The 107,152-nt window shown below is 42.4% G+C and overlaps 1 protein-coding gene across 2 annotated transcripts; it reads right to left on the bottom strand.

The window, feature by feature from the left end:
• Positions 1-9,925: 9,925 nt before the first annotated feature.
• Positions 9,926-60,755, bottom strand: ZFX (zinc finger protein X-linked). Of its 2 annotated transcripts, XM_073616522.1 has the most exons (9): positions 60,581-60,755; positions 32,029-32,104; positions 31,749-31,843; positions 25,838-26,383; positions 25,019-25,168; positions 24,639-24,779; positions 18,127-18,264; positions 16,091-16,240; positions 9,926-12,201 (listed from the first exon to the last, which is right to left on the bottom strand). In XM_073616522.1, the coding sequence occupies exons 3-9, from the start codon at positions 31,813-31,815 to the stop codon at positions 11,009-11,011; spliced, it is 2,385 nt and encodes a 794-aa protein (XP_073472623.1). In that variant the 5' UTR covers positions 31,816-31,843; positions 32,029-32,104; positions 60,581-60,755; the 3' UTR covers positions 9,926-11,008. The 2 variants fall into 2 exon arrangements, with proteins under 2 accessions (XP_073472623.1, XP_073472622.1); XM_073616521.1 differs by lacking the exon at positions 32,029-32,104.
• Positions 60,756-107,152: the final 46,397 nt, after the last annotated feature.

The raw sequence follows: 107,152 nt of genomic DNA, 5'->3' as shown, positions 1-107,152 counted from the left end.
CCATCAGTAATTACTGTAGCCCTGTGTCCCGTGATGTCCTTCGAAAGAAAAGGATTTTACAGGTAAGCTGTTTTAAAAAATCCTATTATTTGTAGAAGACAAATAATTCCAGGCCAAGTGGCCTTACAGGGTTTTTTAAGTTTTTAGAGTATGAAGAATCCATTGGTGGGTAATTCCATTCATGTATACCCAAAAATACCAGAACTGCACCTGACATCTCCAACAGCAAAAGAAGTTGGAAAAAAAGAACAAAAATCAGTCCATAGGAGCACACCGGCGCCCCCAAACAGTTGGGAACTGAACTGCACTCTGCCAGATGCAGTACTACACAGTTGTGATGGATAGCACCTAAACAGAGCCATTGCTTATAAACATTGAAGTGGAGCATACGGAAACCTAAACGATAGTTACCGCGTTCCCGGCCGGGGTGACTTTAACTTAACCACGGGCACATTAGAACGGAAAACCTCCTGTCCGGTCTTTAAGTAGCAATGCAACCTTCAATGTTCATGTTCATTTCTGGGCCTTTGCCACAGTGCAGGCTCATGGATATCCAGCCAGGCCACCTCCTCAGGTGCAGTCACGAAGAAGTGTGCCTGGCCCTCAGCAGTGACTCACAAACAGGCAGGATATAACATAGCATAGGCAGTCCCAAATGCCGCAGCCATTGTTGCTGTTTGAAGTTTGCATTGTTCATGTGGTGAATGCCCCCATTTTTGAAGGGTATAACAACCTGTATTTCTGTTCAATAAACAGACACTCCTTTGGTTTTTACCCCAACATCTGGTCTGTGTACAGGGGCTTGTATTAGCGATCGCTCTTCTGGAGGGGTTTGGAAGGCAGGAGGCACCCAGGAAGGGTGCCAGACATTCTGTCACATTTGGTGGCAGAGGTGGGATGCTTCCTGCAGTCTGCGACATCCAAACCACCACTGGGATCCAAGGTCCAGTTAGCAGAAGGAGAGGTACAGATACCAGCCACTATGGAAGAGAAATTCAGAAGGAGGCTGCGAGAAATGCGAACCCAGCACAGGGGACCAGTGTCAGTGCAGGTCCTGCTGGGATGGTATGATTTTGTCCACCTGGCAACTCTCGAAGGAAGTGCTAGACCGCAAGCAGCGCCACCAGGGAAATATTCTCCCCTCCATCCAGGAAAGATACTGGTCGCAGTATGAAGTTCAGGTGCTGTTATTGGGGGAGCAACCGCACAAGTAGTGGACAGCTGAGTTAAGCAGGCTGGTCTGGGCAGAGATGCAGCTAGACAAGAGCTAGAGCTCTCTGCTGGTATGTAGCTCAAGTGTGCCTGTGGACAGTGGATGACAGCCCAATGGGAGGCTTTGGCTACAGCAGCCTGGGCCTGTTGTACAGGAGGCTATTAGAGGATGCTGACTTCGGGAATGATCTGGAGTGGTGTTTGGGGGAAATCATGGATTAGAGATTGGATGCGTAACATTTCGGAAGTGCTCTAGGCACAGGAAGATTTGGAGGTTCTAGCTGTTAAGGAATGGGAGCTGGAGATCGCCTACTGACAGCTGCTAGATTGCTCAGCATCTGGGCTGGGCTCCCTTTGCCTGAGACTATTGGGAAGTACCAGCCAACAGCTCTGAAATCCCAGCTGAAGTGTCAGCAATGGGGCAGAGTAACAGTGTGTATTGCCCACCTCCACCTGCAGCTATGGAAGCGAAGTTCCTATGCTGGATGTAGCAAGTGTGGAGATGAATCAGCTGGCTCATCTCCCCAGCGGTAGTTCCACAGGCGGGAGAGGAGGTGATCATCCTCCCTCCCCATCATCAGTGTAGGGACTCAGGAGCAAAGGAAGTCATCCTCACTCCAGTGGGAGTCCGGGAGAGGGAGCAACAAGCTCATCTCCCCAGCAGCGGTTCCAGTCTGGGAGAGGACGTGGTCATCCTCCCTCCCCAGCAGCAGATCCAGTGTCTGGCATAAGAGGAAGCCGTCCTCCCTGCCCAACAATCAGCCAGGGCAGAGGAAACGGTCTTCCCTCCCCAGCAAGGATCAGTGCACCTGTGAGACAGTACCAGTGAAATGTCCTCCCAGCAGCTGAATGAGAGTAGGGGAGATGGAGCAGCTGGTTCATCTCCGCAGCGGCAGTTGAAGGAGGGCAGGAAGCCATCCTCCCTCCCCAGCGGCACATGCAGTCTGGGAGAGGAGGTGGTGATCCTCTCCCCAGCGCCAGATCCAGTCTGGGAGCGGAGGAAGTCATTCTCCCTCCCCAAGAGTCAGCTGAAGCGCTAGCAATAGGGCACAGCGCCACCTCTAGCTGCTGTCTCGGGTCCTCATTGGATAGATTGATAGCAGCATGAGTCATTGGCTCCCGCTGCTCTCAATCAAATCCAGTGACACGGGAGCTCAGGGCGGGGCCAAGTCCAGCTGTCTGTCAATTCACACAGCAGCAGGACTCTGGAGTGCGCATGCACGAGTGTCCCCATAATATGCAGCTCTCCATGGGGGCACTTGAGAAGGAGGCGGAGCCAGAAGCGCCACCAGGGGACCCCAGAAAAGGAGGATTGGGACCGCTCTGTGCAAAACCCTTGCACAGAGCAGGCAAGTATGACATGTTTAATATTAAAAAAAAAAACGAAGTTTTACAATCACTTGAAGTGCTGGCAGCCGGACAGAGGGTCCACGATCTCTGCCCCACACCTACTGATAACTTTTCCCTGCGGCTAAGCATGGAAATCATGTGGACCAACTATGTGGGCTCACTCTGCCCGACCAACTCAGGTCCAGACCAGGTGGCGGTAGGGGACCTGGTTAATCTACCTTTAATGGAAAGAAATGTGACAGATCCAACCAGAACAGGGGCTTTTAGAGGGGACTGCAGGGTAGCCTCTTCCCTACCGACTATGGGCCCTGGCATTTGATGGAGCTACACGCATTTAGGAAGATGTCCTGTTATATACAGTAGTGCAAAATGACATGTTATTACCACATATACAGTGCCTTGCAAAAGTATTCACCCCCTTGGCTTACCTATTTTGTTACATTACAGCCTTTAGTTCAATGTTTTTTTAATCTGAATTATTTGTGATGGATCAGAGCACAAAAGTAAGTTGGTGAAGTAAAATCAGAAAAATATACACATAAAACTATTTTTCAAAAATAAAAAACTGATAATTGGCATGTGCGTATGTATTCACCCCCTTTGTTACGAAGCCCATAAAAAGCTCCGGGGCAACCAATTACCGTACCTTCAGAAGTCACATAATTATTGAAATGATGTCCGCCTGTGTGCAATCTAAGTGTCACATGATCTATCATTACATATACACACCTTTTTGAAACGCCCCAGAGGCTGCAACACCTAAGCAAGAGGCACCACTAACCAAACACTGCCATGAAGACCAAGGAACTCTCCAAACAAGTAAGGGACAATGTTGTTGAGAAGTACAAGTCAGGGTTAGGTTATAAAAAAAAATAATATCCAAATCTTTTATGATCCCTAGGAGCACTATCAAATCTATCATAACCAAATGGAGAGAACATGGCACAACAGCAAACCTGCCAAGAGACGGCTGCACACCAAAACTCATGGATCGGGCAAGGAGGGCATTAATCAGAGAGGCAGCACAGAGACCTAAGGTATCCCTGGAGGAGTTGCAGAGTTCCACAGCAGAGACTGGAGTATCTGTACATAGGACGACAATAAGCCGTATGTTCCATAGAATCGGGCTTTATGGCAGAGTGGCCAGAAGAAAGCCATTATTTTCAGCAAAAAACAAAATGGCACGTTTTGAGTTTGCGAAAAGACATGTGGGAGACTCCCAAAATGTATGGAGGAAGGTGCTCTGGTCTGATGAGACTAAATATGAACTTTTTGGCCATCAAAGAAAACGCTATGTCTGGCGCAAACCCAACACATCACATCACCCAAAGAGCACCATCCCCACAGTGAAACATGGTGGTGGCAGCATTATGCTGTGGGGATGTTTTTCAGCAGTCGGGACTGGGAAACTGGTCAGAGTTGAAGGAAAGATGGATGGTGCTACATACAGGGATATATCCAACTTGAAGGAGCTGGAGCAGCTTTGCAAGGAGGAATGGGCAAAAATCCCAGTGGTAAGATGTGGGAAGCTTGTAAAAACTTATCCAAAGTGACTTGGAGCTGCGATAGCTGAAAAAGGTGACTACAAAAGTATTGACTTTAGGGGGGTGAATAGTTATGCACATTGACTTTTTCTGTTATTGTGTCCTATTTGTTTACTTCACAATAAAAAAAAAAAAAAACCTTCCAAGTTGTGGGCATGTTTTGTAAATTAAATGATGCAAATCCACAAACAATCCATGTTAATACCAGGTTGTGAGGTAACAAAACACGAAAAATGCCAAGGGGGTGAATACTTTTGCAACGCACTGTAACAGTCAAGGAAGTCATGATGGTCTCTGCCAACCTCACTTGGTGAGGAACTCCCTGACTAAACCCAAGCTACAGTTATATTATGCAAGATGACATGTTATTACCACATTTAACAGTCAAGGAAGCCATGATGGTCTCTGCCAACTTGAAACTCAGTGAGAAGATGAATGTGAAAAGAAAGCTGGTTAATGAGATATGCACAGCCTTCGGTATTATTGAATACTGGGCCAGATTGTCTGGGGTAGGGAATTCCTTCGATTACTAATCATACTGATAAGACTGAGGACAGATTTCGTGGTTATGGCAGCAGCTAGCTGCCATAACCCCAGTATCCCCATGTTTGGCTACAAGATAAACGTGGTCTCTGCTGCGGATTCACCACAAGATCACTTTTATCGGAGGCCCCCCTCCCGCCACTTACCAGTGCCCTCCGCCGCTTACCAGAGCCGTCGGCAGCAGCGGAGGCGATCCAGCCCTCTCACTGGCTGTGCATTGAGACGAGTGAGGGGAAGATGGCCCCCACCTGTCTCTATGACACTGCAGGGTGGAAGCAACGTCAAAACGTTACTTCCGCCCATAGCTCTTAAAGGGCCATTTTTTTTTTAAATCATTTTTTTAAATGAAATTTTTTTTTTTATTATTGCATTTTAGTGTGAATATGAGATCTGAGGTCTTTTTGACCCCAGATCTCATATTTAAGAGGTCCTGTCATGCTTTTTTTCTATTGCAAGGGATGTTTACATTCCTTGTAACAGGAATAAAAGTGACACAATTTTTATTTTATTTTTTAAAACAAACCGTGTAAAAATAAAAAGGCAAAATAAGAAAAACATTTTTTTAAAATGCGCCATGTCCCTGCCAAGCTCGCGTGCAGAAGCGAACACATACGTGAGTAGCGCCCGCATATGAAAACGGTGTTCAAACCACACGTGAGGTATTGCCGCGATTGGTAGAGCGAGAGCAATAATTCTAGCCCTAGACCTCCTCTGTAACTCAAAACATGCAACCTGTAGAATTTTTTAAACGTCACCTACGGAGATTTTTAAGGGTAAAAGTTTGTCGCCATTCCACGAGCGGGCGCAATTTTGAAGCGTGACATGTTGGGTATCAATTTACTCGGTGTAACATTACCTTTCACAATATTAAAAAAAAAAAAAGGCCAAGATTACTGTTATTTTTTCATTCAAAAAAGTGTATTTTTTTCCCAAAAAATTGCACTTGTAAAACCGCTGCGCAAATACGGTGTGACAAAGTATTGCAACGACTGCCATTTTATTCTCTAGGGTGTTAGAAAAAAATGCATAATGTTTGAGGGTTCTGTGTAATCTTCTAGCAAAAAAAAAAATGTTTTAACTTGTAAACACCACATCTAAAAAAGAGGCCTGGTCCTTAAGTGGCTAGCTGTTAATTAATCTACTGTTTAATTAGATCACTGTTAGCTGTAAATTGGATTGCGGTTTGAAGTTTGCATTGTTCATGTGGTGGCTGCCCCTATTTTTGAAGTGTATAAAAACCTGTATTTCTATTTAATAGTCATTCCTTTGGTTTTTACCCAATCTTATTTGTGTATGATGCTTGGGGTAAAGGGCTGGTATTAGCTATTGCTCTGCTGGAAGGGTTTGGAAGACAGGAGGCATCATTTGGCAGAAGCAGCCATGCAGGCTGCCAAGCGGTCCATCACACTGATTGTGTGCCTCTTCAGAAAGGGGGTCCAGTGCTGCAGGGCCAACTTGACTACTCTGACCTCCAAGATGTTGATGGGAAGCTTGGCTTCCCTTAATGACCATGTTACTTGGACTGTTAGGGATTGGAATAGTCCTCCCCTGCCCGAGAGACTTTAGTCTGTTGTGATATCTTTACAGTGATAGGGAAGGATTTCTGCACTGTTAAAGCTGGGGTGATAAACAAACCAATATAGGAAGTTCCTTGCTTGGATGGACAGGAGCAATGGTAAATCAAGAGAAAGTCTGCTTGCTTCAGGCCAACAAGATATTTTGTTGGAGAGTTCTTGAATGGGACTGGGTGAATGGTACTGCTTTGAAGAGGGCTATCATTAGGCCTAGAACGCTAATGGAGGATATCTTTTTGAGATGTCTATTGGATCTTAAGTCTTGAGCATATGCTCTTAATTTTTTTTTCTCTAACCATTTTTATGGTAGAAAGACCTCTGATTAAGTTGCGTCGAGGACCAGACCCAAGTATTCAAGGTTTAAAGGGTTATAGGGGAGGTGCCCTAGGGGCAAGTTCTCTAAAGCTTTGCCATTGTTCAATCACCTGAACGTACACACCTATAAACACATAGTGAATGAACATTCTGCCCGTATCCTGTACAATTGGGGTAGAAACTATTTCCTTCTGTTTTGGTGAAAACTGCTGAATGAAATTGAGCAGGTAGGGTCTTCTTCTCTATGGAATGGAGAGACTCAGCATCTGAAGGGTCCTCTGAAGGATCCCTTATGAAATGTTAGGCATCTAAATCAAAGTTAAAAAAAAAAAAAAAAAAACTAAAAAAAAAAACTTGCACAGCAAAAGAAAATAACTCTGGTGTAAGAGAGGATAAGGAAAGAGAACCCAGTAAACGTGCAGAAATAGCACCGACAGTTCCAACTGTGCGCCTTGTAATAAGAACAAAAAAGCCAATCTTCCTGTGGCAAGCAATTAGGTCATGATTAGAAGATTTTCCCACAGCCCCAAGGCAAGCACTCTTCTGTTGTCTGAAGTGCAGTAAAGGCTGTAGCAGGGATGAACCCTGAATGCAGAATTTGTGAAGGGTTATAGCCTCAAGGGACATGTCCTTCAGTTTTCTATGTGCCTAGTGTGCATTTCTTCATAAATCGCAGCATAACCCTAGGTGGCTTAATCATCAAGCTGTATTCCGCAATAGATAATAGAAAAAATGGTTTACTCCTCATACATTGTTTTGTTACCCCATGTTGCCAGTGAGCTGGCCTCTTCAGGCCACTTTCACACTGAGGCGCTTTACAGGTGTTTTAGTGATAATAGCGCCCGCAAAGTGCCTCTCCTGTCACTCAAGTGGGAAAGTTCAAGTGCTTTACACTGGAGCGGTGCGCTTGCAGGACGTTAGAAAAAGTCCTGCAAGCAGCATCTTTCGCTCCTAAAACACCCTGCCCATTGAAATGAATAGGCAGCGCTGCCGAAGCGCCTGCAAAGCGCGCTTTAACCCCTTCTTCAGCCATTAGCGGGGGTTGAAAGCGCCCCACTAGCGGCAGAAAAGCACCACTAAAACAACGGTAAAGCACCGCTACAGCTAGCGGTGCTTTACCGCCGACGCCCTCACTACCCCAGTGTGAAAGTAGCCTAAGTCTTTTAAATTATATTGTAAGTGCAACAGTTGCACAGAAGGGAGAGCACCAAGAACCAACTTGAACAACTTCTATGCATCTCTTGTGAAATTAGAGGATGACCTACTCCAGTGTCTACAGCTACATAGGTCAGTGAGATATATTTCTTTTGACAAAGTCCTGGTCAGCACCCGTTCATTACTGCGCATGCACATCACACTATTTATTATTACTATTTATTCCTAGGTAGTTATACTCATGGTGGTCTCCAGCGGTCAGAGTATGCATACATGCTGTGGCCCCTATAGGGAAGGCAGAGTATTAAGGGAACTTGGCCAAGATCTTGATGACAGAAATATCGCTGGAATGGGGACAAACTTATAGGACAGGGATATGCAATTATCGGACCTCCAGCTGTTGCAAAACTACAAATCCCATCATGCCTCTGGATGTCATGCTTGTGGCAGTCAGAGTCTTGCTATGCTTCATGGGACTTGTAGTTCTGCAACAGCTGGAGGTCCGCTAATTGCATATCCCTGGTATAGGATAAGCCTGCCTGTTTCACAGTGCGGATCTCATGAGGACAGTTGTAAGCCCTGATTGGAGGGAAGGGACACACCCCCTTCTCACACTACACAGAGAACATGCAGAACTATGACCATCCACCACAGGCTGTAGGTGCTGGAGTTCTCTACCTTATCTCTGACGGGAAAACGTGTCAGAAGCGAGTCATACATATAACAGAGGAACAATGCAGCAGATAGAAATCATACTCAATGCTTTGGATAGAGATTTGTACACAGTATAGAAGGATGTGCTTTGTTCATAATACATGTCTGAGGTTTACAATTACTTTAATATGGCTTATTAAGAAAAAGTTTAAATATCTGAATGCCCATAGCCTGGCCACAGTTCTTAAAAGTGGCTTCATTCTTGCAGGTTCCATAAGGTTTGTTCCTCTCCCTAAACACAAAGTGGTGTAAACATTATGTAACAGGAAAATATTCTGATCTTTATTTTTTGCACATTTTCAAGTACACAATTACAAGGTCATCTCACATCCCTATATTGATTTCACTTTACTTTTTATACAAAATTGTACAGAGAATAAGTCAATACAATATTTTACAAGCAATGTCTAATGAATAATTTACATTATGTCCTTGTACAAAAAAAAACAAAAAAAAAAAAACAAACAAAAAAAAATGTACCTCTTAAAAACATTCAAATTCTGGAGCACTTGCCAACATTTTTCTGCAGGAATTAAAACCATGGAAACATGGCAACATACATGAACATTAACTACAATCTTTATACAGAAGTTTACTTTACAAAAGCCAATTGAATATCTATGTGCATTTAATATATACATTTATACAGTCTCATTCTTGCAACAACAAAAAAAAAATGAAAAAAAAAAATATAAAAACAAAATAAAAAAGTGTATAGTTTGAGTTAAGAAACAGCACTGAAATAACAATACATTAAGGGAACTGCACTGCATGTGTCATCTAGTTACAAACCTTGTACTTGCTTGTTTCATATCAAATATGTTTGTTTTAGTAATTTGCATTTTAAGAAAGATTATCCAAAGTAAGTGATTTTTAATGCTATCATCAGTATATGGCATTGGCAAAGGTATCTATTTGCTCTCTTTCCTGTATGTATCAAATTCAGAAAATTGTAGCCAATCTGCTTTAGTGTTGAATTATACACAAACTGGAATTCCGCAATAAAATGTGATCCACGTTTAGTGAAGTACATAGGACAACAGTCATATCACTGGCTCATGATAGTTGAGGAGATTATAGGATAAAAGTGCCTTTTAGGAGATTCTCACATTACGAAGACAATGACAGAAATAAAAAAGCGAGCAGATTTAAAATACAGATGCAACAGTGCCCTATAGTGGGCATTACCAATATTGCCAATGCTGTATTTGAGGAATACACAATGCCAGTTAAAACTCTCACCAAAAATGCAGTGGAAGATAATGCAGCAAAACAAGACTCCGTGGTTAATGTAAAAGTGCAGATGTTTTCATCCTGTTTCTATTCTTCCCTAATAAGTTACTAACTAAATTAAAATCTTTAAATTCAAAAACTGTAAACAAACTCAAAATGTTTCATGTGCCAGATGTTTAAAATAGTAAGGGATACACAGGATTAGTGCCAAGCCAATTTTGAAAGGAATTATACTTATGTTTAACCAATACACACTGTTAGCAAATATAGCACAGTACTGGTTAGTTTCATAAAATAATTTTAGTAGTTAAAAAATGGCAATACTTCACACACAAAAAAAAAAAAAAAAAAAAACTAAAAATGTGTAAAATGTCTATCTATTTTCTTAATAAAACTGTCCCCCTTCATATAGGTCTCTCTTACATTGAAATATTTTAAAGTCATAAAGATCAGGAGCCATTGCTTGGATAATATATATCGAAACATGGGTTCATTAAAATCGCTCTTGGTAACACTTTCTCAATATACTTCCCTTTAGTTAGATAAACGAGCATAAATGTACATATTGCACATACAACACTGATTTAATAAAAAAAACGGATGTAAGAGAAAGCAGCAGACTTGCAGGGAGGACGTGGCACTAAAAAGGACTTGGTTGGAGACCAGCTGTGTGCCCAATAAGAATTCCTGTGGCATTTTTTTTGTTTAAAAAATGGTTTATGTTTTTTGGTATAATCTTTAATCACAACTTCCAACATTATAAGGACTCACCTAAGCGCTTTTTTAGTCTAATCGTAAAATACACAAGATTTTCAAATATAGCATAGCTGGGACACGGACTGCTGTAGTACTGCATCTTCTGTATGCTGCTCAGCAACATACGTGACGGCTTACCTAGGACACCTTGAATTTATCGACACCTAAGAAAGCTGACGCACAGCAATAACAAAATTCCCATGCATCCACTTTCATTAACAACCCCACTAAATACTGATAAATAAAACTACATTTTGCCTGCCAAATAGGACTCAAACTTTTTGATGGAATAGAAGTTCATGTAAAAGTCCCAATTCTTCATGCAACTTCGGTGGAACGTGTTCCTTTATAAGCTAGATGAATGTTGTGGCTCAAGATTTTTGAATCGCATACAGAAGTGAATGAAAGAACTCAGCATACATGTCCACCTGTTCCTCACAGTTGCAGCTTTGTCAGTTTATTAAACAGAGCAGAACTGGAATATAAAAAATAGTTTAGAGGCACAAGGCTTACTAAAATGACAAAAAATGAAAAAAACAAAACCCACACTACACTTTTACAAGAATGGGTACACAATAAGTAATCCTCTGAAAAGACAGATATATGAAAAGGTCACACTAAAGCAGCCTCTTTATGATGTTTCATTGTGTGCTGGTTCTTTTCAGAGGGCCGGCGGAAGCCTTTTTTGCAGTAGTCGCAGCGATGGGGGTAGTCTTTGGTGTGGATGGAGATGACATGACGTTTAAAACCAGAAGCGTCCGTAGTATTGTACTCGCAGTACTCACACTGGTAAACTTTCTTACCACTGTGGGTTTTCATGTGCTTTTTCAGTTCAGCCTGCTGCCTAAAGCCCTTACGGCAGCGTTTGCACCTAAATGGTAACTCCTTAGTGTGCACAGAAAGAATGTGTCGACTCAAAACAAAGGGGTCTGCAATCTGAAACTCGCAGTGCCTGCACTGGTGCATCTTTTTGCCCCGATGTGCAGCTTCATGCTTTTTGAGCTCAGAAGGCCGATGAAAGCCCTTCTCGCAAACTTCGCACTTGTGAGGATAATCCTTGGTGTGCACAGAGATAATGTGCCTCTTTAGATCACTAGAGTTGGAGCTCTTGTGGTCACAGTGCAGGCACTGATGACTTTTGCTCTCTTGGTGTAAGATGGCATGCGCCTGCAGCTCCTTAGAGTCTACAAACGTCTGCAGACAAATGTCACACTTGAATGGCATCTCTTTGCTGTGCTTCGTCTTAACATGGGTTTTCAAGTTGGAGGAGTCGGCTGACTTGTAGTCACAGTACTGACAGGTATAAGGTTTCTCTCCAGTATGAGTACGCATGTGCTTCTTGAGCTCAGATGGATGACGGAAACCCTTTCCACACTCCACACAGATATGTGGAAAGCTCTTGCTGTGCACAGCCAGGAGGTGCCTGTTCAGTAAGCCCTGCTCAGCAGTCTCATAATCACAGAATTTACACTTGTGCATTTTGTTCCCCGACTTTTCCTTATGTGTCAATTTGTGAGCAAACAAAGCATTGGCGTGCAGAAATACTTTGCCACATTCATCGCAGTCCAACTCCTTCTCAGTTTTAATGACAGCAGCGGTCAGCTTGTGACTCTCCAGGTGGTTGTGTAGGCTGACCTTCTTATTTGTGGTGTAATCACAGTCAGTACAGCGATATTTCTTGCGGGCTAGGTGCTCGGGGTGGTTCTTCATGTGTCTCTTCAGGAAACCTCGTGACTTAAACTTCTTCCCACAGATCATACACGGGTAAACAGTGAGTGGATGTCCATCGGGACCAATAATTATGGCTATTAAAAGACACAAATAAATAATATATGAATCATTTTTTCTCCCTAAATCTTTAATGGAGACAACCAAGTTTGAGGATATCAAGCAAATGAAGTATTTGCAAGCACAAAAGAAGAAAAAAAAAAACAAAAAAAAACACATCTAACTGTATTTTGTTATACATGGTTTGCTTGACAGGTAAACGAACAATTTTTATTATTCAATTTGTTAATAAAACATGACAAAAGAAGGTTACCGCAATAAAGGATAATTTGCCTATAGAGAACAAATATCTTTTCTCTATCTGCCAAAGGACAATTATGATTATAATTGTTATGGGCGAGTCCTCCCTTTTTCTGGATAACGATTTCCTTAACTAGACCAAATCTTACATCCCTTGTGTGCTGAGAGATTTGGAAAATAAAGGCTAGTCGTTGTGACCTTTCTGCTTGAATTCTGTCCCACTGCTAGGCAACCAGTGGGTGAATAAGTGCCCACTCCACCAGTCATACGTAAAAATTTTTGAAGGGATTTTCAACTTTCTTGCTAAAAAACAAACAAAAACACTAACAAACGGCACCTGTGTTTAAAGCATGCATTCACATGGGTGATTTAGGCCAGTGCGAATTGTAGCAGCATGAATCTTCTGATTCCTGCTGCGGCAGTGTGTGGCCGCTGGCCCCGTTCACTATGACAGGTCGCCAACAGCCGCAGTTATTAGTGGCTGTCCGCACAGCCAGCGATTACCTGTGACGATCGCTGCTGGACGCACACGAAGTGCCAATTCAACAAATGGCTCCAGGGGTGTTTGAGGCTGGTGGGGAAAAGAATCAATAGAAGAAGATTTCAAAGAATGCCAGCCAGCCAGCAACACAAAAGACAATAAAAAGTAATGCCCCTTGTGCTGATTTTTAAAATTATTTTGACTAAACTTAGGCTTTAACCTGTTGCCCACGCTATAGCCGAATGACAGCTACAGTGTGGATTTACTTTGCCGGGAGGGCGTCCATTGATGTCCTCCCGTGACTGCGCTTCTTGCGTGCCCCCTGCACAATTGTTGAGTCTGAAGGACTCAGGTGATCACATTTCAGGGTAAAGGGCCAATCATAGCAGCCCTTTACCACTTGATTAGCTGTACCAATGACAGCTGATCACTGATGTCAATACAGGCTGGTTAGCGGCTTTTTTTCTCCTCACGCTGTCAGTGTGAGAGGAAGAAGAGAGCCGATAAGCGGCTTGTGTTAACCACTTGCCGACCTCCTACAGCATATTTACTGTGGCAGATCGGCTCGATTGCCCGAAATCATGTACCTGTACGTCATTTCGTGCAATAGCCACTGGGAGGCATGCCAATCAGCGGGTCCAGCAGACCCGATGCCCGCCAGCCACCCGCGATCGTTCCCAGGAGAGGCAAACCAAAGATCTGCCTATGTAAACAAGGTAGATAGCCATTCTGACAGGGGAGAAGATGGAACACCGATCTCTGTCTTCACCCTGTCAGACCATCTCCCACACAGTTATCACCTCCCTGTTAACCCTTTCTTTGCCAGTGTCATTAGTACAGAAACAGTGCATATTTTTAGCACTGATCACTGTAGTGTCACTGATCCCCCCCCATAAAAAGTGCCAGTTGGGTGTCCTATTTGTCCACCACAATGTCGCAGTACCGCAAAATAAATTTAAAAAAGCTGATCGCAGCCATTACTAGTAAAAAAAAAAATAAATAAAATTTCCATAAAAATATCCCAGTTTGTAGACGCCAAATTTTTTTTGCGCAAATCAATATACGCTTATTGTGATTTTTTTTCAACCAAAAACATAGAAATAGGAAACCGCGCTAAACTTGGTAAATTGAGACAATAGCAGCAACTCAATGGTGGGATACACACAAACAATAAGTAAATAGATGGAAAAGAGCTGCACTCAAAGCATAAATAATGAATAATAAATGGTGAAATCAGTCCATAAATTACTAAATCAAAAGTCCATAAATCGATCAGGTAACCACCACAGTGACTTCACACAAATCAAGAAAGTGCCCGACCACCATATGGATTGCCTGCTTACCGGATAGCAGGCAACAAAAAGCGATCGGCTGTAACCCAGCCATGGCCTTTAACTTCCAAGGACGCCTGCTGGACTGACACGGGAATGCCCCCAGTCATGGATCTGGTAGTAACAACCCCCTAGGCGTCCCACTGGATCGAGGCTGTACTGGAGATGTACTCCGGGGAAGCTCAAAGAAGGGAGAAAACGGCTCACCGGCGGTTTGAGCCTCCCCAGAGTAGATAACAGTCTCGATCCAGTGGGACGCCTAGGGGGTTGTTACTACCATATCCATGACTAGGGGCATTCCCGTGTCAGTCCTTGGAAGTTAAAGGCCGTGGCTGGGTTGCAGACGATCGCTTCTTGTTGCCTGCTATCCAGTAAGCAGGCAATCCATATGGTGGTCGGGCACATTCTGATTTGTGTGAAGTCACTGTTGTGGTTACCTGACCGATTTAAGGACTATTGATTTAGTAATTTATGGACTGATTTCACCAATTATTTATGCTTTGAGCGCGGCTCTTTTCCATCTATTAACCAAAAACATGTCGCTGAATACACATTGGCCGAAATTTATGAAGAAATTTGATTTTCTAAATTTTTTTTCTATTGGACAGGTTTTTATACATATATATATATATTTTTTTTTTTTTAAATGATCGCTTTTTTTGTTTATAGCTCAAAAAATAAAAAAGAATTAGACTTAGATCATTAAAAAAAAAAGCTCTATTTGTGGGGGGAAAAAAAGACATCAATTTTATTTTGGTACATCGTCACACGACCACGCAATTATCAGTTAAAGTAACGCAGTGCCGTATCGCAAAGAATGCCCTGGTCATTAAGGGGGTAAAACCTTCTAGGGCTGAAGTGGGTAAAGGGAACCGATTATCAGTGCAGTCCCAACAGTGCTGCCAATCAGTGCAGCCTCATCAGCGCACATCAGTGGAGAAAAACTACCTGTTTGCAAAATATTATAACTATGAAAAATTTAATTTTTTCAAATTTTTGGGGCTTTTTTTGTTTATTTAGCAAATAATGAAAAACCCAGTGGTGATAAAATACCACCAAAAGAAAGCCCTATTTGTGTGAAAAAAAATGATAAAAATTTTGTTAGGGTACAGTGTTGCATGACCGCGCAATTGTTATTCGAAGTGTGACAGCGCTAAAAGCTGAAAATTGGCCTGATGGTTAATAGAACTAACTGCAGAGAAAAAAATTCTAATAGGAAAGGTAAGGCTCCTTAGAGAGACAATGATTGGCAGACCTAAAAGGTACTGTTTAGACTCTACTTGACTCCCCAACTGTCCTTATTAGATTTTGCTTTTTTTTCCTCCCACAAGGAGTTTTTATTAAGTTGTTTTATTAAAAAAATCACACGTGAGGTATCGCTGCGATCGTCAGAGTGAGAGCAATAATTCTAGCACTAGACCTCCTCCAACTCTAACAACGGTTAATTTTTTTTAAACCGTCGCCTATGGAGATTTTTTAGGTAATGTAGTTTGTCGTCATTCCACGAGTGGGCGTAACATCTTTCACATTATACAAAAAAAAAAAAAAAAAAAAAAAAGGGCTAACTTCACTGTTTAGTTTTTTTTTTTTAACTCATGAAAGTTTCTTTTTTCTCAAAAAATTGTGTTTGAAAGACCACTGCGCAAATACAGGGTGACATAAAATATTGCAACGATCGCCATTTTATTCTCTATATTCTCTGCTAAAACAAAAAAAAAAAAATGTATACAATTTTTGGGGGTTCCAAGTAATTTTCTAGCAAAAAATACAGATTTTACCTTGTAAGCAACAAATGTCAGAAATAGGCTTAGGCATGAAAGGGTTAATACAACATTTTGAATCCAACACACAAACCTGTTTGGTATTGCCTATTTTCTCCTCTTCTCTTCTTCTTTGGTTTTTGCTTTAGTCTCTCCAGTCCATCGGACTCATCTATGTGTAAAAGAGCACTAGCAGTGCCATTACGATGTTCTATTCCCTCTACGCTGTTAGTCATGTTATTACCTAAAACATGAAAGCGTGGTATCAAAAATCTACAGAAAAATATATAATGAAATTTTAAAGGCATTTTGTTCCAGTTAGCACATGTACGATCACTATTTACTGTAAGGTACACATTACAGTAATGATCACTTTTTATTATGCTTAGTTATACAAGATTTATATTGCTGTAGGGTGTCATGCAGACAGACATGGTTTTCCTACATTTGATTTGCAGTCAAAGCAGGTGAAATTCAGCCTTTACTTGTCTAAAGCTGTGAATTCAATACATGCATTTAAGCAACATTGCTCACACCAATCCCTTTCCCAACTGCAGAGATCGAATTTTGAAAAAAAACAAGACCTGAATGGTAGACTTAGCCAGACAGCGGGGGATAGTTTTAAGGGGCTTTTGATCAAAACAGTTTTGCTCCTCATACAAGTCTATGGGAATGCAAAAAAGCAGCAAAGGCAAGTCAACTGCCCTGGCAAAGAATTCTGACTGATCTCAGAAGTTGCCCATTGACACAGGCTCTAAGGCATAACTACTTAGTAGCAATAACCATTTAATAAGTTAATGTAAATAATTATTTACATTAAAAAGGATTCTGAACTGATTTAACTTCCTTTTGAAAATGCTAGTTGCTTGCCTATAATTGTCTGAAACCGGTAACATCCTGCCAACTTAAAGCGGAGTTCCACCCAAAAGTGGAACTTCCGCGTGTGTACCTTTTTCGTGGGACTTCCTGTCCCACTTCCTATCTTCGGCTGCCTAGGCGACTCATCCTCTTACCCTAGGCGGCCCCTCCCTGCCAGCAATCTTCTGGGACACAACTCAGGTCCCAGAAGATCGGCTGGGCAATAGGAGAGCGCAGCGCATGCCCGGCCGTGAAGCCGTAAGCTGTCGCGGCCGGGTGCCCACAGTTACCATGACAGCGCCGAAGAGAGGAAAGGGAGAGGAGCTAGCCTCCGGGCGGCCACATCGCTGGACCATGGGGCAGGTAAGTGTCGGTTTATAAACTAAAAAAGGGGGGGGGGGGGGGGGGGGGGGTTTGGCGGGCACCTACTTTTCACAGATACCCAGCTCCCACTTCCTCTCCTGGCGGAAGGAAGTTCACCTCTCCCCCCTCCCTGTAATGTTCTTGGACTCGTCACAGCTGCCAGAAGATTGCCCGGCCATTCGTAACGCGCATGTGCAGTGCATGCCCGGCTGCGAAGCCACACACTTGCAATACCGACACAGCAGAGAGGAGGGGGAGAGAAGCGTGGCTTCGGGGGGCTGCATTGCTGGACCGTGGGACAGGTGAGTATGTATATTAAAAGTCAGCAGCTAAACTTTTTGTAGCTGCTGACTTTTAAATGGGTGGAACTCCGCTTTAATCAGTAGAAAGATCACTTTGTTATATACCTAAGGATTGAAAATGCTCTAGCTGGTTGGTGAATTGAAAGTATTAACAAGGTGTGGAGGTTCGAAAACAAATAGATCTCTCATTGACATAAAAACTAAATCTTTCAATTTCAAGTTGGCCTTTAAATAAATATGGTCTTAAATCAAAGGTAAGAACCATTACTCAACACTGACTGTTTACCCTGACTAGGGCAATTTTTAAACTCCAGTACATACAGTGATATAAATATATCCTTTACATTTTGCACTTCCAGCAATCACATGTGCTCATTCCTTCTCACCTGGGTGCCTCTACACTACAAGTACTGATACTGTCAAATCTGCTGTATTTGTTGGGAAATCTGGCTTATCCACACAAGGCGATATTACTACAACTGTTCTGTCAACCTTAGAACCTCCAAACTTTAACATGGCTATCAAACAAAAAAAATATGCTGAGCGTACTATGTGCACTATGAAGCACTGCATTTAAATATTACGCCTAATAGACGACAGTCTTTACCATAAGCTGCTGCCCAGGCGACCGGCATAAAGGTCTTGCTTAGTTCAGCATCGTCAAGTTGATGATCGTGTGTTATTGAGGCATCCTCTTCTCCAACAATAACCTCCATATACACTTCATCAGCAATCTCTGCCACGTCTGTGCAAGAAACAATGTTATTTGAAGTTTACACTGAGGCAATATTTATGTAAATAAAAGCAAATATAATTTAATATTCCATGCTTATTTTACCAAAAACAGGCAATGATCAACAAAATACAAAGATTTTACTAATCCTTATTTGTCCTTGCACTTCAAAAGTTCACAGGCCAGAAGCAGGTTTTTCATATATTTTGATACATTCCACTGCAGAAGTGTGTGTTCAAAGTGGTTTTTAGATGCATTTCAACAGAATTTTACAATGCAAATATTAAAAAAAGAGAAGTGAAAGCTAAACGTGTGCCTATATTTTTCTTTTTAGTCACAGGAGTACATTTACAAATGTATTCCTGTGACCTAATGTCAGTCGATAATGGGCTACTGCCCACTAGCACCTGAGCTGCAGTCCAAAAGTAGCCCTATTGGGAACAACCCCAGCTGTTTTGACAGTTGGATCTGCCTCTCAGCATGCAGATGAGAGCCAGCTGTGCCCACCCCCTCCCTTGTCTTTTGCTCCAGTCAGAGCCTCGGCAGCAAAGAGGGGAAGGCAGAAATCTCATACGGAGGTGCCACTGGAAATATAGACCTAGAACAGTCCGATTGATAGTCATGTGATCAGTCAGCTTAGCTCTTGGTTTTAGAGCTAGCATGAGACAATTGCAGCATCAGGAGTATGCTGTGGGAGAGAGGCAAGTATGTACAACCCCAATTCCAAAAAAGCTGTAACACTGTAAAATCTACAGAATGCATTGATGTACAAAATCTTATAAACCCATATCAAACGGTTAGACTGAGAAAATGTCTTTACAGCGGTAGTAAACTGCAAAAAAAAAAATAAAATAAAAAAGTTTCCCCTGCAAAATAATAGCATAATGTGCTAGTATGGATTGCATACTAGCACATTATGAAAATACTTACGGCTGACAGGGCTTCCAACTTCACCCGGTCTTCATTCCGGGTTAGCGGGCTTCGACAGTATGACTGGTCAAGCCACGATAATGTCACTCCTGCGCATGGGAGTCACGGCCGCGCCACAAGACTCTCAATAGACAGTGCACTGTCTATTGGGAGCGCAGTAACATCACCAGCTGCTACTATAGTAAATATCACATAAGGAGATATTTACTGTACCTACAGGCAAGCCTTATTTTAGGCTTACCTGTAGGTACAAGTAAACAGGGTTGGCTTTACTACGACCTGCCGACTGCAATACATATATATACGTTGTGGTTTGCAAGTGGTTTACCGGGGTTATGGTTGAAGCCATCAGCCATGACCCTGGTATTTTTTTTGTGCTCCGAGAGCAGCTCATTAGCCAATGGATCTCTTTCAGAAGCAGTGGGAGGGAACGCCCCGCCCCCCCCCGCCAGTGTTTCTCGAGCTTACTGTTTTTACCAGCGCTTACGAGAAATGATCTAGCGGTGCGGCCGGCTTGTCACAGATGGGATCTCCTTGGAGGACTGGAGCGACTTCATGACGTCACTTCTGGTCTAGGGCGGAAGTAAAAAAAATGTTTTTAAAGCAAAAGATCAAAAAAAATTTTTTTTTGATCTTTTGCTTTTAAAGTGGTTGTAAACCCCATTCATGAAATCTGACCTAGGCACATATCTGTAGTGCTTACTTATCTCTCTCGAAAAGCTCTAAGTGCCGTGTCTTTCTGCTGCTCTGTTCCTCTGTTATCAGCATGATAACTTCTGACAAGCTCTCCGACACACGAGATAACAGTAGCTAGAAATTTGTGTCAGGGAGGGAGCCTAGAGGTAGATAAGTAGAGAGCTTGTCTATTCACAGTACAGATCTGCATGTTGCTTCTTTCCATTGCCTATGTGGAGGAGGGGGTGTGTTCCTTTCCTTCAATCAGCTCAAACAGAGTATAAGCCCAGACTCCACACCCACTGCTAAATGAGGAAACAAGATTTGTAACATGATCTGCACTTTCTAAAGAATGCTGAAAGGGAAAAACAGCATACATGTAAAATGTATGTAGGGAGGTTTCATATTTGTGTATCATCTGAGGCTGTTCACTTCACTGGGTATAGGAGAAGGTTTACAACCACTTTAAAAAGGTAAAAAGCTATTTTTGACCCCATATCTCTCCATAAAGAGGACCTGTCATCCTTATGTCTATTACATTCCTTGTAATAGGAATAAAAGTCATCCAAAAAAAAAATTTCTTTTTAAAAAAGGGACATAAGTTGTGCACGCATATAAACTGTGTTCGCACCACACATGAGGTATCGCTGCAAACATTAGAATATAATTCTAGCCCTAGACCTCCTCTGTAACTCTAAACAGATAACCTGTTAAAGAAAATTAAATCATCACCTATGGAGATTTTTTAGGTATCTTAGTTTGTCGCCATTCCATTAGCGTGTCCAATTTTAAAGTGTGACATGTTCGGTAACTATTTACTAGGCGCAACATTATCTTTCATATTTTACAAAAAAAAAAAGATTGGGGTATAAATTCTGTTTTATTTTACTTCATTAAAAAGTATTTTTTCCAAACAAATTGCGTTTGAAATATTGCTACGTAAACACAGTGTGACATAAATTGCAACGATCACCATTTTATTCCCTAGGGTGTCTACTAATTTTTTTTTTTTTTCTAGCAAAAAAAATACTGATTTAAAAACTTGTAAACAAAAAGTGCCAGAAAAGGCTTGCTCTTCCAAGTGGTTAAGAAAAAAAAATAAGGTAATTTTAAAACTGATGGCAGCAATATTTCTTAAAAAAGTCTTAACAAAGCTGGCAAAGCAAGTGGTACTAACATGGAAGAGCTAGAAGAACATTTTGCAACTAATTAGGTTAATTGGCAACAGGTCAGTATTATGATTGGGTATAAATAGGGCATTTAAAGCGGTTGTATAGTCATTTTTTTTACTTTTACCTACAGGTTAGCCTATAACAAGGTTTAGGAGATATTCCCTTTGCTATGAGCCGCTGACTGCAGCGGCGCATGCACACAGGGGATTCTCGGCTGAAGGCCCGGCAACTGCCGGACCTTGCCGGGAAAGAAATCTCCCACGCGCATGCGCAGAAGTGATGACATCGCCGCTCCATCCACTCACAGCGCTGGAGCCGCGATACCCGGAAGACACGCCGAGGCAACATGTCAGCTACCTCGGCGTAGACCAGGTAAGATACCGATGCCTCGTTCTAAGGTAAGTATTTCATAATGAGCTAGTATGCAGTGCATACTAGCTCATTATGTCTTTTGCCTTACAGGGGTTTAAAAAAAAAAAAAAAAAAAAAATGTCAGCGGGTATACAACCGCTTTAAGGGAGTCAGAGCGTCTCAGAAGTAAAGATGGACAGAGGTCCATCAATCTGAAAAGCTGCGTCTAAAATTGTCAAACAATTTCAGAATAAATGTTCAACGTAAAATTGCAGATTTGAAATATATCAATTACCTACAGTGCATATTAAAAAGAAAGATTTTGAGAATCTGGAGAAATCTGTGTGCGCAAGGGACAAGGCTGAAACACAATATTGGATGCCTGTGATCATTGGATCCTCAGATGGCACTGCATTAAAAACAGGCATGATCCTGTGATGAATCACATGGGCTCAGGAATATGTCCAAAAATCATGGCCATACAAAAATGCAAGGTAAAGCTCCATCATGCAAAGAAGAAGCCATATCTGAAAATGATCCAGAAACACGGCCATCTTCTCTGGGCCAAAGCTCATTTAAAAGGGTCAGTTGCAAAGTGGAAAACTGTCCTGTGATCAGAGAAAATTTAAATCCTGCATCCTAAGAAATAAAGAGAAAAGGGACTTTTCCGGTTTGTTTTTAACATTTGGTTTGAAAGCCTGCATCTCTGATGGTATCGAGTGCATTAGTGTGTAAAGAATGGGCAGTTTGCACATCTGAAAAAGCACCATCAACACTGAAAGATATACCCAGGTTTTAGAGCAAAATATGCTTGGGCAAGACTGGGACAACATTCCTCTCCCAAAACTCCAGCAACTGGTCTCCTCCCAGATGTTTACAGAGTGTTGTTGAGAGGATGCTACACCAGGGTAATTATTATTATTATTATTATTATTATTATTATTATTATTATTTCAGGTACTTGTATAGCGCCCTCAATTTACACAGTGCTTTACATATAAATATTATACATTTACATCAGTCCCTACCCTAAAGCAGCTTACAATCTAAACATAGCCCTGTGTTCCAACTTTTTTGGAATTAGGGTTGCGTGTTGCCCTGTCCCAACTGAAACATGTTGCTGCCATCAATTTCAAAATAAAAAATGTTTCCCCCTTAAAATGGTGCATTTTCTCAGTTTAAACATTTGTTTTTTTTTTTTATCTTCTATTGTGCATAAAATATGAGTTTATCAGATTTGCAAATTGCATTGCATTTTTTTTGTAGATTTTACAGTGTCCCAACTTTTTCGGAGTTAGGAGTTGTGTTTCTGTAATGACCCTAAACTTCTCCTTTACTAAAAACATGCACTGTAGCAAATTGCAATGTATTTTAAGAAGAGTGCAATTTTTGACTTCACTTTTTAAAGCACAAACAAAGCCATTAAAGTGATCAGACAGTTGAGAAGAGTCTAATTACATTTAGCAACAGAGGTTAAACCGCTTGTCGACCAGCTGCCGCAGTTTTACTAGGGCAGGTTGGCTCTGCAAATCAAATCGAGGTTACCTTACGTCGCTTTTCTTTTTCGCCGGGGGGGTTTGGCGTGTGCCCCGGAGCCGATGCGATTGCCCGGCGGTTGCGATGACCACCGTGCTCCCACGATCGCTCGTGACAGAGCGAGAACCCACAGATCCCGGTTCTTTCAGGGGATAGGAGACAGATCGTGTTTTCATACTATGTATGAACGCCGATCTCTCTCCCCTCCTAGACAGTCCCATCCCCCCACAGTTAGAAACACACATAGGGAACACAGTTAACCCCTTGATCGCCCCTAGTGTTAACCCCTTCTCTGCCAGTCACATTTACACAGTAATCGCTGTATAATTGTTAATGGTTTAAAAAAATGTGTCAAGTGTCCGATGTGTCCGCCATAATGTTGCAGTCCCAATAAAAAACGCAGATCGCTGCCATTACTAGTAAAAAAAAATAAAATAATAATAATAAAAATGCCATAAATCTATTCCCTATTTTATAGACGCTATAACTTTTGCGCAAACCAATCAATATACGCTTATTGCGATTTTTTTACCAAAAATATGTAGAAGAATACATATCGGCCTAAACTGAAGAAAAAATTATTTTTTTGATGAAAAAGATGGGATATTTATTTTAGCAAAAAGTAAAAGATAGTGTTTTTTTCAAAATTGGAGCTCTTCTTTTGTTTATAGCGCAAAAAATAAAAACCGCAGGGGTGATCAAATACCACCAAAAGAAAGCTCTATTTGTGAGAAGAAAAAAAAAAAAAAAAAAAAAGGACATAAATTTTGTTTGGGTACAGCGTCGCACGACCGCGCAATTGTCAGTTAAAGCGACGCAATGCCAAACCGCCTGGTCAAAAAATGGCCTGGTCATTGAGCAGCCAAATCTTCCGGGGCTGAAGTGGTTAAAGTGGGACTGGATTTAGGAAAGCAGATAGAAAAGCATAACAACAGCTATGCTTGACATCAGTGGTTTTAAACGGTAATCAACAAAACAGGGAGTTAAAAGATGGCGAGAGAGACTTAACTCTCAATCTGCAGATTAAAACACAATGTATCAGAATGTGAAAAGACAGTTGGGGTGGCAAATAACTAAATAATCATCTGTTTCTGAGCGTAAATATATAAAAAGGTGATGCTGGGGATTGGATAAACGGCCCTTTATTGCTTTTCAACATGTATTTTTAAGCAGCGTGAAGCAATGACAAATTTTGACTTCGATCTTAGAAGAAATCTTCCTCCAAGACTGCGAGGTAAACATTTCTGAGAGTGTCGATCTTCTGGTCCTCCACAGATTGGCACTGGTCCCTCTCACTGACCTCCACTCATTACTGTACAGACAGAGGTCAGCAGGAGGAACCAGTGAGAGCTGTGAGGGACCCAGTACATCCACACTTCCCCTGCATATTTCAGAAACAGGAGGCAAGTATTTGCTTTATTTTACAGGTACACATTTCTGCAATAATTTTTACAAATGACAGTCTCATTTAAAAGCATGCTGCATTAGACTTGCTTCTTGTGTACACATAACCTTAGTGAGGTTGAAGGCATGGTTTGTCCTACTGCATGTATGAGCTCAATGAAGAAACTAGTATCAGTAACTGTAAATGGTCTGGCACGTAAGAATGTTCCAGACAATAGATGTACTACAAAAAACATTCTGATGTTATGCCTAACTACTGATCATAGAATTTAACAACATAAAATGTTCTACTTTTCTCAGTTATGCTTGAGAATTTACCCAAATCGTCTTCATTTTGGGAGTCATTAACAGTCATATAAACCATTTTCTCCCGAGGAAGCCGACCTCCAGTGTGTGGGTCCAAAAGTCCCTCTCCATGGTCATTCTCCGACTCACTTTCAACAATATCCACAGTGCCACCTGGCAGGAAAAATATTCATACAATTTATTTTTCCTGCAGCCAAATTATGCCATAAATAAGAAACCACAGGAGAAACAAGGCAGCAAAAATACACAGACGTTAGGGTAAGTTCTATGTTTTCATATAAACAAAAAAACAAATAAAAAAAGAATCATTGTCCATATCAATATACAGGCTGTAAGAAAAGGAGCACAATGAATTGGCATTTTATGAAATATTTTGTGAACAAGTTTCTTACCCAAGTCTTCTTCACCGGGATCAGCCTTAAATATGTAAACCTTGATAACTTCTGGGCACGATCCATCTAACTTGCTGGAGTCACCCTCTACCTCGCCTGCCATAGCAATTTCTTCGGCACACTCCTCATCAATTTTCTCGGCATCATCCACTAAAGAAAAGGCAAAAAAATAAGTGCCCTGCTTGCAGTGAATTATTGTGGACGTAAAACATTTTCAAACTACTATTGTATCTCGATTCTGTAAACACTCACTCCTGGCTGAATAAGCACAGTTTCTATAATAAGTTGAGGCCTGTCCAAGAACAAAGATTCAATGTTGCCTAACTTTTTTAATTAATTTCAACAGGTACAACTTTCAGATCTATTGTGTTCTTAACAAATATAACAATTCTAATGCTGTAAATAAAAGGGCTGGAAGAATTTCCCTTCCTGAAGAAAATGCTGCTCCAGGCTTTTTTCAGTATTGGCCGCATGTCTGAAACCTAGGCATTTGGTCATGTGCTGTTTACTAGTGGAAGAACAGAACGGATTCTCCCCTTTAGCTGAGACTGTATTAAATTACAAAGAGATAAAAGTAGATTTAGGGCAACTGTTTCCCAACGCTGACTAAGTTTTACTTACAACAAAAACCAAACGCACAAATTGTCATTGAAGACATAAGAGTGACTGCTGATCTACTTCACCACAAGCAATATTGCTATTATTCTGGACTAAACCATAAACTTTAGCCCTAAAATTTAAGCGACTTAATTTACGAGCACAGCTTGTCTTAAAAAAAAAAATATATAATAATCATTATGCATAACACAATAAACGTACATGAAATCATGAGGTAGTCATCACAATTTACTTCTTCTCCATCTGGTCCTTGCACTTGAATCCCATTGGCATCAATCACAGCCTCTGATGCACAGTCAGCTACTAAGACCTCTTCGGAAATCATGTCATCACCGAGACCATCATCTGCAATTGCCTCACCAACCACATGCTCAGACCGATCAATACTTTCAGTGTCTGGGACAGTCAGGTCACTTTCAACTAAGTCAGAGTCCAAAACACTGTCTGGTACATCACAGTTAGAGAGGACATCCTCTTCCAGTTCCTGTTCCTCAGTTTCAGGGTCAATTTCATCCTCTAAGACTTGCTCTGGTATTATTACAGTTTCTGACACCCGAGCACCCTCCAAAAGATCTGAGCATTGCACATCTTCTATAACTACATCTTCAATTACATCCTGAATCACCACAGAGTCAGCATCTTCTGCAAAGCCTTGAACAGTCATGCCTCCTTCTCCATCTGAAACAAAGACAGTCTCTTGGATCTCCACAATGATTTCATTTCCATTAAGATGTGGGGTTCCTGTTCCTAGGACAGCGTAAAACAGCAAGATAATTATTTTGACCAGCACAACCGTGAAAACTATTTATGTGCTTATATTTTTATAATACATTTGCTAAAACATACATTTGTTTGGAATTATTTATGACATTTAGGTTTATTCTTTACACACATTGCATTACAAATTACTCAAGTCATAAGAACATTTAAATGTGAAAAAAAGTAATCATGCTTCACTAAAAGAGACATATGTATCTATTAAATAAAATTAAAAAAAGGAATAGGAAACGTAACGCAGACAGCAGTTTACATATACCAAATAACCTGCAGGTCAATTTGGCAACCATAGGGATGTCCATGTCTAGGTTAAAAACAACATGAAGTAAAGTACTAGCCTAGGTGCCATATGCCTGGCCCATATGCCTCATAAATGCTGCTTAAAGTGGTAGTAAACCACACGTGGTTAAAGAAAAAAATTCCCTGCAAGGCAATGTCATAATGTGCTAGTATGCATTGCAGGCAGAACAAAGCCCTCCAGTGCAGTGATGTCACCACTGAGAGGGCTGACATCTTCCCTCAGTCTTCCTTCAGGGTTTGCGGCCTCCGGCTACATGAGTGGCCAGGGGCGCGATGATGTCACTCATGCATGCGTGCCATTTACGGTACAGACTCTAAAGGTCTGGCACTGTAAGCCAGACCTTCAGAGCGCATGCGTCGGTGATTTCATCGGTTGCATACACGCTAAATATTTCCTAAACTGTGCAAGGAGATATTCAAAGTACCTACAGGTAAGCCTATTAACACCAGAATGTGGGTTTCCACATTCCAAATGCGCTGCAGTTGCGATCTGCAGAGGGTGTCAAAACAATACAAGCAGAGTGCATTTGCTTTCACCAGATCGCACTGTACAGAAGGACCATGAGATCTAGTTGCAGTGCGGTTTCAAAAGTAATGCATGCACTACGTTTGGTGCGGTGCAGTATGATTTGAGCACATTCAAAATGAATGATCTCAATTTGCACCGCATGTGAATCTCACAGGAACACGCAGGAACCGGTCCTCAAGCAAAATCAAAACATCACAACCCCAAAAATGTTGTAATATTATAAATTAAATTCATAAATAAATATAGAAAGTAAATAGGACTCTAAGGTGGGTAGTCAAAGTAGAGATTGATAGGGACTTGTACTATCATCCAGGAATAATTGAATAGAGAAATTGGTAGCCTAGTCTCCAACTAGGCTGCCACAAGAAAAGGGGGGCAATTGGACTATAACGGTACAGTAAAAACAATACAATTTTAAATAATATAACAAAGATAAAAATATAACAAAGGATTTATTGATGCCATGAAACAAATCATCATTTACAAATAAAAACATGGTAGCGGTACAGTTATGTCACCAATGAAAGGACTGACCCCCGAAGGGGAGAATCACAGTAGGGCAATAGATCACAGATGTCTTTTTCCTCAACTAGTTTCGCGGACAATGGCCAACAGATAATGTAATGGTCGAAAGGCAAGTGAGTAACAAAGTACGGACTTGTAATGCAGCATCATGATTAAAAAAGTATTGATAGAGATGGAAAGGGGAAAGGAGCAGGGCTGCTTACCCATGTCCCCACAACCAACAGGCGCAGAGTGCCGCCACCAAAAGGATGGTTTCCCGCGGCGACTCGGGGGAGCCGCAAATAGTGACGACCAGAATCTGAATAAATAGGGTAAAGGCATGGATATGCTGACAATTTACTAAACCATAATTATGGGTCAGTGAAAAAGTGAATAAGTGTGAAATTGATATAAAAAATAAAAGTGATGGGATTATGGTAAACTGTGCAGAGTGTGCAATGAAGCTGCGTGAAAAAAACGTGAAGAAAAAACGTGAAAAAAGAAACAAATGGTGAGTGGGAAACATACAATTGATGAATGTGAGGTACATGGAAATGAACCCCCCCTCTTTTCCTCCCTTCCACTCCGATGACAGGCGCTGGCGTGGGATGCTCCAACTGTGTCCTTCCGCGGCGGCTCGGTGAGCTCCTTGGTGGAGGGGTCGTCCCATACCTGGGGCCGCTCCCTCCTCTTGTACTGGCCCTGTTGGGGACCTCATCCCCTAGGCCATGGGGCTGGTGCGTGCGGGAGCTCCGGCCATTGGGCATGCGCGCATGCCCTGTGCAGGAGCTCTGACCCTGCGACGTCACAGGCCGCCGCCGGTGTGTCCTTACATCTCGGGGTTGGGAGCTAGAAATAACAGGCCATGGCCTGTACACAGACGTTCTGCAATCGGTCACCCGGGATCTCTTTGCCTCAGACAGCCTTTAGTAAGTCATTTTAACCATACAATCTTATCATAGCAATGTTGTGGTGCCCCTTACCCTTCAGGCACCGACACTCGCTGGTTTAACTATGATACCTTTCTCTTTTTCTTATAGAAATGGGTGGACAGCCCTATCATGCCTCCACCCCTTGCCCACGATTTATGAGCGCTTTAGACTGTGGCCACATACTGGTAAAACCCCACCAGTGGGTTTGCCCTTCCCGGGACACACACATTATATATATATATATATATATATATATATATATATATATATATATATATATATATATATATATATATATATATATTTTTTTTTTTTTTTTTTTTTTTTACACCACTACCAGGTATATGCTGTTTCCCCTATTCACCTTTATTGCATCGTTTCTCACCCCCCTCTTCTCCTGTTTATTATTGTTTTATTCCGCCCCTTTCTCCCTTCCCATTCTTTTTCCCCCTTCTCTTCTCTTCTTTCCCCTTCCTCTTGGTGGCTCTCCTCTCTTCCTTTTCCTTTCTTCTCTTTACCTTTCTCCTTTGAGCTTGTCTTTCTTTTCCCATTTCATCCTACTTCTCTCTTCCCCCCCCTTTTTTTTTCACACTTACTCACATCATGCACTATTCTTTCACCTTTTCATTTCCATGTACCTCACATTCATCATTTGTATGTTTCATTTCACATTTTTTTTTATTTTTCACCTGGGTTTCCCACTCACCATTTGTTTCTTTTTTCTTCACGTTTTTTTTCACACAGCTTCATTGCACACTCTGCACACTTTACCATAATCCCATCACTTTTATTTTTATATCAATTTCACACTTATTCACTGACCCATAATTATGGTTTAGTAAGTTGTCAGCATATCCATGCCTTTACCTTATTTACTCAGATTCTGGTTGTCACTATTTGCGGCTCCCCCGAGTCGCCGCGGGAGAACATCCTTTGGTGGTGGCGCTCTGCGCCTGTTGGCTGTGGGGACATGGGTAAGCAGCCCTGCTCCTTTCCCCTTTCCATCTCTATCAATACTTTTTTAATCATGATGCTGCATTACAAGTCTGTACTTTGTTACTCTTTTGCCTTTCGACCATTACATTATCTGTTTGATTCCATCATAGATACCCTCCCGTTGAAGCGGCCATTGTCCGTGAAACTAGACGAGGAAAAAGACATCTGTGATCTATTGCCCTACTGTGATTCTCCCCTTCGGGGGTCAATCCTTTCATTGGTGACATAACTGTACTGCTACCATGTTTTTATTTGTAAATGATGATCTGTTTCATGGCATCAATAAACCCTTTGTTATATTTTGATATCTTTGTTATATTATTTAAAATTGTATTGTTTTTACTGTACCGTGATAGTCCAATTGCCCCCCTTTTCTTGTGGCAGCCTAGTTGGGGACTAGGCTACCAATTTCTCTATTCAATAAATAAATATAGAATATATCAACCAAGAAATTCATATTTTTGATATGTGCCTTCTGTACCATGTACTTGTATTAAAAAGTATCCTGTAATCCTTGTGTTGCTTACTTGGTGTGAAATCTCTGGTGCTCCTGCCAGTCCCTCTGCTTTCCTATTAAAAGCTGACCACACTAAGCAGCACGGTCAATTCTCTAGCTATGCTGGGAACTCAGCCTGCTCTCCTCCACTGATCAAACTTGTGCTAACATGCTGTTTCTCCTCCCCACCTCTCTTCGCTCTGTACGCAGCTGAGAACCAAGCTTATGTGATCACTTTATTGTTTTTTTTTATGTATACACAAGTGTTTTGCCTTTCATTTCTATGTCAAGCTGAAAGAGTTGTTTTACAAGGTGAGGGTTTACATATACTTTAACAGCTTCCCACCCACCATCATATGACGTCGCCGACTGAGTGGTTATAATTGAATGCCTGCCTCTACAGGCATCATTCAGATATCTTCTTTTCCCTTCACCATAAGAGCAATCATAGCGGCTGTTCAGCCGCTTGATCATTCCTATAGGCAGCGGGCCGCCCGCCAGTGCTTCTTGCAGCGAACCGGAGAAGGAACTGCCTGGCGCTGGATGTTTACCATAGAGGTTTCCAGGCGCAACGTTATGATGTCACGCACAGCCTCCACATTTCAAAAAATGCCACCGCCTCGGCTGGGAAGCCAGGATCTTTTTTTTTTCCCAGGCTTCCCAGCCTAGAGGTGAGATCTGGGGACTTATTGACTCCAGATCTCACTGTAAAAAGAGGACCTGTCAAGCACTATTCCTATTACAAGGGATGTTTACATTCCTTGTAATAGGAATAAAAGTGATCAAAAAAAGAAAGCATCAAACTAGAAAAATAAAAGTAAAATTAACAATTAAAAAAAAAAATATATATATATATATATATGTGGGGACCCTGTTCCCGCGGGTCCCCACATATGTAAACGATGTTCAAATCATACAAGCTATAGCAGCGAACGATAGAGCGAGATAAATAATTCTAGCACAAGACCACCTCTGTAACGCAAAACATGTAACCTGTAAAAATTTTTTAAAGCGTCGCCTATGGGGATTTTTAAGTACTGAAGTTGGCACCATTCCACCAGCGTTTGCAATTTTGAAGCGTGACATGTTAGGTATCCATTTACTCGGCGTAACATCATTAACATTATGCAAAAAGATTGGGCTAGCTTTACCATTTCTTTTTTTTTAACGCATGAAACTTTTTTCCCTCAAAAAAAAAAAAAAAATCACATTTGAAAAATTGCTGCGCAAATACTGTGCGAGATAAAAAGTTGCAACGACAGCCATTTTATGCTCTAGGGTCTCTGCTAAAAAACATATATAGTGTTTGGGGGTTCTGTGTAATTTTCTAGCAAAAAGATTATGATTTTTACACGTAGGAGAGAAATGTCAGAATTTGTCTGGTAGGCAAGTGGTTAAAAAAGGAAATTGCATCATAGCGGAACAGTCTTGAGTTGGTACAGAGACTCATCTTGCAAATCAAAGTGCTGCATATTCTTGTGACCGGACCATATTCCACCTTTATTCTTCCTAATCTTTTTGTTTCGTTCATATCAGCTACATAATAAAACAAAGTTGACACCAAGCAAGTTCTAGTACCTGAAGCATGAAAGAAAGCATGCGGCTCTGTGGTCTGCAGTGCAAGCTCGGCTACATCCTCTTCCATGACTCTGAACAAGCATTAGCTGATCTTTCTGCAATAGAAAATAAAGATGCAAAAGGAAAAAATACTTAATGAAATAAAGTTCTGTTTTCCATATTAAGTCAAAAACACAAACATTATTAAAGATGCATTCTGATGCCAACTTTGTTGGACACAAAACAGTTACAAACATTGTTATTAGAACAGGCAAAATAAATCAATCAGTCTTGTCCTCACCATTTGGAAATTAAGTGTATGGAAGTGGACTCAATGGTTTTCTTTGTAGGCAACAGTAAGTATGTTTTCTTTTTTACTGTAAAAAAACAGTATGGTAACAGTTTCAATAACTCATTGCAAAATTAAAAAAAAAAAAAAAAAAAAAAACTACAAAATTTTAAAATGCAAAATATAACTGCTTTCTTTAATTGTGGACATCTATAAAAGTATCTTAGCTAAAGAAAACCTGCAGTGGGAAAAATTGATGCCCTTATCCTAAGAATGTTTAGCTGCCCGACTGTCATCCTGATCTGACTTCAACACAACAACTGAACCAAAACAAGCTTGCAGTCAGTAATACTGAACTCCTCATTAGTATGCTTCTTCTGGGTCAGTGACTCAAACTAATAGACAAGCAACCAGAATTTTCAAAAGGAGGTCTATATGTACTTTCTCGGCACTGGTGTCGTTCAAAGAACAAATCCAGAAAAGTATATAAAAAGCATTAGTTAGGTTACCGATATTTTTTTTACTAAGTCGTAGAAATTTTCAATCTCAGTCAGTATAAAATACCTGGAAAGGCTCAAGGTGAAGCTTTGCAGCTGAAAGTTGAAATTGGTTTTAAAGTAGGAATGCTTGCTGAGTAGGCTGCTAGACAGGTACTTCAGTGGGGAATAAAAAAACCTTGTGATGTTGTTTCCTTGTGGTTACGAATATGCTACAAAGCACCTCCCTGCTGTCAGAATTCAATAGAACAGGGGGGGAGATCACCACACCGATATCGCTTGTGTTGGTCTGTCAAGTATTTTTTGCTCAACTCGCTGGTTGAACAAAAAAAGCCTGCCAGTGTGTACCCAGTAGAGATGTGCAATTTAACCACATTACTGTAAGTTTTCTATTTTTTCCTCCTATAGATGATATTGAATGTGGAAAAAAAATCTGAAGTGATTTATCTTGGTCTGATTTTTTTACACCTCAAAAAACCTGGCATTTTTATGCAGACTGACAGATGTTTTAACCACTGTGTGTGGATGTATATACAGGGGAATCTCAAAAAAATGATCAAAAAGTTAATTTTAGTAATTCAATTCAAAATTTGAAACACGTATTATATAGGTTCATTACACTCAGAGTGATATATTTCCAGCATTTTACTTTTAAAATTTGATGATTATGGCTTAGAGCGAGTAAAAACCCAAAATTCTGTCTCTTAGAAAAGTAGAATATTGGTGAAAAAGTTCAATATTGTAGACTTGTGGTGTCACACTCTAATCAGCTAATTAACTCAAAATACCTGTAAAAGGTTTCCTGAGCCTTTAAATGGTCTCAGTCTGGTTCAGTAGGTTACACAATCATGGGGAAGACTGCTGACTTGACAGTTGTCCAGAAGACAGGCATTGACACCCTCCACAAGGAGGGCAAGTCAAAAAAGGTCATTGTGAAAGAAGCTGTTCAGAGTACTGTAGCCAAGCATATTAATGGAAAGTTGAGTGGAAGGAAAAAAGTGTGGCAGAAAAAAGGTGCACAAGCAAGAGGGATAACAGCAGCCTTGAAAGGATCGTGAAGCAAAGGCCATTCAAGAATTTGGGGGAGATTCACAAGGAGTGGACTACGGCTGTTGTCAGTGCTTTAAGAACCACCACACACACAGACATATCCAGGACATGGGCTACAACTGTGTCCTTGTGTCAAGCCACTCCTGAATCAGAGACATCAGAAGCGTCTTACCTGGGCTAAGGAGAAAAAGGAAAGGACTGTTGCTCAGTGGTCCAAAGTCCTCTTTTCAGATGAAGGTAAATTTTGCATTTCATTTATAAATCAAAGTCCCGGAGTCTGGAGGAAGAGTGGAGAGGTACAGAATCCAAGTTGCATGAGGTCCAGTGTGAAGTTTCCACAGTCAGTGATGATTTGGGGAGTCACGTCATTTGTTGGTCCACCGTTTTTTTTTACCAAGTCTAAAGTCAGCGCAACCCTCTACCAGGAAATTCTAGAGCACTTCATGTTTCCCTCTGCCGACCAGCTTTATGGAGATGCCGATTTCATTTTCTAGCAAGACTTGGCACCTGCCCACATTGCCAGAAATACCAATACCTGGTTTAATGATCATGGTATCAACGTGCTTGATTGGCCAGCAAATTCGCCTGCCCAAAACCCCATAGAGAATCTGTAGGGTATTGTTAAAGGGTAAGTTCACCTTTACAGAAAAAGGAGGGGGTCCTGTCTAAATTCACTTTACAGATTTTTCTGTAAAAGGTAAACTTACCCTTTAAGAGGAAGACTAGACACCCCAGACCCAACAATGCAGACGAGCTTAAGGCCACTATCAAAGCAACCTGGGCTTCCATAACACCTCAGCAGTGCCACAGGCTGATCGCTTCCATGCCACGCCGCACTGATGCAGTAATTCATGCAAAAGGAGCCCCAACCAAGTATTGAGTGTATACTATACTGTACATGGACATACTTTTCAGTAAGCCAACATTTCTGTACTAAAAACTATTTTTTTGGTCTTATGCAATATTCTAATTTTCTGAGATCCTGAATTTAGGGTTTTCACTCTGTGTGTAATGAATCTATACAACATAGGAGTTTCACTTTTTGAATTGAATTACTGAAATAACTATTTGATGATATTCAAATTTTTTGAGATGCACCTGTACATATACATACAGTATCTCACAAAAGTGAGTACACCCCTCACATTTTTGTAAATATATTATATCTTTTTATGTGACAACACTGAAGAAATATGACACTTTGCTACAATGTAAAGTAGCGAGTGTACAGCATGTATAACAGTGTAAATTTTTTGTCATCTCAAAATAACTCAACACAGCCATTATTGTCAAAACCGCTGGCAACAAAAGGGAGTACACCCCTACATGAAAATGTCCAAATTGGGCCCAAAGTGTCAATATTTTGTGTGACCACCATAATTTTCCAGCACTGCCTTAACCCTCTTGGGCATGGAGCTTCACGGGTTGCCACTGGAGTCCTCTTCCATTCCTTCATGATGACACCATGGAGCTGGTGGAGGTTTGGGCTCTTGTGCTCCTCCACCTTCCGTTTGAGGATGCCCTACGGATGCTCAATAGGGTTTAGGTCTGGAGACATGCTGTGCCAGTCCATCATCTTTACCCTCAGCTTCTTTAGCAAGGCAGTGGTCATCTTGGAGGTGTGTTTGGGGTCCTTATGTTGGAATATTGCCCTGCAGCCCAGTCTCCAAAGGGAGGGGATTAGGGCTGAAACAACTAATCGATTAATTGACAACTAATCGATTATGAAATTAATCGATTACTATTTTCATAATCGATTAATCGGCCAGTAACATAATGGGGTTAAAAAAAACTAAAATGAGCCCTTTATAGTACAAAAAGAGCAAATCGCTACTGTAAATATTACTTTCACAAGTCTCCAGTAAAAAAAATGAACCCCTTACAGTAGTGATTATCTGCTTTTTTTTGTACTATAAAGGGCTAATTTTAGTTTTTTTTAACCCCATTTATTAAATGAGGTTAAAAATGTTTAATGTTACTAAACGTAAAAGCAAACTGCATAAGTGTCTACCAAGCCTTATGCTGGCCACACGGATCAATTTTCAGACAAGAATATTCAGACGAAAAATCTTTGTACATTTGCTGAATGAAAGAATGTTGTTTGAAATTTTCACTTGTTTTTAACATTCTGTTTTTAAAACGAATGTAATTTCTGAACGAAAACCACATACACTGTCTGAAAATTCCTTTGACCAAGAAGTTTTCTATTTCTAAAATTTTCCCATCACTGTGGTTGAAAACGAACGTCGTTTTGACCTCACTAACGATTAGCAAATCGAACAAACGTTCTTAAAATGACATTTTTTTTGAAGGAAGATATTGTTTGTTTTTTAATAGAAAAATGTGATCTCTGAGTCTGATGATATTTACCAGATTCACCCTCTAATAGTATATCTCTCCTCTAATAGTATATACAGCACATATCTCCTCTAATAGTATATATCTCCTCTAATAGTATATACAGTATATCTCCTCTAATAGTATATAAAGTATATTTCTTCTGTCTGTTATTCTCAGAGTGGATTCGATATTTTGCTCCCTAACCATATAGTTGGTTATTTATATTTACCACTGCACAGAGAGGTTTAAGAATAAATTGCCTTTTTTTAAAACTTTACATATTAACTAAATTATACACCACACTCTTTTTTAAGGTTATTAACCGATTAATCGACACAATAATCAGCCAACTAATCGATTATGAAAATAATCGTTAGTTGCAGCCCTAGAGGGGATCATGCTCTGCTTCAGTATGTCACAGTACATGTTAGCATTCATGTTCCCTCAATGAACTGTAGCTCCCCAGTGCCGGTGTCTTGCCGAGAATGTTCCCTCGGCGGATAAGTTCCCCCCCTGTACTGCGCAGGCGCAGCGCCTGCGCAGTACATACTACTCTCAGCCGCCGGAGATAGCCGAAGCTCAAATGCTTCAATCAGCTGTACTGCTCTGGGTCCAGGTTCCTTCCCCACCATCCAAGTGGACCTAGAGGGGGAATCTAAAAGTGCCGAGCGCAGCGAGGCCATGCCCGAAGCGTGGCGAGCGAAGCGAGCCCACGAGGGGCCCTCTTACAGGTGCCGTGTACAGCTGATTTTCAGCTGTTCTGCTTCGGCTATTTCCGCCGATACCTACTGCGCAGGCGCAGTAGAGGGGGGAACTTATACGCCGAGCGGAACTTTCTCGGCAGAACACCGGCAGCACTCATGCAGCCCCAGACCATGACACTCCCACCAACATGTTTGAATGTAGGCAAGACACACTTGTCTTCGTACTCCTCATCTGGTTGCCACCACACACGCTTGACACCATCTGAACCAAATAAGTTTATCTTGGTCTCATCAGACCACAAGACATGGTTCAAGTAATCCATGTCCTTAGTCTGCTAGTCTTCAGCAAACTGTTTGTGGGCTTTCTTGTGCATAATATTTAGAAAAGGCTTCCTTCTGGAACGACAGCCATGTAGACCAATTTGATGAAGTGTGCGGCGTATGGTCTGAGCACTGACAAGCTGAACTCCCCCACCCCTTAAACCTCTGCAGCAATGCTGGCAGCACTTACAAGTCTATTTCCCAAAGACAACCTCTGAGTGGAACCTGTCCTGTTAAACCGCTGTATGGTCTTGGCCACCGTACTGCAGCTTTCAGGGCCTTGGCAATCTTCTTATAGCCTAGGTCATCTTTATGTAGAGCAACAATTCTTTTTTTCAGATCCTCAGAGAGTTCTTTGCCATGGAGGTGCAATGTTGAACTTCCAGTGACCAGTAAGAATGAGCTCCGGTGTGTTCGCATGCTGCACGTGCCGAGCCCGCCAGGAAGTTGGCATTGCGCTGATCACAGGCAGGGAGACATTTCCCGATCTCTGCAGCCGCACATCGGGAAATGTCTCACTGCTTGTGATTAGCGATGTGCAGTGCCGAGTTCCTGGCGGGCTCGGCACCTGCAGCATGCGAACACGCCGGAGCTCATCCTTAGTGACCAGTAAGAGGAGTGGAAACGAGAATACCAAATTTAACACACTTGCTCCCCATTCACACCTAAGACTTTGTAAAACTAACAAGACCAGTGACACCGAGCAGGGAAAATTGCTAATTGGGCCCAATTTGGACATTTTCACTTAGGGGTGTACTCACTTTTGTTGCCAGCGATTTAGACATGGCTAGTTTAAGGGGACAGCAAATTTACACTGTTATACAAGCTTTATTCTCACTACTTTTCATTGTAGCAAGGTGTCATTTCTTCAGTGTTGTCACATAAAAAGATATAATAAAGTATTTACAAAAACGTGAGGGGTGTACTCACTTCTGTGAGATATATATATACATACATACATACACACACACACACACACACACACACACACACACACAGTGGCTTGCGAAAGTATTCGGCCCCCTTGAACTTTTCAACCTTTTGCCACATTTCAGGCTTCAAACAAAGATATAAAATTTTAATTTTTTGTGAAGAATCACCAACAAGTGGGACACAATTGTGAAGTGGAACGAAATCTATTGGATATTTTAAACTTTTTTAGCAATTAAAAAACTGAAAAGTGGTGCGTGCAAAATTATTCAGCCCCTTTATTTTCAGTGCAGCAAACTCACTCCAGAAGTTCAGCGAGGATCTCTGAATGATCCAATGTTGTCCTAAATGACTGATGGTGATAAATAGAATCCACCTGTGTGTAATCAAGTCTCTGTATAGATGCACCTGCTCTGTGATAGTCTCAGGGTTCTGTTGAAAGCGCAGAGAGCATCATGAAGACCAAGGAACACACCAGGCAGGTTCGTAATACTGTTGTGAAGTTTAAAGCCGGATTTGGATACAAAAAGATTTCCCAAGCTTTAAACATCCCAAGGAGCACTGTGCAAGCGATCATTTTGAAATGGAAGGAGTATCAGACCACTGCAAATCTACCAAGACCTGGCTGTCCCTCTAAACTTTCAGCTCAGACAAGGAGAAGACTGATCAGAGATGCAGCCAAGAGGCCCATGATCACTGCATCATGAACTGCAGAGAACTACAGCTGAGGTGGGAGAGTCTGTCCATAGGACAACAATCAGTCGTACACGGCACAAATCTGGCCTTTATGGAAGAGTGGCAAGAAGAAAGCCATTTCTCAAAGATATCCATAAAAAGTCTCGTCTAAAGTCTGCCACAAGCCACCTGGGAGACACACCAAACATGTGGAAGAAGGTGCTCTGGTCCGATGAAACCAAAATCGAACTTTTTGGCCACAATGCAAAACGATATGTTTGGCGTAAAAGCAACACAGCTCATCACACTCAACACACCATCCCCACTGTCAAACATGGTGGTGGCAGCATCATGGTTTGGGCCTGCTTTTCTTCAGCAGGGACAGGGAAGATGGTTAAAATTGAGGGGAAGATGGATGCAGCCAAATACAGGACCATTCTGGATGAAAACCTTTTGGAGTCTGCAAAAGACCTGAAACTGGGACGGAGATTTATCTTCCAACAAGACAATGATCCCAAACATACAGCAAAATCTACAAAGGAATGGTTCACAAATAAACGTATCCAGGTGTTAGAATGGCCAAGTCAAAGTCCAGACCTGAATCCAATCGAGAATCTGTGGAAAGAGCTGAAAACTGCTGTTCACAAACGCCCATCCAACCTCACTGAGCTCGAGCTGTTTTGCAAGGAAGAATGGGCAAGAATTTCAGTCTCTCGATGTGCAAAACTGATAGAGACATACCCCAAGCGACTTGCAGCTGTAATTGCAGCAAAAGGTGGCTCTACAAAATATTAAACGCAAGGGGGCCGAATAATTTTGCACGCCCCACTTTTCATTTTTTTATTAGTTAAAAAAGTTTCAAAAATCCAAAAGATTTCGTTCCACTTCACAATTGTGTCCCACTTGTTGGTGATTCTTCACAAAAAATTAAAATTTTATATCTTTATGTTTGAAGCCTGAAATGTGGCAAAAGGTTGAAAAGTTCAAGGGGGCCGAATACTTTCGCAAGCCACTATATACATATATACACACACACACACACACACACATATATACACAAAGTTAAGTCCATATATATTTGGACACGAGCACAATTTTTGTACTTTTGGCTCTGTATGCCACCAGAATAAAATTAAACAATCCAAATGAATTTGAAGTGCAGACTTTCAGCTTTAATTCAAGGGGTTAAACATGAAGTACACATTTTAGGAACTTTTAGGAAATTTTATAATCGTATACAAAATGTTCGTTTTTAATACTTAGTTGAGAATCCTTTACTGGCAATGACTACCTGAAGTCTGGAACCCATGGACATTACCAAAGACTGGGTAATGCTTTGCCAGGCTCTAACTGCAGCTGTCTTTGGTTGTTCTTTGTTTGTGGGTCTTTCTGCCTTAGTTTTGCCTTCAGCAAATGAAATGCATGATCAGTTGGGTTGAGATCAGGTGATTGACTCAGCCATTGCAGAATATTCCACTTTTCCTTCAAAAGCTCCTGGGTTGCTTTTGCAGTGTGTTTTGGATCAGATGGCCTTTTGTACCAGGGAGCGCCGTCCAATCAACTTTGCTGCATTTGGCTGAATCTGGGCTGACAGTATATCTCTAAAAACACTGCAGAATTCATCCGGCTGCTTCTGTCTTATCAATAAACACCAATGACCCAGTGCCACTGGAAGCCACGCATGCCCATGCCAGCACACTGTATCCACCATGGTTTTACAAATGACGCTGTTAGCTTTGGATCATACACTGTTTCAAGCCTCCTTCACACTTTTTTCTTCCCGTCATTCTGGTACAGATTAATCTTAGTTTCATCCATCCAAAGAATGCTTTTCCAGGACTGGTCTGGCTTTTTTAGATGTTTTTTGGCAAAGTCTAATCTGGCTTTTCTATTCTTCAGGCTTATGAATGGTTTGCGCCTTATGGTGAGCCCTCTGTATTTGCTCTTGTGAAGTATTCACTTGATTGTAGACTTTGACAATGATACGCCCACCTCCTGGAGATTGCCCTTCGCTCTGGATGTTGTGAAATGTTTTTTCTTTACCATAGAGAGGATCCTGCAATCATACACCACTGTTGTCTTCTGTGGACGTCCAGGCAATTCAAATGAAAAAAAAAAAAAAAAAAAAAAAAAAAAAAAAATCGGTTACAGCGGGCAATCTCCGCTCTCTGATGATGCAGCCGGCTCGCCTCTTCCTCTGCAAAGGTGAGGCTGCATTGATGGGCACAGGTCATGCTGCATTGATGGGCACTGGTGAGGCTACACTGATAAAGTTGTTAATATTTATTTTTGTAACTTAATTATGCAAGAAACATTTAAGTGTAATTTCATGAGATAATTTATAGTGGACGTGTTTAGGGGGCAGGGAATGGTAGGGGTTGGTTGGGGCTACTGGTGGCGAGTAAACCTTAAGGCCTGGCTAGTAGCTCAGGACTTGAAATTTTGAGCCCTGGACTATGGAATAGAGGCACACTGTATGTCTGCAGAGTGTCCTGTAACCCCGCCCCCACTATCAGGAAGAAGAGATGTATGGTCACTTCACAGAATTTTGTAACTTGTAAAAAAAAAAAAAAAAAGTAAGAAAGATCATTTCTGAAACTAAGCAAATGAAGTTATAGTGCCTGCATAATTATAACTATTAGAAAATGCCTATAACCTTGTATGCTACTTTAACTGTTTTTAACTGGAATAAATATTGAAAAGTTCTAAAACACATTAAAATGGGTTGTAAACCCTCAAGGTTTTTCAGCTTACTGCATTTTTTGCAGTAAATTGAAAAACCTTCTGTAGTGCAGCTGGGGGATATTTATTATAGAAAAAGTAAAAAATAATGCGTTTTTTTCAAAACTGTCGCTCTTTGTTTATAGCGCAAAAAAAAAAAAAACGCAGAGGTGATCAAATACCACCAAAAAAAAGCTCTATTTGTGAGAAAAAAAAGGAAGTCAATTTTGTTTGGGTGCAACGTCGCACGACCGCGCAATTGTCAGTTAAAGCGACGCAGTGCCGAATCGCAAAAAGTGCTCTGGTCAGGAAGGGGGCAAAATCTTCCGGGGCTGAAGCGGTTAAAGCAAACTCTGTGTTAGGAAATGCCATGTCTGGGCACCAGCACGCCGTCTGATTTCTCTGTGTACGGTTTTATTGCGGTGGATTATTAAACTAATAGAAAAAGCAAAATTATGTTTCATAAAAAAAAAAAAAAAAATGCTGGTACAGATCTACCCTGTGCTGCTTACATATCCAAAAGCCTAGGGAATTTATCATTAGGCCTCTGCTGCAGGAATGGAACAGGCACTGAACTCTCCAGCAGAGATCATTTCTCAAAATGCCTTTTTTCAGCATGTTAGCTGCATTTCTCCAGAAAAAAAAAATTCAGCCTCCTATTTATCCATCAGGTCAGATCCATTGCATATCTGAGATTAATAAGAGTAGAATAGAAGGACTGTGGCAAGCCAGATGCTCTTTAATCGCCATCTATGACAGAGATCAATGTGTACTGGAGGCACTGATTGGCTGCTAAGGAGGACTCACACAGGGCTGCTGTAAAGATGGGAATGAAGAAGTAAAGACGGTTTCCAACCGCAGTCTCGAAACCCTGCTTCAGGACGAAGTATTTGAGAGAAAGAACACTAACACTCAAGGCCTTCTTTAACCACTTCCAGTCCAATCTCATACATGTTCAGCATTTTTTTTTCTAGAGAATTTCACAGAACCCCCAAATAGTATATATTTTCTGAAAGCAGAGACCCTGAAGGAAGAGAAAAGAAAAAAAAAAAAAAAAAAAAAAAAAAAAGTTGGTTGTTGCCATTTTTTTTTTTTTTTTTTTTTTTTAGGTAGTTTATTGCCATCTCTGCCCAGTTAGGGAGATCCGCCCTCTCTAATTATACTGTTTACCATTATCATTGAAAGCGAAAAAAAAATCCCAAACTTTGGGCTGTCTCCAAAACTAATAAATCTTCCAATAAGGACACTCTGGTGACCGGGGGAGAGATTCCTTTAATTTGTAAAGATTTCTTCATGCTTCCCGTTTTGGCTCTGGGACAGGAAGTGAAGGGAAATCTCCTCAATGGGACACAGATGACCAAAAAAAAAAAAAAAAAACTGACAGGGGTTATAACCCACTTTTTTATGTAGAGTAAAACACACATTTTTGCCTATAATACAACATTAAATGATGTATTTTAGTACTCACAAACACAATATACAGTATCTCACAAAAGTAATTAGACCCCTAACATTTTTGTAAATATTTTATTATATCTTGAACAACACTGAGGAAATGACACTTTGCTATAATGTAAAGTAGTGAGTGTACAGCTTGTATAACAGTGTCAATTTGCTGTCCTCTCAAAATAACTCAACACACAGCCAATAATGTTTAAACCGCTGGCAACAAAAGTGAGTACATCCCTAAGTGGAGATGTCCAAATTGGGCCCAAAGTGTCAATATTTTGTGTGGCCACCATTATTTTCCAGCACTGCCTTAACCCTCTTGGGCATGTAGTTCACCAGAGCTTCACAGGTTGCCACTGGAGCCCTCTTCCACTCCTCCATGACAACATCACGGAGCTGGTGGATGTTAGAGACCTTGCGCTCCTCCATCTTCTGTTTGAGGATGCCCCACAGACGGTCAATAGGGTTTAGGTCTGGAGACATGCTTGGCCAGTCCATCACCTTTACCCTCAGCTTTTTTAGCTAGGCAGTGGTCATCTTGGGGGTGTGTTTGGGGTCGTTATCATGCTGAAATACTGCCCTGCGGCCCAGTCTCCAAAGAGGATCAGGCTCTGCTTCAGTATGTCACACTACATGTTGGCATTCATGGTTCCCTCAATGAACTGTAGCTCCCCAGTGCCGACAGGACTCATGCAGCCCCAGACCATGACACTCCCACCACCTCGCTTGACTGTAGGCAAGACACACTTGTCTTTGTACTCCTGACCTGGTTGCCGCTACACACGCTTGACACCATCTGAAGCAAATAAGTTTATCTTGGTCTCATCAAACCACAGGACATGGTTCCATTATTCCATGTCCATAGTCTGCTTGTCCTCAGCAAACTGTTTGCAGGCTTTCTTGTGCATCATCTTTAGAAGAGGCTTCCTTCTGGGACGACAGCCATGCAGACCCATTTGATGCGGCCTATGGTCTGAGCGCTGACAGGTTGATCCCCCCCCCCCCCCCCCGCAGCACTCATACGTCTATTTCCCAAAGACAACCTCTGTATATAATGCTGAGCACATGTACTCAACTTCTTTGGTTAACCATGGCGAGGCCTGCTCTGAGTGGAACCTGTCCCGTTAAACCGCTGTATGGTCTTGGCCACCATGCTGCAGCTAAGTTTCAGGGTATTAGCAATCTTCTTATACAGTGCCTTGCAAAAGTATTCCCCCTTGGCTTTTTACCTATTTTGTTACATTACAGCCTTTAGTTCAATGTTTATTTAATCTGAATTATATGTGATGGATCAGAACACAACAGTCTAAGTTGGTGAAGAAAAATATATACATAAAACTATTTTTCAGAAATAAAAAACTGATAATTGGCATGTGCGTATGTATTCACCCCCTTTGTTATGAAGCCCATCAAAAGCTCCAACCAATTACCTTCAGAAGTCACATAATTAGTGAAATGATGTCCACCTGTGTGAAATCTAAGTGTCACATGATCTGTCATTACATATACATACCTTTTTGAAAGGCCCCAGAGGCTGCAACACCTAAGCAAGATGCACCACTAACCAAACACTGCCATGAAGACCAAGGATCTCTCCAAACAAGTAAGGGACAATGTTATTGACAAGTCAGGGTTAGGTTTTAAAAAAAAATATCCAAATCTTTGATGATCCCTAGGAGCACCATCAAATCTATCATAACCAAACGGAAAGAACATGGCACAACAGCAAACCTGCCAAGAGACGGCTGCACACCAAAACTCACGGACCAGGCAAGGAGGGCATTAATCAGAGAGGCAGCACAGAGGCCTATGGTAACCCTGGAGGAGTTGCAGAGTTCCACAGCAGAGACTGGAGTATCTGTACATAGATAATAAGCCTTATGCTCCATAGGAGTTGGGCTTTATGGCAGAGTGGCCAGCAGAAAGCCATTACTTCAAGCAAAAAACAAAATGGCAGGTTTTGAGTTAGCGAAAAGGCACGTGGGAGACTCCCAAAATGTATGGAGGAAGGTGCTCTGGTCTGATGAGACTAAAATTTTTCTTTTTGGCCCTCAAAGAAAATGCTATGTCTGGCGCAAACCCAAAACATCACCCAAAGAACACAATCCAGTTAGGACTGGGAAACTGGTCAGAGTTGAGGGAAAGATGGTGCCAAATACAGGGGTATTCTTGATCAAAACCTGTACCACTCTGTGTGCGATTTAAGGCTAGGACGGAGGTTCACCTTCCAGCAGGACAATGACCCCAAACACACTGCTAAAGCAACACTTGAGTTGTTTAAGGGAAAACATGTAAATGTGTTGGAATGGCCTAGTCAAAGCCTAGACCTCAATCCAATGTAAAATCTGTGGTCAGACTTAAAGATTGCTGTTCACAAGTGCAAATCGGCCAACTTGAAGGAGCTGGAGCAGTTTTGCAAGGAGGAATGGGCAAAAATCCCAGTGGTAAGATGTGGCAAGCTCATAGAGACTTATCCAAAGCGACTTGGAGCTGTGATAGCTGCAAAAGGTGGCTCTACAAAGTATTGACTTAAGGGAGTGAATAGTTGTGCACATTGACTTTTTCTGTTATTTTGGCCTATTTGTTGTTTGCTTTACAATAAAAAAAAAAAAAAATCTTCAAAGTTGTGGGCATGTTCTGTAAATTAAATGATGCAAATCTGCAAACAATCTATGTTAATTCCAGTCTGTGAGGTAACAAAACACGAAAAATACCAAGGGGGGTGAATACTTTTGCAAGGCACTCTATAATAACTTAATCGAACTCGGGGGATTATAGGAAGAAAAGTTATGTGCCCCAGTGTATGTGTTTTAGAAAAAATATTTAGCTTTATAACCTTATTTCAGAGCACTGCCCTACTCTTCTCCTCCCGGCTGACATCAGCAGGGGAGTCTCAGCCCCTCCCACTGTAGTTCTCAGATCGGGGGGCGTTCACGTGAGCGCCGCTCTGAAATAAGGTATAAGGCTGCATATTTTTTTATAAAGCACATACCCTTGAGCACATAACTTGAACACAGACGATTCTAGGAAGACAAAAAAGTGCCTTTACAATCACTTTAAGGCCTCATGCACACTGGACAATTTTTAAGTTGCTTCTAAGGGCATCAGACATTTTTGTCCTGCCTCAAACTCCCTGCATGTTATCCTATGTGTCCATCGACACGCAGGCTTTTAGCAGCATTAAGACCCCTTTCACACTGAGCCGTGGCCACGCTAGCATCCCTCGTTTTAGCTGAGCTTTTTGGCCGCTAGCGGGGCGCTTTTCAACCCAAAGAAGGGGTTAAAAACTCCGTGTTGCCCAACTTCCAAAGCACTGCCCATTCATTTCAATGGGCAGGGCATTTTCGGAGCGCTGTATACAGCACCCCTCAAAATTGCCCCAAAGATGCTGCTTGCAGGACTTTTCCTAGAGTTTCACAAGCGCACCGGCCCAGTGTAAAATGTCACACTGAAATGAACGGGAGGCAGTTTTCATGCGCTATTTAGAGGCTAATTCTACCGCTAAAATGCATGAAAACCACCTCAGTGTCAAAGGGGTCTTAGTGGTAGCGGCATTTAGAGGCAGAAAAAAAACCCACTGCCAGTGTGCATCCAGGAGCAGCAGTATTCTAGCAGAAAAAAATGCTTGAGGCGTGTAAATGCATCTAAACACTTGTTAATGCTTAGGCACTAAACGCACCTAGCGTTAACTCATTTTAATGCCCAGAATAAATGATTATTCTGGCTAATGAAATTCATGGCCAAATCGCTTGACTCCTATAAATGCACCTGCCAAAACGCTACTGCCATGAGGAAAGGCTTCTAGGAGAGTTTCCAAAACATCCTGTGTGCATGAGGCCTAATGCATTTTTTGCATTAAATTGATTTTAAAGCTCAAGTATAAAATCTGAGCAAAGCATATCCATCTATAGTGTGTACTTGTCTCAATCCAGAGCACTAAGTGTCATTTCTCTCTGCTTCATTCCTCTGCTATCACCATGAATTACTTCTGACAAGTTTTCCTGACACTAAAAGAAAAATGGTGACAGGGGAGGAAGCTCCAGCTGACTATCAGCCTCAGCTCTGTTCTTGTGTGGTCTGTAAAGGGTGGTGTGCCCCTCATCTCCAATCAGCTCTCGGAGCTCTCCTCACTGATGTAACTTTTGCTCTACGCCCCCTGCTTTTCAGTGCTGAGAGATCCTGCGTAAATTCTGCACTGGATGTAGGGGACAGATGGCAGCAGATAAACAGGCACAACTTGTGTAGGAGAATTTGTTTAGGCTGAAAGCTGAAAATTGGTCTGAGCAGGAATGGAGTAAAAGTGCCCAGTAGGCAAGTGGTTAAAAGACCACTAGTGTGCATGGAGCCTTACTCACTTTTGGTTTACAAACTGAATCACTTGGGGGCCCATTTTTAACAAAGCGCAGATATCACTATTCTTTACTATACAACAAAAGACTGCTCCAAATGGCTGTATTTCATGACTCCAAGAAGACATATTAACTTCTTCCCACCCAGCTTGTACATAAACGGCTGGGTGGGCATTTAGTTTGAGCGAATGTTCCTGAACGTCCCTCAGGAGCGTGATTGCACAGCCGCGCGATTCCGGTGTGCCTGTGCTTCCTGGACACACTGAATCACAGCCATCGTGTGATGTAAACAGAGCCGGCTGTCAGTTGATCGGCTCTGCTTTAGCGCTGCACGATTCTGGCTAAAATGAGAATCACAATTTTTTTGCTTATAAGATAGATCACGATTCTCTCATGATTCTCGCGGCGTAACATCATCTTTCACATTAAAACAAAAAAATTGGGCTAACTTAACTGTTTCGTTTTTTTTTTTAAATTCATTGAAGTGTATTTTTTCCCAAAAAATTGCATTTGAAAGAACGCTGGGCAAATACAGTGTGACATAAAATATTGCAGCAATTGCCATTTTATTCCCTAAGGTCTCTGCTAATATATATGTAATGTTTGGGGGTTCCAAGTAATTTTCTAGCAAAAAATATTGATTTTAACTTAAGAAAGAAGTGTCAGAAAAAGATTTAGACTGAGTGGTTAAACTTCCTGCATTTACACCTTGTTGAAAACTTGGCAGACTGCCTGGATTATTTATTTACACAGAAGTTCTATCCCTTTGTTCTGAGAAGGAAGCATAGTTACAATGTTTCAATTTAAAGACTTAGCTTTTGACAGCTGAGTGAGCAGATAGTAGTCTCTCCACTTGTTTATATGAAAGAATCTGCAACCTCTGCAGGAGAGATGTGTGGGGGTTGGGGGTGAATCGAGATCACGATTTTTTAACGATTAATTGTGCAGCTCTACTCTGCTTCTCCTCACAAGGAGCCCATCAGTGAGAAGGAGAGCCGGTCTGTGTTGCTGGCAGGGATCAGTAAGTTTAAAGCACTTTACGCTCACTGAGCACACAGTGTTCCCACACAGTAAAACATCTGCACACATCTGTCCCCGTGATCAACATTTGTTGAATACGTTAATTCATAGATGTGTAATTTCCACAGGCTGTGTAAGTCTCACATGTGGTATTGCCATACACAGGAGTAGCAGCAGATGTGTGCTATGTACATGCTGTTAGAAAAATCATAAAATTGACAACTTTGTGTAAAAAAAAAAAAAAAACACGACATTGGTCAAGACTCATTATGCCTCATAATATAAGTTGGGGTGTTTGCATTGCAAAGTGGGGTAATTTTGTGGGCGTTTGCATTGTCCTGGTGCTCCAGGGCCTTCAAAAGTGTGATAAGTCATCATGGCATTAGATGGCCAATTTATGTTTGCGGCACTAGAGAATTCCCTAAAAGCAGAGATATCAACACTCCATAAAGACATGGGATATATGTTAAACAGAGTGGAAGAAGTAGAGATCAAAGTAGACCTACATCAAAAAAACATAAAGGAACTGGAAGAGGAAATAAAGAAACTAAAACGGGAACAACAGGAACAATCATATAAAATAGAAGAGCAAGAAAATAGAGATAAAAAGAAAAACTTGAGAATACGCGGGTTACCGGAAACAGAACAAGCAGAAAACCTAATAGAAAAAATGAACAATCTCTTCAACCAAATCTTGGGAAAGGATGCAACCAACATAATAGGAATAGAAAGTGTCTTTCGAGTAAAAAAACCTCAAAGGTTCTCAAGGGAAACACCTAGAGATGTAATAGTACGTTTCGAAAAATGGGAAGAAAAAAAACAGATCTGGATAAACCTAAAGAGGAAAACACAAATAGAGTTTGTGGAAGGTAAATTACAAATATTTCAAGATTTGTCTCAAGAAACGTTGAAAAGACGACGGACATTAAAACCACTATTAGGAATCCTCCGGGAGCAAGAAATTCAATACAACTGGGGTTTTCCAGCATGTCTAATAGCAAGAAAAAAACAGAATAAGTGCGAGGCTAAGATATGTGGAGGAGATTCCGGACTTTTGCAACAAACTAGAAATCCCCTCCCCAGAACTGGAAAAATATGCAAGTAGACAGGAGCGAATAACGGCAGGAGATGACCTGCAATGGCAATTAAATTCAAAGAACAGACATCAAGATGTGGAATCTCGAGGAAATTAATAACTGAGAAAATACCACACATTAGTGCAAGGGGCCTTAGAGTGGAAGGGGGGGGGGCTGGGGTTGATGGGATGGGAAAAAAGGAAAGTGAAAGGATTGGTAAAACACAACAAAAATGCAGGGAGAGGAAGACAGGGACTCACGGAGTGGACAGGGGGTCGCCCTATTAGTGCTTAGGCGAGGGGGGAATAGGGTGTCTCACAGAGCTCCGCCTCACAATAAATAGGGCAGAGGGGGCAGGGTGTGCCCCACCAAACAAAGTAAAATGCTCTCAGCTCTAGAGAATATGGGGGTAAAAAACCCATATCAGAAAAAAGGGAGGGGGAGGGTGGGAGGAGGGAAAAGGGAGGGAAGGAGGGAGGGGAGGGAAAGGTCTGATCCACATGAGTGGTTACATAGGCGCACCTATTTTGAGACAAGAGATGAGGAGACCCCGTGCGTCCGCTGGGTGTCCCCTCCACCCGGCCTTCTAAGAGGACCGGGTGGGGGGGAGGGCCGGAGGACGGGCGGGGAAGAAAAGGCACAAGAATGGAAAACGTAAACAGCATAAAAATAATCTCCTATAATGTCCGAGGACTAAATTCCCCAGGGAAGAGAAACATCATTCTCCGAGAACTAGAAAAAAGTAAAGCAGAAATAATTTTCCTACAGGAGACGCATATAACCCAAAACTCAAATACCAAAATTTATTCAAGAAACATACCAACATGGTATCAAGGAGACTCGCCAATAAGAAGGGCCAAAGGAGTAGCCATCGGTTTAGGGAAAAATGTACGTTTTCTAATAGATCAAAGGAAAATAGATCCGGAGGGTCGATATCTTTTTATTACAGGAACTATACAAGGGGTAAAATATACATTGGCTAATGTCTATTGTCCTAATAAGAACCCTAAAAAATATTTGATAGATATCATTAAAATACTAATGGAATTCAAACAAGGAAAATTAATACTAGCCGGACACTTCAACTTCAGCATGGATAACAAAATGGACAGCACCTCAATAGTAAGGGACAAAGAGGTAAAACAACTAAAGAAATTAAAAAGAACACTATATGAACAGCAACTAATAGACCCTTGGAGAATCCAGCACCCCAGCACAAAGGACTACACATTCTACTCAACAGTACACAAAAGTTACTCCAGATTGGATTACATCATGGTCGAACATAGAAACTTGGAAGAAATAGAAGAAACAAAAATAGGTATAATAACCGCCTCAGATCACAGCCCAGTAACGCTGAGAATGAAAATAAAAGGAGAAGTTTTTGAAAGGGGTCCATGGAGAATCAATGAAACTTTATTAGAAGACAGCGAGACCGAAAAAAGTATCATAGAAGAAATTAAAAGATATTTTGAGGAAAACGATACACCAGAGGTATCGAAAGCAACTATATGGGAGGCGCATAAATCTGTTATTAGGGGCAAATTAATAGCCATAGGGGCAAGAAAAAAACAGGAAAGGAAAACAAACATGCAACAAATAATTAAAGAAATTTATGAATTGGAACGAAAACACAAAAATCAAGTAAACAACAAAATTTTTGGCCTATTATCTCAAAAGAGAGAGCAATTAAAAGACTGGGTGGAACAAGAAGAAAGGAAGGAGTACAACAGAGTAGTACAAGAAAAATACAAATGGGGTAACAAACCAGGAAAATACCTAGCAAATTTGGTAAAAAAAAAGAAGTCTTTGAATTACATTGAGAAGATCAAAAATGAAAAAGGAGAAGTGGTAAATAAAACTACAGATATAGCGATAACATTTCAAAAATACTTCAGCTCCCTATATGCAATAAAAGGACAGGAAAGTTGAAAAGAAGCGAATACAAGAACAAAGAGGATACAAGAATATCTAAAAAAAGCAAATTTACCAAAAATAAAAATAGACCAACTAGAAGAATTGGAAAAAAATATTACGCAAGAAGAGGTAAAACTGGCATTAAAGGAAACTCCCGTAGGAAAAAGTCCAGGACCAGACGGGTTCACGGTCAAATACTATAAAAAATTTGAAGAACAGCTGACTCCAAAACTATTAGAATATATGAATTCCTTAGGGGAAGATGAAGAAATAAGAAGTGAATCGCTACTAGCTCATATTACAATACTACCAAAAGAAGGGAAAGACAAAGTTAACTGCTCAAGCTACAGGCCAATAGCCCTACTGAACGCTGATACGAAGCTGTACTCTAAGATCCTGGCCACTAGGATAAAAAAACTAATCCCACAGTGGATCAACCCGGACCAGACTGGTTTTGTCCCGGGGAGAGAGGGGCGGGACAACAGCCTAAAATCATTACTGATGTTGCACAAGAAGGTGCAGAATGAGACCCCAGTTCTATTCCTGTCATTGGATGCAGAAAAAGCATTCGACAGGGTAGACTGGGGTTTCATGATGGATACATTGCGGCACTTGGGTATCGGGACAAAAATGATGAAGTGGATAACAAATTTGTATAATGGCCCGACAGCAGTCGTAAAAGTAAACGGTAGACTCTCTCCAAAAATTAAGATGCAGAACGGAACACGGCAAGGCTGTCCACTGTCTCCACTATTATACGTATTGGCTTTAGAACCATTATTAGCAACACTCCGCAATAACAAAGAGGTAGAAGGAGCGAGACTAGGAGGAAAAGAGCATAAGATCGCAGCTTACGCGGACGACATCTTGATGTACGTATCCAACCCAAGAGTGTCACTCCCAAACATATTGAAAGAAATAAAAAAATACGGAGAACTGTCAAACTTCAAAATTAATCCAATAAAAACGGAAATATTAAACATAGGACTAGAGAAAAAGGAAGTTCAGTTTTTACAAAAAGAATTCCCATTTACGTGGGTAAAAGAACTAAATTACCTTGGAATTAAAATAACTCCTAGAGTCGAAAAAATTTACCAGGCAAATTTTATCCCATTGATCAATGAGGTCAAAGAAGAAATGAAAAAGTTAAGAATACAGCCACTTTCATGGATTGGAAGAATAAATATGTTCAAGATGATGATATTACCCAAAATAAATTACAGATTACAGATGCTACCAGTAAAGATCCCGCAGAGCTTTTTTAAAATAATTAAAACAATTTTGTTAAAATACATATGGTTTAATAAAAAAACAAGAATCAAATACACGCTGATTACAAGGAAAAAGGAGCACGGAGGTCTGGCTGCTCCAGATATAAGTAGGTACTATAAAGCCATAGTTTTAACACGAATGTTAGAGTGGACAAATGAGAAAAATGAAAAAAAATGGGTGGAAATGGAAAACATAATAAGCGGAGTCACATTACATAAGAATATTTGGATTCCACGGAAATATAGAACATTGGACACTGACACACACGAAATAACAAAAAATGTATTTAAAATTTGGGACACCATTCACTTAAAGAATGAATGGAAATATAATTCACCACTATTAACACTCACAGGATCAAATTTCTTCACCCCTGGGAAGGAAATATTTGGAATTCAAGGAATACGTAACCCACAATTGAAAGATATCACTAGAAATGGCAAAACAAGAACACAAGTAGAAATAGAGGAAAGGAATGGATGGAAGATGAATGAATGGAATTATAATCAACTAAGGCACTTAGTAAGCACAATACCACACCCACTGAGAGACGAAACGAAATTAACCGCACTGGAAAAGCTATGTAGCAATGAAATACCATTGAAAAACGGAACATCAAAAATTTATAGTACACTGACAGATTTGGAAGCACAAGAAAGACCAGAATACATAAATCAATGGGAAAAAGAAATGAATATAAAAATAGATAATCAAAAAGTGGAAAAAATGATAGAAATGGGATATAATAAGGCCTGGGACATGAAGACTATTGAAATGAATTATAAACTAGTATCAAGATGGTATATGACCCCAGTAAGAATACACAGATTTCATCAAAACAAAACCTCTTTGTGTTGGAGAAAATGTGGCCAAAGAGCAACGATCATACACATATGGTGGGAATGCCCAATAATAATGGAGTACTGGAAGGAAGTGTTAAATAACATAAAAGAAATAACTGAAGAAGAAATAGAACAAAACATCTGGACTTGCCTCTTCCATATCTATAATAAACCTAAGAAACAATATAGAAAATCAATAGTACCTAATCTCCTGAATGCGGCCAAGGCCTTAATTTCCAAGAATTGGCTAAAAAGTGGAAAACCAGACATTAGAAACTGGCTAAAGGAAATAGATTATCACTACAAAATGGAAGGAGGAGAGAAAAGGGATAATAGTAGATGGGAAAGTTGGAAAAAATACAAAGTCTCAGACATTTATTTAGATAAGATAAAAGAAAGAATAGGTGCAGAGCCAAGTGGATAAATAAACAACATAAAGGAACGGACCAAACACAGGGGAGGGGGAGGGGGGGTGGGGGGAAACAAGAGGGACTGAGAGAGAATAAGATAATAGTGGGTTCATATTTATAGGAGGCGTTTTGTCGTCGATTTTTAAGATTATTAAATAATATCCTAGAAGGGAAAAACAATAAAGATGTGACGGAAACAATCCACAATGATGTGAAAAATGAGAAGAGATAAAGTTTGACATATAAAGTTGAAATAACGTCTCTCAGAAAAATTTTCGCTGAAGTGGGAAAAAAAAAAAAAAAAAAAAAAAAAAAGATGGCCAATTTATCCCCCTAGAACGCCCGAGGGTGATACTTGGATGTTGGGCCTCTGTATGTGGCCAGGCTGGGTTCACGCCTAAGGCGGCCATGGATCGTACAGGAACGCTGTGTGTCCCCGCTCTCTGTCGTTCAGAGACGAACGAGAGCCAAATCTTAGCCTGAATTCAGCCCTAAAACGTAGCCAAAGACACACGTTTCTGTGCGATTCACTCCGCAGCCACCCTGGAGATATGCGAAACGGCTCCAGATAGCCGGTCATTCTCCCATCATGCGAATTGGATATGGGGAAAGCAGCATCCAATTCGCATAGGTGTGAACCCAGCCTAAAAGTCTCACACATGTGGTATCGCCATACTCATGAGTAGCAGAATGGGTTTTGGGGTGTAATTGCAAGTATGCATATGCAGTGTGTGAGAAAAAACTTTTAAATATGACAATTTTATGAAAAAAAATTATATTATATATAACACACACACACACACACACTTTTCAAACTTCAAAAAAATTCACTATGCCTCTCTATTGGACTCTCTCCTTTCCAAAAATCATTTTGGGGATATTTGTACTGTCCTGACTTTTTCAGGCCTCAAGAAATGAGATAGGCCATCAGCACATCAGGATTGATCAATTTTTAATAATTTGTAGCATAGCTTGTTTCACACAAACCAATTATCATACACTTATCAGGATTTTTATTTTACCAAAGACATGTAGCAGAATACATTCTGGCCTAAATTTATGTCGAAATTTGATTTTATTGGATTTCTTTTAACCACTTAAGGACCGGAAGGATTTGCCCCCTTAATGACCAGTCCATTTTTTGCAATATGGCAATGCGTCGCTTTAAATGACAATTGCGCAGTCGTGCAATGCTGTACCGAAACAAAATTGATGAGCTTTTTTCCCCACAAATAGAGCTTTCTTTTGGTGGTATTTGATCACCTCTGCGGTTTTTATTTTTTGCGCTTTAACCACTTCCATACTGGGCATTTTCACCCCCTTCCTGCCCAGGCCAATTTTCAGCTTTCAGCGCTGTCGCACTTTGAATAACAATTGCGCGGTCATACTACACTGTACCCAAATGAAATTTTTATCATTTTTTCCCCACTAATAGAGCTTTCTTTTGGTGGTATTTGATCACCCCTGCGTTTTTTATTTCTTGTGCTATAAACAAAACAAGAGTGACAAGTTTGAAAAAAAACACAATATTTTTTACTTTTTGCTATAATAAGTATCCAAAATTTTTTTTTTAAACAAATTTTTTTCTCAGTTTAGGCCGATACGTATTCTTCTACATATTTTTGGTAAAAAATATCGCAATAAGCATATATTTATTGGTTTGCACAAAAGTTATAGCGTCTACAAAATAAGGGGATAGATTTATAGCATTTTTATTATTTTTTTTTACTAGTAATGGCGGCGATCTGCGATTTTTAATGTGACTGCGATATTGCGGCGGACACATTGGACAATTTTGACACATTTTTGGGACCATTCACATTTATACAGCGATCCGTGCTATAAAAATGCATTGATTACTGTATAAATGTGACTGGCAATGAAGGGGTTAACCAGGAGGGGGCGCTGTAGGGGTTAATGTGTTGCTAGGGAGTGATTCTAACTGTGGGGGGAGGGGATTCACAAGGGGAGGAGACCGATCGGTGTTTCTCTGTACAAGGAACATACCATCGGTCTCCTCCCATCTGACAGGACGTGGATCTGTGTGTTTACACACACAGATCCACGGTCCTGCTCGGTTACCGGGCAATCGCGGGTGCCCGGCGGACATCGCGGCTGCCGGGCACGCGCACCGGGACCCAAGCGATGCGGCGGGCGTGCGCGCCCCCCTGGGCTGCCTGGAAGGTTGCGCCGTCATATGACGGCGGCCCAGGATAACAGCTGCACCGTCCCGCCATCATATGACGGCGGGCGGGCAGCAAGTGGTTACACAAAAAAAGAGCGACAAATTTTTTACTTTTTGCTATAATATCCAAACAAAAAAAAAAACAAATTTCTTCATCAGTTTAGGCCAATATGTATTCTTCTACATATTTATTTATTTTTTCTACTAGTAATGGCGGAGATCTGTTTTTTCTAGCAGATCAGCGTCATTGCGGCGGACAGATGGGACACCTTTGACACATTTATTTGGAACCATTGACATTTATACAGCGATCAGTGCTATAAAAATGCACCGATTACTGTGTAAATGTCACTGGCAGGGAAGAGGTTAACACTAGGGGCGATCAAGGGGTTAAATATGCTTCCTGGGAGGCGTTTCTAACTGTGGGGGGATGGGACTTACTGGAGGAGAGAGATCGCTATTCCTAATCACTAGGAACAGCAGATATCTCTCTCTCTAGTCCCCTGTCGGAACAGGGATCTGTCTGTTTAGATTGACAGATCCCCGTTTTGGCTCTCTGTGCAGCTATCGTGGGTGGCCGGCGGCCATACACATCGGCTCCTTTGGTGCGTGCATGCCCCCTATCGCTCTTAAAGTGGCCGATGTACACCTACGGCAATTCACCAAGGAGAGCCAACCTGTTGCAGTATAATGCCAGTGGCTGGTCCTTAAGTACTGTATTCATCGGCATATAACACGCACTTTTTTCCCCTTAAAATCAGGGGAAAATTGCGGGTGCGTGTTATATGCTGATCCCCGCCATCTGTGAGCGGAGGATTGAGCGCCGCCAACATTCATACCTAGCCGAGTGTACTCGACTAGGTTCGGCTAGCTCCACTCAGTCACGCCCAGTCCCGCCCTAAGATGGACATAACACAGGGACTGGGCGTGACTGTGAACGAAGCTAGCCGAGTACACTCGGCTATGTATGAATGTCGGCTCACAGGACGAGAGAAGCCGAAAGCAGCCGAGAGCCACAGGACCAGCTCTGTGTCTCTCGGCGGTGCCATATTTAAAAACTGCAGTGACACTACAAGGCTGCAGATGACACTACAAGGCTGTAGATGACAATACAAGGCTGCAGATGACAATACAAGGCTGCAGATGACAATACAAGGCTGCAAATGGACACTGATAAGGCCGCAAATGGACCCTGATAAGGCCGCAAATGGACACTGATAAGGCCGCAAATGGACATTGATAAGGCCGCAAATGGACACTGATAAGGCTGCAAATGGACACTGATAAGGCTGCAAATGGACACTGATAAGGCTGCAAATGGACACTGATAAGGCTGCATTGATGGGCATTTAAATGTAAGTTTTTTCCTTAGGCCCCTTTCACACTGAGGCTGTTTCATACCGCCTAAATACCGCATGAACGCCCCCCACGTATCTCAGTGTAACCTTTAATACCGAGGCGTTGCACTGGCTGTGCATTGGAAAAAATACTGCAAACACCTTTTTTGGAGCATCTTTGGGGCACATAAAATAGCGCTGTAAAAACGTCTATCCCAATTGAAGTGAATGGGAAACGCTGTAAAACCGTGGTAATACCGCTTTAAAACCGCCCAGAAGCTGTGGGGAAGGTCACATGACCGCAGTAAAGTGGAGGATGCTGGGATACCAGGAAATCCTGTTGAAAAGGGGAGAGGAGACCAGACAGAGCAATACAGAGTATCATGGAGGAGGAATCTGTAGAGATGCAGCCTACAGCTGCAGAAGTCATAGCAGAAAGACCCTCTGGCAGTCGAGATCAACAACAGCAGCTCATGGAACTCCATCTTCTCCCTGTTCTATTTCTTCTCTGACGAAAAAACAGGAAGTGCACAGGGATGTGATGTAAGGGGGATGGGTTGTTTGCTGACGCTAACACTTACAAAAACGTTATAAAAACGCATGGGCATTAGCGCTATTTTTAACGCGAACGCGGCAAAAACGCTGTAAAACCACGCTTATAACGCTCATCGTTTTTACCGCGGTTTTGCAACGCCTCAGTGTGAAAGGGGCCTTAAAACGTTTTTTCCCTTAAAATTCCCTCCTAAACTTGGGATGCGTGTTATACGCCGATAACTACGGTAGTTAAAACAAAGTAGAAAATATTGTAGTTTTTTTTCTTCAAAATTATCACTCTTTTTTTTTTTTGCTTGTATCGAAAAAAATAAAAAACCCAGTAGTGAATAAATACCACCAAAAGAAAGCTCTATTTGTGTGAGCAAAATGATAACAATTTAATTTGGGTACAGTGTAGCAAACAAACAGGGGAAAGAACAGCAGACATGATCCTCAGGTACAGAACAGTAAGGGCTCTTTCACACGGGATGGATCCGTGATGATCCGCCCCGTGAACATCCGCTTGCTCAGCGGGGATCGTTTCGCCGATCCCCGCTGAGCAGGAAGATGACAGGTCTGTCTCTGCACAGCGACGGACCTGTCAGAGCGCCGCTCTCCCCTATGGGGGATCGTATGACGGCGGACCGTAGAGTCCGTCGTCACCCGATCCGATCACGGATGGAAAAGTAGGTTTTTCCTCCGCTACACTTTTTCAGATTGGAGCGGGTCGGATGTTAGCGGACATGTAACCGCTGACATCCGGCGCTCCATAGAGATCTATGGAGGGTCCGTTCAGGTCCGCCTAAAAAACTGACAGGCGGACCTGAACGGATCGTTCGTCTGAAAAAGAGGCCTACCACTTTATTCCATTGGAAGTGAAGAAAAAGTGTTCCAATGGAATAAATGTTACTGTTATGTACCTGAGGATCTTTTTTATGTATGTTGTTCAGCGCTGTTCTTTCCCCGTCTTGCTTCCATCTCATTGGTCTAAGTTCAGGACAGCAGCGGCCACAGCTCCATTCATTTTTTAAATTTACTTTTTGTCTATGCGCCTGGATATTTGTTTTAGGGTACAGTGTAGCATGACTGAGTAATTGTCAAAGTGCGAGAGCACGGAAAGCTGAAAATTAGTCTGGGAAGGAAGGGGGTGAGAGTGCCCAGTATTGAGGTGGTTAATGTAGCTCTGTAATCATTTAATATATACATTTTTCTAAATGGCAGAGAACTCAGTGACAGCAGAGAGCCATTTTGTAAATGGAAACAGCGCATGGCTCAGAACCGAGTCTGCACATGTGCCACCTTACAGAGTGGCTCAAATGTCACCTGTCTGCAAAAACACCCATACAACTGCGAAAAAAATGCCTGCAAAACAATCAAAAGGCGCCAAAGTGTGAATGCAGCCAAAGGCCCCTTTCAAACAGTGACAGGGTTCGCCTGTCAGTTTTCAGTCGGACCCGATTGGACAATCGACTGCCCTCCATGGAGAGGTGGATGTAAACGGAAATGTGTCCGTTTACATTCATTGACATCTGATCCACTAAAAAAATGATGGATGAGGGATCCATTCCCCATCCGTCTGGTGGATTGGATGACAGTCAAATGTAAACAGATAAGTGGTCCGTTTACATCCCATATCTGCAAAAGCAGAGCGGACACGGACCGGCCATCCACCTGCTCAACAGGAATTAGCGGAGAGCTCCCCCCCGATGAGCAGGCGAGTCTGCCCCTATCAAAGAGTCCCAATAGTCCGACTGTGTGCCAGACACCAACCCAGAGCAGATCTCTGCAATTATACAAGACAGAGCTCAGATATGCTGCGTTCTATGGCCACCGAGGTGCGATGTGCTGCGTTCCACGGCCACCAGGATCTGCTGCTATCCATTTCAGCAGAGCTGCCAGATGTCATTACAGTGGCCGGTACCAATTTCTGGAGTACAGTTGCCACCTCATCATCCCTTTAAAACCGAACACATAAATTACACAGGTTCTGTGGATGATTAAGGTGGTAATTAAACTCACTTGGGGCCTTATCTGCATTTAATTAGCCTCAGAACTTGGTTAATTCATATGCGTTCGCATTTAAAGGGATGAGGTGGCAACTCTATTCTGGAGATCAGAACCCATCCAGGACTCTGCACACTACAGCTGGTTCTCATAGTAAATACACATCGTCCTTGCTATCATTTAATTGCTCAAAAGCATTTTGATGTTAACATTATACAATGTATTCTCCTATACTTTATATCGTCGTCTCCCCCTAGGTGTGTACATAATAAATGAAGAGGAGATCAGGCATGTACACCTCAGTGAAGAGGTTCCTGCTCCCCGATCTGCACAGCACTTTCTTCTCTCCCTCCTACGCCCTGATTTTTTTTTTTTCCCCCTCTCAAAGAAGGAAGCTTCAACATGGCGGCCTGCCCCTCCCCCTCCATGCAGCCTGTGGGCGGCCGCCATCTTGCTTTCAATATTACAGCCACAAGAAAAGTAAAATAAAATGTGGCGAGCAGCGGTGTCCCCTCCGATAATAAAGGCTGACCGCTAATAATGTGTGAGGCCCGCGCCTCGGACTGAGTATGACAGAACGGCGCCGTGTGAGGAGAGGGGAGAGCCGCACACATCCGCCTCCTTCTCTCGCCCCACTCAGGGCCTAGCTGCGGCCTCCTCTGAGGCCTGGAAGGGCGAGCGGTCGGATGGAGGCCTAGAAGCGGGCCACACCAGGCCGCGGCCTCCCTTTCCGCCCGGTGACCGGAGGAGGAGGACGAGCGGACGGTGCACACGTCCAGCCTCAACCGCCGTTTTCTCCCTTCTCCTTGGTGAAGGGCAGACGAAGGCTGCAGGCGAGAGCCGCTCAGTCCCCGGGCCTTCTACCCCCTTCCCCGCCGGTGGCGCTCCCTTCCCGCCCAGGCCCCCGTTTTGCCTCCCGCCGCGGCCTTACCTGAGAACGCTGTGTGGCTTTCCCGCCAGTTCCGGGGGGGGCAGACCGGGGCTCCGCCGTCCGTTAGGCCTGTTCGCGATGGCTGATTCGAAGGGAGGGGGGAAGGTAGAGAGCGAGTGCGAGAGGCAGAAAGGGAGGGGCCGAGCTCGATGGCTGAGAGGGGGGAAGGAGGGAGAGAAAAAAAAGAGCGGGCAGCTCTCCTGGCCGGGGCCGCCGTCAGCAGTCAACGTCACTGCCGCAGAGCCTCAGGAAAATGCGGAAGGGGGAGGCCGAGTGCGAAGCTGACTGGCTGAGGATGCAAGGGAAGGCAAGGCCGAGCCAGGGCCCAGAGCGACACCTCAGGCACCCTGGGGGGGCGCCAAGAGCGACACCTACACTACACCGGGGACCGGGACCCTCACCCTGAGGTGTCATTACAGAGCCCCTCACCCTGAGGTGCCACTACAGAGCTCCTCACCTTGGCGTGCCATTAGAAAGCTGCTCACCCTGAGGTGCCACTACAGAGCCCCTCACCCTGGGGTGTCATTACAAAACCCCTCACCCTGAGGTGCCATTAGAAAGCCCCTCACCCTGAGGTGCCATTAGAAAGCCCCTCACCCTGAGGTGTCACTGCAGAGCCCCTCACCCTGAGGTGTCACTGCAGAGCCCCTCACCCTGAGGTGTCACTGCAGAGCCCCTCACCCTGAGGTGTCATTACAAAACCCCTCACCCTGAGGTGCCATTAGAAAGCCCCTCACCCTGAGGTGCCATTAGAAAGCCCCTCACCCTGAGGTGCCATTAGAAAGCCCCTCACCCTGAGGTGTCACTGCAGAGCCCCTCACCCTGAGGTGTCACTGCAGAGCCCCTCACCCTGAGGTGTCATTAGAAAGCCCCTCACCCTGAGGTGTCATTAGAAAGCCCCTCACCCTGAGGTGCCATTAGAAAGCCCCTCACCCTGAGGTGCCATTAGAAAGCCCCTCACCCTGAGGTGTCACTGCAGAGCCCCTCACCCTGAGGTGTCACTGCAGAGCCCCTCACCCTGAGGTGTCACTGCAGAGCCCCTCACCTTGAGGTGTCACTACAGAATCCCTCACCCTGGGGTGTCACTGCAGAGCCCCTCACCCTGAGGTGTCACTGCAGAACCCCTCACCCTGGGGTGTCACTGCAGAGCCCCTCACCCTGGGGTGTCACTACAGAGCCCCTCACCCTGAGGTGTCATTAGAAAGCCCCTCACCCTGAGGTGTCATTAGAAAGCCCCTCACCCTGAGGTGTCATTAGAAAGCTCCTCACCCTGAGGTGTCATTAGAAAGCTCCTCACCCTGAGGTGTCATTACAGAGCCCCTCACCCTGAGGTGTCATTACAGAGCCCCTCACCCTGAGGTGTCATTACAGAGCCCCTCACCCTGAGGTGTTATTGGAAAGCCCCTCACCCTGAGGTGCCACTACAGAGCTCCTCACCTTGGCATGCCATTAGAAAGCTGCTCACCCTGAGGTGCCACTACAGAGCCCCTCACCCTGGGGTGTCATTACAAAACCCCTCACCCTGGGGTGTCATTACAGAGCCCCTCACCCTGAGGTGTCATTAGAAAGCCCCTCACCCTGAGGTGTCATTAGAAAGCCCCTCACCCTGAGGTGTCATTAGAAAGCCCCTCACCCTGAGGTGCCATTAGAAAGCCTGTCACCCTGGGGTGTCACTGCAGAGCCCCTCACCCTGGGGTGTCACTACAGAACCCCTCACCCTGGGGTGTCACTACAGAACCCCTCACCCTGGGGTGTCACTACAGAGCCCCTCACCCTGGGGTGTCACTACAGAGCCCCTCACCTTGAGGTGTCATTAGAAAGCCCCTCACCCTGGGGTGTCACTACAGAGCCCCTCACCCTGAGGTGTCACTACAGAGCCCCTCACCTTGAGGTGTCATTAGAAAGCCCCTCACCCTGAGGTGTCATTAGAAAGCCCCTCACCCTGAGGTGTCATTAGAAAGCCCCTCACCCTGAGGTGTCATTACAAAGCCCCTCACCCTGAGGTGTCATTACAAAGCCCCTCACCCTGAGGTGTCATTACAAAGCCCCTCACCCTGAGGTGTCATTACAAAGCCCCTCACCCTGAGGTGCCATTAGAAAGCCCCTCACCCTGAGGCTACTTTCACACTGGGGTAGGGGGGCGTCAGTGGTAAAGCGTTGCTAGTTTTAACAGCACTTTTTGGCCGCTAGCGGGGCGCTTTTAACCCCCGCTAGCAGCCTAATAAAGGGTTTAAAGCGTCACTGTCGAATTGCTGCCCATTGATTTCAATGGCAGTTGTGGTGTATACACCGCTCCCACATGCCCCAAAGATTCTGCTTGCAGGACCTTTTTTCCCGTCCTGCAAGCACACCGCCCCAGTGTGAAAGCACTCAGGCTTTCACACTGGGGAGGCTTGAGAGTTACTTTACAGACGCTATTTTTAGTGCTAAAACACCTGAAAAGCGTCCCAGTGTGAAAGGGGTCTAAAGTGTCATTACAGAGCCCCTCACCCTGAGGTGCCATTACAAAGCCCCTCACCCTGAGGTGCCATTACAAAGCCCCTCACCCTGAGGTGCCATTACAAAGCCCCTCACCCTGAGGTGCCATTACAAAGCCCCTAAACCCTGAGGTGCCATTAGAAAGCCCCTCACCCTAAGGTGTCATTAGAAAGCCCCTCACCCCGAGGTGCCATTAGAAAGCCCCTCACCCCGAGGTGTCACTACAAAGCCCCTCACCCCGAGGTGTCACTACAAAGCCCCCCACCCCGAGGTGTCACTACAAAGCCCCCCACCCCGAGGTGTCACTACAAAGCCCCCCACCCCGAGGTGTCACTACAAAGCCCCCCACCCCGAGGTGTCACTACAAAGCCCCCCACCCCGAGGTGCCATTAGAAAGCCCTAATGGGCTTTAAGGTCCTGCAAGCACACCGCCCCAGTGTGAAAGCACTCAGGCTTTCACACTGGGGAGGCTTGAGAGTCACTTTACAGGCGCTATTTTTAGTGCTAAAACACCTGAAAAGCGCCCCAGTGTGAAAGGGGTCTAAAGTGTCATTACAAAGCCCCTCACCCTGCGGTGTCATTACAAAGCCCCTAAACCCTGAGGTGCCATTAGAAAGCTCCTCACCCTGAGGTCACTACAAAGCCCCTCACCCTGAGGTGTCACTACAAAGCCCCTCACCCTGAGGTGTCACTACAAAGCCCCTCACCCTGAGGTGTTATTACAAAGCCCCCCACCCTGAGGTGCCATTAGAAAGCCCCTCACCCTGAGGTGCCATTACGAATCCCCTCGCCCTGAGGTGCCATTAGAAAGCCCCTCACCCTGAGGTGCCATTACAAAGTCTGTCACCCTAAGGCTAATTTCACACTGGGGTGGGGGGGCATTAGTGGTAAAGCGTGGCTAGTTTTAGCAGCGCTTTTTGGCCGCTAGCGGGGCGCTTTTAACCCCTGCTAGTGGCCTAATAAAGGGTTTAAAGCGTCTCTGTCGAATTGCTGCCCATTGATTTCAATGGCAGTTGTGGTGTATACACCGCTCCCACATGCCCCAAAGATGCTGCTTGCAGGACTTTTTTTCCCATCCTGCAAGCACACCGCCCCAGTGTGAAAGCACTCAGGCTTTCACACTGGGGAGGCTTGAGAGTCACTTTACAGGCCCTATTTTTAGTGCTAAAACACCTGAAAAGCGCCCCAGTGTGAAAGGGGTCTAAGGTGTCATTACAAAGCCCCTCACCCTGAGGTGTCATTACAAAGCCCCTCACCCTGAGGTGTCATTACAAAGCCCCTCGCCCTGAGGTGTCATTACAAAGCCCCTCGCCCTGAGGTACCATTACAAAGCCCCTCACCATGAGGTGCCATTAGAAAGCCCCTCACCGGCCCCCACTGTGGTACTGACGCTTGACGCTGAAAAAGCGTTTGACAGGGTACATTGGGGTTTCCTGAATGCGACTTTGCAGAAATTTGGTCTGAGCGGCACGATACTCACAGCAATTATGGCCCTTTACACAAAGCCCACAGCAAGAGTATTTACGTCTAATGTCCTTTCTGACATGTTTTGCATAACTAATAGCACACGTCAGGGCTGTCCTCTCTTGCCACTGATTTTTACCTTAATAATGGAACTCCTGGCGGAGGCCATTAGATCTTGTGACTCAATCGCAGGTATTGAAATAGGCTACTCCCATAAAATTGGGTTGTCTGCCGATGATGTTGTTTTGATGTTATCTAGTCCAGCCTCTTCACTGACGAAGGTACAATCGATTTTAAATTAATTTGGGGGGTGTCTTACTACAAATTGAACTCCAATAAGTCATCTATTCTGGTGATAGGGTTGACAAAGAAAATTAAAGAGCATCTTAAAGGAACCTTCCCATTTCAATGGGTACCTCACAATTTAGCATACTTAGGAGTTACTCTATCATACCCAACAGCTTCCACATATGAAGCAAATTTCCCTAAACTGTTAGAGACAATTAAACAGGACCTGCAACATATATCGAAATTTGAAATGTCCTGGGTTGGGAGGATTGCAGCTCTCAAAATGACACTGCTACCTAAAATCATATATTATTTTAGAACCATTCCAATAATTATACCAGATCATTTCTTTAGAGAGGTAGAAAAACTTTTCAGGCGCTTCATTTGGGGAAAGAAGATGAACAAGATTTCATTTCCTTTACTAATGAAGCATAAATTAAATGGTGGAGTAAACCTCCCCAATATTAAAAACTACTACTTGGCTGCTCAACTGGATTAAACTAAAGATTGGTTTGATACCAACTCTGATAAATTATGGGTCCAGATTGAGAAGTGTATAGTCGGTAACAGAAGCCTGCCGGCCCTACTATTGTCAAGTCTGACCCATCTGAAGTCAATTCATAAGTCTTTTTTCCATCCATAGACGCCACACTACTAGCGTGGAACAACCTGCATGCTGTGGTACCTCAAGATACTAAAGATAAATGCACAAATTTTCCACTGCAGATATACGAACACGTTATACCAAATTTTAATGTTCAGCCATGGATAAGAGAAGAGATACAGACCTATAGAGAACTGGTTACCAAATACCCCAAACCCACTTCATTCCCCTTTATCCAACTCGCCTACTTTCATAAAAACAACCCCAATATACATTGTACTATCCACAGGGAAACATGGACACGCTTGAACTCTGACCGAGACAGCACAAAAGGACTGTCGTGGTTTTATGACAAGCTACAATATAGTGGTGCTTTTCATAAATCCTCAAACATGCAAAACTGGGAAAGGGAGCTGGGTAATCTCTATACACAGAAGGATTGGCAAATGGCCATCCAATCCCACCTTCTATACTCCCACTGTGTAAACCACTGGGAATTGCTACTGAAAATACTATATAGAACCTACTTAACTCCAGTAAGACTGGCACAGGTTTACCCAGACTCCTCTCCCAATTGCTGGAGGGACTGCGGAGGAAGGGGATGCATCCTACATAATCTATGGAGCTGCAAGGAAGTCAGAACTTTTTGGAAGGAGGTGTTTTCCCTAATCAATAAAGTTACGGGAGAATCTATTATACCCTCGCCACAGTTGGCACTTCTTAACATAGGAATGCACTTAATCCCAAACAAATATAGATCTCTAATTACTCACATACTAATTGCAGCAAAACTAACCATAACTTCTAAATGGAAATCTAAAGAGACTTCTCTGTTGTCAGAAGTTATAAATAGAGTTAAAACACAATACACATATGAAAATTTTTTCGCCATAATATTCCAAAATTTTATTTATCCTAGGAATCATGGGTAGCGCAATATCCTACCAATTAGGGATAGGTAAGTTACTTGCATTATTAGATACACGCATTTTTTAGATGGTACATGTAACTTATTAACGTTCTTTCTTTTAAACGGTGTTCTTTTTTCTTCATTTTTGTATGAGCTATGGGAGATATACCCAAATACATAATAGATCGATTAGGGGAATTATAACAAATAATTGAAATAGTAAGCAACAGTAATATGGAAGTGTGCATGAGACTATTTGTCTGTGCGGGCCAGTGGTCTGTGGCACAGTTAGAACCCATTAGGGGTGCCTGGATCACAGGTGCAATGCCATTACTTAGGGTGGTCACAAGGTAAACGCGATCATTTGACTCAATTAAAGGAACAACTCCTTATTTTTCTTACTAACTCGATTTGGTATTGGATTCCCTGCTGATGAAGAGGTGCAACCTCTGCAGTATTGTATAACTCTCAGATGTACTATGTATTATTTTACTGTTGAATTTTCAATAAAAACTAATTGAAAAGAAAGTCCCTCACCCTGAGGTGCCATTACAAAGCCCCTCACCCTGAGGTGCCATTACAAAGCCCCTCACCCTGAGGTGCCATTACAAAGCCCCTCACCCTGAGGTGCCATTACAAAGCCCCTCACCCTGAGGTGCCATTACAAAGCCCTTCACCCTGAGGTGTCACTACAAAGCCCCTCACCCTGAGGTGCCATTAGAAAGCCCCTCACCCTGAGGTGCCATTAGAAAGCCCCTCACCCTGAGGTGCCATTACAAAGTCTGTCACCCTAAGGCTACTTTCACACTGGGGTGGGGGGGCGTTAGTGGTAAAGCGTCGCTAGTTTTAGCAGTGCTTTTTGGCCTCTAGCAGGGCGCTTTTAACCCCCGCTAGCGGCCTAATAAAAGGTTTAAAGCGTTGCTGTCGAAGCGCTGCCCATTGATTTCAATGGCAGGGGCGGTGTATACACCGCTCCCATATGCTCCAAAGATGCTGCTTGCAGGACTTTTTTTCCCATCCTGCAAGCGCACCTCCCCAGTGTGAAAGCACTAGTATGCTTCTTATAGCTTGGCCTGTGTGAGAGCCTTGAAATTTCTTTGCGTGCAGCATGACTTGACTTATAAGTACTAACTTTTGAACCTCCTCTGGATATTTTGGCAAAACAGAGTTTGCAGTCTGCAATGCGTTTGTTGGTTTCATAGTTGGTGTCATCATCAGACAGCTGACATTTTTGCTGGCAGTGGCATCCATTTGCATTGCACTTAAAGCCAGAAATAAGTAAGTCTCTCCACCTTAAGGGGGAAAAAATGAGAAAAATGGGGAAAAAATTTTGAGCCCAAATGTTTTGTTTTCTGATTTTTTTCATACATGATGACACCTACTATTTTTTATTTTGCTTGTTGTTTGTTCCTGCTGCATCCAGCATCTTGGTATGGCCAAGTAAACCAGCGGGGATGATGACATCCATCTGTCATGTACAACGGTCGGTATCCTCAGGTACAACGGTCGGCTACAATACAAAAAGCAGAGGATGGTCTCAGAAAGACACATGCAGGAAAATGTTAGGCAAGAGACAATGATGATTTATGTAACAGCAGCAGTCATTTGCCGCCATGATGGACATGTTAGGCAACAGAGACAATGTGGGACACTAAGTTATGTAACACACACAAACACAGGCCGGCCGCCATGCTGGACAGTTGACATTATGTTAGGCAAGAGAGAGAGACAATGTGGGACAAACTAAGTGTAATACAGGCCGGCCGCCATGTTAGGCAAGAGAGAGACATTGTGGGACAAACTAACTTAAGTATAACACAGGCCGGCCGCCATGTTAGGCAAGAGAGAGAGAGACAATGTGGAACACAAAACTAACTTAAGTATAACACAGGCCGTCCGCCATGTTAGGCAAATGATGATGTAAGCTAGAAGTACTGTACAGCAATCACGGGACACATAAGAAGAAAGCAAGCAACAGTTAGAAATAGAGAAGAGCACTCACCGGCCGCCATGAGGGGGACATGTGTAAGGAGGATGTTCGCCATGTGGGGCAGCCATGTAGCAGGCGCAGCAGCAGCAAAACACGTCATGAGGGAAACAGCACTCACTGCCGTGTGGAGAGGCCGCAACCTTATCCGGTTCCCGAGCCCTGCCCAAGTTGATGTCACGTCCGGTATCGGTTTCTGGTATCGGTGCATTTTCACGAATACTGATACCCCCGAAAATGCCAAGTATCGGCACTGATAGCGGTATCGCTATCGGTGCATCCCTAGTGTCAATGTTAGATTAATGACACCACTAAACATTGCAAAACACAGTGCGATTGGCAGACATGCATGCAATCGGATCACATGCCTGACAAAAGGGTCCTGCGCAGCCCCGAAATGTTGCACTTGTTCTTTTGTGATGTGAACTCTCTGCAATAAAAGCTTTGGACTGCATTTGAGGATCCTTGGTGTGCTGGTGAGCATGTGCATTGATCTGTGCTATCCAGTGTCCTGCTGGTAGTTGCTACAGCACCCACTACAGTTGAGACTAGTGATCCAGGAATGTGTGCAACAGGAATGTTAGATTAACGACACTCCCAAACAGATCACAAAATGCCGTCAGAATGGGTGTGAACGCCCATGCAACGAGATTCAAGTGCGGGGGGAAGGTACTGCACCATTTTAGTGCCGATGTGATTTGAGCCATACAAAATGCATGGCTGCTTTTGCACTGCACAGACATCGCATGTGATGTGCACAGGAATACGGTGCGATTGGAGCCATACATTTTTGTATGGCTCCAATCGCATCTGCACTAAAATTTCTGTGCGAATCACATTATTATTCTACAGGAGTTACATAACGCCAACAGTTTGCGCAGCTCTTTACAGCATGAGACAGACAGTAAGGCTGGCCATACATTATACAATTTTCTTATTCAATTTTCCTTTAGATTTACTAAAACCATATAATATGAGGTCAACTCCAAACACTTACAATGTGTATGCAATCAGGCAGGCCCTTGCACAACATAGATGAAGGTAAATCTAAATGAAATTGAATAAGAAAATTGTATAGTGTATGGCCAGCCTAAGTTTCAATACAGGAGGAATCATAGGGCCCTGCTCATTAGAGTTTACAATCTAGGATCATATGCAGTGTTTCACACGCATACGTGTGAACCTAGGCTGAGGGCCCTTTCACACTGATGAGCTTTAGCGCTGCTGAAAACCGCAATAAAAATATTTCCTTTTAAATCCTATAGAACTCTTCACACCAATGTGCTGCATTTTGTAAAGTCCTGTATATGGCATCTTTGTTCCCTGCTTGAAAAGTGCATCAAAATACACCTCCTTTTGATTCCAATAGGAAATGCATTAAAAGTGCGCCCACTGTGCATTGAGTCACATGTCCAAGTTTCACAAGTGCATGCTGGGAATAAGCAATCCAGAAAACGCACCAAAAACACATGAAACTATGTTAAAAATGCAATATCAGTATTTGGAAACGGCATAGTGCAGCTCTTTAACTACTTCCGGACCACCCACTACACATACAGTATCTCACAAAAGTGAGTACACCCCTCACATTTTTGTAAATATTTTATTATATCTTTTGGTGTGACAATACTGAAGAAATTACACTTTGCTACAATGTAAAGTAGTGAGTGTACCTGCTTGTATAACAGTGTAAATTTGCTGTCCCCTCAAAAATAACTCCACACACAATGTCCAAATTGGACCCAATTAGCCATTTTCCCTCCCCAGTGTCATGTGACTCGTTGCAAGGTCTCAGGTGTGAATGGGCAAAAACAAGAAGGGTTCCCCTAAGTGGACTTTTAAGGCACCTAGTAGTATTGTGTAGGAATATACAAGCATATACAAAGTAACATAATAATAAACAAATTTATTAAAATTTAAACAAGATTAAAAATAGAACGAAATATTGATTTGTCTAAACAATCGGTTTCTATCACCATGCAGGTATATGAGAAGACCAGCTTGGGTGTAAGGAGGTCTTCTCAAATACCTATTTGCATGGTGATAGAAACCGATTGTTTAGACAAATCAATATTTCGTTCTATTTTTAATCTTGTTTAATTATTAATAAAATTAGTTTATTATTATATTACTTTGTATATGCTTGTATATTCTTACACAATACTACTAGGTGCCTTAAAAGTCCACTTAGGGGAACCCTTCTTGTTTTTGTCTTGAATATTGGATGTGGCACTTTTAAGCTTAGGTTAGCCATTCGCTTTCCCTTCTCAGGTGTGAATGGGGAGCAGGTGTGTTAAATTTGGTGTTATCACTCTCATACTGGTCTCTGGAAGTTCAACATGGCACCTAATGGCAAACAACTCTCTGAGGATCTGAAAAAAGAATTGTTGCTCTACATGAAGAAGGTCTAGGCTATAAGAAGATTGCCAAGACCCTGAAACTGAGCTGTGGCACGGTGGCCAAGATCATACAGCAGTTTAACAGGACAGGTTCCACTCAGAACAGGCCTCGCCATGGTCGACCAAAGATGTTGAGTACACGTGCTCAGTGTCATAACCAGAGGTTGTCTTTGGGAAATAGACGTATGAGTGCTGCCAGCATTGCTGCAATAGTTGAAGGGATGGGGGGAGTCAGCCTGTCAGTGCTCAGACCATACAGCGCACACTGCACCAAATTGGTCTGCATGGCTTTCATCACAGAAGGAAGCCTCTTCTAAAGATGATGCCCAAGAAAGCCCACAAACAGTTTGCTGAAGACAAGCAGATTAAGGACATGTATTACTGGAACCATGTCCTGTGGTCTGATGACTTATGTGGTTCAGATGGTGTCAAGCGTGTGTGGTGGCAACCAGGTGAGGAGTACAAAGACAAGTGTGTCTCGCCTGCAGTCAAGCATGGTGGTGGGAGTGTCATGGTTTGGGGCTGCATGAGTGCTGCTGGCACTAGGGAGCTACAGGTCATTGAGGGAACCATGAATGCCAACATGTACTGTGACATACTGAAGCAGAGCATGATCCCCTCCCTTCGGAGACTGGGCGGCAGGGCAGTATTCCAACATGATAATGACCCCAAACACCCTTCCAAGACTGCCACTGCCTTGCTAAAGAAGCTGAGGGTAAAGGCGATGGACTGGACAAGCATGTCTCCAGACCTAAACCATATTGAGCATCTGTGGGGCATCCTCAAATGGAAGGTGGAGGAGCGCAAGGTCTCTAACATCCACCAGCTCCGTGATGTCATCATGGAGGAGTGGAAGAGGAACAGGACAACCTGTAAAGCTCTGGTGAACTCCATGTCTAAGAGGGTTAAGGCAGTGCTGGAAAATAATAGTGGTCACACAAAATATTGACACTTTAGACGCAATTTGGACATTTTCACTTAGGGGCGAACTCACTTTTGTTGCCAGCCGTTTAGACATTAATGGCTGTGTACAGAAATATAGTATCAGCGCAGAGTGGTACTGCGGATACTTATGGAGTATTCTGTGCCACGTCCTATGGTTAGATAGAATAGGAAAGAAATATGTGGGCTTGGACTTTTTAGGCACGATAACAAATGTTATACAGTTAAAAACTAAGATTTATTGAAATATAAGGAACATTGTATTAACAATGTTTCTTATATTTCAATAAATCTTAGTTTTTAACTGTATAACATTTGTTATCGTGCCTAAAAAGTCCAAGCCCACATATTTCTTTCCTATTCTGTTAATGGCTGTGTGTTGAGTTATTTTGAGGGGACAGCAAATTTACTCTGTTATACAAGCTGTACATTCACTACTTTACATTGTAGCAAAGTGTAATTTCTTCAGTGTTGTCACATGAAAAGATATAATAAAATATTTACAAAAATGTGAGGGGTGTACTCACTATTGTGAGATACTGTATACTGCGGCAGGGCGGCCCGACTGCACAAAACAACTTACCTGTACGTTGTCTGCACTTCCTGGTCTCAGGCGCACATGCCACTGGCGACCCGGTCCCGCTGCATTTGGACACAGTGGGAGCCAATCAGCGGGTCTGGCGGACGCAGTGGTCGTCAACAACCCCTGATCGCTTGAGGGAATAGCAAAATGGCAGTCTGCCTATGTAAACCAGGCAGACTGTCGTTCTGTCACAGAGGTAGAGAGAGAGAGATCTGTGATTTATACTAATCAGGAACACCGATCTCTCTCTTCGTCTAGTGTCAGCATATCCCCCACACAGTTAGAAAGCATACATAGGGAAAAAATTTAACCCTTTGATTGCCCCTGATGTTAACCCCTTCCCTGGCAGTGTCATTTATACAGTGTCAGTGCATTTTTTTTGTATCACTGATCACTGTATTGGTGTCACTGGTCCCCAAAAATTGTCACTTAGTGTCCAATTTGTCTGCCTCAATGTCGCAGTCTTGCTAAAAATCGCTGATCGCCATCATTACTAGTAAAAATAAAAAGTGCCTAAGTCCCTAAATCTGCAAATGCAAACTAATCAATATACGCTAATTGGGAAAACATTTTTACCAAAAATATCTAGCAGAATACAAATTGGCCTAAATTGATAACAAAATTCAATATTTTACATATTTTTATTGATATGAAGGTTCCTATGTTACAAAAGAGGAAAAAAGAGGCTTCCATCATATCAAATGGAGAGTATGGTGGTCCCATCCCTAATATGTTAAACCAAAGGAGAATACCCCCCTTAATGGGACTTTAACAGACCACCAACTCTAAAGATAAAAAATATATATTTTTAATGGTATGCAGTAAAAAGACGTGCGGGTGAGAGTTGAGGATGTTTTGCAAATATATAAGTTCCAGTGGAATGACTCTGTGTTCAAAACCGCACTCAGGGCATCAGGGTCAAATAAAGTATTTCATGGACGCCAGACCCTACAATCTATATTGAGTGAATTAACTTGGGGCAGGAGATCGTTGGAGCCTGTGTAATAAAGGATGCACAACGGGCGGATGATTGTCCAGTGGATAGGTCCTCTGGACGTCCAAAGCCAATGTGACGGTGCCTTCGGTGTGTATGTGCCTATGTTACAAATAACCATTGGAAATGGTACTATTTGTACAAAAATAAAAAATATACAACATACGTTTGCAAAATGTGACAATGAATTAAAGTGTTTGTTCACCAGTGCCAGAAGTCTGCCAAGCAAAATAGGTGCATTGGAAGCTCTGGTGCACGAAGAGAACTATGATCTAATTGGTATTGCTGAATCTTGGCTTCATTCTTCTCATGACTGGGCTATTAATATTCCTGGCTATGCTCTCTTTCGAAAAGATGGTAAAACGGAGGGGTGGTGGTATCTGTCTCTATGTGAGAAGTGATCTCAAAGTGAGTGTGAAAGGGGACCTAGTTGATGGAGAGTGTGATGAGTCTGAAGCATTATGGGTGGAACTGTGCATGGGTGTGCGTACTACAAAGGTTATCATTGGAGTTTGTTATAGACCTCCAAGTGTTAATGAGGAGGTGGAGACTCAGCTCCTTGCACAGATGGAAGGACTGGGACACTGATAATAATGTGGGGTTTAACTACACAGAAATTGACTGGAGTAATGGCACTACTGGGACAGTTAAGGGGCAAAATTTTATAAACCTATTACAAGACAATTTTATTGTCCAGTTTATTGAGGCCCAACTAGGAATGACGATCTGCTGGACCTGGTAATCTCAAACCATGCAGAGCTTATTACCAATATTCATATAAAAGAACATCTGGGTAGCAGTGACCATAACATGATTTAAAGGGTAAGTTCACCTTTACAGAAAAATCTGTAAGGTGAACTTACACAGGACCCCCTCCTCACCCCCCCCCCCGTTTTGCTGACATGCAGCGTAGCGATCTCCTATTCTGAGCCCTGCTATCTCCGTCTCACCAGACCAGGGCTTAGAAATCCTCTCGGTTTAATCTCCAAAACGTCCCCCGTCAGGAGCTATGTTTCGGATTATTCTAATTGGTCGGCGCCGACCAATCAGATCCCATGTAGCCCATCCTGTCAGCGGGGAAGAAGTAGAGAGAATGCAGAGGAGATTTCTAAGCCCCGATCCGGTGAGGTGGCAATAGCAGGGCTCAGAACGGGAGATCGCCACACTGCAGGTCAGCGGGATGGGGGGGGGGTCCTGTGTAAGTTCACCTTAGAGATTTAACTCAAAGAGAGTACATTTTCCAAGGATGAGGGCTACTCTCCAGGACTTAGACTGGGAGAGAATATTGGCACCGATGAACACAGAACAGAAATGGAAATTCTTCAAAAAGACTGTATACGAGCTCACTGCAAAGTATATTCTCCCATGAGCAATAAGTTTAAAAGGCTAAAAATAAAACCTATGTTGCTCACGGCCAAAGTTAAAATGGCTATAAATAATAAGAAAAGAACTTTTAAAAAATATAAAAATGAAGGAACACTATCATAGTTTAAATGCTACAAAGAATATAACAGAATATGTATCAAGAATGCAAAAATTCAAAAGGAACGACAGATTGCAAAAGATAGAAAGACGAACCCCCAAAAATTCTTCAAATATATTAATATTAAAAAGGTCAGGTCCTTTACAAAATAATCTAGAGTGGGTGACTGGGCACAAAGAGAAGGTTAATTTATTAGATACTTTCTTTAGCTCTGTGTATACAAAAGAGCATGGGGGAGCTCATGTCCATAATGGGGATGGTATTGGCACATGCCCAAATGATCCACAATGGCTCAAATGTGATATGGCCCAGAAATATTTAGACTGGATAAAGCACCTGGACTAGATGGCATCCACCCACGGATCCTAAAAGAATTGAGCTCTGTCATTTCAAAGCCATTGTTTCTAATTTTTATGGACTTGCTAATGACTGGAATGATACCACTGGATTGGCGTAGGGCCATTGTGGTGCCCATATTTAAAAAGGGATCAAAGTCTTTACCAAGTAACTGTTAGTTTAACTTCTATAGCCGGAAAGATACTGGAGAGTTTAATAAAAAAACCACATAGATGAGTTCTTGCTGGAAAAAAAATATTTTAAGCAACAGACATCATGGATTAATGAAAGACAGAAGTTGTCAAACAAACCTGATTTCTTTTTATGAGGTGGTAAGTAAAACCTTGGACAGAGGGGTGGCTGTGGATGTGGTATACTTGGATTTTGCAAAAGTTTTTTTGACACAGTACCCCACACACAGCTAATGTGTAAGTTAAAGTCTAAAGCTTTGGAAATATCAGTTTGTAAATGAATAAGAAAACTGCCTAAAAAACCTAATTTAGAGAGTAGTGGTTAATGATTCTCACTCTGAATGGTCTAACGTTATCAGTGGTGTACCCAAAAGTTCAGTGTTGGGACCCTTACTTTTTAATAACTTTATAAATGATATAGGGTCTGGGATTAAAAGTACCATTTCTGTCTTTGCAGATGACACCAAGCTATGCAGTGGATTAACGTCCTTACAGGATGTCTCCAATTTATAAACTGACCTCAATGCACTGTCTAATTGGGCAACTAAGTGGCAAATGAGGTTTAATGCTGATAAATGTAAAGTTATGCACTTGGGGACTAAGAATATGCAGGCATCATACATACTAGGGGGAATACAACTGGGAATAGTGGAGAAGCATCTGGGGGGTTTTGTAGATCATAAGCTCAATAATAGCATGTAATGCCAAGCTGCGGTTTCCAAAGCGAGCAAAGTTCTTTCTTGTATTGAGAGGTATGGATTCCAGAGAGCGAGATATAATTTTGCCCCTGTACAAATCCTCATCTGGAAATTGGATATCGGGGAACTGGAGAAAGTGCAGAGAAGGGCAACCAAACTGATAAGAGGCATGGAGGAGCTCAGCTATGAGGAAAGATTAGAGGAACTGAATCTATTCCCTCTTGAGAAGAGGCGATTAAGGGGGGATATGATCAACATGTACAAATACATAAGTGGTCCATATAGTGAACTTGGTGTTGAGTTATTCACTTTAAGGCCATCACAGAGGACAAGGGGGCACTCTTTACGTCTAGAGGAAAAAAGATTTAATCTCCAAATACGGAAAGGTTTCTTCACAGTAAGAGCTGTGAAATGTGGAATAGACTCCCTCCAGAGGTGGGAGGAAGGAATTTGTTCCCCTGCTGTAGCAAATTGGAGCATGCTTTGCTGGGGTTTTTTTTGCATTCCTCTGGATCAACTGTGGGTGGATTGTGTATATGGGATTGTATGATTTTTTTTTTTTGGTTGAACCAGATGGACTTGTGTCCCTTTTTAACCTATGTAACTATTGTTTTATTTTTTTAATTATTGCTCTTTTTTTGTTTATAGCGCAAAAAAGAAAAACCTCAGAGGTGATCAAATACCACCAAAAGAAAGCTCTATTTGTGGGGGGAAAAGGACATCAACTTTGTTTGGGTACAACGTCGCACGGCCGCGCAATTGTCAGTTAAAATAACACAGTGCCGTATCGCAAAAAATGGCCTGGTCATTAAGGGGTGTAGCGGGGTGCCTGTGAAACAAGGTAAAATGACAGGAAAAGTAATTGTCGTCATAAATGTTCCTCCACGGATTCTTAGATTTACAATCTAAGGTGATACCAGCAAAAACTTCAGGGTAAAGAAGGATAGTTCTTTACCCTGTGTTGGTAAAGTCTGTTCCGTTGCTGTTTTTTTTGGGTGTCTGATAGAGCTCTGGGTGGGACAGACTCCCAAGTCCGTGTGCTGCAGCTTAATGTTTTCCTTTCAGGTCTTGATTAAGGCAGCTGGTCCTAGCTCTCGGGGAGAGTGTGTGTCTCCAGGTGAGGAGGCAACTAGGAGCATGGCTGCTTGTTTTCCCTAACTTTGGATACAAAGTATTTGCGTTTGGAAGGACATTTGCTACATAACCAAGGACTGGTCAGACTACGGACACAGTAAGGCTCGGTTGAGCAGAAGTTTATTTTTGTTTGATTGATGGCAAGATGCCATTTTTCTTTTGTTTGGAAATCTCCTGTGCATTAAACATGGTGTTTTTCCTAAAGAGACTGTGAGTTTGTCCCTGCCTTGAGTCTGATCCCCTACAATTGGTGGCTTGAAGCGGGCACAAGACCCAGAGACTGTACCTCTTGCAGCTGCATTTTTGAAAAATAAATAAGAGCCAGCGCTCTTAAAGGGACAGTACGCTAAGAAAATATTTGTTTTTTGTTTTTTTATTAATTCACTGGTACCAGTAAACTGATAGGAGAATGGAGGAACTAATCAAACAGCTGTTGCAAGCACGCATAGAACAAGAAACTAACCGCTTGTTGATAACTGCTACCCAAGTGGCCATGCAGGAGCAGAAGGATTTCAATAAGCTCATGCAGACTGAGGTGCAGTCCCTGACTGACAAAGTCCTAGGTGTGAACAATGTTGCAGATTTACGCAAGCGAGTGCAGGCTACATTACACACCTTAGATTGTAAGCTCCTTGAGGGTAGGGACTGATGTGAATGTACAATGTATATGTAAAGCGCTGCGTAAATTGACGGCGCTATATAAGTACCTGAAATAAATAAATAAAATTACAGAAAATGAGGGTGGCAGAGCGCGAAGGGCTACCCCCAGACCAATGGGCTGAGGTCCTTGCCCCCTTTTTGACCAGGGACCCACAGAAGGCCTATTTTGATTTTAATGCTGCTGCGGCCTGGCAATATGAAACTCTGAAAACTGAGATTCTGGCGCGCCTTGGCGTAGCAATGGCTGTGAGAGCTCAGCGCGTCAATGCTTGGCAATTTAAGGTGAACCAACCTGCAAGGTCCCAGATGTACGACCTCATTCATCTCACACGGATGTGGTTACAGCCAGAGGTCGTCACCCCAGCCCAAATCTTGGAGAGAGACACAGTAGACCGCTTTGTGAGAGCCCTTCCAACCTCTATACAGCGGTTTGCCGGGAGAGCTGATCCTAAAGATGCCAATGAATTGGTGGCCCTCGTGGAGCGCTACTTGTGTACTGAGCATTTTCTTCGGGGTGTAGTACCCACAGAATCCTTCTCCAAGAGACAGAAGCCTACCAACCCAGGAAAAAGCGATCCCGCCCTAAAGTGGAGGAAAAGGGAAGTAAATGCGATGGAGGTTCCGGTGGTGCAAGGAGTGAAGAGGCTCAATCACCAAAGGAAGACCGCCAGGATCGGGGTCCTATAGTGTGCTGGCGTTGCCAAGAACCGGGGCACCTGGCCGCCAGTTGTCAGCTAAACCAGGAATCTATGGATTACAGTATGACCCAGAAAAGCTCTTTTGTTGCTACACCAGGAGACACCCCACAACAGCCAGGCGGCACTGAGAAACAAATTTGTGTCATTAAAGTGGACGGTTGCCAGATGACTGCCTTGCTGGATTCTGGCAGTCTAGTAACTCTAGTGCATGCCAGTCTCGTGAACCCCCAAAAGTTGCAGCAATAGCTAATGGGTGTGGTTTGTATTCATGGGGATACCAAGTGCTACCCCACGGCCATTGTATCTATCGAATCTCCCTGTGGCACTATGGACCACGAGGTTGGAGTAGTCCCAAATCTCATGTATAACACTGTCCTTGGACGAGACTTCCCTTTTTTCTGGAATTTATGTGATAACACCAAGGGAGCAAGGCCCCAGCGGGATCGGATTCCTACTGCCCAGAACCATTGGAGGAGCAGAACGAAGAGAAAGAGTCTGCCCATTTTCCCTTGGATGTCCTTGCAGGTGACACAGAGAACCCCCATCCAGAATTAGACCTGCCAGACCTGCCCACGACCCGAGAAAACTTTGGCACGGCCCAGCATAGGGACCCCACTTTAGTTAGGGCAAGGGAACAGGTAAACGTGATAAATGGGGGACCCCAAGAGCCAGGGGAGGAGGTCATATTCCCACATTTTGCTATGGAATATGACCTGTTATATAGAGTCGATGAAGTTCAAGGAGAGAGACTTGAACAGTTGCTCGTACCTCAACCTCATAGACGCATGGTACTGGACCTGGTACATTCTCATGTTCTTGGGGGACATCTGGGGGTGGATAAAACTAAGGAAAGAGTATTGCAACGGTTTTATTGGCCAGGCTTACACAAAGAGGTAAAAGTGTACTGTGAATCTTGCCCAGTTTGTCAGATCACTGCTCCGGTCTCACGTTTCCGGAGTCCATTGGTACCTTTACCCATCACTGAGGTGCCCATTGTCAGGATTGCCATGGATATTGTGGGTCCCTTGGTTAAGTCCACTAGGGGGCACCAGTATATCCTGGTTGTCTTGGACTATGCCACCCAGTATCCAGAGGCACTCCTGTCAAGGAACCCCTCAGCTAAGAGTATTGCTTAAGAGCTTTCTCTTATATTTTCACGTGTGGGTATTCCTCGGGAGCTGCTAACTGACCAGGGCACGCTCTTCATGTCGAAAGTTACTAAATAGTTATGTAAAGTGTTTAAATGAATTACTTACGCACTTCTGTGTACCACCCACAAACGGATGGTCTAGTGGAAAGGTTCAACAAACGCTTAAAGGAATGTTAAAGCGAGTGGTAGCGGCACATGGTAGGGACTGGCATTGCCTCTTGCCCTATCTCATGTTTGCTATACGGGAGGTACCCCAAGCCTCCCCTGCCTCTTCCCCTTTTAAGTTGCTGTATGGCAGACACCCGAGGGGCCTATTAGATATAGCAAAAGAGACCTGGGAACAAGAGGCAACCCCACTCAAAAGTGTAGTGGAACATATTGCTCAAATGCAAGACCGGATTGAAAAAGTCATGCCCATTGTTAAGTCTCACTTGCAACAGGCTCAGCAGGCTCAGGCTAGAGTCTATAACCATTCCGCCAGGATCCGAACCTTTAACCCCGGTGACAGAGTTCTTGTGCTGGTACCTACGTTGGAGAGCAAATTTCTGGCGAAATGACACGGGCCATACGAGGTCATAGAACAGGTGGGGGAAGTTAACTATAGAGTACATCAGCCTGGTAAAAGGAAACCCTACCAAATCTACCATGTCAATCTATTGAAGACCTGAAAGACAGAGAATCCCTTATGGTCCAAGCACCCTTGGCGATGACTACCACAGGTCTACCATGCCTGGGGTAGAGATCGCTGAGGCCTTGTCAAAAACAAGAAACCAAGGAATTTCTGCTAAAAAATAGGGAGTTCTTCTCTGATCTTCCAGGGGTAACCTCAGTAATAAAGCATGATATTGTGACCAGGGGTGAAAGTTAACCTAAAACCCTATCGCATCCCAGAAGCTCAACGCCGAGTAGTTTCAGAGGAAATAAGGAGGATGTTGGATCTTGAGGTAATAGAAGAGTCCCGTTGTGAGTGGTGTAGTCCAATCGTCCTTATTCCCAAGCCGGATGGAAGCATCCGATTTTGTAATGATTTCCGAAAGTTAAATGAGGTGTCAAAATTTGACGCTTATCCAATGCCCAGGGTAGATGAATTAATTGAGCATCTAGGACACGCTCCATATATCACCACCCTGGACCTTACAAAGGGGTATTGGCAAATACCACTTACAGAACGTGCAAAAGAGAAGACAGCATTTTCCACTCCTGAGGACCACTGGCAGTACAAGAGGATGCCATTCGGCCTACATGGGGCCCCCACCACTTTTCAGAGGATGATGGATCGCATTCTTAAACCCCACCAAGCCTATGCATCTGCGTATTTAGATGACATGGTAATTTTTAGTGCAGACTGGGAGAGCCACTTACCTAAAGTGCAGGCTGTTATTAACGCCCTCCAGGGTGAGGGTCTGAGAGCCAATCCTAAGAAGTGTGCTGTGGGATTAGAGGAGGCCCGGTATCTGGGCTTTTTTGGGGTTAGTAGGCTATTACAGAAGGTTTGTCCCCAATTTTGCTACATTGGCTGCTCCCCTTACATATCTTACCAAGGGGGGGGGAGTCCACAGGAGTAACTTGGTCCCCAGAAGTTGAGAAAGCTTTCCATTTCCATTGAAATTGTCTCTACTCCCTTGAGCTGAATTGGTTCAGTGTGTTCTGCAGCCGACAGGTTGGCCGGTGTATTGTTTGCACGGGAGCTGTGATGCACGCTGCATGCCTTCCCTCTCCCCTCCTTCCCACACATTATGGGGATGGGGGATTGGGCGGGCGATTTCACTGTGCATCGGCGCCACACCTTCCACTCCATGCGTGCGACGCCCAGTGGGCGTCCCTTCACGCAGGCATGTGCTATTTCAGCTTGGCTGACACATGGTGAGTAGGTCCGGCTGCTGACGTGCTGTCTCTCCCTTGTTGTCATGCCAGTGTGATGCTGGATGGGACCCCGGCCGCTGGGCTCACCCTACAGTTCCTCTTCAGTGACCTTTTCTCAGCAGTCCCACACTGCACTCCATTTTAGGTTCATATCCCATTAGGACCTACATGGGTAAATACATAGAAAGCTCTTGATTTATTTTTAAATTCCTCTATAACAAGCATTACTAATATTTCTTTACTCTAGTTTTCATTAATTTCTCCTAATTTAAGGAATTTCATCTCCTCTTCCCTATTCTTACTATATGGACACCCTATTTTTTCATTCTGTTCACCTTGTTGATATGCTCCACAATATACTTCTATACTGTGGTGATGGGTCTACTCTATATGACATTTCTTTTTATTAATACCAATATGGTAACAAACCACTTACTTTATTGTATACAATACAGAAATCCCATCCACAGTTACATCAAGATTTTTCCATACACACTTTTTTTGGGAGACTGCGTGTGTGCTCCTGATCCATGCTTGGGTCCTTTCCTCAGCTCCGGTGCTGGACATAATTATCTGGCTGACCTCCGGCAGGTGGTATCGCATGGCCTAGTATCAGCTCTTATGTGAGTACTTTCTGTTTATGGCTGTTTATTTGTTCATCTTCATATTTAATCCCTCTACCCCTCCAGTCTGTGGTTATATCAAACTATAATGGTGATTTTTTATCCCCTTTTTAGTATATGGATGCACTTGTTCCTGATGAGTCGATAGGAGTCCACGAAACGTCATCAAGCTTATTTTGATGCATCCATCCATATTTATGATTCTAGATGGTTTTTATTGATCTAGCACCCTGATATAATGTTATGCCTACTCCATTTGGGGGACTGTGATGTATAATATTTACTTTCTGTGTCATGTTGATGCCTATCCTCAATATGTATGTTGATACGTTGTATTTTATATGCCAATGTGCTATTATGCATTTATATGGGTTGATCCATGCCCTCTTTGGTCTAATAAAGAATACAATTTTTTACATATGCATATGGTTTTGTCTGGCTCTACCCCACGCACCTCAGTCCCACCCTCCCCCCCTCTTTTTTGCAGAAGCTGAGAAAGCTTTCCAGAACCCTAAAGCAGCTCTGTTTAATAGCCCTGTCCTAATCACCCCAGATTTCACACAGGAATTTATGGTGCAGACGAATGCTTCTGAAGTTGGATTAGGGGCAGTGTTCTCCCACGTGGTGAATGGGGAGGAACACCCCATAGCGTTCTTAAGCAGAAAATTGACCCCTGCTGAAAAAAGGTATGCCATTGTAGAACGGGAATGTTTAGCCATCATGGGCTCTTGAAAGTTTAAAATATTATCTATTAGGGCGACAGTTTAGGCTCCTAACTGACCATGCCCCACTCAAATGGATGGCCCAAAATAAGGAGAAAAAAACAAGAGTTACCAGATGGTTCTCGGCTCTACAGAATTTTAAATTTTTAGTAGAGCATAGGCATAAGTAGCCAACAAGCTAACGCTGATGCCCTCTCCAGAGTTTACAGTCTGTTTGCCCAAGGTGCTCAACCCCCTGAGTTTGAGCAGAGAGGGGAGATATGTAGCGTTGTGCCTGTGAAACAAGGCAAAATGACAGGAAAAGTAATTGATGGGATATATGTTCTTCCACGGATTCTTAGATTTACAATCTAAGGTAATACCAGCAAACACTTCAGGGTAAAGAAGGATAGTTCTTTACCCTGTGTTGGTAATGTCTGTTCTGGGGCTGGTTTTATTGGGAGTCTGATAGAGCTCTGGGTGGGACAGACTCCCAAGTCCGTGGACCGCAGCTTAATGTTTTCCCTTCAGGTCTTGATTAAGGTAGCTGGTCCTAGCTCTCGGGGAGAGTGTGTGTGTCTCCAGGTGAGGAGACAACTAGGAGCATGACTGCTTGTTTTCCCTAACTTTGGATACAAAGTGTTTGCATTTGGAAAGACATTTGCTACATAACCAAGGACTGGTCAGACTATGGACACAGTAAGGCTCGGTTGAGCAGAAGTTTATTTTAGTTTGATTGATGGCAAGATGCCTTTTTCTTCTGTTTGGAAATCTCCTGTGCATTAAACATGGTGTTTTTCCTAAAGAGACTGTGAGTTTGTCCCTGCCTGGAGTCTGATCCCCTACAGGGGATAAATCCTTCCCGGGCTGAAGTGGAACTAAACCCGTCTATTTAACGGTTTCAAACACCAGTTACATTCCCAGCATGCTGGGAATGTAACTGTCACATTAGTTGTATCCTCAACTAAACTGTCAAACCATCAAATGGTTTGAGTTATAACTGATCACATGTGCAGCATCATGGCAGTTACAGATCAAACAGAGGCTACAATGGCTGCTCTCTTGGCTGAAAAGGATAGGAGGGTTTAGATCCACTTTAAGCTGACCAGTGTGAAAGGGCCCTAATGGCCCGTACACACAATCAGAGAATCATACAAAAAATATCGCTTTAGAAGGGATCATACGATAATCTGATTGGGGTGCTATTTAATTTCATGTGCGTGTAAAGGCAGGTGTCCCAATACTTTTGACAATATAGTATATGGTATCTATGGAATACCTTTCTAAAAATCTCAAGATGTTACTCTTATAGTACCTTTTAGATTAGGGGAAAATTGAAATCAAATGTAACCCTTCACAGCTTTAAAAAACAATGGCAAGCTTCCATCCCTAAATGTATTGTAAAGAAATCGAAAGTGGGCGTGGGACTTTACACAAAGCATGTCATTGTGGATAATATATACTGTGGGGATGGAAAGTATTCAGACCCCCTTAAATTTTTAACTCTTTGTTATATTGCAGCCATTTGCTAAAATCATTAAAGTTATTTTTTTTTCCTCATTAATGTACACACAGCAGCCCATATTGACAGAAAAACACAGAATTGTTGACATTTTTGCAGATTCATTAAAAAAGAAAAACTGAAATATCACATGGTCCTAAGTATTCAGACCCTTTGCTCAGTATTTAGTAAAAGCACCCTTTTGATCTAATACAGCCATGAGTCTTTTTGGGAAAGATTCAACAAGTTTTTCACACCTGGATTTGGGGATCCTCTGCCATTCCTCCTTGCAAATCCTCTCCAGTTCTGTCAGGTTGGATGGTAAACGTTGGTGGACAGCCATTTTTAGGTCTCTCCAGAGATGCACAATTGAGTTTAAGTCAGGTCTCTGGCTGGGCCATTCAAGAACAGTCACTGAGTTGTTGTGAAGCCACTCCTTAGTTATTTTAGCTGTGTGCTTAGGGTCATTGTCTTGTTGGAAGGTAAACCTTCAGCCCAGTTTGAGGTCCTGAGCACTCTGGAGAAGGTTTTCGTCCAGGATATCCCTGTACTTGGCCGCATTCATCTTTCCCTCAATTGCAACCAGTCGTCCTGTCCCTGCAGCTGAAAAACACCCCCACAGCATGATGCTGCCACCACCATGCTTCACTGTTGGGACTGTATTGGACAGGTGATGAGCAGTGCCTGTTTTTTTCCACACATGCCGCTTAGAATTAAGGCCAAAAAGTTCTATCTTGGTCTCATCAGACCAAAGAATCTTATTTCTCACCATCTTGGAGTCCTTCAGGTTTTTTTTTAGCAAACTCCATGAGGGCTTTCATGTGTCTTGCACTGAGGAGAGGCTTCCGTCGGGCCACTCTGCCATAAAGCCCCGACTGGTGGAGGGCTGCAGTGATGGTTGACTTTCTACAACTTTCTCCCATCTCCTGCCACAGTGATCTTTGGGTCTTCTTTACCTCTCTCACCAAGGCTCTTCTCCCCCGATAGTTCAGTTTGGCCGGACGGCCAGCTCTAGGAAGGGTTCTGGTCCTCCCAAACGTCTTCCATTTAAGGATTATGGAGGCCACTGTGCTCTTAGGAACCTTAAGTGCAGCAGAAATTTTTTTGTAACCTTGGCCAGATCTGTGCCTTGCCACAATTCTGTCTCTGAGCTCTTCAGGCAGTTCCTTTGACCTCATGATTCTCATTTGCTCTGACATGCACTGTGAGCTGTAAGGTCTTATATACAGGTTTGTGTGGCTTTCCTAATCAAGTCCAATCAGTATAATCAAACACAGCTGGACTCAAATGAAGGTGTAGAACCATCTCAAGGATGATCAGAAGAAATGGACAGAACCTGAGTTAAATATATGAGTTTCACAGCAAAGGGTCTGAATACTTAGGACCATGTGATATTTCAGTTTTTCTTTTTTAATAAATCTGCAAAAATCAACAATTCTGTGTTTTTCTGTCAATATGGGGTGCTGTGTGTACATTAATGAGGAAAAAATGAACTTAAATGATCTTAGCAAATGGCTGCAATATAACAAAGAGTGAAAAAGAGTGATTGGTATAAGCTAAGCTGGGCATCCTTGGTTGACAACCCAACACGTTTCATGGTGGACATTCTCCCCTTAGGGTGGTCTATGATGTTTTGAGAGCATAATGCTTCATATATACTATATTATCCACAATCACATGCTTCATTTCTTTACAATACATTTAGGGATGGAAGCTTGCCTTTGTTTTTTAAATAATTATCATTATTACGTTTTTTCTGTTCCTTTATACATGATCCTTAGTTGGTGCAGCCTTATTTATATTTACATTTTTATATTTATTTTTTAGTTTGAGTTTGTTTTTTGAACCATTATTATTAGACATACTTTTCCATCTACCTTAGAGACCCACGTGATCTCCCAGGGATTATCCCCTTTGACTATCAGTCAGCCAACCCAGCTTATGGTTGGTGGGACTGGATATCCAGCAATCACACTTCCGGGGTTGTGATGCGCTTAGCTCTCTCCCCTCCATCCATCACTTGATGGGGACAGGGTCTGACCTCAGCGCATCGGCGTTATGTTCAAACCAGTGGCGCCATTAGACGCCATGAGGCGGGAGCGTGTTTGTTTTTCCACCACACGCTGCAACGGTGGGCAGGCACTCACTGGGGTACTATGTAGCTTAGGTGGGAGGTTCCCTCACCTCCTTTATGCTGCTTAGACATTGTTACATGATGTTGGCGGGGACCCGCCCAGGACCGGCGTACATCAGCTGGGATGGACTGGTAGTTCACTCCCCCCACTTCTCTTCACAAGGAAAGGATCACTCTGAGCCATACACATCTCACATAGATTTTGGCAGGTATACTCTTGTTTTTACATATATCTACTTTTTACTGCATTTGTTACTTACACATCCCTATGGGTTCGCTAATACCATTCATCAATTTTACATACATACATACTCTGCATTACACACATACTTTGGCCCCATTCATGGGCTTATCTCATATACACCTCCCTTACGCACATACACTCTTCTAAGGATTTATTCACATATGTGACCCATAGCCATATTAATTTGTGATACACTGCAAGGGCAACTTCAATATCGATTCTATACACACACGTCCCATAGTGCATTTATTGTTTATATGCACACCATGCGTTCAAATCTCTCATCTATTTTGTACATTCACCACACACACACACTTTAGTTTCATTCACTTCACCGATACACACCTCACCCTCACCTGTGCACCCATACATGCTTCACTCAACATTTAATTTGTTTTTGTCGCTCACAGTTTTTATTTATTATTTTTTCATAGATTTTGGTTTTAAATGTGCACACACAACACTCATCAAATAGGTGGCGTGACTATCTGGGTCAGTCCATGGCTGCTGCTTCACCTGGCCCTTTCCTCAACTTTTTTTGGGGGGTTACCCTGCCTCAACCCTGGGTGAGACAGTTTTGTCCAGACCACCTTATAAACCCATTGCTGGAATTGAACATAACTTACGGTCTACTCTAAGTATTCTCAGCTTGTGGTTATCTCTGGCATTCCCTTCTCATTAGAAGATTCTATACATTAATGGTCATTTCATTTACTTGATTTTCAGCATACATGTGCATCTTATTGATGATTGGCAAGAAGCCATGAAACGCATCTGGTTGTCAACCAAGGGTGCCCAGCTTAGCTTATACCAATCATGAATTTCAATAATATTATCATCTTTTATTATGTGATTTATGTATGTTTAATATGTAATTTCTATTGATTTATATATTTATCTGTAATCAGTGTATTAATCATGTCCATTGATTGTTTGCATTAAATTTATCATTATTATTATTATAATTATTATGTGAATCCTTTATGATTATATTTGTATTATATAGTTTTATATTATATTATTCATTGATCATGCTCTCAAAACATCATGGACCACCCTTAGGGGTGAATGATATCAAACCAAGATTCGGCTTCACTCGACGCCGCCCGAACCTAGCCGAGTGTCCCGGGCGGGACTACGAGTGGAGCCGAAAGTGAACGAGAGCCGCCGAGAAGAGCCGAGGACCGGCTCTGTGTATTTCGGTGCCGGCGGCGCCATTTTCAAATCGCGGTCGGCGATTTTGAAGCCCAGGATGGCAGGGGATCATAGGATCGAAGGCTGCACTGGGGGAGGCTGCACTGACAAGGCTGCACTAACAAGGCTGCACTGGGGCAAGGCTGCACTGGGGAAGGCTGCACTGACAATGCTGCACTGGGGAAGGTTGCACTGACAAGACTGCACTAACAAGGCTGCACTGGGGAAGGCTGCACTGACAAGGCTGCACTGACAATGCTGCACTGGGGAAGGCTGCACTGACAATGCTGCACTGGGGAAGGCTGCACTGGGGAAGGCTGCACTGGGGAAGGCTGCACTGACAAGGCTGCACTGACATGGCTGCACTGAGAAGGCTGCAATGATGGGCATTTAAATGTAAGTTTTTTTCCCTTCAACTTCCCTCCTAAAAGTTTTTTTTCCTTAAAATTCCCTCCTAAACTTGGGGTGCCTGTTATACACCGGTGCGTGTTATACGCCGATAAATACGGTAGTTTATACAATTTAATATTTTCATTGACCCAAATCAATCTTAGGAAATCCCCATTACAGGCCCTATTCAGCCAATAAAGGAGACACTGAGACACACTGGAAAACTGATTCTCAACTGATCTCATTTGTATTTATAGCAGCCAGAGTAACAATTGCCAGATCCTGGAAATCTTTTACCATCCTGTTCGCACTGGTAAATGTTAGACTATCATGGTTAATGGTGAATGAAAAATAATCAGCCATATTAAATGTTAAGATGCATTTATTTGAAAAAAAACATGGGACCCTTGGATTCATTATATTTCTGGAGGCAGTCCAGTAACGCTTTAGCTAAGAACACTGTGGAGGGATACGGGACACAATTCCCGTTAGCTTTACTTTGCGGTTTTCTTTTCCAGTATTCTTTTCTGCTTCATTTTTTCCTTTGTTTGACCCTCTCAGATCATTCACTTATGCCGCGTACACACGGTCGGACTTTTCAGCTACAAAAGTCCGACAGCCTGTCCGACATACTTCCGGCGTACCTTCGGCGGACTTGTGGCAGACTTTCTAACGAACGGACTTGCCTACACACGACCACACAAAAGTACGACAGCCTAGTACGCGGTGACGTACACCAAGTCCGACGAGACTATAAAACGGAAGTTCAATAGCCCGTACGACACCCTTTGGGCTCCTTCTGCTAATCTCGTGTTTATCTCGTGTTAGTAGAAGTTTGGTGAGAGACGATTCGCGCTTGTGAGACTCGTATTTTTCAGTTCGTTTTAACTGTTGTTCAGTCTGTGCTTGTGAGGTTTGTATCTGCTTTTCAGTGCGTTTGGTCAGTTGGCATTGAGAAATCTTTGTTTTATTGTCCGCTCGTTCCTGATTTTCAGGTCGCTCTTCACAGGCCTTGCTGTTCTTCAGTGCGTTCTGTTTAGTGCGTTCTGACCAGCCGACCGTTTTGAAACCATGTTACCTGTACGTACTCGTCGTCGAGCTCGTGCATTGTATGTGTTTGGTGCTGTAGTTTATTCTTCAGACCAAGACCAGTCCATGAACAGGGCGAGGAGGAGTTCATGGACCAAGAATTGGTTGCTCCAGCGTGACCAGTTCTGTCACATGCCATTGCTCCGTGAGATCCGTGAGAATAATCCTGAGGATTTCAGGAACTTTCTCCGGATGACGGACCCCGTTTTTGACCGTTTGTTGGCTTTGCTGACCCCCTATATCAGCAGGCAGGATACCTGCATGAGGCAAGCCATCACTCCGGAGCAGAGGCTAGTTGCCACGTTGCGGTACTTGGCGACAGGGAGAAGCCTGCAGGACCTCAAGTTCTCGACAGGCATCTCCCCCCAGGCTCTGGGGATCATTATCCCAGAGACCTGTTCTGCCATCATCCAGGTCCTGCAGAAGGACTATATTAAGGTAAGATATTTTTCTTTTATTAGCATCACATGTTCTTTTATGTAATCTTTGATAATGTAATGTATTTCTTGCTTCAAACACTACTTACCATCATTGCAATATAGTGTGAATGTCCCCTTTTTATCCTCACACATGCTGGATTTTTTTCCTGTTATTTTTTGTCATGCATGTATATTTTCCTTCAATAACCTCCCCAGCATGCAATGATGGGAACATATCCACCTAGTCTACTCATTTTGAATGTATTTTGTTTGAGTGTATTTAGTGTGCTTATAATTAGCAATTAGCTTGATTTCCCCCCACCCTCGTAAAAATTTGCTTGAATGTTCTGTGGTGTTGATTTGTCTAAAGCAAATATATGTTGCACTTTGCAAAATGCATGTGCACTCTACAAGTGCATTTGTTCCAGTGCTTTAGTAAATGAGCAGAAGCTCTGCTGATTTCCATCATCAAATCATATGCAAGCCACAAAGTGTTTTCATTAATTGCCCTTGCATGTGATTGTGTACTCCTTGCAACATGAATGCCTTTTTACCTTACCTCATTTACTGTAAGCTGGTTAGCAACTGCACCTGCAGAGTGCGACAACTGCAGTCTTGTAGCCTTTTTAGTCCCTAAATTCCTGCGTGTCCTAAAAGTAATCTTTTTTAGGGATTTCACAACCCCCTAAAATGTAATCAATGTTCCATCAGAGGGGGTGAGCAATCTGATAAGTGTGCCTTTCCATATTAGTTATTCCAGAAGAATTAAATTATTTAATGTTATACTGATGCTGGGGAATAATGTTTTTAATTGTATAATTTTCTTGCAATGTTAGCTTCCAAATTAATGATTTTGGTTTTCTTGTTTGATTCCCCAGTTTCCTTCAACGCCACAGGAATGGCAGACTGTGGCATCCCATTTTGCCAGCCGTTGGGACTTTCCCAATTGTGGAGGGGCTATAGATGGGAAACATGTCCACATCGTGCCACCACCCCATTCGGGGTCATACTATTTTAATTATAAGGGGTTCCACAGTATTGTTTTAATGGCGGTGGTGTCGGCACACTATGAATTTTTATATGTGGACGTGGGGAAGAATGGCCGGATGTCGGATGGAGGAGTATTTGCCCAGACGGAGTTCTGCCAGCGTCTCCAGAGTGGTGGCCTGGGATTGCCACCTGATGCGGATAACGTGGAAGGACTCACCTTTGTCTTCATTGCCGATGAAGCCTTCGCTCTGAGCAAGCACCTCATGAGGCCATTCCCCCAAAGAACCCTCACCCCGAAGAGGAGGGTTTTTAATTTCCGGCTGGCCAGAGCTAGAAGAGTGGTTGAGAATGCGTTTGGAATTCTGGCCAGCCGGTTCCGCCTGTTTCAAACATCCATTAATTTGGCGGAATACAAACTTAATTTTATCATTTTATCGTGCTGCATCCTGCACAACTTTTTACACAAACATTCTCTAAATTATATAGGAACAGTTGGGCCTGAGGCCGGACTTATAGATGACAACCTTACGGGCCTGGATACTGTCCGTACTGACTTGGCCCCCCAAAGTGCCCGTCAAGTTAGACAGCAATATGTTAATTATTTTATGGGTAGGGGGGCCATTGCAATGGGCCAGGATATTTAATTTTTTTTAAATAAAAAAAAATATTGATGAAATCTGGAATTATATTTATTGCTTGCCTTTCTTTTGGGCTTTCTCCTAGGTTATGGTCGAGCAGTTGTAGTGCCAACTGTATTTTCCTTTTAAATGTCTAAATAAGCTCCATTGCCACTGTAAACAACTTTTTTACAATTATAACCAAACTGATACTGAGCATTGAAATAACAAACCACACATTTATTTAATTCCTATAAGGAGATGTTTTTATTAATCGTTATGCATTCAGTTATGCATTTAGTAGAAAATGTTCATAGACAAAAATATAATGATATCTTATTAATAATTTGCAAAAATATAATTATATTTAAATATTTCTACATAATCCACAAAAAAATTTTTTTGCCTTTTTGATTTTTGCAAACAGGCTTTTTTTTTTTTTTTTTTTTGGTTTTTTAAAATCCTTTTTTTTTTTATTTTTTTTTTTTGTTTTTTTAAAGCAAGTTTTATTTTTTTTTTTGGTTTTTATAAAATCAAGTTTTTTTTTTTTTTGTGGATTTTTTATGTATTTTCTAGAAACAGCCCTCCTTTGTTAAATTATGTTAAACAGCCATATATGTTCAGCCAAAAAAAAAAAAAGAGAAGGCCCAGAATGGGGTCAGCAAAACAGGAAATGAAGGACATGATCGATGTTTTGGGGTTTCAAAAAGGGCATTTAGATTCTACCCAAAACATCAATCATGTCCTTCATTTCCTGCTGCATACGATCCAGCCGATTACGCATTTCATCGATCTCCTTATTCCAGGCCATTATTTGACCAATTAGCCGTTGGGCACTGTCTGAGGTGAAATAGTCACTTCTTGTACCTAAAGTGGAATGAAACCAAAAAATGTGTTTAGAAATATGCACACATACATAGTTTACCTTACCATAATAAAGCTGTTGTCTCAGACACTGACCTGGTGGGGTGCCCATGTAGCATAATTCCTCCACATCCTCGGGGGTGGCACTGTTGCTTGAATCAAGCACAACCAGATCCCCTAAAATAGAGTAGAAAAATTACATTAAAGAAAAGACAGCCATGCATAGATTACCGTAAGCTGGTGTGTCAGACACTCACCTGGTGGGGTGCCCATGTCGCCCACCTCTCCTTCCTCCACATCCTCAGTGGGGCTTGGGCTGATTTCCCAATCATGTTGTTTGGCTTGGGGTGGACTGTCTTCTTGTTGGCTGAGTGAATTTTCCCCTATGTGAAACAAAAAATTAGTAATCTACTTAGCACACAGATATTTTAGTACATAGTAATTTTCAAACATTTGGAGTGAAGTGGTTTGTGTAGAGTTCCTATTTTACCTCAATATTTAAAATTATAAAGACATATCGGATAGATAGATATCTAGATATCAATATCTCGAAATATAGTTAATAATCTTTTGATCTCTCTCTCTCTCTATATCTGGAACAAAATCTAAATATATAACTAAATGTAAAGAAAAAAAAAAGATAACTTAAAATATTCCAAAAGAATGTTTTACATTTCTATATCTATCTATCTACCTCTCTCTCTCTCTCTCTCTCTCTCTCTCTCTCTCTCTCTCTCTCTCTATATATATATATATATATATATATATATATATATATATATATATATATATATATATATATCTATCTATCTATCTATATATCTATCTATATATACACATATATATATAGATAGATATATCTATAGATATGTAACAAGGTTTATTAAAAGATCGTTTGAAATGATGAGCAAAAAAAATCGTATAGGAAGGAAAAGCACATGGAGCAGTATACAAGGTAATAAACACAAGAGAAAAACACGACAAGTACTTACTTTTTTTAAGCACTTTAGGGATCCGTCTGTATTGATCCGGCTCCCTGAGCTTGAGGTCAGACCATCTTTTGCGAAGTTGATCCTTGGAGCGCTGGACCCCAAAAGAAGCCTGTAAAGTGTCCACCACCTTTGCCATTATTTTGGCCTTGCGCAAATTTGGCCATGCGTACGGCCCATACTTCCCATCATAGTCCTTTTTTTGAAGAATGGCCACCATCTCCACCATCTCTTCAAAACTCATATTGGAGGCCTTAAATCTAGGCCTCACAGATCTGGTTGACGTTCCAGCCTCCGGGCTTTTTTCGCTACCTGAGGTAGTCAACATGTCAGGTGTCTCCGCCATTATTTACCCCACTACGCGCCGTAACTAAAAATGGGCGGAGAACATGAGTTAAAATCGAACGTCAGGGGCGGGCGACGCAGGCGGAGTTTCACACATGCGTAGTGTATAAAGAGGGGCCTTGCGCACGTGTCGTACGTACGTTCTGTGCGTCGAATTAGGGGGCGGAGAACATGAGGTAATTTTGAACGTCAGGGGCGGGCGACGCAGGCGGAGTTTCACACATGCGTAGTGTATAAAGAGGGGCCTTGCGCACGTGTCGTACGTACGTTCTGTGCGTCGAATTAGGGGGCGGAGAACATGAGTTAATTTCGAACGTCAGGGGCGGGCGACGCAGGCGGAGTTTCACACATGCGTAGTGTATAAAGAGGGGCCTTGCGCACGTGTCGTACGTACGTTCTGTGCGTCGAATTAGGGGGCGGAGAACATGAGTTAATTTCGAACGTCAGGGGCGGGCGACGCAGGCGGAGTTTCACACATGCGTAGTGTATAAAGAGGGGCCTTGCGCACGTGTCGTACGTACGTTCTGTGCGTAGGTGATAGTGGACCAGGACGTTACAAAACGAAGGTAATTTTAAATTTTTTTTTTTTGGTTTTAGGTCATGACTTTGTAGCAAGCGGCCTATATGGCTTGATAGATTGATGAGGCCTACATAGGGAGAAGATGATGAGGGGTTAGCAGAAACCTAATAATAAGTGTTTTTTGTCTTGTGACTTTATCTTTTCCAGATATAATGAATCCCCTATTTAAGGATCCAGAGTTCCTTACAGCTTTCATATCTAAATATCGAGAGATGAGGAATTTGTGGGAGGTGAAACACCCTCAGTATTATGCAAAGCATGTGAGGAAGTCAACGCTGGAGAGACTTCTGTCCTTTGTCCAGGCGACCATCCCGGAAGCAACAATGGAGACATTGCTCAAGAAAATTGGGGTCTTGAGGAATATGTATAAGAGGGAGCATAAGAAGATCCAGGAATCAATGAGATCAAGAGCATCAGCAGATGATGTTTATGTACCCAGGCTGTGGTACTACAATCAACTCCGTTTTCTTGATGACCAGAATGAAGCTAGGGCATCACTTTCAACCCTTCCCTCCACCCTTCCCTCCACCCTTCCCTCCACCCCAGCAGAGGCTGATGAGGAGCAAGCTGGGTCTTCCATCCTGGATGAACCGGATATGACCATCTGGAGTCAGGTAAATTATATTAACAAATATTTACTGTACTAATATTAATGATGTTAACTGGATGTTATAATTGTCTAAAATAATTTTGGCCTCAAAATTGTGTATACATATCAATTGACAGGAGTGGCTAAATATGTTTGGCACCTGCTATAAAAAATTAGGGTGTCTGATTAGACTCTTTTATTAAAGAGATGTATTCACATTGAATTTGCTAGTCATGAGAAGCAAATTGTGTGTCATTGATGAACCCCAAATACATAAATAAAACTATGTCCTTTTTTTATACACAGGATGAGTACATCCAGGAGGAATGTGTGGAAAGTGGCAGGCAGGAGGAGACCGGGCCCATGGACAGCCTGGAGGAGGGCGGATTCTCCATCATCCTGGAGGAGGCTGGGCCCAGTGTCAGGCAGGAGGTGGCTGGTCCCAGTGAGGTGGCTGGTCCCAGTGAGGTGGCTGGGCCAAGTGAGGTGGCTGGGCCAAGTGAGGTGGCTGGGCCCAGTAGGAGCATGACCCAATCACAAGTGCTTCCCCTCCACCTTCCCAAAAAAAGGGCCAGGAAGGGGACGGTCACACAGGAGGCATCCCTGCGCCTCATGCAAGAGGCCACCCGTTTTTTGAGAAGCCCCCCCGAAGCAGAAGAGTCCTATGGCTGCTACTTAGCCAGCAGGCTTCTTCAAATGGATTGGGAGCAGCGTCTCATTTGCGAGCGCCTATTTGGGGAAACTATCCAGAAGGGGCTGCAGGGCACGCTAACCCGAAACACACAACTACATGAGGCAGCCCCCCCTCCTCCTCCTCCTCCTCCTCCTGCCACAACTGAAACACCACAGCCACAGCCTCCAAAGAAGGCTACAGGGAAGGCTGCAGGGCAGCGTGGAGGAAAGGCTGCAGGGAAGAGAAGAAAGTGATGACCTGGGTTCAGTCTGGTCTGACAGAAGACGCAGGCTGTTGTAGGACCACAGTCTGGGGACATCTAGATCATCTGCTGGTGCTGTTGATCTCTGGGATTCTTGGACCAGATTGTGCTCCCTCTTATATGGACTCCTCAAGATCCCAATTTTCTTGTACACCGACTTTTTCCAGCGTTGACTTCCTCTTTATTTTATTTTGACCATGAACAAATGGATCTTTTTTGAGTTTAGCAAAAGACTATGTGTTTTCTTTTAAATCATTGATTTTACACACAATGTTAAATTAACAAGGGACAACAATTTCATTGAGTTTGAAAAAACACACCAAAAATACATTACTAATGTTAATAATGTTCAAGTGGTAAGTCTTGAAAATAAAAAAATCTACATAACCAAAAACGGTGCTTTGGGTTAACTTTATCTAAAAACTAAAAAATAAGCACTAGAAAAACAAAACTAGAATAATGGGTTCTTTGTGGTAACTTTACAAACCTAAAAAAAAAAATAAATAAAAGGTAAAAAGTATTATTAGTATGGAAACATTGTTTTTAAAAAGCATACTATATCATTCATGAGATCAAAAAGAGAAAAAGAATCCAGAAATCAGTTTGGGAGAACTCTGAATATGAACAGCAAAACACCTTCGTTCTTTAGAGCATTCGTAAAGAAGAAATAAAATGCGCTGCATTCAACGATCACAGATTTTGCAGCGTGATGAATGTGCTACCTACAATACGAACACTAGTTTTACTAGACCGAGTGCTTCCGTTTAGTTTTTGCTTATGAGCATGCGTCGTTTTTTTGTCCGTAGGACTAGCATACAGACGAGCGGACTTCGGGGTCCGTCGTAGTTACGACGTAAAGATTTGAAGCATGTTTCAAATCTAAAGTCCGTCGGATTTGAGGCTAAAAAAGTACGTTGAAAGTCCGGAGAAGCCCACACACGATCGGATTACCAGCCAGCTTTAGTCCGTCAGCGTCCGTTGGACTTTTGTAGCTGAAAAGTCCGACCGTGTGTACGCGGCATTAGAGTTGATTTCAGAGATAAGTTCATTAGAGTACATCTGTTGAGCGGATGGTCAGGAATCATGTATGGTAGAACCTCCTGTCCCTTCTGTATTGTAATTGTGCTGTCCCCCCTCTACATTGTAAAGCGCTGCACAGAATGTTGGCGCTATATAAATCCTGTATAATAATAATAATAATGATAACTGCAATCTTCCCATACTGCTCTGGTATACAGGAGCAGAAATAATAAACCTGATCGTTGTGTAACAGATAATATTGTATATGGAAAACTTACTATGTTTACTTTACTCACAGAACTAAATCTCAGAAAACATGTTTGTATTCATATGTGTATGTATATCAACCAATAAAAATGTTTAAAATAAAACGGGATTATTATCCAATCCAGCATTTTACTCAACAAATAAAAGGTCTCATAAAAATACTACCAACCCATTTACATTCAGAATTTATCAATGCAATTCCAGATAATCTAGAAATGTGTTTCTTCTACATGCAGCCCAAGGTCCACAAATTGGGAAATTCAGAAGGATCCATCATAACAGGTATGAATACACTTACTAAACAAATCTCAGGTTTTGTAAAAAAAAGTATTAAAGCTATTAGCCACAAATACTGCTAGTTTCCTGCAAGTTACAACTGATTTCCTAAATAGGATGAACAATTTACAACAATTACATATAAGCCTCGTACACACGATCAGATTTTCTGCCGACAAAACTTTTGTCCAAAGGGTGTTGGCCCAAAACTTGTCTTGCATACAAACGGCACACAATTGTTGGCCAACGAACCGAACGTAATGACGTACTAGACATACTACGAGCCGATAAAGAGTAAGTTCAATTGTCATGCACCACCCTTTGGGCTCCTTCTGCTAATTTCATGTTAGCAGATGTTTGGTGTGTGTTGATTCGCGCTTTCCAGTTCGTGCTTGTCAGTTCGTTTCTGAACGGCCGTTCGTCAACCAGCCATGTTGCGTTATTGGAGGAGAGAACGTGCTATCATTGGGCTTGGAGTTATTGCTTTGACCCAAGTCCAGTCCAGGAACAGGAGGAGAAGTAGGCGTTCTTGGACCAAGAATTGGTTGCTTAACCACTTAAGCCCTGGACCATTTGGCTGGCCAAAGACCAGAGCACTTTTTGCGATTCAGCACTGCGTCGCTTTAACTGACAATTGCGCCGGTGTGCAACATGGCTCCCATACAAAATTGACGTCCTTTTTTTTCCCCACAAATAGAGCTTTCTTTTGGTGGTATTTGATCTTCTCTGCGGTTTTTTATTTTTTGCGCTATAAACAAAAAAATAGCGACAATTTTGAAAAAAAAACACATTATTTTTTACTTTTTGCTATAATAAATATCCCCCAAAAAAATATAAAAACATTATTTTTCCTCAGTTTAGGCCGATACGTATTTTTCTACATATTTTTGGTAAAAAAAATCGCAATAAGCGTTTATTGATTGGTTTGCGCAAAAGTTATAGCGTCTACAAAATAGGGGATAGTTTTATGGCATTTTTATTAATATATATTTTTTTACTAGTAATGGCAGCGATCAGTGATTTTTATCGTGACTGCGACATTATGGCGGACAGATCGGACACCTTTGGCGCTATTTTGGGACCATTCACATTTATACAGCGATCAGTGCGATTAAAAATGCATTGATTACTGTGTAAATGTGGCTGGCAGTGAAGGGGTTAACCACTAGGTGGCGCTGTAGGGGTTAAGTGTGTCCTAGGGAGTGATTCTAACTGTGGGGGGGGGAGGGGCTGTGTGTGACACGACACTGATCACCGCTCCCGATTACAAGGAGCGGTGATCAGGGTCAGTGTCATTAGGCAGAATGGGGAAATGCTTGTTTACATTAGCATTTCCCCATTCTTCCTCACTGTGAGACGATTGCGGGGACCCACGATCACGCTCACGGAACAAGCCGCCTTGTAAAGGGCAACGTACAGGTACGGTAATCTGCCTGTATGTGCCCTTCTGCCGCAGTATATCTGCGTGAGGCAGTCGGGAAGCGGTTAATCGTGACCATTTCTGTCATATGCCTTTGCTGTGGGAGCTCCAGGAGAATAATCCTGATGATTTTAGGAATTATCTCCAGATGACGAACCCCTGCTTTCACCGGCTCTTGGCATTGTTGACCCCCTATATTAAGAAGCAGGACACATGCATGCGGCTTGCCATTACTCCCGAGCAAAGGCTCATAGCCACCTTGCGGTACTTGGCAACGTAGAGAAGTCTCCAGGACCTCAAGTTTAAGACTGGGATCTCCCCCCAGGCTCTGGAACTCATTATTCCAGAGACCTGTTCTGCCATTATTTAAGTCCTGCAGAAGGACTATATTCGGGTAGGTTTTAGCCTTTTTTTTTGTTTAATCCTTATTTTTTAAAGCTTTCATATACAAAAAAACAAGAGTAGGGAAAACTAAGGAAAAAAAAACATCTTTTCTACTCCCTTATTCACAACAGGAGTAATAATACATACTTCGTTATAATAAAAACACTCCTTCTTCCTTACCCTTCCCTCTCCTAACATTAACCCACCCTTTCCCCCCTCCCACCCATACCCCCTTTCCCCCTACTCCTAGACCCTTTTTACCTCACTATATTCTTTGGTCCGTTTGAACAATTTCCATTTTTCCCATTTATTGTTGTTGAACCTCTCTCTCCCACCTTCTTCAGAGAATCTGAGTCCTTCCATACTACAAACTTCATCTATTCTGTCAAACCATTCACTTATTTTTGGGCTTTCCACTACTTTCAAATTTTTCGGAATAAGACTCTTGGCTGCATCTATTAGATGTATCAGTATCGAATTCCTGTATTCTTTCACTGGAATAACGGCTCAGTGGAATAAACAAATCCAAGGATCTTCAGGTAACTCGACACTGGTAATCTTCCTGATGACCCTCAGTATTTCCCTCCAATATGTTTTGATCTTAAGACAACTCCACCAGATATGGGCCATAGATCCTATCTGTTTACACCCTCTCCAACATTCCATTGCTTGCCCCTTCTGGAATTTTCCTACCATGTCTGGGGTCCTATACCACCTTGTTAAGAATTTATAATTCATTTCTATTATTCTATTATTGACTGAGGATCCGTGTACCAATCACAACATTTTTCCTGTCTCCTGATTCTCCCCCCGTAGTCCAATTTCCCTCTCCCATTTTTTTAAAAATGTTGGAACTTCAAACTCCCTTCCCTCTACTAGGATTCTGTAGATCCGTGATATACCCCCCGTGCTGTTTCCGTATCGCATAATCGCTCTATTGCTGTCAGATCTTCCCCTCCTCTCAGCGGGTGTGGAAGTGCCATTACAAAGTGTTTAACCACTTCAATACCAGGCACTTATGCCTGGTATTGAATGACAATTACTCAGTCATGCTACACTGTATCCAAACAAAATGTTTATCATTTTCTTCTCACAAATAGAGCTTTCTTTTGGTGGTATTTAATCACCACTGGGTTTTTTATTTTTTGCAATATAAGCAAAAAACAGCGAAAATTTTGAAAAAAACATACTTTTTTTTAGTTTCTATTGTAAAATTTTGCAAATAAGTCATTTTTCTTCATAAATTTGTGCCAAAATTTATACTGCTACATATCTTTGGTAAAAATAACCCAAATCAGTGTATATTATTTGGTCTTTGTGAAAGTTATAGTCTACAAACTATGGTGCCAATCACTGAAAATTGATCACACCTGATGTACTATCTCACTTGAAGGCCTATCTCATTTCTTGAGACACTAACAAGCCAGGAAAGTACAAATACCCCCCAAATGATCCCTTTTTGGAAAGTAGACAGTCCAATGTATTTACTAAGAGGCATGGTGAGTTTTTTGAAGTTGTAATTTTTTCCCACAATTCTTGGGAAAATTAGGATTTTTTTTTTTTTTTTTTACACAAACTGGTCATATTAACAGGTTATTTCTCTCACACAGCATATGCATAATTGCAACTACACCCCAAAATACATTCTGCTACTCCTCCTGAGTATAGCGATACCACATGTGTGAGACTTTTACACAGCTTGGCCACATACAAAGGGCCAACATTGAAGTAGCACTTTCATGCGTTTTACAAGCATAAATTGCACATATCCTTTCTCAACCACCTATTACATTTTTGAAGGCCTTGGAGCGCCAGAACAATGGAATTATCCACAAAATGAACCCATTTTGAAAGGCACACACCCCAACGTATAATCTGTGAGGCATAATGAGTCTTTTGAATGGTTCATTTTTTTCCAGAAGTTTTTGGAAAATGTGGAAAAAAAATGAAAATGCATTTTTTTTTACACAAAGTTGTCTCTTTATAAGATATTTATAACGCATAGCATGTACATAGCAAAAATGACACCCCAAAATGCATTCCTCTACTCCTCCTGAATATGGCGATACCACATGTATGAGACTTTTACACTGCCTGGCCACATACAAAGGCTCAACATTGAAGTAGCACTTTCAGGCGTTCTACAAGCATAAATTGCACATCTCATTTCTCAACCACCTATTACATTTTTGAAGGCCCTGGAGCACCAGGACAATGAAATTGTCCAAAAAATTACCCCATTTTGGAAAGAAAACACCCCAAGGTATAATCTATGAGGCATAATGAGTCTTTTGAATGGTTCATTTTTTTCCAGAAGTTTTTGGAAAATGTGGAAAAAAAATGAAAATGCATTTTTTTTTACACAAAGTTGTCTCTTTATAAGATATTTATAACGCATAGCATGTACATAGCAAAAATGACACCCCAAATTACATTATGCTTCTCCTCCTGAGTATGGCGATACCACATGTTTGAGACTTTTACACAGCCTGGCCACATACAGAGGCCCAAAATCCAAGTAGCACCTCCAGGCATTCTAGCAGCATTAATTACACATATCATTTTCTGACTACCGATCACATTTTTGAAGGCCCTTCATATTTCTAACACATAGCAGGTACATACCAAATAACAAAAGATTACCTGTGGTTTTAGAAGTGCAGTGGTCCACAGAGGAGAGCATCGGTCCAGGCAGCAGGCAACAATGAGGTCAGCGACAGGAAAAGCAATCATCCAGGCAGGAGGCAGGAATACTGTCCATGGTTCGTACAGGCAGAGATACTGTCAGCACAGCCAGAGCACAGCCAAAGCACAGGTCCAGGTAGCAGGCAGAGGTGTCCCGGCAGAAATACTGTCCAAAGTCAGTAGAGGCAGCAGGCAGATATATGGTCAACACAGCCAAAGTATTAGTCCAAACAGCAGGAAGAAACATGGTCCATAATGTCATGGGCCATTACTGGCAGCAATATGGTCAGCACAGCCAAAGTATTGGTCCAGGCAGCAGGAAAGACCATCAAGCTTAGGGCCAGGGGGACAGGGGTAGAGGCTTCTCCCACCCAAATCGCTTTGAAGCCTCCGGGGCAACCAGACAATGTTTGCTAATGTATTGTATTAATTTCTTGATTCCATAATTACCATTATTGTAATATGCTGTGAATGTCCTCTTTGTCCTCATGCACGCTGTAAGCTTTTTATGCTCCTTTTTTGTCCTTCATGCATATTTTCCTTCACTAACCTCCCCAGCATGCTATCCTGGGCCAATACACACCTAGCCTAGTAACATAACAATGTATTTTGTCAACTACATTTTTGTGCTTACCCTTACACCCCCTAAAATGTGTCCAAATGTTCTGACTTTGCAAAACTCATACACACTATACCTCTTTTGTGGTCATATTTCTGGATGAATTCACCAAAGCATGTAGTGCAAGGGCCTGCCTGATTACCTTCAAATTGTAACATAGAAAGTTTTTGTCTCCTATTATCTTGATAGGTAATTTATGAATGGCAAAATGTGCTTCAATTTGGACAGTGTGTATCCCTATTTTTAGATTAGGACACTTCTTACCTGTCCACTGGGCTGCCAATAGTGTAAGTAAGGAGGGGCTGGCCAAAGTATCACACATTATTTATGCATTCAGCTCTCATGGAAGTGGAGAGGGTTACCTGTCCAAAACATCTACTCATTGCCTCCCCCACCATAAATTTTTTATAATGGGCCACCAGAGAGGGTGAGGAATCTGATAAGTTGAGCTTACACATTTGTCATTTCAATTTTATACTTATGTTGGCCAAGAATGTTTGTGTCAAATCTGCTTGCAATGTTATGTGCAGAAGTAATAATTTCTTCTTTCTTTTTTGACTCCACAGTTTCCTTCCAACCCACACCAATGACAGGATGTTGCAGGCCAGTTCCAGCATCAGTGGGATTTTCCCAACTGTGGTGCTATTGATGGGAAACATGTCAGGATTGTCCAACCACCCAACTCAAGCTCATATTACTTTAACTACAAGGGTTTTGCAGCATAATACTGCTAACTGTAGTGTCTGCAACATATGAGTTCCTTCTTTTGGATGTTGGAAAGAACAGCCGCAACTCGGATGGAGGTGTCATAATGCAGACTGAGTTCTACCATCGGCTCCAGAATGGCATCCTAAATTTGCCACCTGCTCAGGACAATGTTGAGAGACTCAATTTTGTTTTTGTGGCAGATGAGGCCTTTGCTCTTGGGGAACATCTTATGAAGCCCTTTCCTATGAGGAACCTCACCCCAGAGCAGAGAATATTTAATTACAGTCTCTCTCGTGCCAGAAGGGTGGTTGAAAATGCCTTTGGCATCCTCTCCAGTAGCTTCAGGCTGTTTTTAACACCTATCAACCTGGCACAATATAAAATCCACCATGTTGTATTGTGCTGTTGTATCCTCCACAATTTTTTACAGAGGAATGCTAGCAGCTACCTTTCCTCAGTGCCAACTGATGTGGACCCCGCAGCGTCAGGCTCAGCTGAAGAGGCTGCAGCTCGTTCATCGGTGTCCATGATGACGGCTCTCAAACCTGACCGTGCTGGGTTGCCCTCCCAAAATGCCTGAGATATCCAGCAAAAATATATGGATTATTTTGTGGGTAGAGGGGCAGTGGCTTGGCAGCAAACTGTAGCTGATCCAGAAAAAGAATTGTATTTTATCATAAACTCATATTTCATTTGAACTACTGTTGTCTGTGTTTCTTATCTGTATAATAGGTTCTCAAATGGCCTTTATTTTGGCCATTTTATACATTAGTGCAAACATACCTTATGTCTTTGTTATTGATGTATCTAATGCATGAAGTTCAAAAACAGTATGCCTTTTCAACTCCTTTAATTTCTTTGAGGCCATAAAATTGCCTGAGTTGGCCATATTTTAGAGCACATTGTCACTGTAACTACACAAACTTAACAAATACACTGGTATTGAGCATTGAAATGATAAGCCACACATTGTTTAGTAAAAAACATTTTATCCAAAGCACATTCACATGTGCGTTTTAAGGTTTTAGAACAAACTAACATCTTAATGTCTAAACATATATGTTTGCCATTATTTTTCCTTTTTTTGGGGCTAAACAGGCATGTTTGAAAACATAAGATACACATCCCCAACACAGGAATTTACAACGTTCGATTTTGGTAAAGTGAAGGTCATATGAGACATTAGTACCCCAAGACTGTGTTGATGTTGTCCTCCTCAGATGGGGTGATCTCACCTCTCTAAAAGCCAAAATTTGAAGCCACGTACACGTAGAGGCATAACTGTTAAATGTCCCTTATGATCCCCTGCCTAAAATGTGTGTAGGTACAAACAGGTTAGTTTCTAAAGCCCCAAAACACAGTGTGTCAACATGTGCTATCTCCCATCACGGGGTATTAATGGATGCGTTTTGGGGGTGCAACCCCTTCCTCATAACTAAAGTAGGTGAGAGGAAGGGGTTGCACGCCCTAAACGTGTCCATTGCTAACATGTGCTATCTCCCATCACAGGGTATCAATGGATGTGTTTTGGGGGTGCACCCCCTTCCACTCACCTATTTTAGTTATGAGGAAGGGGTTGCACCCCCAAAACGTGTACATTTATACCCTGTGATGGGAGATTGCACATGCTGAAACACTGTGTGTTTTGGGGCTTTAGCAAACTAGATGTAGGGAAAGACATACATACATACTCTGATCCGATACAGCTGGAGAGGGGGAAATGGCAGGGATGTCCCCTGTCACCTATATTGTTTGCTTTAGCAATAGAGCCACTAGCAATCGAGATTAGATCTGCAAGGGGGATACAGGGAATTAAAAGAGAGATGGGAGAAGAAAGGATTGCATTATATGCAGATGACATTTTGTTCTTCCTCGGAGATATAGACTCATCCCTGGCGGGGGCTATGAACATAGTGGAGGAGTTTGGGAAGCTCTCAGGTCTGCTAATTAACTGGGAGAAATCGGACCTGATGCCTGTAGACACAATAGACCTCTTACCATCCTCAGTCGGGCAACTAAGGGTGGTAGACAGGATGAAGTATTTAGGAGTATGGTTAACAAGGGACCCAGATCAGTAAATTGAGGATAATCTTGCTCCCCTTCTGCTTAAATTTAAGCGTAAGTGTGATATCTGGAGCCATCTTCCTCTGTCAGCAGCTGGAGGAATTAACTTCATTAAAATGATTTGGATGCCCCAACTCTTGTATCAGTTACATAATTTTCCAGTTTGGATTGGAATGAGATGGTTCAAGAAAATTGAAACAATGTTCCGGGAACTAATCCAGAAGAAGGGGCAGGCTTGTATTAGCTTACAGATACTGCAGCTACCAATAAAAGAGGGAGGAGCAGCAGTTCCACACCCGCGCAGTTATTTTTTGGCTGCCCAGCTGCAGCATCTCAGGGGATGTAATATACCAGGGGAGAGTAATAAAAATGCACGAATGATGCTGCAGGGAGCCTTGCATAGCAGTTTGGTGGAATCTCTGGAAGCGGACTCCCTACTCGCTGGATGCCCCACATTAAAACTAATAACAAAAGTATGGCAGGTAGCCAGGGTAGCAATGGGATACAGGGGGTTAACAGAATATACCCCAATTTGGGACAACAAGCAATTTCCAGATTTGATCCCCTTGGGTAAAATAAATGAGTGGGAGGTTTGTGGTATCAGAAAACTCGTGCAACTATATGAAGGGAGTATGTTGAAATCATTTGAGGAGTTGAGGGGTGAGTACGGTATCCCAAACCAATCATTCTACCGGTATCTTCAAATTAGACACGCATTGAATGCCCACTTTAAAACACAAAGGGTGGAATGGTGTAAAGTACCTCTTATACAAAAAATAGCTATGACAGGATCCTCCAAAGGCTTAATATCAGAGATATATGAACAGATATGTAGTAAAACCATTAACGGGGAAAGACTGGCTAAAAATAAGAAGGGATGGGAAGAGGACCTGGGGGAAAAAATAACAGGAGAACAATGGAGAAGGATAATATAAAAAAACAAATTTCCGCGCTTAGGAGAAAGGAACTGCGGCCCCCCCAGCAAAGAACATCACCTCAGTGAGGTTCAAAAGACAAAGAGATTTTATTTCAGGGGAATTGGCGCTGTTCAAAAGTGATAGTGAATAAAAAGTAAATGATAAGTAAATAAAAATAAGAATAAAAATAATAGAAATAAAAAATCATAAAATACTCTCTGTGTTATGAATATGAACCATTCACAATAAAGTGCAAAGTGCTAAAAAGTAAATCTGAAATATGTAAAAATAGAAATTCATGAACAATATTTAACAGTGATGATCCCAACGTCAGATAATCAAGTGACGTGTTGAATATTTAAAGGAGCTAATTTAATAAATAAACTGTATTCCCATGTGAGTCCAAGGCAAAACACTTCAAGTGAATAAATAACAAAAATTAATGTGTAAAAAGTAAATTAGAAAAAATTAATGAGTAGTATAAAAATGGTGATTCAAAAGTCCAACTGGATGTGCGTATATATGTGACTATATACTGAAAAAAATATATAGTCTGTGAAAAATATCCATACATAAAACTCAAAATTAATAATAATGTGATGATTCTTCAGTGCTCCCCGCCTTCATCCGCAACTCCCACTCGTGCCCACATTCACCAGAGCGCCTAACCCCTGCAGGGGTAACAGGCGTGTTACCTGAGATCCAGCAGCGGTGTCCCCTTATGATGGATAGCCCTTCGGATGGGTGCCGTAATCCTCACCCTCTCCACGGAAGTCTTTAAGAGTGTACAACAATTCAAAAAAGAAACTGTGAGATGGTCTCTAAAAAACTGCTGCAGTCCTCATCAGCCACATGGCGACGCCCTCAGCATTCTCAGCTCGTCCTCGCAACCGCCAGCAGTCTGGCAACTGTCAGATGAAGGGCTGGGTCACGTGGCCAACCCGCAGGGCGCGCGTCAGATGATGGGAGTGCGCGCTCACAAGCCGGAGATGTGCAGGCTAGGCTGTGATGATCCAAGCTGTGATGGATCACCATTTTTATACTACTCATTAATTTTTTCTAATTTACTTTTTACACATTAATTCTTGTTATTTATTCACTTGAAGTGTTTTGCCTTGGACTCACATGGGGATACTGTTTATTTAT

This window comes from Aquarana catesbeiana, linkage group LG02, assembly GCF_042186555.1.
Source record: "Aquarana catesbeiana isolate 2022-GZ linkage group LG02, ASM4218655v1, whole genome shotgun sequence".
Lineage (NCBI taxonomy): Eukaryota > Metazoa > Chordata > Amphibia > Anura > Ranidae > Aquarana > Aquarana catesbeiana.
Note: the sequence above shows the minus strand (reverse complement) of the source record. Positions and strands in the feature narration are given on the sequence as shown.

Excerpts from the sequence above, each read along its gene's own strand:
- ZFX (XM_073616522.1), bottom strand. The coding sequence starts at position 31,815 with ATGGAAGAGGATGTAGCCGAGCTTGCACTGCAGACCACAGAGCCGCAT. Across the intron at positions 26,384-31,748 it reads TGCTTTCTTTCATGCTTCAG|GAACAGGAACCCCACATCTT; the intron begins GTACTAGAACTT and ends ACGCTGTCCTAG. Across the intron at positions 18,265-24,638 it reads CCAAAATGAAGACGATTTGG|ACGTGGCAGAGATTGCTGAT; the intron begins GTAAATTCTCAA and ends TTTCTTGCACAG.